Source organism: Sorex araneus, chromosome 1 (genome assembly GCF_027595985.1).
Source record: "Sorex araneus isolate mSorAra2 chromosome 1, mSorAra2.pri, whole genome shotgun sequence".
Taxonomy (NCBI): Eukaryota; Metazoa; Chordata; class Mammalia; order Eulipotyphla; family Soricidae; genus Sorex; species Sorex araneus.
The window spans coordinates 24,067,641-24,211,819 of NC_073302.1; the positions used below are offsets into that span (position 1 = coordinate 24,067,641).

Genomic DNA, 144,179 nt, shown 5'->3' on the forward strand with positions numbered 1-144,179 from the left:
GGAAGAATGCTGAAGCCTGCTGGCCACAGGACAGACACATTTTCTGAGCATTGCGTTTGCAATCACACCGACTTGCAGCAGGTCAGCCTCCCCGATGGACGTTTTGCACGCTTGGCTTTTTTCTCCCCCCCCCCCACCCTGTGCATCTCTAGGCTATGAGGATGCTGGTCCTACCTGGGCCCCGGCGGCTCAGAGGGGCTGGTTGGTTCTCAGACCCCCACGGCACCCTCGGCCCGCTGACACATGCGTTCCAGGATGCGGTGAATGCTGGCGAAGCTGGGCCGGTCGGAGGGCAGCCTGCTCCAGCACAGGCGCATGAGGTTGTAGAGCTCCAGGGGGCAGTTCTCGGGGCAGGCCAGGATGTTGCCGTCCCGCACGTAGAAGATGACCTCCTCGTGCGCCATCCCGTAGTAGGGCTGCAGCCCGTAGGAGAAGATCTCCCACAGGACCACCCCGTAGGCCCACACGTCCGACTCGGTGGTGTAGCGGTTGTAGAAAATGGACTCGGGGGGCATCCAGCGGATGGGGATCGCGTCGTTCTCGTTGGCTTTGTAGTAGTCGGCGGAGTAAATGTTCCTGGAGAGGCCAAAGTCAGCGATTTTCACCACCATGTTCTCCCCCACCAGGCAGTTCCTGGTGGCCAGGTCCCGGTGCACGAACTTGCGCTCCGACAGGTAAGCCATGCCCGCGGCCACCTGCCGGGCGATGCCCAGCTGCTCGGCGCAGGTCAGCGGCGGCGGCGCGGGGCTGGAGGGCTGCGGCGTGCCCGCCGACAGGTCGCTGTGGCTGAGGGTGCAGGCGCTCTGCTGGGGGTCCATGCTGCGCAGGAACTCGTTGAGGTCGCCGTAGGCCATGTATTCAAAGAGCAGGCACATGGGTTTCCCCACGGCGCACACGCCTGGGAGCAAACAGAACCACAGCCATGGTTAGGTGGGCTTGTTTCTTTTCTTTTCTTTTCTTTTTTTTAAATTTATTTTTATTTAATTGAATCACCATGAGATACACTTACAAAACTTTCATGTTTGAGTGTCGGTGGCACAATGATCGAATAAGCATCCCTCCACCAGTGCACATTCTACACTACCAATGTCCCCAGTATACTCTTCCCCCCCAGACACCTTTCCAGTCCTCCCCTTGCCTGTATGGCAGACAATTTTCCCTATTCTCTCTACTTTGGGGCATTATGGTTTGCAATATAGATACTGAGAGACTATCACGTTTAGTCCTTTATCTGCTTTCAGCACACATCTCCTATCCTGAAGGATTCCTCCAACCATCAGTGACTTAGTGATCCCTTCTCTATTTCAGCTGCCTTCTCCCCCAGCTCATGAGACAAGCTTCCAACTGTGGAGCAATATTCCTGGCCCTTGTGTCTACTGCCTTTTGGTGTCAGTCACATCTTATGGTATTTTATATTCCACAAATGAGTGCAGTCCTTCTATGTCTGTTGCTCTCTTTCTGACTCATTTCACTTAGCATGATACTCTTCATGACCATCCACTGATCAGCAAATTTTATAGCTTCATCTTTCTTAACAGTTGCATAGTATTCCATTCTGTATATGTACCAAATTTTCTCATTTTTTAGTATTGTTCAGTGACCTGGAGCCCCTGGAAGTAGTGCTCCCCAAATCCAAGAACCAGATTATCACATTTTTTTTCTGTCTCGGAAAGTTTCCTTGCAAGCATTTTAACCCTCAGGAAGGAGAGGTGGTACCTGGTTCTTGTTTAAGCCCCAGTTTTTCCTCCCTGTTTTTTGTTTGTTTGTTTTGGGGGCCACATTCGCTGGCTCTACTTCTGGCTGTGTGCTCAAGGATCACTCCTGCCATGGTTAGAGTAAAGGTTCTTGTTTAAATTCTGCACAGCTGAACTTGGTCCTATGCTAAATCCTTCTTAGCTGGGGAGTATATTTTCCTTTCCCTTCTACTTTCCAATAAACTTTTCAATGAAAAAGAAAAAACCCTGAAAATAAAAACCAGAAAATAACTGTCCCATGCGTACTCAATGAACATTTGGTGAATGGATTAAAAAATGGGTGTTTGCTTTGATTGTGCCCAGTATTTCTATTTCTCTAAAGAAGGAGGAAAAAAGCAGAAGAAGGAATAAAGGAATAAAGAAGAAGAAATAAGGAATTTGGAAAACAATGCAAGATGATAGGTGATTTACTCCGGATGTTGCAGGAAAACATTTCTAAATCTAGGATTACAATGTTTGTTCTAGAATAGGAAATGTCAGAGTCTGAAAGTTAGAGTGTCATGTGCCCTACCTGGATTCAATTCCTGGTACCATATAGGGCCCCCGGAGCATGGCCAGGTGTGAACCACAAACAAAAAAGCAAACGAACAAAAAGAAATGCTTTTGTTTGTTGGGAAGACATTTGCTATCTTAGGTCTTGGCATATGTAGGAAGCTGGATAGAGATAGCTTGGAATAGCAGGTCTGATGGGCATAATTTCACATCATCATACATCTGAGATGGATATATTTTTAGGCAAAATGTAGAAGTCTGTTCAAAAGGAACTAAAGAATGCAATTACCTTAACATTTTAGTTTGGGATATGAGATTATTTTATTTCCAAGGACATGAATAATCCATATATATGTACTAGAGAAAACATTAAAGAAATGGATACACATTTCTCTGAGAGATAAAACTAATTTTGATCATTTCATAAAATGTTCTATTCTAAAATATAGTAGATGGAAAGGAACAGAGACATCTCACTTATGATCAACTAAGTAGAAGAAAGAACTTAAGTGAAGAATAAAAATGGGCAAAAAAAAACTTGGGAAGGTCTTTTCTTTTTCAAAGCAATGCATTTCTTATAGCTGCATACCTAAGAGCTTCACAATATTAGGGTTATCAAATTCTGCCATCAGGGCTGCCTCCCTCTGAAAGTCAGCTTGCATGTCTGCAGAGGCTTCTTCTTTGAGCATTTTCACTGCCACCATAGTGAAAGGTTCATAGGGCAGCAAGCCTGGAGCCCTGAGAGAGAAATTTGTTTAGAAAGAAATCAAAGGGCAGGAACATTTTGTGTACTCCAAGGTTGCCTACCCGCATTCAAATAGAATCCACTCCCCTCGCCACTTCCATGCAGACTTTCACAGAGCCACAGAATACAAAAGATGCCAATAGTAGACCACACTTAAAACTCTTGACTCAAGGTAATAAAAACCACTAAGGTTATTGTCAACATAAATTATGTGAAAAAGCAATTGTTTAGAAATTACTAAGATTCAGGGACTGGAGCAATAGTAGTAAGGTGAGTAGGGCATTTGCCTCACATGCGACTGACCTAGGCTTGATCCTAAGCATCTCATATGGTGCCCTCAGCATCACAAAGACCGATTCCTGGGTGCAGGGCCAGGAATAATCCCTAAGCACCACTGGGTGTGTCCCCAACACCCACCCCCAAAATTAATTATTAAGATTTAAGAGTGCACAGATCCAATAGATTTCTTATTATAATTTTAAAGTACTTCTTAATTTCTGGCCAGAACTTAAGTTCATTGAGAGCAAGGAACATGTTTATTCATCTTTATATTCCCAGAGGCACTTTAAATGATGCCTTGCATATTGTTAACTCCCAGTAAGGATTTGTGTGAGACTTTCATTAATCATATTATCTCCATAGAAGGACCACTGTAAGTAGAGGGGACATTGTGTCCAACCCAAGCACACCAGGCTAAAGTGACAAGTTCACACTCTTGGACCCGACTATGTTGAACAGTGTTCATGAAAAAAAAAATACTATTTTATTTCTACTCACATAATGACACTAAATATCAAAGCCTTGCTCTACTACAAATTTTTTTCTTGAGCTCATTGTCATCTGATATTTAGATGTTATTTTCCCCTTTTCTGTTCTGTTATTCCATGAGCATTTATGTAACATCTACATATAGTAGGCTGTGAAGTCCTAAATGGACACAATGTAATTTCAAGTGTTCAATGTAAACTTCAAATGAATTTTTAAAAAGCATCAATGGGGCTGGAGTGATAGCACAGTGGGTAGGGTATTTGCCTTGCATGCGGCCGACCCAGGTTCGATTCCCAGCATCCCATATGGTCCCCTGAGCATGGCTAGGGGTAATTCCTGAGTGCAAAGCCAGGAGTGACTCCTGAGCATTGCTGGGTGTGACCCAAAAAGCAAAAAGAAAAGCATCAATAGAAAAGAGAAGAAAATTTTAAATTGATTGAAAACTATGCAAGAAATCATGATTTAAGATGTATGAAAAAGATACGTAACTTAAACAGTAATTAATTGTTTATAATCTGAACACTGCAAGTAGAACGATAAATATATTTAGAGTAGATTTAAATTACTTTTTACAAGCAAATAATATGTATTTTCTCTATACATACAATCCTATTTCCCAGCAAAGAGGGTTATTATCAATATTAAAAATAAAATACTAATACAAATAAGGCTCATGCTGTGGTGATTTAACTAATCTGATGGCAACTGTTATTCATACGTACACATAGCAAGAAAATGTTCTAGTGACGTTAGACACATTTCAATGGAGACATTTTTTCAGACAGGTCTTGTTACCTTGCTTGAAAGACTCGTCCAAATGCGCCCTCTCCAATGTCCCTCACATACTCAATGTTATTCCTCGGATACTCCAGGGTGATCAGTTTGGGATTCAGAAGGAGCGGCATCCTCTGGTACATGGGGTTGGGATGAAGTCTGTCTAGCAAGAGCTCAGAAGGAAGTGTAGTGAGGGTTACTGCTGCTGATTCTCTGCGGGTAACACAGGAAAGGCCAATGATGAGTTCAGACTCAGGGGAGCTTGTTGTATTTACAGATTCTAAAGAGTGACGGTGAGGGTGTTAATTAAGCATCTGAGCTGCGGACAGATTGGGTTTGATCCCTTGCACCTCATTTGGTCTCTTGAAGAGTATGAGGAGCAACCCCCCTATCCTCACACCCCAGCACAGATCTTTACCTGTTGCAGCTTAGTCCACTCCCCACATCTCCCCTTCCCCCTCACTCCCTGCCACCTCACGAAAAGAATTTAAAAAGAGACATAACAAGTAGGAAGAAACAATGCAAGTTACAATGACACAATGGCAGACAATTTCAATTTCAGAGCGAGGAATTATTCTGTTGAGTCTGGGGTCAAATGGCAGGTTTTCTTTGAAATTTTTGTTAATATTCAATCTAACAGTGGCAATAGCCCGAAGGGGGAGATGGGGAACATAAATAGCCATATTTGTCCAAATTTTTATTTAGATTATCTCTGTTGTCAGGGACTTACTCCTGGCTCTGTGCTCAGGGATCACTCCTGGCAGGGCTGTGCTCAGGGATCACTCCTGTTGGCAGAGAGTCTGTTGCCCGCACGCCTGGCTGTCTTCCCTGGGGCCCCTCGGAGGGGATGGGCTCCAACTTCCCTCCCCACCCTGAGCAGAGCTCCTGGCGGCCAAAGATCACCGGAACCTAGCTACAGCCATGCTCGAGACCCCTCTCCACACGTTCAGATGTGCCTCACGCATGAAGGTACTGGCAGAGGAACCCAGGTGTGTGTAATCCCATCAACTGCCAACATCCAGAAATTTAAAAGCAAGCTCCCAGAAGCTCAATATCTTGTTGCCTACTTCTCCCTCTGGGAGAAACTGGCAAGCTTCTGAGAGTTTCCTGCCCACATGGGATAGCCTTGCAAACTTCTCATGGTGTACTCATATGCTAAATCCAGTAACCAGCTGGATCCCATTCCCCTGACCCTGAAAGAGCCTCCAGTGCAACATCATTGGGAGGGCTGAGTCGAGATGGACTTCTAAGATCTCAGGGAAAGGATGAATGGAGAGGTTACTGAGCCTGCTCGAGAAATTGATGATTAGCGGAATTTCGTGATTGTGATCGTGATCTCTGTTGTGAAAAATTAACCTTAGGACAGGGGTTTGAGCAAGTCGGGGACTTGCCTTGCATGAGGCCAACCTGGTTTAATCCCTGGCACCCCATATGGTTCCCAGAGCCCTGCCAGGAGTAATCCCTGAGCACAGAGCCAGGAGTAAGTCCCTGAGAATTTATAGGTGTGACTCAAAAACAAACAGAAAGAATGAACTTAGAACAATTTATAAGTTTTACAAAAACTTGTTTGTAAATTGTTTCAAAAATTTTAAAAGGTTTCATAATGTTCTTTACAGACTTCACAATAATCTACTGTTCTCTTAATAAATAATGTTAGAGGTAGTTAATTTTATTTATTTGATTTGGGGCCATACTTGAAGATGCTCAGATTTTATTCCTGGCTCTGTGCTCAGGGATCTCGCCTGCCATTATTAAAGAGACCATCTACTGGGCCAGGGAATGGGCCAAGGTCAGCTGCATACAAGACAAAGTGCTTTAACGCTGATCTTATTTCTCCAGCCCCAAGGTACTTAATTTTAAAGCACAGTAGTGCACGTCATAAAGATATTGACAATATTATGCATAGTCTTCCTCCTTTTCCTAATTCTAATACTTAATTCCTAATTCTTAATCTTAATTAAAGATTAAGTTAGAATCTCACCTTTTCTTATTTTTCCATTGCTTTCGTCTTCGACAGCAATAAAGTGTAGTTATGGTCAGAAGCACAAATATTGCAAAGCTGGACATGATGGAGATGATTACAGTCATGGAGTATGCCGGTGAGACTGAAAAGGAGGAGGTGGAGGAAGAAGGCATATTTGGAATGTCCACTCCTGGCTTTGAGGATGTAATTGGTGGGAATGCTGCAAGTAAACAATAATGCTTTTCATTCATTCTTAAACTTTGAAGAGCCAATTTGTGTCACTTATACAATCAGTTAATTCTTAAGAATGTGTTTTGCCATGTTTCATATCTATAAATTCCAATTTTAAGAATTTAGTGAGGCTAGTTGAAATTAAATCTGGCTCCTAAAATCATAGTTTTAGAGATGGATTTCAGAGAAAAAAATATTTTTCTAGGACAAATGCAGGTCTTGGGATATTGTCCCTTATACTATATCATGCTGATTCTGATCTGACATACAACTGTTATGAAAACAATCATAGAAAATGTTAAATATAATTTTCACGGAATTATAATGGGGATCAGAATTTTTCAAAGCTAAGCTTGTCTACAAAATGATTGTTGATTTACAAATAGAGTTAAAGTAATGTAAAAAGTGCGAATGGAAAGATCAGGAGACACATGAGAAGTAATTCACCTGAAGATTGAATGCGAGTGAAATTCCTATTAAAATGATCAATGTACTATAAAAAAAGTAAAATCTGCTTATTGCTAGAATCTAAATGCTGCAATATATCATTTTGTTTGAACAGTGTAAACAGTGTACATTATATATTAAAATGACCTCTAATTTTATCTAATTTTTGTTAGATTGAATAAAGAAAAAACATGGATGCAGATTATTTTAATAATATAAGAATATTGTCATTCTTGTCAGCTAAGACTGAAATTTAATATATTAGCTAAGATGCATTTATTTGTTTGTTATTTGGGTCACTTGGCTGAACTTGGCTATACTCAGGCCTTACTCTTGGCTCTGTGCTCAAGAATCTCTCCTGACAGGTTCAGGGGACCGTATGGAGTGCTGGGGATTGAATCTGGGTAAGCCATGTTCAAGGCAAGTGCCTTACCCACTGTACTCTCTCTGGTTCCTAATATAGAATTTTTTCTTACCCCAGATTATTTCTAACATTTGTGGACAGACATATTCTTTTTTGTCAGATTACCAAGGTAAATGCATAAACTGTGCAGACTTATTGTTTGAGCACAATGTAATTAACAATGGATTAGATAAAATCCAATATGAAGTTAAAAATTGGAAAAACTCAATCAAGGAACAAAATATAGTCATAGGTACAGATTAGAAAATCGCTTCCGGATAATGTGTATGTGATTTGGCCAAAGCTGTGCTGAGTGATAAAGTCATAGCATTAGATAAGAAGAATAAAAGTGAGCGAACTAAAATTTAATTCAAGACTTTGAATAAGAAACAAACCTATAAGGAACAAAAAGTAGTAGTTAACAAAATAGTAGTCATTTACAAGCAGAAATTAAGTTAGAATACATATACCACAAGTGATAGGATTTTAAAAGGTTTTACAAATATAGAAAGTAATCAGTGAAAATTTAATTTTAGAAAGAAAAGGCACAAAGGTACAAAATTAGAAAAGATAAAAGATTTGTGACGATAGAGTCAAAGGTCAATAAAATGTAATATGTATACTTTTATAATTGCACTTTTTACAACTTACAGAAAAATGATATGAACATATTAAATACCCAACTTGATAATAGAAAAATCTGAATACTGCCATAACTGGGATATTTAAAAGTCATCACAGAATTATGAATATATCCCTTGGATCTTAGGAGAGAGAAAATTTCCACATAGTTCTAGTAAGAGAAAAAAATTCAAGTTAGTTAGAAAGTTATTTTAATACTAGTAACACATCCTGACAGTGTTAGCACAAAAGAAAAGTGCATACATAGACAATAAAACATAGATTTTAAAGATTTTAAACATTAGCAACTGACTTCAATATAGCAAGAGAATACAGATATAAGGAAATGTGTTAGAACATCACATCATCCAATCAACAGTAAGTTTTTACTGTGGTAGAGGCCTAAAAGCATTTGAAACAGTATAAGAACACAGAATATGAACATCTAGAACATCTAGATGGGCAGTGACTTAAAGCACATTTCCTCATTCCCCATCAAATGATTAACTAAATGATCAACTTATGAATGGTTATAAAGCTTATCTTCTTCCAAGAAAGAGTTTATAAAGAGTTCATAGAACTGCCTTTTTTTTTTTTTGACAACCATTTAGCTCCAGAAAATCCATTTTTGGAGCTAATTCATGTGGCTGTTCCTGAGCATACCTTAGTGCAGGAGATTACTCAGGGAACCTTTTGGCATTGTTGGTGCTTGGGGCTGCACAGCAATTTCCAGGGCTGTACCCCACTGTATTCACACTGTGCCCAGGGGAATGATAGGTCTCATTCCCCTGACCCTGAATGAGCCTCCAATCGTTGGGAAAGACGAGTAAGGAGAGGCTGCTGAAATCTCAGGGCTGAGTGTAATGGAGACATTACTAGTGCCCGCTCGAGTAAATCGACGAACAGCAGGATGACGGTGATACAGTGATACCCCACTTCACCCAGCTTAGCTCGAGGGATTGTGTGGTGCAGCAGATGGAACCAGAGTCAGCCACATGCAAGACAAGCGCTTTAACCCTTGTCATATCTCTCCCATTCTACTTACAAGTTTTTATAAATGTAAAAAGCAAATACATAGATGCATGTGTTTTGTGTGTATGTGTGTGTGTGGAATCTAGAAATAACTTCCACACAGTAAACCCTCACCTAAAGCTTAAACAGAAAAAAAAAATAAAGACCACAATTAAAACCACCAATTGGTGGTTTTGAAAATATAAAGTTAGCAATTAAAACTTCAGTGAAAGTAAACTATGGCTACTTCTATAGCAAAGAAATAAAAATTTTCTTTATCATTCTTTCAGTTTGGAAAAAATGACTTGATAATGTCCAAATTAAAGCATTTTTAGTTTCCCCTAACTGCCTCTGTTTGCTAACTCCAGAGAACTCAGTTGGTACCAGCAATTTTTGATCCCTTGATGATTTATTTAATTGTTGTCCTTTAACTTGGTAAATCAGACTTGCACTTGGCCAAGAGCAGAGGTGACTAGGAATACGTTACAGAAAATGAATCTGATTGGAGGCTTAGAACATTTAAATCAGAGAAAGTTAATATGTATTAAAACTAATTTCATTCTGAAGAGTTTTGTGTTCTGGGTGGTTAAAGCACCATCTGATTACGTTAGTGATGAGGCATCGCCTTTCAAGCAACCTTTTAGAACTCTTTCCTAGGGATGTTCAGATGACCCCCTTAAAAACATTCTATTTGACTCTGCAAATTTCATAGGGACATTGACTGTCTTAAAAAAACACCTATACTTGAAAGGAAGGGTCTGTTGTCACAAATGAAGGTCGTGAATCAAATCATTAGAGAAATAAGATTGTGATTCATCTAAAATTTTAGATGATGCCAAAATTGGGAGCATAAACTCAAATGGTGAGAGTTTCAGTTGTTTTATTTTTCAGCCATCTAGAGAATAAAAAGAATAATCATAATTTTTTTAGGAAGGAGATCTCCTTGTATCATTCCCTACATACAGTGTTCTTCATAGCCCAATTAAGAGCTATATATTGAGATCTCTACTGACTTCTACTCTTATTCTACCCTGTGTAAGAACAGTGAAAAGTCTTTTAGGTGATGTAAATTCTGTTCTGGACATCATGAAGTATAAGTGTAAATACGCATGCATAAATCCAATTACATACACATAAGGTTTCAAGGGCACAAACAAAATTACTTACTTGTTAGGTTTTCTTTTTTATAATCTGAGGGGGAAAGGATAAAAATTTGGTTTAAATGAGCATCCAGATATCTCATGGACTTGGGGTGAGAGAGTGCTAAGAAATGCAAGTTCCCTTTCAGCTTTTAAGACACAACTGAAAACATTCTTTGCATTCGAATGTGAAAGGATGGCATCTTTGAAATTAAACCAGCTGTTAGGGCTAATAATGTAGTTCTTTACACAAGAAGTTCACAAGAGCAGCATGCAGCGATTCAGCTTGGTTTTGTGAGGTCAGCATTTTCAAACATGTGGCTTGTTTTTTGCATGCTTAAAAATCTGCTACACTGGCTAAGGGGGACTTTTCTTACACGCCTTTGACAAAGCTTGATGTTTTTGTGAGCTATTTCACTGCACATTTCAGTAGATGTTAGAAGCTCTCTCACAAGATCTTTGGTAAAGTAATCAAGCAGTAGTTAGAAAGTCCTGCTAACTTTCTTTTAGAAAAAAATGAAGCAAGTCCTTATGCTAACCTGTGCAATGATTAGGATAGCATTAGGAGTCTATGATTAGGTACTGAAGGAAGGCAGAACTGAAAACAATTAGAAATGTCTAGAAATATTAGGAGATTTATGCTCACATTTTAATTTCTTAAAAACAGCAAGTTTCTCTTAACCTCGAGAGAACTCTATTACCTAAATAAGGCAGTCTGGTACAGGCCAGGGGTTCCCAGTGCATGCTGGGAAGCTTGTTGCATTCTGGCAGGGAGAGGGGATATATCCCGGATCTGTAGGGTCCTCGGTGGCTTTTATCTTCCATCGCCAGCCATTCTTTTGCACAGAAAAGCTCCTTGACTGCCAAGCAATATTCTCTAAAATGTTTCAGAGGAGAACAAAACTTGGTGAATTATAAGCATCTTAAAAACAAACTTGTGCCAGAGCCTATTTTTAAACTATTATTACAGAACATTTTTATTGTAAATAATGTAAGATTTTATGAAAGCTAACGTGTTATGCTGTGAGATGAAATATTGTGATGCTTAGATTTTAAAAACATGGTGCTGGGGCTGGAGGGATAATATAACACATAAGATATTAGCCTTGCACGTGGCAGACCCGAGTTTGATCCTGGCATTGCATATGGTTCCCAAGCATCACCAGGAGTAATTCCTGAGTGCAGAGCCAGGAGTAACCCCTGAGCGTGACCCCAAAACCAAAAATAAATAAAAATATAATATAAAAATAATTTTATTTTTTAAAAAATAAAAGAGCTTTTATTTTTTTAAATAAAAAAGAGCTTTCGAGTTCAAAAGGTTAGGAATCCCTAGTAAGTCTTTCAGTATCATTGTAATTAACTACAAGGTATAGAAACAAGCTACACAGAATAGTACATGGAATGCATTTTAATCCTACTTTTATTTCCTTTTGGGGTCACCCAGTGATGCACAGGGGTTACTCCTGGCTCTGCACTCAGGAATTACTCCTGGCGGTGTTCAGGGGACCATATGGGATGCTGGGAATCAAACCCGAGTGAGCCACGTGCAAGGCAAATACCCCACCCGCTGTGCTATCGCTCCAGCCCCTGGAATGCATTTTAAAATAATGATCTCAGGATTTCCTATTTATTGGCAAATAATGCTGAAAGACTTTAAAGGTCTTTGCTGTCTCTTTTTTGCTTTACTAATGATGTCTATTGTTTTGGGATGTTGTTTTATTATTTCATAAAAACAAAAACAAAACAGAGATGAGTGTGACTATAGCACTGTAGCACTGTCGTGTTCATCGATTTTGCTCGAGTGGACACCAGTACCATCTCCATTGTGATACTTGTTGTTACTGTTTTTGGAATATTGAATACACCACGGGTAGCTTGCCAGGTTCTGCTGTGTGGGCAGGATACTCTCAGAAGCTTGCTGGGCTCTCCGATAGACGGAGGAATTGAACCAGGTTGGCAGCATGCAAGGCAAACGCCCTACCTGCTGTGCTATCACTCCAGTCCAAATGTGACTATAACGCAAATAATAGGAGAGGTACAGGAATATTATACTTTCAATGACATTTTATAGAAACTCAGAGCCCTTGTGTTAGAGGGTGGCAGCAGTGATAGAATAGGAATGTCATCCAATTTTCAAAAGCTAGGTTTTTCCTTTACTATAGCATGTGACAGCATCCCTCTTTGAAAACTTCCTGTTTGCAGTCAGATGGAATTTCCCATTCTGTCTTTTTATCATCACTCTTACCTGCAAATGGGGATAGGAGTAGGCATTTCTTCCGGGTTGCAACCTTGGAAGATGTGATGACACAGCAAAGCCTCGGCAGCTGGCCGGCAAAATGGACTCACTGCTTTCAACTCGTTCCAGGCAGTGTGGACAAGTAATTCCTGGGCCTCCTCAGGTTCCCCATAGGAGTTGTTGTAGAAAACAAGAGCATCTTTTGCCAGGACGGCATTACACACCTCCCCTCTGTACTGGGCACAGTAGCCTTTATTATCTCTCTGTGGTTTGCTGAAAGAAGCAAGGAACAGATTTCTCAATCATAGGCTATTTCTTTACATTTAATCTCGTGTGTGGGGGGGTGGTGAGGGGAGGAGATGTGCAGACTGGGGTGTCAGTTTCTTATTTTTTAAATTTTATTGAATCACCGTGAGAGTTATAAGCTTTCAGTTTGGGTTACAATCACACAATGATCAAACACCCATCCCTCCACCGGTGCACATTCCCCACCACTAATATCCCTGGTAACCCCCTCTTTCCCACCCTCCCCCTGCCGCCATGGCAGACAACATTCCCCATACTCTCTCTCTACTTTTGGGCATTATGGCTTGCAACCCAGACAACTGAGAGGTCATCATGTTTGGTCCATTATCTACTTTCGGCATGCATCTCTCATCCTGACTGATTCCTCCATGGGGTGTCAGTTTCTATGTATGAATCCCAAAGACAGGAAATTGAACTTGAAAGCCTTCATGCAAACACTCATTTCCAACTGAAGTTAAATTACCGTCAGCTACTCAGGGCTGTTATGAGCATGCGGGCATGAGGGGGTGATCTTAGATGTGAAAAGCTTAAGAAACTGTTAAAATCTGAATGGCTCTGGGTAATTTTATTATTGACATTATAAATAGAATTTTTAGTAGTCTTATTCAAGCAACTTTATATGATTCTACTTTATATGATTCTAAGCAGACTTAGCAATTAAAAAATTTCTTTTAAAAAGTTCATCATTGGGCTGGAGTGATAGTCCAATGGGTAGAGCATTTGCCTTACAGGCGGCTGACCCACATTTAATCTCTGGCATCCCATATGGTACCCCAAGCACCTCCAGGAGTTAATTTCTGAGTGCAGAACCAGCATCTCTAGGTGTGACCCCAAAAGCAAATAAATAAATAAATAAATAAATAAATAAATAGTTCATCATGATGATTAACAAATTATTGATTTGTTAATTATTTAATTATTCATTAAACCCCCGAAAAAAGATTGTATCTTTACAAGCACAGTTTATATGTGCATTATGACAATGAAATAGCTGACTTTTTAGTACATGTTTATTTCTGTGGTATCTTCAACTCATATTCTCTTACACCTCGTCCTAGAATTTGATTGAAAAAGGAAACCAAATATGAAGAAAATCTAAGGTTGTAGGTCTTAAAGGAGCTAAGAGCTTTGTGAGCTTTGCTATTTCTCTCATCGCTGTCTGGGAGAGAGTAATCTGGTCATTCAGCATCCCATTATCATAATCTCTTGATGTGATTATTTATAGTGAACTCATTATTAGGTGGTAAAATATAGGAAAATGTAAATTGTAATATGCTAGAACAAAAATAATATGAAAAGCTTATCTTCTATATGTCTCAATATGTTCTCCTGCCTTCAATCAGATCTATCTAGTAATGACATGAAAGTCTTAATTGTCTGTTAAAATTTAACTTACCTTTAACTGATAATTTAAAGGAAAAATTAAAGAAACTGGAATTTGTAGAACATTTAGAAGCTTTTCCCATTTCATTTTGAACAAAAAGATATGTTAATTCAAAACTATGATTGGATAGTCTTTAAAGAAAATCTATGAATGTCATTTTGCCATTTCTGTCCAGGAGATCTATACTCCTTTGAATTCTTAATACTTGTTTCCAGGGTACGATATTTTAAAATTATGTTTTGTTCTACAGATTTCTTTCACAACAGTCATTTTTGGTTTGGTTTTTGAGCTACTCCTAGTAGTGCTCAGGGCTTAGTCCTAGCTCTGTGCTCAGTGATTGCTCCTATCTGGTCTCTGGGGATCATATCGGGTGACAGAGGTCAAACCTGGGTCATGTGGTGCGAGACATGTGTGCAAGACAATCACCCTCTCACTTTACTATCTCTCTGTCCCCTCAAACTAGTTTTTTACTTATGTGGCAATATAAATATTATGGCATTACTTGTCGTTCAATACAATTTGAATTGGGGATTTAAAGAAATTAATTTTAAAAATTTTAATGAAGTTCTTGAGTAAGAAAAAGCATAAGAAAACTACATTGAGGAAACCTGGTTTATGATGACACCAAGGATGGTTGAGAGAAGGAAGGATGCTTTAAGGAAGTAACAAACAGTAGTCAGAATTATCACAAACTGATTTACAGAGTGGGTTCCCATCGTAGTGCACTATCTTGGCCTAAAAATAGGAGAATGTGTAGAAACAGGTGGGACTCTTCATTCTAACTGAAAATAAAACCTGTATCTAAAAAAGTTAAGTATTTCCACAATGTTTCCGAGCTGAAAATTACTCAACAGTTTTTACTATCATGTGTTTAACAATTCTTTTCTTATTTTCCCTGTAGTATCTTGAAAATTAAGTCGTTCATGATTTTTATTTCAAGTAAACAAACATTAAACATTTTTTAAAAACAGCAGAAACTAAGAAAAAACTACTCTAAAGGAAAACGAATGAAAACAGCTTTAGAGCTAAGCATTTTTAACCATTTAATAATCTCTCTCTAGATTTTTGCTACTGCATTTAATAAAAGCTCCAGAAACATCTTTTGGACAACCTCAGCATTTCTTAATGGTAGTGAGTCTTTGTTCATTTTTTAAGCAACTACATAAGACAAAATCATAAGAGAAAAGAGGAATAGATTCAGGGATGGAGCGATAGTACAGTGGGTAGGGCGTTTGCCTTGCACATGGCCAACCTGGGTTTGATTTCCAGCTTCCCATATGGTCCCCTGAGCACTGCCAGGGGTAATTCCTGAGTGCAGAGCCAGGAGTGACCCCAGTGCATCACCAGGTGTGACCCAAAAAGAAAAAAAAAGAGGAATAGATTTGAGAATATTTGGGTTGTAATTTTGGTTTTACTTCCACCACTCTTTCTCCAGTGATGAGAGCCCTCCCCATCCACCCGGAATCGTATTTCTCTGTGTGCAGTCCTTGGCACTAAGATGGAGCAACACCAGAAGCAGCTGGTCCGGTTGCTCCTTTGAACAGTGGGGCAGGGGTCATGGGGATCTGTTCACAGGATGGTTACTTTGGAATGATCTGCCAGACTATCTCCAAAAATGCTAGCTAATGTAGCACACGGAGCCAGTCCCTCTCTTGCCTCCTGACTATTCAAACAAACCTGGCTGACCTCGCCCTCTATAAAGTTTTCTCTTTTTAGAAGCAACAATGGACATTTGATCCTGAGTCCTCCTTTGAACTTCTTTCATAAGGCAATTCTCCTTGGTCAAATAGAATATTCTCACTGCGGATTTTCTTTTATTTCTGTTTTAATATGTATGAATCCTATTCAAAGAATATTTTAGAATGTCATCTTGCCGTTTCTGTCCTGGAGATCTCTAGTCCTTTGAATTCATAGTACTTGTTTCCAGGATACATTCAGGTGATCAACTATGGATTTCTGGGGTGATGACAACCCCATTACCCTAATGGAAAATCAATAGTTTGTTAGGGCAATAATAGGCACCTAAGTCTCAACACATATTATCAGTAAATGAATGTATTAAAGCTACATGAACCTGAACGTAGGTTCATGTAGCTTTACAATATTGATAGTAAACTACATTTTCTTATGCAATTAATCATTTATTCCATGGAATTAAAATAAATAATCAGAGTTCCTGTTTGTGCTCAGCTGTGCTATCTGGATTAATGAAATAATTACAAATCTGAGTTCTTGGGTCTGATATCTGAGCTCTGATTAAGGTTTTGTAGTTATGAAGTCTGTGCAATTTTGCTATGTTAGGCTCAATATATAAAAATATAGAAATAGTAATGGTTCTGACTTTGTTGAAATAACTGAAATATTTGGGCTATCGAGATAGTACAGCGGGTAAAGCACTGGCCTTGCACGTGGCTGACACGGATTCGAGCCTTGTCATCCCATATGATCTCCAAGCACCGCCAAGTGTTCCCTGAGCGCAGAGCCAGGAATAATCCCTCAACATTGCTGGATTTGTCCCCCAAACCACACTAAGATAACTGAAATATTAATATGGGGGAAATGTGCCCTAGAATTATCTGCTATTCTCATTATTCTTATTTTTTATTCTCATTATTCTTATTAATAAGAATTTACTTATGAAATAAAAAGTTATCACACTTCATAATGGTTTTTGTGAAGGTCAGTGTTTTGTCAATAAAACATTTGAAATTTGGTGGGAAGTGTTAGACCCCATCAGGCTATACTTAGGGCTTACTTCTGACTTACCCTGGGATCACTCTCGATGGGGCTCAGGGGACCATATATGGGGATGGAGAAAGAACCTGGCTTGGCAATGTGCAATCAAGTGCTTTATCCTTTGAGTTATCTCTTCAGCTTTGAAACATTTGGATGTCTAAGTTGTGAAATATTATAAGGTTACTGTTATCTGCAGGTTAAAGGTGTGAGAGTCAGTATGATTCTGTTTTCAAGGCTCTGAGCTAGTAGTATCTGTCAGTCACCGAAACTCTCCAGTTCAAAAGAACTCTTAGTTTCTTTCTTTTACAATAAGAATACTGATATTATACATTTCACATTTATAGGCATGTTCTGGGAATGTTTATATTTTTATGAATTTTATTTATTTTTACAGGAGTAACATAGGTATACAAGAGTATAGATGTTTCTAGGTTTAAGGGGTAAAATGTTACCAAACAACCACCAAAGTTAAAATATGCTAAGGATAAATTTAAATAATGCTTTTAAAGCTCTTAGTACAGAGTTTGAAGCCTATTAGATATTCAGTGGGAATTACACAGTTTATACTTATAATCATCTTATAAGAGTATTAAAGGGTTATAATTTTTTAAAAGTTTATGAAATATGACAGTACTCAGGAACCAGAAGACAAAAGTAGCACATCAAATATAAGGCATTAATAGTATCTTACCTCCATTCTATGAACAGGAAGGGAATATTTCCCACAGGGAATCACATTAAGGGAAAAAAGAAACAAAAGTTAGTAAATTTCATCTACTAATTTGTCAGAGAAAATTTTGATAATATCTAATTATTGATTTCTGAAAAATTATCTGCTTCTGCTAGGAAATAAGATGCAGTGTTAGCAAGCACATTTGGAGACTAATCTTTTCAAGCTGAGTTTACCATGGGCATCATCAACTGAGAAAGTGTCATAGCTCTAAATTTCACTCCATTACCCTCCAAAGGATTTTGGATCATGAAAGGAAGATGTGGAGATTAAGCAGGAAAAGTCTAGAAGGGAGGCAAAGACCCAAGAGCTGTTCCTACACACTGGTCTCATGGCTGGATGACTTGTGCAGTCTCAAAGAATTCTCATTGAGATAGATCCCAGATTTAGTTTAATGCTCTGATTACCATCTGTCATCAACATGAAATTCTTAACATTAATTTTAACAAGACTCTGTACATATTATTTTTCACTAAGACTCACAAATTATGCCCACATTACTAAAAGCTCACGGCTTTAGAAGGATTTCACAGCTCTCCTGAGGTGAGCATGGGATTTTAGCTAATATCCCCAATCTGTTCTCTCCCCAAATGTGTGGTTCCTAAGAAGGTATATATAAGCAGCTTTTCTGAATGACTTTACTTTTTTAGGGAAATCTAAAAGTTCACACTTTTTTTTTACCAGCAAGTTGAGGTTTACTTCTTCCTGTTCCCTAGATCCCATTATGAAACTGAGAGCAAAGGTTTTGCTTTACCTAAGACCAATTTGCCTTATTGGAACTTTTCTGAATGTTGAGGTCCAATCCCTTTGAAAGGATTTATGTTCTTGCTATTCTTTTGGCATCTTAAAGGATTCTAAAATAAATTTCTCAAAGGAGTCAATCTTCTTGAAAAACTTTGTAAACTTAGAGTTCATTTTTCTAATTATCCCTTTTTATAGTAGCCGGGGTGGTAATGAAGAGTCCTGAGTTTGCAACTTTTTTTTTGTCTTTGTGGACTTTTATTTCAATGAACCTGAAGACGGCATTCAAAAATCAACCTGAACTTAACTCAGAACTGTGCAATTTTTCCATGGTGAAGGTAGACCTGATAGAGGCAAGAATAAGAAATTTCTATAGAGAAGCACTGTCACTGTAGCACTGCCATCCCATTGTTCATTGATTTGCTCTAGCAGGCACCAGTAAAGTCTCCATTATGAGACTTGTTGTTACAGTTTTTGGCATATTGAATAAACTACAGGTAGCTTGCCAGGCTCTGCCGTGTGGGCGGGATACTCTCGGTAGATTGCCGGACTCTCCTAGAGAGATGGAGGAATGAACCCAGGTCAGCTTCGTGCAAGGCAAATGCTCCCTACCGGCCTCAGTCTGGTCTATAAAGAAAGTAATATATAATTCTGAGGGGTAAAGATAGGTTCTAACAGCAACTGAAAACTAGGGGAACTCAAAGAGGACAAGGTTATGTATGCAAAATAACTCTTGATTTTAAGATATGACTGGAGTGATAGCACAGTGGGTAGGGGTTTGCCTTACACACAGCCGACCCGGGTTCGATTCTTCCATCCCTCTCGGAGAGCCCGGCAAGCTACCAAGAGCATCCAGCCCGCTCTGGAGAGCCTGGCAAGCTACCCGTGGCATATTCGATATGCCAAAAACAGTAACAACAAGTCTCACAGTGGAGATGTTACTGGTGCCCACTCGAGCAAATAGATGAACAATAGGACGACAGTGCTACAGTGCTTACTTTGTCTTAGATGGGGTTGGGCCAGTAGGGAAGGAAACCAAGAACTCTGGAATTATAAATAAATGCATTTAGCTCAAAACTAGATTTCTCTTAAATTCCTACAGTCATCAATATTTGTGGTATCTTTAAAATTATCTGAAAAAAAAATAAGTAAACTTTTGGCTCCCTTCTAAGACACACAGTTATTCTAATGTAAGAAAGCTGCCTGATTGTGAAGAGAATGCAGGCCTCCTGGGCCTAACCCATGAACAGATGTTAGCAATTTAGAGTGGCTACTGGCTGTTACTCATTTATTCTTTGTCCCTTTTATCGGAAACAAAAACAAAACATCTTTAACCAATTTGAAACCAGATAAAGCTACCTTGGAATGCAGGGGCTGGTGTCAGTTTGGTTGATGCAAACACTCTCCACTTTTCCTGCCTGAAGCACTGGATGCTCAATGGAGCCCCGTGCCCCAGCTATGTGGCCACGTCTCAGAATAGGGGAGAACACCAGGGGAACAGAAGACTGTAACTGTGATGCTAAGATCTGAGGGAGACCATGTGAAACATGGTAGTAACTTCCATCGTCTGCATTATAAAATATCATTGAAATTCAATTGTTTTCTATAATATTGTGAGATACCATGTCTTAACAAATATGGAAAATAAAATTTCGGTTCACTGGGAGAAAAGGAAACTCTAAGAGTAGCTAGCACATCAGGTTTCTCACCTACTGCCCATTTTTTGATTATGCTACATGTACTATTTTGATTTTTAAGTGTAGTGATCATATCACTTCTCACAAAAGAATTACCATTTCTTTTGTATGTGATGAAAACTCTGGAGTTTTTTTATTGGAAATTTTCAAGTACATATAATACAATATTATTAACTATAATCACCACTTTGCATTAGATTTCCAAAAATGCATTCATCTTATAACTTAAAAACTGTGCCCTTTTACCATCTTCCTCTGTCCTGTCCCTGTTTCTATGATTTTGGCATACAGAGTCCACACGTAAGTAATACCATAAGGTATTTATATTTGCCTGGTTTACCACATGTAATTGATAGAACATGGATTTTTCTTTATCTTGTCATGATGCCCTCAAGTTTCATCCATGTTTTCACAAATGGCAAAATTTCTTTTTTCATGGTTGAAAATATTCCCATTGCACATACGTGTGCCATGTATTTATCCATTCATCCATCAATATACAGAAGTTTTTTACTTATCTTTGTGCTGAGCAAAGAAGAAAGGTAAAAGGGCACAGTATCTTTGACATCATGTTTTTATTTCCTTTGGATATATATCAAAGAATGGAACCATATTTGGTTTTTTGAGGAATCATCATATTGGTTTATATAGTGGTCACAACAATGTCCATTCCCATCAATGTAAATTAATTTTCCTTTTCTCTATGTTTTCTCAAGTCCTTGTTAAGTCTTCTCTTTTGGAAGATTGTCACTTGTTCCTTATTCATTTGAATAAGTGTGAACTGGTATATTTGCATTAATGATGTCAAGCATCTTTTCATGACATACATACAAGCACATCTGCCATATGTATGTCTTCTCTGGAAAAATGTCTATTTGGTTTTAATTTTTAACTTAACATTTTTTCTATTGTACTGTTGTCTTCTTTGGAAAAATGTCTATTTGGTAATTCATTTTTAACTTAACATATTTTTCTATTTTTCTGTTGTACTGTATGACTTCTTTATATATTTTGAATACTGATCCACTTCATCATATACATACACATGTATGTTATTTTCAATATTTTCTCACATTTCCTTTTCAATACGTTGATAGTTTCCTTTACTGTGCAGAAGGGTTTTATTAGATATAGTCTTTATTAATTTTACTTTTGTTGCTTGTGCTTTTTGTTTCATTTGCAAAAAGATAATGACGGTTCGATGTCAAGAGCTATGTCTTCTATTTTAGTTTATATATTTAGATCTTAAACATTTGAGTTAATTTTTGTTTATTTTGCAAGATAATGATTTAATATCTTCTTGTGGTTACCCAGTTTTCTGAACACTAATTGTTGACAATATTCTTTCCCCCTGAGTATTCTTCTATCACCCCTGAGTATTCTTAAATGCCTTATCAAATATTAATAAGTTGATGGTTATTATAGACAAATATTAATGGTTCTTAATTGTCATTGTAGACAAAAATTGTTGATGGGCTCTTCATTCTGTTTTATTGGTTTCTGTGCCTGTTTTATTACTTAATATATATTTAACACTATGGATTATAATATGGCCTGAAATTGGAAACTATGCACTCTCCATTTTCATTTTCTGCCACATCCAGTGGTGCTCAGCACCTAATTCTGGCTCTACACTCAGAGATCACTCCAGACAGTGTTTGAGGGACCATATGGGGTGCAGAGATTAAACCCAGTTCAGTTACATCTGAGGTAAATATCCTACCTGATATACTATTGCTCCAGCCCTAAAATGTAATTTCTTTTTGTTGGTTTTGTATGCAAAATTTGTTATTAGCTTGGGCTGATTTTATATGTGCAGTATTTAGCATTATAATATCTAAGAACATAAACAATATACTTTTCAATTTCTATGCCTATATTTCTTTTTCTTACCTGTTCCCTTTCAGTATTAGGAAGTGATGGTAGTAAACATCCTGCCATGTTTCTGATATTAGTGGGAAAACTTCAGCCTTTCACCATTGGTTATGATGTAAATTGTAGTTTTGTTATAGATAGCCCATTTTTTGTGCTGTGGTGTGTAGTTCTATAGCCTATTTTCTGAGGATTTTTAGCCTTTTGGTTTTGTCAAATGCTTTTGTACAGACATTGAAATGAATTATTTTCATTCTATTAATAAGCTATGCTGTAGGATAACATTGGTTTGTCCTTTCCGCCTTGCCACAGAGAGCTTAGGTTTATTGGGTTACTCCCATCACAGTGCTTCCATTCCTCTGTGTTTATTTGTTATAACCTCTTTCTTTGTGCTCTGTTGACTTATAAATATTGCTTTCCTATTCTTAAGTCCTTTTCATAATTAATTCAGAGCAATGTCCCTTTTGTTTGGACATAGGAAGACAGTTAATACTATGCTTTTGTAACTTGGGAGTTAATTGACTCTGAATGATATTCACTTCAGGCGTCTGTTCTCTCAATGTAAGCCTCAGTTGCCCTTACTTCCTAGCACCCCAAAATCAGGGTCCCGATGAGGGAAGGGGTGGACCCAGGGCAAGCAGTGTGCTACCCTGGCATCGAAATGGGCCTGGCCTAAGTTCCATAATACTTAAATTTAAGTTAAGAGCATGGTCATGGACAAATTCTGTCATGATCCAAAAGGTAATAACTAGATTCGGACCCTGCTAGAGTTAGGAAAGATTAATCTGGCCTGAGCACTGTAATCTGAGTCTGTGGCAACGTGTCCCCAGGAGAGCCGCCCAACAAGCTCAATGTATCTCTTACCGTGTCCATACAAGATAACTAATATTAAGAAGCAGAATTAAGATGTTAATTAAGATGTTAATTAAATTATTGGACTAAGGAGAGGAGAAACACCCCTAGGAGGTATTTCCACCCTTGAGCTGATCAGAGAACAACAAGGGCTTTCATATGTTGATTTTGCTACCTGCAGTGGTGTGGAGGCTACCCCTGATGTGGGGAGTTGGAGAGAGACCAGGGCTGCAAGATGGAAAGATGGAACACAGGGAGACTAGCAAGGGGGAAAGAGGGAGAAAATGTAGGGGAAAAGTGCAGGAATAGGCACCTGGAAAGATGAGAGATGCGACTGCATATGGAGCATGGAGAGATACCAGGGAGAGATAGGAGGAGACGGGAATCAGGGGCAGTGTGAGACTAGAATGAGGGCCTTCGTGTGACTGGAAAGGCGTGTGGGGAGAATGGAATAAATGGCAACTGATCACCAACTAACCTGGCAGCCTCATTCCCTCCTTCTTTTGCCCATGACATGGGCTTCCCCGGGTGGGGCAGTGGCTCGAGTCCACCAAATGCAGGTAGTGAGAGGGAGAGTCACTGGACTCTCCCTCTAGCTGCCTGAAGATTACATAGTATGTCACATTAATTGATTGGCATTTGCTGGACCATCCTTTAATAGATTCACTAGGACTAAATCTCCTTTGGTTGTGGTATATGATTCTCTTTTTGTGGTTGTTTTTATTTTGTTTGGGGGACGACACCTAGCAATGCTCAGGAGTTACTCCTGGTTCTGCACTCAGGAATTACTCCTGGCTGTGTTAAGGGGGATCAAATGGGATGCTGGGGCTCAGTTCTGGGTCAACCTCATGCAGAGTCAACACTCTACCAGCTGCACTATCTCTCTAGACCCTGTCATGTATGATTCTCTTAAATGAGCTACCTAATTCAGCTGGCTAATATTTTGCTTAGATTTTCTGCATCTCAATTACATCTTGCAATTATCAGAGAAATTGGCCTTTAGTCTTAAAATGTGCTCATCTGGCTTTGGTAGCAGGGTAATGTTGACCTTGTCAAATTAGATTTGAAGTGTTTCCTTCTTTCCGTTTTTCAGAAGAGCTTGAGAAGTAAGGCATACATTCTGCTAATGTTTAATAGAATCGATCCTTGTTCTACTCTGCTGTCCTCTGGATCCGTACCAGTTATTAAGGAATCGTGAATTTTCTTGCAGGTCTCTGCCACAGGGCCAAGGGTTCTGGTGACAAAGGAAAGGCGTCTTGCCAAATACCTGGCATCCTGGTGAGCTTAAATTGCAACTTGAGTCTTTTAGGGTTGTGACTGGAAGGGAAATACAACTTTCCGGTTTATAGGGAAAAGTTCCAGAACTTTTTCTGATTGCTTTTGATGACTAACAGCAAATGCAAATGAGCTGAAAGAGTCATATCACATTTCTCAAACAATGCATAAAGATAGGAACTTACACATGGAAGAGTTTTGAGAAAATGGGGCATGAGTTTACTTTTTTGTTGCTGTGGCCCTTAAAACACTAGAAACATCATTAGATATAATCCTAAACACTGGACCAGATTTTTCCATTTCCAGTTTTCCTGCTGGGATGAGTAAATAAACAGATGGAGCAAAAGCTTCAAAGAGAAGCATGAGGAATGTGACAAGGGGGGCTGAGAAAGGATAGTGATTGCTCAAATGTGGAAAAGGGGGTTTTGGGATATTTTGAATAAGAAAGTATTGCCAGAATGACCATTGAAGGCATCATGTCTGAGTCAGATGAGGTGAATGTCTCAGAAGCCAAACAGAGAAAGGCTAAAATCAGGAATGGAAATAAAGGTACATACCCAGATTTTCAACTATATGGAGATGATAAGATCATGACAAATTGAAATAATTTTGAATCACTGTGACTCCAAGAATCCCGTTTTCACCAGAGTGTCCTAACTTCCCTTTAGAGATGTTCTAACATTGGTTCAGATATTCTAGTTGAGAATTGAGAGGTCATTTCTATTAATTATGGCCAATAAATCTTCATGAAATCTAGCAGGTTTAATTGAAAAACAAGAAAGAATGAAGAAGAGGCAGATGGCTCATGAAGTTCAGAGATCTTATTCCATTGTATTCATGAGATAATTTTATTAGATATGCTTGGGAAACTTTTAAAGAAAAGTAGGAAAGCTTCAAGATTTCTAATAAGTCAGTGAGCCTCAACAGGGAAAAAAAGATAAGTGATCAAAATGGTCCTACAGGGTTTTTGTTTGTTTTTGGTTTCTGTTTTATAATATCAGTACCCCTTCTAAGACTGTTGCTTCTTTGCTGCATCTAAGCTGCTACAGATTTCAAGCCATCTCTGAGGCTACATGCTGACTCATGCATTGTTCCCATGTTCTTCATGCTCTTCATGCAGATTCTATAGCAACTTTCTTTGGGATGCTTCTAATTAACCCCATCCTACCACTGCTATGTTTTCAACAGAATAAACTAAGATTAACCTACTTAATTAATTAGGTAGTCTTGATTAAGACTACTTCTCCATGCATCTTAGGACATTGCATTTCTTTGTACCTGTCACGTCTTTAAGTTCCTCATGCCATCAAAAGTTACCATTATTATATTATGGTTATAGTTGCCTCATTGGTGTATTCCATAGGTTAATAGAATTAGATTAGACTCTCATTTAATATAGAATAGGGATTAAGGACTAATATATATATATATATATGTACATATATATATAGAATGGTGGTAATCACACATTCTAGTTACTTCAGTTTTTTTAAATTATATCCATGTGAGAACTATACTTTTGTGGGCAGATAAACATAAATATTTTATTAGGTTTTCCTTTTAATTGGTCATAGTGCCACTGTCCTTCCACCCATCCCTGTACTTAAAATGTGGATAGCAGGAAAGCATAAGAATTAAAAACTCAGATACACATTTTATAAATTCCTTTCTATGTACCAAAATCCTACAAGAAAAAAATTATTGATAAACTCAGGAGGAAGTTAAAAGCAAAGGGACTTTTTCTTCTTTTCTGGTAGCCTTGACATAGAAAATTGTAGAGCAGCCTTTCCCTGACATGGACGACCACATTACAATAAAATGGTACCATGACATGGCTGAGTCACTGTCACTATCACTGCCATCCCGTTCCTCATCAATTTGCTCTAGCAGGCACCAGTAACGTCTCCATTGTGAGACTTGTTGTTACTGTTTTTGGCATATCGAATACGCCATGGGTAGCTTGCCAGGCTCTGCCATGTGGGAGGGATACTCTCAGTAGCTTGCCATGCTCTCTGAGAGGTGTGGAGGAATTGAATCCGGGTCAGCCGTGTGCAAGGGGAATGCCCTATCCACCGCACTATCAGCAGACATGGCTGAGTAGACATCTGAACTGACCTAGAGTTGTGAATGGCTCTTGAATTTTGTATAATTTGAAAATGATTCACAAATTTCTTTAAGCCCCAGGAGGAATAAAGAAGAAGCTGTTGGAAATCAATAAATACTTCTTAGTAGGCAGAGACAGTGACTTAACTCTAAGAGACTGGAGGTGGCTCTTAGAGGGGCTTGTAAAAGAAACTAGCTAAGATAAAGAAGTCTGCACTATTATAGAATTATTGCTGCTGCTGGTGGTGGTGGTTGGGGAGAGAAATGCAGCCAGGGACATCTATTGTGTCTTAACAAGACAAGAGATGAGATCACAATTTCAGCTTTACCAGAGACAGACCAGATGGAGACAGACAGACCTGCATTGTAATTATATCCTGAAACTTCTCATCTTATAATTTTGCCCCCCCCACCATCCTACAATCTTTTCTCAAAAATCAATTCCTTTCTCAAAAATCAACTCTTCTACTACTGTAGTCACATTCAAGCAATTTTAAATCTTATCACTTCTATCCTATTACATCCCATGAACCATTTACTTTCACATTACAGGAATTGCTGGTATTGTTCAGATCTTCATTGCTTTATAGACTTTTGAAATAACCTCCTGCCTGTTTTCCATGTCTCTTAACCTTTTGACATCCAACATCTATTCATTTGATAAATGATACATCTGACCTCTATATATCCTTTAGAGGATATATGAATCCTCTAAAACAGTTAAATGATTTTCCTTTTATTGAAAACTACTACCTATTCTGGGGTTCTCAATAACCAGATCACATTTCCAATTTTTCTTTCCTCTTTCCATTTTCAGTTACCACCATGTTCTAGCCTTACTTATATCCTTCTATTTTCTGAATGTACTTCAAACTTTTAATTTCATATTTATGTCTCCTGTTCAAAAGGTGCCTCTTTCCCAAGAATTCCCTTCAACTCTTCCTCTCTGTTTCGCCTGTTGTGCTTTATCTATGCTTTTGCATGAGGACACACCTTATGTCATGAAACAAGGCAGACATTTCATTGCTTATTATATCATTTATTAATTAATTTTTATCCTTTACCTAACACAATGCCTTATATACAGTGTATTTAATAAATCATGTAGGAGTACTCTATAAACAACAGAGGCTATATAGCTGGTAATAATTTTATTATTTCTTCTTAAATCAGTTTGTATTTACTTTTGGAATTCTTGCCATTCTCTAGCAGAAATTATTTTCCATTAGTGGAAATTCTAGAATAACTCATGTTTCAAGATACTATAAAGATATATTTGTGGAGAAGACACCAAGAAGAGATCCTTAGTTTTGGAATCTATTTTTTTTTTTCATTCATCACCATGTCTTAGAGAATCACCCTTGCTCAGGCCTCCCTCTGAATTTCTCTGTGGTTTCATTAATCTCCTATTAAAAATAACAAACTCTCCTAGAAAATTTCCTGTTGGGATATATCAAAGAAGTGTCCCCCAAAACAACAGGTTCTGGGGAACTAGCCATCAGCAGAGGTTCTACCACTGCATGTCCTTAAAAGTGAGGCCAAGCATGTCTCTGCTGACTGTTCGGCGATAGGCACACCATGAATATAACATGCTTGGCATTTCCTGAGACAGGGTTGATTTCCATCTCTAGGAATTCCACAAATGTTCTCAGAAGCTACTGGGACATTCACATCTTAAAAATAAACCTTTAACCTTTATAAATCAACACAGATATCCTAGAAATCCACGTGTCAGCTCTTTTCCTTGAGAATACCTTATATCCTGCAGTCACTTATATGAAACAGGAAAAAAGGACCACAAGGTGGATCACATATCTATAAATTAAAAATGCACTTAAGATTAATAAACAGCCATACAGAGATTGGCACAAACATGTTTTAAGCATCTGCCTATGTTTCCTTAGAGAGTTTTGAAAAGTTTTAACTCAAAAAAGAAAAGTGAGTGGAAGAATGAAAGAGGATGAGGAGAATAAATGAAAAAAAAGGAATGGAAAAGAGAAAATAAAGAAAGATAAAAGAAAGGAGGAAAGGAAAAAGAAAAGAAAAAGAGATAAAATGCTCTTGTGCATTTGGGTAGGCCTTGAGGATTGATTCATTTTTAGGCAACAAGTCAAACAAAATCAATACCTAGGTCAACCTCCAGATTGTACCCTTGGAGAAGGAATTAGCCTAAGGGACTTGAAATAAGATATCATCACCATTCCCAATGAAAGACATTATGACAATCAATGCAACTCTTTACTAGAGCAAAATAAACATCAAAATCCATCTTACCTGCTATGCTGATGGTGGCTGCTGCCTTTGCAGTAGTGAATTTTTCTCCATGCTTATTTGTAGCTATACATGTGTACAGTCCTGGCTTGGTGATAAAGAGCTGCAGTCTTGAGTCAATAACTCGGTCTTTTACGCTTTCTTGAATGGACCCAGAAGAAACCTAGTGGAGGAAAGGATCACAATATAGGATTAGGTCAAGTATTTTCTAATATGCTGCATCAGTAGACCTGAAAGGAAAAGAATTAGGATTATGGAGATGTGTTCTGTTATAGCTAGTATATCACAAAACTAGCCCTCCTCATGGGGCTGGAGAGACAGTATAGTGGGTAGGATGCTTACCTTGAATGTAGCCAGCCTACATTTGATCCCCATTATCAAATATGGTCCCCTGAGGACCACCAATAGTGATTCCTGAGCTAGAGCCAGGATTAAGTCCTGGACACAGCTGGGTGTAAAAAATAAATTAAAAACAACACCCCCCCTCAAAAAACAGCCCAAATGTTTCCTTCTCTATGTGTATGACTGCGCGATAGGGCTTTGTAGCTCTTACTTCAAGAATTTAGATAGAAGTTATAATGTTTTAGAAAAACAGAGACATGTAAGATTCTTAAAAATATGACCTTGACTAAGCCAGAGCTAGCCTACAAGAGACTGATATACCATAGTCCAATTTTTCCAACTACACTCTGTCGAAATGAGGCATACTATTTTGTCCAGTTATCTTATTTGTCTTTTTATTTTGTACATATCCTACGAGTTTCCATCCATAAGATAAAAACTGACTTTTGTGAGCATCTACTTCAACTGGAAAAATTTCCCAGATCAGATTAAATATTGTGGTATTTCCCCCTGATAAGCAGCTTATGAGAAATTGACAAGGTCAAGAGTAAAATATCTTGAAAAGGCATGTACTCAGATGGGGATTGAAATTGATTATATCATATTTATCTAGAAGTGCAAGTTGTTATGAATTTATGTGTTCAAGTTAGATCGGAAGAACTGCATAATTTGAAACACATTTTAGGCTCTCACTAGCAAGTCAGAGTGAGGAAAAAAAAAGGCTATAGATTTGCAGTCTCCATGCTTGGTCAACATACTTTATACTGCATGGATATTTTGCTTATAAATATAGTACCTTTCCAGTTTGCATAAGTGTATCTGTCAAGCAGTTGTCCTCCGTTCCAAAGTAGTTCCCTCCTTGAAGAAAGATTTCTACAGTCCTTGGAGAAAACTTAGAAATCAGTAATCCTACAAATGCTAATTGGACTCACACTATTTTCATGTTCACACCTAAGTTACTTTTAAACACCTCCTCAAGGTCACTGAAAACATTCTTGGTAGGAAAGAGAAGCAAACTTTAAACTGTATGATCACTCTTCTCTTGGACTTCATCCATGTGTTGAAATAGTTCATCCAAAAATCCAAGAAGTGAGGAGGCGCAATGCTTGATTCCATTGTGGCTCCTCAGTGCTTTTCCTTTTTGCTTCTGAAGGTTTTGCTTGATTCAATTTGTGACTCATGCACAGCAGGTCTTGTTAGTCATAGCTTGAATTTGTTTTTCTTTCTTCATGGATCATCCTCAACCAACAGTTTAGTATTTTGGATGATCTAAAATAAAACAACTCTTCGCCCTTCATTGTGATCTTTTTGCTTCTCAGATTTAAAATATTAAAGGGATTTCAGGATATTTCAGATTATTGCTATGACCTTTAACCACGGTGTCTATAGGCAAAATTGAATAATTGCTTGAGTTGATTATACCTGGTACTCTACCATATTTTCTTGGACAGGGGATATGCCTCATAGGTCAAAGCACAGACCTTGCATATGCAAGGTCCAGAGTTCAATACCTGGCACTCTTTGTCTTTTCTTTTGTACATATCCTACTAGTTTCCATCCATAAGCTGGAAACTTGCTCTTAAGTACTGGTAATAGCCCCCACGACCACAACAAAATGTTAATATGCCCAAGAGACACAGACAGACTAAACTGAGGACAAGCTACTCTCTGCTCTGTGGGCTATATTATTTTTGAGATAATGGCCTCAAAAAAGAAAGGTATAGACTTGCAGTTTTCAAATCGGCATTATAATTATTATCTAAGATACAGTGTATATCAAAGCTTTTGAAACTGGCAAAATAGTATAGACCTGTGTAATATGTTACTAGTACATAAAGAGTGTTTTCTTAAAAGACTTAGTCCCAATTGTGGATAATCTCTTAATTATAATTCCAATAAGATTTGACCTTAACACAGGGAAACTTCTTAGCATTATTCATGTGTATCATAGAAAAATAAATAATAGATTGAAATTGATCATATTGCTTTTTATCAATGTAGCAATAAATTTGACCTCTCTCAACATGGTTACTAAAAGATTCCACATAAAACTTGATATCACTGTCACTGTCATCCCGATTTGCTCGAGTGGGTACCAATAACATCTCCATTGTGAGACTTGTTATTACTGTTTTTGGCAAATTGAACCTACCATGGGTAGCTTGCCAGGCTATGCTGTGAGGGCAAGATACTCTCGGTAGTTTCCCGGGCTCTCTGAGAGGGGCAGAGGAATCCAACCTGGGTCAGTAGCGTGCAAGGCAAACGCCCTATTGGCTGCGCTATCGCTCCAGCCCAAAACTTGATATATGTTATTATTTTAGCTTCTCTATCTAGAAAGACAAGATAACTCTAAAGATTATATACTTCAAACCATAATTACTATCTCCTAAAGGTATGTATAAAACATAGCTAACTCTCCCTTTAAGAAACTATGACTTAGGTATTTGTTTTATGAAATTTTCCTTAAAATAATTCAACTAACACATTTTATAAACAACGTTTATTGGACAAAAAATTATGATTTTCTAAACTTTTAGTTGGAGGTCAAATTTGTGATAGAATTAGCATAACTTTATGCAAATTCAATCACACTAATATAAGAATATTCTATTTCAACTCTTTCTATGCAAAAGAAATGCTATTCACTCTGAAGTTTATCTAAGTTTATACATTCTCATAAACAAATGCAACAACCTTTTCATAAAAAAACAACCTTTCCATAAAAGAAAGCAAAATATTTCTTAATCACGTTGGTACTATTGCTTGTTGTTTTTCCATTCTTCAGCTCTGTTTAAGGCTTCAGTTCACTGTCATGCTCACAGGCAAGGAGAGAAGGAAAATACGCGTCTTTTCAGGGAATTGGTTGTATTTAGCAATAAATTTGTGAAGTTAGTCCACTAACTTGTCGTGAGTGAAAAGTCCGAGTTTGAACTGTTTCCATCTGTGCCAACTAGTTTCCAACTGCATTCATCTCCACTTTGTCCTCCCTCATGGAGATCAGAGCTGTGGTCTCCTCCCTCTTCTCCTCAATAGACTTTTCTGGTTTGCTACTTTTACAACATCTAAATGCCCGAAATTGCCTTCATTTCCTGTGATTTGCGTCAGCATGGGCAAAGTCATCTTGATTTGGACCTTGGCAATATTATCAAGAACAGAACTTGGCTGTAAGAGCGACACTGTCTCTGACCATAAGAACTGCATACCCACTTTTGTTTTCTCCTTGGAGGAAAATTACTGTTGCTTTGTTTCATTTCTGTTTTAAAATCTAAGGCAATGGATCTATTTGCCTTCTATTTTTTTTTGTTTTTGTTCCTTTATTCCTTTCTCTTTTTTTTTGAGAATCACAGCTTGAATAACCGAGTTAGGGTCTCAGTAGGCCTAAATTAACACAAACCATCTGATTTATTACTCTTGAACTGAACATACTTATGTACTTTCCAGTTCTAGCTCACACGAGCATTTTGAAAACACTGAATTCTTGAAGCATTTGTTTTTCCATTTTCTTCATTACTGTTTATACAGAGTAATAAAATTAGTGAAGTCATATCATCAAGCTCCAGTTTTCTTGGGACATATCTTTCCATTACCTTGAGAAGCTAAAAAAAAATTACATAGCTTCCACAAAATAGTCACTAAAGATGTTGCCAAGTAGGATTCAAATTTTAAATGACTCTTGAAATTTAGAGCTCAAGAATGGAGACTACAAGTTACTTTATTAGGACATAATAAAATTATAGAATTGTTGTTATCCTGATGTCCTGTAAGAGAGCATTTCCTTCAGCCTCTTGACAACTCTGTCATTATAGACTTGGAATCAGCTTCTGAAAGGTGAATGAACTACCCCCAACTCACGTCTGCTGATCAGGGGCATTTGCATCATAATTATCCTCACTTTCTACACAGTCTTATTCTATGAAGTACAATTTGACTTTAATCACAGCGGGTAGGGCGTTTGTCTTGCACGAGGCCAACCTGGGTTCTATTCCTCCGTCTCTCTCGGAGAGCCTGGCAAGCTACTGAGAGTGTCCCGCCTGCACAGCAGAGCCTGGAAAGCTACCTGTGGCATATTCCATATGCCAAAAACAGTAATAACAAGTCTCACAACGGAGACATTACTGGTGCCTGCTCTAGCAAATCCATGAACAGCGGGACAACAGTGCTACAGTGCAGTGCTACTATATTTTAAGAAGGTTAATGGTAGACAATTAGATAAGATCAAAAATTCTAATAAAAAATTATTAAAATTTTGGTTTTGCACAAATACAAAAAAAAAAAGCAAAACTTTTCTGTGGGACCCGGAGCAATTGGGGCATTTGCTTTGCATGTGGCTGACCCAGACTCTATCCCTATCATCCCGTAGGGTCCCTGGAGCACTGCCAGGAGTAATTCCTGAGTAAAAGTCAAAAGTAACTTTAGCATCACCAGGTGTGACCCCAAAAGAAAAAACATTATAAGACAAAATAATCTAGCAAGTTGCAAATGTTCTATGGCACTATTGCATTCAATGTCAGTAGTAAGGGGAATGGGAGATTTTAGGAGACTTTCTATATGCACATAGCAGCAGATAGGGGTATCTGTCTATAGAGTTTTGTGCAGATAAAACTTATGAGACTTTCTGTACAGTGTTCCTTTAGTGGACATTTATGGTAATAATTAGAGCTTGAGTAAAATTTATTAAACTAAGTAGACCCTCTTCTGTCCCATTACATAGAAATATGATATAGCATACAGATTAAAATTACTGTAGTTTTAAAGATAATTTTACACAAAAATCTAATAAAGAAGATGAGATGCAGTAATTAACAGTACAGTAGAGGAAATGTGCCTAAGTTTAAAAGAGATTTGCATCTGATCTCCAGTTCTGTATTTTTAATGTAAATGTGTCAACTAATTATGTAAGACTGACATAATATTGTTAACTAAATCTTACACTTAAACCTTATGAAAAATAAGAGCCCATTAAAAGTATAGACCAATTACATTTTAAAGTAAATGCAATAATCTTAAAAGTAAGTTGAAACACAAAAAGCGATACCTTCAAAAAAGAAACATGGTTCAGCATAAAGAGAAGACTTATCATTTAAAGTGAAAAACTTGGCCGGATGGATAGTACAACGGGGTGGGGTATTTGCCTTGCAACAGTCAAGCAAAGGTCAAGCTGTGGCAACCTATATGGTATCCCGAGCCTGCCAGGAGTGATCCTGAGCACAGAGCCAGGAGTAAATCTTGAGCATGCTAAATATGAGCCAAAAACCAAAAGAAAAAGAAGAAATAGGAAAAAGAAAAGGAAAAAAGCTACAGGACCAGGGATGTGACTCAGTGGTAAATTCATGCCTTGCATGCAGCATGCACAATCTTTGATCTTTGGTGCAAAGACTCTGCAAAATGGCGGTGCAATAGAGAACCAATGACTGAGACCAATGTAACTCTATAGCTCTATGGTCTATTCTTGAATTTCATCAACAATGGTCACATCCCCGGATGTGACCCCATACAGATGGTACTCACAGCAATTCCATTTTCAATCCAGGTGACGGTGGGGACAGGGATGCCTGTTGCTGTACAACGTAGCGTCACAAAGGAGCCAAAGGTGACATTGTGGGATTCAGGAGCTCGCAGGATTCTTGCAAAAACTGTTAGGAAAAGAGAAGTGGTAAATGACTCTTTCTATTGGACGGAAAGTAAAAAAGAAAGAAAGAAAAAAGAGAAAGAGAAAGAAAGAGAGAGAGAAAGAGAAGGAAGAGAAAAGGAAGGAAGGAAGAAAGGAAGGAAGGAAGGAAGGAGGAAGGAAGGAAGGAAGGAAGGAAGGAAGGAAGGAAGGAAGGAAGGAAGGAAGGAAGGAAGGAAGGAAGGAAGGAAGGAAGGAAGGAAGAAAGGAAGGAAGGGAGGGAGGGAAGAAAGGAGGGAGGGAGGGAAAGAGAAAAAAAGAGAAAAAAAGAAAGAAAGAAAGAAAGAAAGAAAGAAAGAAAGAAAGAAAGAAAGAAAGAAAGAAAGAAAGAAAGGAAGGAAGGAAGGAAGGAAGGAAGGAAGGAAAAGAAAGAAAGAAAGAAAGAAAGAAAGAAAGAAAGAAAGAAAGAAAGAAAGAAAGAAAGAAAGAAAGAAAGAAAGAAAGAAAGAAAGAAAGAAAGAAAGAAAGAAAGAAAAGGAAGAAAATTGAGTTATAGTCTCATATAAAACCTTTCAAATATTCCCTTTGTCTTAAGAACAACATCCTACACCATACCCTGACCTTGCATCCACTAAGCCTGTGACCTTCACCACTGCAGGAAATGCCAAGTTTGTTCTCGTCCATATGAGATGAGAGCTTGACTGTACCTAAAGCATCTATCCCTTAGTTCTTCAAACAGCAAGTTCAAGGTGTCTTCAAACTCTATTTAAATGGCTTTTTCTCAGAGTGGTCCTACTTAATCATCAAACTTTTATCACTTTCTTTATCTTTACAGATCTTACTTTCTGAAATTTTTTTTTTTGCTTACTGTCTGCTTTCCCCAGTAAACTATAAATTCTCGGCAAACCAAATATATGTCTGTAATGTCTAATACCAAGAATTGGGGACCCTATCCTGTTATTTGCACTTGACTCTCGAATTATGGAGACTGACTTGGTGGTAAGGGCAAAGAAGAGAGTGAGGGGCTGGAGTAATAGTACAGCAGGTAGGATGTTTGCCTTGCATATGGCCAACCTGGGTTAAACTCCCACCATCTCGTATGGTCCCTTGAGTAATTCCTGAGTGCAGAGTCAGGAGTAGCTCCTGCGCACCACCAGGTGTGGCCCAAAATCAAAACCATAAAGAGATAAAACAGAAGAAAAAGAGAATTTGAGATCCTAGCAAACAAGGTTCAAAGGTGAAATGGAAAATAATAAATTACAAATATGTTTGATGAAACTGAAGCAAGTGTTCGAGACTTGACACCTGCTGTCCCTATTGAAAATTCTACATTTCTCAAGTAGACAAGAGTTGCATCTGGGCACATCGTTGCACTCTGAAGATTCAGAGTGTACAACGTGGCCAATTATAATATCAGATAGAAAATTAAATCATCATCACCCTAGAATTCCATATCTTAAATTTATTTCATAATATACTGATTCATTCCTTATCAGAACCTTTTGGGGGTTGATTGGAGGGCAAAGGAATGTTCATAAAGAAGTAGCTTCATGAGTATGAGATTTTGCTGGCAAACTATTGGCTTTCTCCAAGGGGCCAAATGTACCTGTGGTTGACTATGGTTTCCATTAAATTTAGTTACTTTAAGAGAAAAAAAGCCAGAAATTTGAACTCTCTTGAGCAACCATAGTCTTGTCAAAAGCTAAACTTACCTCTTTTATCAAAATTGAAAGACAGTTTCTAACTAGTCTTATCCCTTGAAGGAAGTCTGAAAATGTCTTGTGTGTTTCCACTCAGATTTTTTTAAAATTACAATACAGTTGCCATTCTTAGTCTTGCTTATGATTCTTTATAGTACTTAGCATGATGTTATTATAATTATTTTTTAAAAGTCTTTCCTTCTGGAATATAAGTAGTTCAAAGGCAGAGTTTGCATGGTATATGGTAGAAACTTCACAAATATTTGTTCAGTGAATGAGTTTTCTCTGCTTGTTGAAATTAGAAAGAGACATATGCATGTTTTGTGTATCCCAGACTCTCTGAGTCACCATTTTTTTTAGTTACCCTGCAAATGAAGGTTTGGGTTAATTTACATAAATTATATTACCCAGGTCAGCTTTCTTCTTCCTATAATTTACAGTGAAAGAGAAAGAGTGGGAAGGGCTGGGGTGGGGGAGAGTAAATAAAACAGAAGTTATGTTAGTCCAGTTCTCAGATGAAGGAATAGAAAACATTATTTTTAATTCAGCCCATGAGCAATAAGTCATATATTTGTATACTTATAATTATTTGTTACTTCTTCCAAGCATGAAGGTAAAGAGATGAGGAAAGAAATTAAGACATGTTTAGCAAATGTTGAAAACAATAGAACCAGTTGTAATTTGAAAAATAACTCAGACTAATCTTTATGGATAATAACGTATCTGTAATCATAAGCTTACGCATAATTCAACACTAAATTCCATTTAGCAGTAGTCACAAATGGAAAATATGTTCTAGATCTAGAAAATGTATTCTATGTCATCAAATTTTCTTGTTGAATATACATTGAATATCCCTATTTTGCTTTTTATTTTTCATGAAAAAAATATAAAAATGTTTTTGTCATATAAACAACTAACTTGTTTAATGAGACACCAAACTACTTAGCAATTTGAAAAATATTTACAATTATTTTGATGTCAACTTTTAAAAAGGAAAGATGATCTAACTCTTTTTTCTGCATAAACTATTATCTGTAATCCTTCATTTGTTCTGGACTCTGTCCCCTTACTTTCATTTTTTTTTTTTTTTTGCTTTTTGGGTCACACCCGGCAATGCACAGGGGTCACTCCTGGCTCTACAGACTCAGGAATTACTCCTGGCTGTTCTGGGGGACCATATGGGATGCTGGAAATCGAACCCGGGTTGGCCACGTGCAAGGCAAACACCCTACCCGCTGTGCTATCGCTCCAGTCCCTCCTTACTTTCTTGTGGACAGGTAAGTTATTGTTCATCTGTAACACCGGAAATAGAAGTGATATATTTATCCCTGGTTTTCTGTCAGAGGACCTATTCATGAGTTTGGGGCTTTCATTTATTTGGAACATATTTGCAGTACTAACTGCAGATTGAGAACTTCATAAGTTCAACTGCAGATTGAGAACTTCATTAGGTTCAAGCAAGTAGTGATTCCAAAATCCTTAGTAACAACCATGTCACAACACCCCCACTCTTTTTCTTCCCTTCTGTTTGTCACAGCACTTTCAGATACATAGTCATCTTATTGTTTGGTATTTTAATGGGGGACCTAATTAGTAATAAAGAGATTTATTTCACATTATTGCACTGGTGATATAACAAAAAGTCCAGCGGGCAGGGAGTCCATATTGACCAAAATTAGTGAGCAGTTTGGCTTGAGATGAATTAGTTTTCTTTTCTTGGTAAGGAAACAGGACCAGAGGAACACGAGTCCCTTATAAATTCTCTCTCTGAGCAATTATGTCAATGCATACAATCAGCTCACATGGATTTTCCTTTCCTTTCCTTTCCTTTCCTTTCCTTTCCTTTCCTTTCCTTTCCTTTCCTTTCCTTTCCTTTCCTTTCCTTTCCTTTCCTTTCCTTTCCTTTCCTTTCCTTTCCTTTCCTTTCCTTTCCTTTTCTCTTTTTTATAATTTCCTACTTTCCCTTTCTTGAAGATTACTTCACTCAAACCAGCAATGACCAAAAGGAGTGAATTAAAAATAATTAATAAAAATTATTACTTAGAAGCAGGTGAAATGATTTATCTAAATTTAGTTATTGCCTCCTGATGTTTAGAAACAGAAGTCTCACATAAGTTATTCCAAATACTAAGATACAGAGATGCTGTTACAAATAACGCCAGCCTAAAGTTTTCTGCTAGAGACAAGCAGTGTTATATGAGAATGTATGGATTCTATCCAAAAATGTCAAAATGTTGCTAGAAACACACCATATTTCTTGTTAATGAGAATGGAATGTGCTCTGTTTGAGGGAAAACTGTCTTGGTCTAGTAGAATTTTTCCCAAATATATTTGATCTCTAGTCACTTTTTACTAGGCACATGCCTCTAAATAGATATTTCTGAGTGCAACTAAAATTAACCTAATTTTGGTGGATTTGGTGTGATTTAGTGCACTGGTATAATACTTCTTGTACTCATGAAGTAATAACAATTAAAAAAACTAAACTGGCACCTTGACATCTTTTGCCTCTTTAAATTTCTAAGCTCCCCCATTTTTTCATCCAAGTTTCTATTCAAATCTGCCCATGATTTATATTCTCCTGTTTATTTATGTAATTTTAGTTTGTTTGTATGTTTAGAGTTTGGGTACTATGTAAGGCTAAACTTTATCTGTTGACCCTATCTTAAAAGAAAATAGTCAATAAATATGTTATGTAACTGAACAATCGATGATTTATTAACACTTCTAAATGCCATGACAATATCCCCCATATATATTTTGTTACTCTTCCACAAAATAATGGCACTTTTCTGGTAAGATCAGTAAAGAAAAGCAATGAAGTGGAATCATACATAAATAAAGCCAAAAAAATACCTTTAGTATCTTGCTCAGGTTCACTCTCTTCTATTAATAGAAACAAGACAAACCAAATGAACAAACACAATAAACATACAAACAAAAACAAGCATCATAAAAAGGAAAATTTCAACCAGAAAGCATCAACAGTGCAAGATTAATTCTACTTTGTTTCTTATTTTAATAAGAAGCCAACAAACCCAAAAGTCAAGAGAAACATTTGACTTTTGCAAAGCAGATTATCCAATGACACAAGAAATGTAAATTTTTACTTTCAGTCAGGCAGCATTACATAGAAAATAAATCAGGGCATACAGCAGACCGTAGCTCATTCATGCATTTTTATCTTAATTTGACAATAACTCTTTCTTTAAAGACCACAGACTGCCTACTATCCCGATAAATTATGTCTGCCCTTGTAGCTTGCCTTAGGATGCCCTGCTGTGAAGTCAGTGATGTTGAATCTGGGATCTCAGCTATCATTTCTATGGCAATAGACTCCTGTTGTGGTAAACAGAGGATTAGGGGTTTTGTGTAGAACAGAGCCTACCACCAACAGAGAGTCCTTTGCATCAACATATTCAGTAAGCAGAAAGAAGCAAAGCGTTTTCCTCTTAGAAGCTGTCAGTGAAGCAGGCTACCAAGAAAAAAGGCAGAATATCTAAACTGGGTAGTTAATTAAGAATTTTTTCAAAAATTCTCGAAAAGACAGTGATCAGGTTAAGTATTCCAAAATGTCTAATATAACACACAGAGAGATTCTTCCCAGAGTTCCTTTTCTTTCTTGAAAGCTGGTTGGTTTGTGTCAGCTTAGCTTTTTTTTTTTTAATTGGTGATAAGCCAACTGCAATATTGGTTTATAGTATAAAATAGCAATGTTATTGTTTATGACTTTTAATGATGAGATTACATTTGCAAAGTTCATTCCAGCTTGTGGATATTTTCACATCCACTGTTCATGATCTTATTTAACCCTTATTTAACCCTTACTATCCCTGTGATTGGACAGAACTTGATGTTTTCAGCCCATTTTCCAGACAACGAGTCAGAGAATTAGATTTACATCAGGTGCAGAGACAGAAATGTTCAGGTCTTCTGTTCTAATCTAGTAATGCAGTGAGAGGTCCTCATTTTTAAAAGAAGGACCTGATTCTTTTAAATTCAAGTGAACTTATACTTTGTGATTCAGATTTTACTCTGAATTTTGCCTTCTAGAACTTATCAGTGGCACCATAGTCATTCTTGTTTGATTAATATCCAAGTCAAAGATGACTGAAAATGAATGCATTTAAATTGAAATTATTAAAAATGGAATTTGGGGGTTGTCTTTAGAACATACTTCTAAACAAAGAAAAAATCATGTTATATAACATTCCTAACAGTAAAGCATGAGTTATAATACAAGTTTGTCCCTATACAGTTACTATTCATCTAGATACTTGAGAATTTCAGGGATTCTCTGTAACACAAACCTCTACCCCAAGATAGAAATGACGTTCCACGGTTGGGTCAGATTAGATTTGGAAAAATTGTCTTTGAGACCCTTTGGGCTCTAACTAATATTTTGTTTCTTAGCACAGTTGTGCTTGTTAGAACTTGAAATACATATAAATGAGTGGCTGAGATCAGTATGGGGGTTTCTTGAAAATGTTATACATCTATAGCCTCCAAAAATACTCTACCTCCAAAATTTTGTTTCACTAAAACAGAAAGTTTCAGTTTTGAGACTCTTATTTTTTTTTCTGTTATACTTCTCAGTTTTAGGGCTCTGGAGCAAGTGTAGGTAAATTCTGTTTGTCCTTTCAATTTTACTCCAGGATTTTTTGTAAGATTGAATTTTAAAATGTGTTTCATGAATAATGCTGATTTTCCTTTGCTGTTCCTTACTTTATTGTGATTGTTACAATTACTTGTTTTGTTTTAGAATAGGAAGCAGTGCAATGCTCAAAAGATTACAACAATTTCTTCCACTGTAGATAAACTAATTCAGAAGATGAACAACTGTCTAAAATTGCTATTTTACTAAAAGGAGGTTTAGAAGTTCTGTCAGAAATTGCATTTTTACATAGGGTTGATGTGCTCATTATACAAATATATCAATACATGCTTATGTATTAATATACACACATATTTATACACATGCACACACAATTGTGGTTATGGTAAATTACAAAAGATTATGAAAATACCTGAAAGATTACTTAAATCTTGAGTACAGATATTCAGTGTATGAGATTTTTATTTCAAGTTCAAACTGTTGTTTTAGTTTCCTTGTTTCCTATAGAAATATACCACATATATACCCCTTAACTTCTGAACTTAGTGCTTTTAAGTATTTAACCTCATGGTCTTTATTTTCACTTAATTGCTAAAATCTCATATAGTGCTTTGTTGAAATGTATTTGTTTTATCTTCAAAATATGATTTGTAATCTTCTTGGGAGGTAATAAGGTGAAGTAAGTCACATTCTTTGTTGTGTTTTTCCCCTTGAAGTTCAGGTCAATCTCTTTTGAAAAAAGAAAATGCTTTAAAAGTAGTTGAATTAATATTGCATTTTTTCTCTTAACTTTCTTGGGATTGCTGAGTAGACTATAAGAATGAAGAATAGGAGACTCCTCTTCTTGGAATTCTAATTAGAATATTTGAGATATAATTAGTATCCAAGGTACATAGAATAGCTATCATTTTCTTTAATATCATTTTAATCATTTTCTTTAATTGAATTTGAAAGGAGCTCAGTACTATCATATCAAACAATCTAAAATCTGAAACCACTCTGAAATTCTGATTCATAAATGCTTATATATTTCAGGGGTACTGTGTGATCACATGAGAGCACTGATGTCACTGTAAGAAACCAGTACTCATTTTTATATACTCTCTTATTAAAATATGTCTACCCTTCAGGCCAGAAAGTTAGCACAGGGGTTAAAGTACTTGCCTTGCATTCAGCTCACCCCAATTCAATCCCTGAGCAGCAGGGCCCCGGAATACTGCTGGCTGTGACCCAAACCACTTTCCTCCCTCCCGCAAAAAAAGACCTGTCTTCCCAGTTTTGATCACTTATCTGTATGAATGAGTTGATTCTAAAAGATAAAATAGGTTTTTCTATTCAATTAACTTAATTTGTTCCCTGGAGAAGTATATTTCGGAGGAAATCTCCAGCTTCATGAGTAGAGGGAAAGAGAGTTTCCTGGTAGAAATGAGCAGGATACCTTTCATAAAATTATAAGGCTGTGGAGGCTGTATGGACAGAAAGCAACAAAATTATACAGAAAATATAACTGTGGCATTGCTTCCATTCTTTTTGTGTGTGTGTGATGAGGAGGAGAGCTAAGCTAAGAGAATAAAAGGGATTTTAGACTAAATTCTCAGTGAGGCTGAAAGTTGCTTGCCTTTTTAGGATAGCACTGGGACTTTCTCTTAATGGAATTATTATGAGAAAGAAAGAGAAAAAATAAAGCAAATAGAAGTTGGGGGGTAAAGTCAAATATCATCTTGCCAACTCTACCTTGGGCAAGTACAGGAGAAGTTTGATAGTAATCTAATACTGAAAACATGGAAGGAAGAAATTCAGATACATATGAAAGGACTTCTTTTATAAGGGCATTTCAGGAAACTTTCAGGTACTAATATCTCAATGATTAGGATCAAGTCAGCATAAGTAATAAATTATGGAGTTGTATATAGTGTAAAAATTCTGCCATGCACAGAATCTCACACGGCAGAGCCTGGCAAGTTATCCTTGGTGTATTCGATATGCCAAAAACAGTAACAATAATGGGCCTCATTCCCTTGACCCTGACCATGATAGGAAAGAATGAGACATTACTGGTGCCTGCTTGAGCAAATCGATGAGCAATGGGACAACAGTGATACAGTGATGTAGTATAAAGATGGCAGTTAAAGGTTAAGAGAAATTCTGGATCTAGGGTGCCTAATTAGAAATCTTGCTACAAAATTAATTTCTTATAAATTATTTATTTTTGTAAAGTAGAAAATCATTAAGCTGTGTACTCTGTGGATGTATGTTTTGTGTGTAAATAGTAGTTGAAAATCATGTTACTTAAAATACCTTTGGAGTTGATGACTTTTGTTTCTAGGTTGGTAAAAATATCACCTTTACAGAGCAATGCTACTGGCATCTCTCAGATAATAATAAATACATTAATTTTATTACCTATTCCATTGGGTTGAATTTTCATGTCAAGGTATGCTAAATAGAGTATGACTAAATAGAGTTCAAAAGTATATTTCCAGGACAAGTGCATACATAACAATAGTAAATAACATACAATTTTTTTAATCTCAAAAGACAAAACCATGTTAAAGATTAAGATAAGCAGTTCAGTACACATGACAGTGGATAGAAACACACAAGACAGAGAGGAGATGCTACTGTTACAATTTTTTTGAACAGGGGGAAGAGAATTAGGGTTTGGTTTCATGAAAATGAACCACCTGAGGTAGGGTGTGTTTGGAAGCTTACTACTTGAAACAAATGGCAGGAGATGAAACTTTCTTACTTGGAAAAGGGTATTAAGGAGGTAGTTATGTATATATTGTAGCCCGAATATATACTGTATTTTCTCCTATTTTGGTGACTTGAATTGAACAAGGGCCATAATTTCTATTTTCAAACTTCCTGTTTGTAATAAGGGAACTGAAATACCACCAAAAATCACTGGAAAGGAAAATATTATTTCAGAGAGTAAATAATAACATTTTCTTCAATATGTCATAATTTCAAAGCACAACAGGAAAATGAATGTTAAAAAAGAGTCAATATGGGGGCTGGAGAGATAGCACAGCGGGTAGGGCGTTTGCCTTGCACGCGGCCGACCCGGGTTCAAATCCCAGCATCCCACATGGTCCCCTGAGCACGGCCAGGGGTAATTCCTGAGTGCAGAGCCAGGAGTAACCCCTGTGCATCGTCAGGTGTGACCCAAAAAGCAAAAAAAAAAAAAAAAGAGAGTCAATAGCTTAGTGATCGAGAGATTACTCTGGGAGAAAATCAAGCAATGCAAAAAGAAATTTTAAGGTCCTCAAAAAATATCTGAGGGCCAGTTAGTTTATAAACCTATACAGTAATGGGTGCACATTAGAGGGAAAAGAAATCAACACTCATGATTTTAAAGTACGTTCCCAAATCCTCCCTTGGAAGAGTGGAGTCTAATTCCTCTCCTTGGTCAGGGACTGGATGTAGTGACTCACTTCTAGCAAATAGAATGTGCCAGAACAACTGTGTCAGCTTTCAAGTGTAGGTCATAAAAAGGCTTGCCCAGTCTTCATCCTTTGTTAAGTCATCCATTCTAGGGCAAGGAAGACACTGTGTTCTGAGGACACTCATGTATTCTGTGGAAAGATTCTATAGAGAGAAATGGATTCTTCTCATAAAACAGCATTAATTCATATTAACTTTTGAGTAAGCTAGATTTAAAAGAATTATTGCCTTAAGGAGACCAGAGAAGATGCTGGACATATTTAAACTTGGTTAGAATTTAGTATTGTACATATGTATAAAGTATAAAAGTAATCATTATGGAAATTTTATCAAACATTTAAAATTGAGAATATATTACATATTTACGTTTCAAAATCAATAGTGTTTTGAGGCTGGAATAAAATGGAGAATAAAACATATTATTAACCCATTATATGAAAATTATTTATGAAAGAAGCAGAGAAAAGAAACAGTTATAAACAGAACATATGATTATAGAAGTAAGTACAAAGGATAATAGAAATTAGTTGTCATAAAAATATAAAGATCTAAAAACCTACTGAAAACATAGACTTTAGAACTATATTATAAACAATCTAACTATATTCTCAGGAAATAGAATGGTTATGAAATAGCAGAGAGGCATAGGGAAAAAACTGAGACATGGAAAATACTGAACAAAAGAAGAATGTGGTAACAACATTAATATAAGATAAAACATAATTTATGGTAAAATACATTAATAGAAGTAAAGTGAACGTTACTCAAAGGTAAACACACAACCCATAAACAGACCACAATAATTAACATGTATAGACAACAATCTGATTTTAAAACATGTCAATCCTAAATTAATAAAATCAAGGACATAGTGCAAGAAAAGTCGCTGATAACATAATGCTTATTTTTTTTTCTAAACATAAATTTATTGAGAGTTTATTCTCATTGCTTACCAAGAATGGCTTATTGTGGAAGACAAAGTTAACTTTTAAGAGGTCACATTTTCTCCTTGTACATAACCAATGGAGGAAAATAATTGTTTCACTCTTGCTATGTCTAAATACAGTTTAAATATAAACTGTATTTAGACAGTTTTAAACAAATAAACTGTATTTAGACATCTAAATATATGTCTAAATACAGTTTCATTTTCTGGTACAGTATACATTTCTTGAAATAAAAAAGAAAATCAGAAATTTCATAAATTTACTACTTAAAAAGTAGTAAATGCTCCTCCATTTGAGTTATGTTTGCTCTAAATTAACTTTTTAAATTATAAGTTGTGATTTTTCCAATACATCACAAGAATTCAACTGTAAACAGCATTAACAATTAAGATGATGTGTGCCAATTTATAAGTGTGACATGTCTCTTAGGGCTGGAGTGATAGCACAACGGGTAAGGTGTTTGCCTTGCACGAGGCCGACCTGGGTTTGATTCCCAGCATCCCATACGGTCCCATGAGCACCGCCAGGGGTAATTCCTGAGTGCAGAGCCAGGAGTGACCCCTGTGCATTGCCGGGTGTGACCCAAAAAGCCAAAAAAAAATACAAGTGTGACATGTCTCTTAAGAAGCATATATGAAAATTATCACAATGATATAAACAGCCTTTGCTTTTTGCCCTTTAAAAACTATTCTATTTCCCGGGGCTGGAGTGATAATACAGTGGGTAGGGCATTTGCCTTGCATGCAGCCGACCCAGGTTCAATCCCTAGCATCCCATATGGTCCCCTGAGCACGGCCAGGGGTAATTCCTTAGTGCAGAGCCAGGAATAACCCCTATGCATCACCGGGTGTGTCTCAAAAAGCAAAAAAAAAAAAAAAAAAAAAAAACCAAAAACCAAAAAACTATTCTATTTCCTGGAGACTTTATTTTCTTAGTGCCATGTCATTCAACTGTCTATTATTTTCTTGAAGAAATTTCTAAGCATCTAAGAAATCATGATTCTAAGAAAACCATTATAGAATCATTTTCAAGAACATCCTCAGACACTGGGAAATAAAAATTGTATTGGAGTTAGAAAGAGAGTACAGTAGGTAAGGTGGTTACTCTGTATGGTGAACACAGGTTTTTTTCCCTAGCATGCCTTATGATACAGAGCCGGGAATGATCCTGGAGTGCAGAACTCGCAGTAAGCTCTGAGTACAGCCAGGTGTGGCCCCCCCAATCAAACAAACACAAAACAAACCAAAACAAAACCCTCAAGTTAATTGTATCAATAGAATAATTGCCTTACCCTCACTTATAACAAGCAAATAGCAAGCCAGTCAGGCAGACCTGGGTTTGAATCTTCACTCTACTTTGAATTTCAGTTTCTTTGAAACATAAAATGTAAATATCAATTCCTTTCTCATAAAATTTTTGAGAAAAAGAAATTAAATACTTGCCTACAAGCAAATAATATAAAACCACAGATATAGCTAGTTACTGGTGGTCTTTTAGGCTTTTTTCTTTGCACAGTTTTATCTTTTCTTCTTTTTTTTTCTGTATTTTTTGTTTGGGGGCTACACCCAGCAATGCTCAAGGGTCACTTCTGGCTCAGGAATTACTCCTGGCATCCTCATGTGGGACACCAGGGATCAAACCCAGATAGGCCACTTGCAAAGCAAATGTTCTATCCACCTCACTATTGCTCTGGCCCCTGTGCAGCTATTTCTATCTCCAAATATCTTCCTGGCTCATCAATGCTGCCTTTCCAACTTCAAAGAGAGGCTTTAAATTTTTATCTTCATTTTATTTTTTAATTTCAACCTCTCTTAGTTAACTGCATCCCAGATTGATCAGTTTGAATTTGTTCCCCCCGCCCCACACCACCACCAATGTGTTAAAATCATGCGTCCACTTAAAACCATTCCTCACTTTAGCTATCTGAGAAGAATCACTCTCATCAAAACATTTTTTTTTAATGTCCATCAACATTGGATTTTTGAATCTGGTTTTTCTAAATAGTCTACCTTGGTCTCATCCAGCACTTTATTTGAAAATGATTGAGCCCGCGATGCCCTGAGAAGATAAGAACTGCAAAGGGTCATTTCAATGGTCTTGTCTAGGAAAAAAAAAAAAAAAAGATTGGCTCCAGGGTGGCTGAACAGTAATCATATTAGGTCTCCACAGTACTTTGTTTCCAAACAGATTCCTCTCTGGTTTTCCAATCAGTAGACGAAAACCTGACAATAACAATTTAACCCAAAGTAAATACTGGTTTTTCTTTCCTGACTTGGTAGCTAAAGCAGGGAAACCTGATGCTGGGGTGCTGCCACTGTTTACATCTCCGTCCCCTTTGAAGCAGAGCGATGCCCGCAGAGGTTTATCCACTGTGGCGCCCTCTTGGAAGGAAGCAGAATGCAAACTCCTTTCTAAAACATACACAGCCCCTCCCACAGCCCTCTGAGCCTCTCTTCTCTGAGTCTTCAAGGGAGCTTTGCCTGTCCCTGTACCTAAAGTGGCTTGGATGGGGGACATGTCTGTGGTCGTTGAGATAGCAACATTCTCCTAGCTTGTAAACCCGGACGGTGAAGAGTGATCGTGAGCAAGAAGTGTTTACTGCGTACCTCAGGCAAGGGCAACCATGAAGTTCATTTGTTTTTAGTTCAATCCTAGATTTTAGAGAAAAACTGCTATTTTCCCTCCATAGGAACCACACCCCGTGGTGCTCAGGGGCTACTCCTGGCATGGTGCTTGGGGAAACATGTGGTGCCCAAAATTGAGCTGGGCCTTCCTCCAATCCTTTGAACTATCTCTCCACCCCATCACTGTTTTCATTCTTCTTCTTTTTATTTTTTGAATAGGAAAGAATTTCTTTTTGTGACAGGGAGATAGTACAAAAGCCCTGTAGCTTGCATATGCCGACCCAGTTTAATCTCCACCGTCGAATGATCTTGTGTGTAACACCCAGTCATGTATTGACCAGAAGTGGCCCAGATGTGCCAGATCTTGCTGGGCTCAAGCAGCACCTTAATCTTAAATGACAGCCTAACATCCTTATTGTCTAAAGTGGATTAAGTTGGATAAAGTTCTGTGGACTTTGAGATGAGACTTTTGGATGCCCAAAGAGGCCCAAAGACCTCCAAACTATAAAGGTGGGAATGGCCATTAAAAAAGTATGTCCAAGGAAGGATATCACAGAATATAATTTTAATGTTAATCTGTGAGTCAAATCATAACTCATTCTGGTTTTAAGAGCACTACTAGTATTTACTGCTCCAAACTGTATAGTCTGTTTTTCCTGATTATGAGTCAGTACTGGCCCCAACTTACATGATAAATACATTTCCCCTCCTCTTTGCTTTTTCTTGTCTCACTGTGATAGGAACTATTCCATGAGTTGCTATTCAATAGTGGAAGTTCTATTGGGCCTCATGCTCAGAGGTTACTCTTAGCTCTGTCATTGAGAATCACTCCTGGTGGTAGTCTGGAACCAAACCCAAGCCTTCTTCATGCAAAAGCATTGAGCTATCTCTTCAACCCTATGGGCTATCTTCATTAAGATATGTCTCTGACCCGATTACCATAAACTTTTGCCCCTTCAAATATATCGAACTTTAATTATTATGATTATTTGCTTATATGTCTTCTTCATTAATCTCAAAAAAATGGTCTAGAAGTGAACTATGTCTACCTCTGTATCCTTAAGAGTTAGCCATTCCATGGACTAGAATTACATTCAATAAATTTAAGGGCATGCCAATATTCTATGAACTGTGGCCAAGTCAGTTTTCTCCTTAACTTTAAAACTTCATCTACATTTAGGATATACGAAATAGAAATTCTTAAATCACTGTTTCTCAGAGTGGCTCATAGACTACCTAATAAGGTTTTTAGGGGAAGTTGTTAAAAAAAACTAAGAGAGATCTAGCAAATCCAGATCTCTGGAGAATATATCACGAGGCTCTATCTTTTCACAAGATCTGCGGATGCTTTTTATGTGCAGTGATGTTTAAGAGTTCCAATAATCTATGGGTTGGAAAGACAGTGTTGCAGTTAATAAAATGCTTGTCTTGAATGCAGCTGACCCTGGTTTTATCTCCTGAGGGTGACCAGACATAACTTTTGAACTTCGCTTGGGCATGGACCAAAATTCCCCTCTGCCCCTCAATCCACCACCCCCACCAAATGAGTTCTGTTAACTCATCAGATTAGTTTTCATCTCTTCCTATATAGATTTGAAGTAAATATGACCAATGCTATAACAATAGATTAAGCAAAACAACACCACATTAATATTGGTGAAAAGGAAACTTCTTAGTCAGTCTTGTTTTTACAGATACTATGGCTAAACTTCAAATTGGCTTCTGAGAAACATTCCAGATAGGAAAAATAGCAAGGTAAAAGAAAACAAATTATACAGTTCACACTAGAGAAAGGAAAAAATGAGTTTCTCAAGAAAGACCAATTTTTCTTTCAGGCGCTATAATTTTAAAGTAATTTCACACTTGAGGTTTGCTTTAGATCTGAGTGATGAAACAATCAATAAGTTCAATAATATTTTTGGCAAACCGCTTGTAATGAGTAACATATGATGTAAGCTCAGGATATGGTTCCAAGTTGCCAGAGCTTTCATATTATCATACTTTATTCTTTTTTGGTTGGACAGATTGAATCTAAATAAACTTTTTTCCGGTAAAAACTCATCTTCATAGAGTTCCTTAGATAAACCTCACAATGAGGCCAAACTAAATTTACAAGTACCAGTAATGCAGGTACAAAGCATTGCTGATTGGGTGTAGATTTATGTTCTTTGGAAACCACATGAGCAGTTGGTAATGTTGACATTCTATTTATGAAATTTGAGAAGCCTCGCCTGTAGTATTCTCTGGGTAGAAGTCATCCAGCTTTTTACCAATCCAAACAACTGAAAAATATCAGCCAAGAGCCAATATTTATCTAAGAGTCACCATGTAGACACTGGACATATGCTACCTTAGTCCATTTAAAGAGAGAGGGACAGAGTTAGAGGGACTGCACTCATTTGTGGAGTATATAATAACATCACATGAGGCTGACACCCAAGGACAGTAGATACAAGGGCCAGGAGGATTGCCCCATAGCTGGAAGCCTGCTTCATGAGCAGAGGGGAGAAGGCAGATGGAATAGAGAAGGGATCACTAAGAAAATGATGGCTGGAGGAATCAGTTGGGATGGGAGATGCATGCCGAAAGTAGATAATGGACCAAACATGATGACCTCTCAGTGTCTGTGTTGCAAGCCATAATACCCAAAAGTAGAGAGAGAGTATGGGGAATATTGTCTGTCATGGAGGCAGGGGGAGGGTGGGAAAGGAAGGGTGTACCCGGGATATTGGTGGTGGGGAATGTGCACTGGTGGAAGGATGGGTGTTTGATCATTGTGAGATTGTAACTCAAACATGAAAGCTTGTAACTATCTCACTGTGATTCAATAAAATTTTTAAAATTTTTAAAAAAGAACTCTGATAAGAGTCATAGTGTTCCCTTTAACAAAAAAAGGAAACAGACTTGCAAAAGCTAAGTAAGCTGTCTGCTTCTATCACTAGTATGTGGTAGGGTCAGGATTAATATTAGGTCTTTGTCTGATGCTGAATCATGGGAATGTTCCAGAGTACAGATCTACATATTGTAGAGAAAGGAGAACTATAAGAATGAGAAATGGAAGATGTTCTGACTTAGGAACCAAGATATCTAAATACCTTGTAAACTTCAGCAAAGTACTGATTTTTCTGGTCTCATTTCCTTCTCTGCAACATGAGGGGTTGAGTTATTTGACTTTTAAGGACCACTCCAGATTTAAAGCTTCTGATGGGATCTAAAGTCAACACTGTTTTTAATAAAAATTCAGTTTTTCCTATTGGATTTTTTTCCTTCTATCTGAAATATAAAGAACATAGAAGAATCATAATTGTTTTTTACTAGTGCTTAAATCCTAGTTTCTGTTGCTCAAAAGTTATGTTATTTGTGGAACTAACATTAATAATCCTTTTTTTAATTTTTATTTTGATTATTAAATTTTTTTTGCTTTTTTTTGTGGGTCACACCTGGCGATGCACAGGGGTTACTCCTGGCTCATGCACTCAGTAATTACTCCTGGTGGTGCTCAGGGGACCATATGGGATTCTGGGAGTTGACCCTGGTTCAGCCGTGTGCAAGGCAAATGCCCTACCCACTGTGCTATCGCTCCAGCTCCCCTAAACATTAATAATCTTTGAATAATGACTATGTGCCAAGTATTTTTGTGAAGAGCTATAAATATATCATTTTAATTTATCATTTCATAATGTACAAGATAAAATACTATTACCCTTATTTTAGAGGCAGGGAAATGAGGCAAAAAAAGAAACTAAGCAACTACCTTAAGTTCTACAATTTTTTTTTTTTTTTTTTTTTGCTTTTTGGGTCACACCCGGCGATGCACAGGGGTTACTCCTGGCTCTGCACTCAGGAGTTACCCCTGGCGGTGCTCAGGGGACCATATGGGATGCTGGGATTCGAACCCGGGTCGGCCGTGTGCAAGGCAAACGCCCTACCGGCTGTGCTATCGCTCCAGCCCCAAGTTCTACAATTTTTAAGTGAGCGAGCCAAGACTTGAACCAGGAAGTTTTTTCTAGTCTCTGAAGTCCTGGAAGTTTTTTCAGGAGTCTAGAGTCCTTGTTATTATTTGGTACATTAAATTCCCTCCAAAAATCATGGTATAATTATAATTCAGAAAACTGAAGATTCCAATTTAAATTTGAAAGTCATATATCTGATTCCTGAAGAAAATAACTAAATTTTAATATTATTTGCAATTTCCACAGAATTCTAACAATCCTTTTGCAGGATTCAAAATTGTTTCATTTTGAAATTAAGTCCAGTGAAGATGTGCCCATCTCTGGCTCACATCGTGTGGAAAATCATGAGATAACTGTTGAATGAATTAATGCATTCTAGACAAAGAAACATCTTTTTCATGGATGAATCTATGTTGAACTTGTGCCTCTCATTTTTATGCCTTAAGATGAAAGTGAAAACATTCCTTAGCTAGTATATGCATACTCATCTCATGATAATTTTTACTTCAAATAATATAATTCAACATTATAGTAATAATTCAATTATCTTAGAGAATTTCAGACCAATCTTTGAAGTACTTTATTCTTCAGATTTGCAACAAGAAAAACCTACCTATTGTTATATTTAGTGTTATCTCCTTAGTGAAATAATCATGTACTTTTTTCCTCTTAGAGAACTTTACTGACAGTTCTTCAACTAAAGGACCAGATTACCATTGTATTTTCTAAAGCACTACAGAAACTTGTAGATGAGAATGCAACATAATATCCCATGGAATTGAAAATCAGTGGGGTCAAAGTATTCTTTTAGAGCATGCATTATATTAATCATGCAATTTAAATTTTCCCTTGTTAGCCCCCAGGGCTAGGCTTTTCATTTATTTAAAAATACACATTGTATTCATGACAACAAATCAAACCTGTTAGTGGCATCAAACAAGTAGAATTGATGCCGGGAACAGGGACCACTGCAAATTTTATCAAAACTGCAATCACTGACAACACAGCACACATGGGGGGAGGAGGGTTTAAATACCTCTCTCTGTGACATTTGTCATATTAAGAGCTGCAGCATAAACAAAGGAAAAAGCAAATCAAATGTTGTGTAAACATTACATGATCACTTCCACTCCATCCTAGATGCAATAAGGAAATCTGATCACTAGTAAAGAAGGCAAGCAGATGTCAACATTTTACAAACGGTGTTGATTTCCCGTAGTTGATTCTATTGACAGTTGCCTCTGGGAACACCACAAATATGTGATGGAGTACACGTAAATTTTATCTTTGGGTTTGAAGTTGTTTTCTAACTATCTTAGACACAGCATATGTCTTCAAAAACTCATTACAAGCCTCCAAAGACCTGGGAAGTCCTAAGAGTGCACGGTGAGCCTTGCAAACATCAGGGAAATGGACTGACATTACTCAAGTGCCCTGACAAGTGATGAAGAATTATTTACTGAAGCCACGTAAATGTGTTAAATGCCTTTCCTTCTGTCCTCACTCTCCAAAAAATGTCCTCTCTGAAGTGGGGAGATAGGATTCGGCTTTTGAGGTCCTGTGGAAATGAAGTCATTTAAATATACTGGGGAAGCGTACAATAGACCTCTATATAAAAGCATTCTGTCCTTGTTCCTGTATTGCTTCCAGAGCCCTTGTATTAATGCCAAGGCATGTCTTCCACCTAGTGGTTACCTGCGCTTGTTTCTAGTTTGACTATTGCTCAATTTTCCCTTAAAGGCTTAAAACTCCAGATAACAAGATAATCATAGAGAATGTAATCAAAAGGGAGCCGATAAAGTATATTTGAATTTGAATCTCACGTAGTCTCCACTCAACCAGCTTCTGAACAAAATAGAGTTCATTTGAATGTGATATTTACAGACAGTAATACTCAGCTCCAAATAAATAATTTCATAATATATTTAAGTCAGGCAATATAAGGGGAACTTATGAGAACTGTGTAAGAAAATTAGATATTTTTACATTAAGTGGATCTTATCTAATGAACAAACATGATGACCTCTTAAGCTATTAAAACAAGAAGTACTGTCTATTAAGCATAAAGTTTAAGAGGAAAGATATCCCTCTGATCAAATAAGACCAGAATTTTATTCAGAGGTCATCAAAGTTTTCATGAAACATCTCTCCTCAAAATCATCAGCCCTACCCTCAAAGCATCACACTGTCCTAGAGCTCTGCCACTGGGTGTCTTCCTGGCTATTAGAGATGCCCAGGAGAAAAATGCTTCAGGAAAGACAGATAAGAGGAACAGCATGAGGGCTGGAGTGATAGCACAGTGGGTAGGGCATTCGCTTTGCATTTGGCTGAGCTGGGTTCAAATCCCAGCATCCCATATGGTTCCCCAAGCACCGCCAGGAGTGATTCCTGAGTGCATGAGCCAGGATTAATCCCTGTGCATGGCTGGGCGTGACCCAGAAACAAACAAACAAAAAAAAAGAGGAACAGCATGGGTCATTCTTTGGATATACACTATACCTAAAGTAGCACATGAAGCAGATTAAAGAATCATAAGACCACTTCCCTAAGATATATTTTCCTCTCTGTGACACTGAAAAGCCTGAATGTAATTTCTGATCTCAGCCTAACAAATGTAATATGCAGTAAATATAATTATTTGGGCAGAGCGAGGCTGAATGGAATCAAACTGCTAAAAGTGATGCTTCATCTATGGGTGAAGAATGTATATTTAATAATGATCTAAATTGGGAGGAGGAATATTTGAAATAGACTGGAAGGGAATCATTATTCATCAATTTATTATTTTTGTTTTATTATTGCATATTTATTCTAATATTTGGAGTCAGCAGAGGAAAGTTCAGGTGCATGAGCTACAAGCCAGGGGAAGACAAATTTCAACTTCAAAGATATTAAATGTAGAAGAAAGAAAACAAAAATTATCCAGTAATGATTATAAGAAACTGATGACTCTGAGATGCAGTCTACAGTTGGTAAAATATTTTTAAAAATAGACATCTAGGAATCTAAAAAGTAGGGTATGTAACTTTTCTGACCCTCATCACACCCTATCCTAAAAACCCACCGTTACAGAAGTAAATATCTGAGACAGAGATCAGCATTTCCAAAGGAAGAGCCTTCATGGTTGTGATTCACAACTCTTTTCTGCATTCCAGGTGTCTGTGAACTTTGAGAAGCTAGAGACTTCCTTGCCAATTGACATCAGTGCACCTATGTAGTTCTCACCTAGTAGTGCTTCACTTTCTATAGTTACTTACCTTTATTTTACTTTATGCATCAACGAAATCCTTGCAGGTGAAGAAAATGTTCATTGGGAAATCAGAACCAAACCACACTTTATAGCCTCTAAGTTACCATAGGATCCAAACTTCCAGATTTCTTCCAATAATTAAGAATTATGGGAGATGGAGTAATAGCACAGTGGGTAGGGTGCTTGCCTAGCACACTGAAAACCTGGGTTCGATTCCAAGCATCCCATATGGTCCCCTGAGCACTACCAGGAGTAATTTCTAAGTGCAGACCAGGAGTAACCCCTGAGCATTGCCAGATGTGACCCCAAAATGAACAAAACAAATAAAAGTAAGAAAGAATCAAATGGTAGAAAATTCATCAGCAGCTGGGTTGAGCTGGCTCTCTCACTTCTACAAGCCTCAGGTTTATTATTTTTATGGATTAAGTTCTTCCTTAAGAAAATAGCATGTTCCAACAGAGCAGAATGGAGCAAAGGAACTACAAAATAATATATCAAACTAGTGAACACTAGTTGATGTCATCATCAAAATAGGGTACTTGGAAGAAATATTTTTTTCCCAAAGCACAAATACATATATAATTTAATACTCCTAATTATAAAGGTCTTATTCTGAAAATTCAAGAAGTTTATAATTATATAAAGTACATGAGAAGTTACCTTCTATCCCATGTAACTCTATGTGCATAGATTATTACTATGAAGTTTGGTATATGTTATATTTTAATAAGTAATATTTAATATCACTGTATCACTGTATCACTGGCATCCCGTTGCTCACCGATTTGCTCGAGTGGGTACCAGTAACATCTCCATTGGAGACCTGTTACTGTTTTTTGGCATATCGAATACACCACGGGTAGCTTGCCAGGCTCTGCTGTGCAGGAGAGATACTCTTGGTAACTTGCCGGGCTCTCCGAGAGGGGCAGAGGAATCGAACCCGGGTCTGCTGCATGCAAGGCAAACACCCTACCCACTGTGCTATCGCTCTAGTCCAATATTTAATATAGTATTCTTTAATTTCATTTTTACTTATAAATACAGTAACATTAGTGCTGAGTTAATATCTCAAAAGAAATAAAAAGTACTGTACACATAATAAACACTGTATTAATGGGCCAGAGAAATTGCCTTGCATTTGGCCACCCCTAGTTTGATCCCTTACACCACATATGGTTCCCTGAACACTGCCAGGATTGAAGCCTGAGCAGAAAGTCAGAAATAAACCTTAAGCACCATCGGTTATGGTCTCAAAACCAAAAATTAAAAAATAACCTCATGGACAGACATAGAAGGACTGCACTCATTTGTGGAGTATACAATAACATCACATGAGGCTGACACCCAAGGACAGTAGATACAAGGGCCAGGAGGATTGCCCCATAGCTGGAAGATTGCTTCATGAGCAGAGGGGAGAAGGCAGATGGAATAGAGAAGGGATCACTAAGAAAATGATAGCCGGAGGAATCAGTCGGGATGGGAGATGCATGCCGAAAGTATATAATGGACCAAACGTGATGACCTTTTAGTGTCTGTGTTGCAAGCCATAATGCTCAAAAGTAGAGAGAGTATGAGGAATATTGTCTGCCATGGAGGCAGGGAGAGGGTGGGAAAGGGTGGGGGGTGTACCCGGGATATTGGTGGTGGGGAATGTGCACTGGTGGAGGGATGGGTGTTTGATCATTGTGTGATTGTAACCCAAACATGAAAGCTTGTAACTATCTCATGGTGATTCAATATAATATTTTTAAAAATTAAAAAATTTAAAAAAAGAAAGTTCCTATTTCTAAAAGTAAAAAAATAAAAATTAAAATAACTTCACTATGTAAATACCTTATAAATAAATTTTAAAATAAGAAAACAGCAAATAGAAAAACAGAAAATAGAAAACAGCAAATATAAAACAGTGTTATATCAGTGTATGTTAATATATCTGATTACAATAGCAAACTTGAGATGTAGGAAATGTTTTGTTTCTAGTTTAGAGATGAGGAAACTAAGATTCGGAGTCAACCAACAGACTTAAATCAGATACATGATCGATATTTTTAGACTTCTTTTTTTTTGGGGGGGAGGCACAACCAGCTGTGCTCAAAGTTTACTTCTGGCTCCGCATTCAGGAATCATTCTTGGTCGTGCTCAGAGGATATATGGGATGCCAAGGATGGAGCCCAGGTTGGCCGTGTGAAAGGTGTGAAAGGCGAGCATTCTCTCTGCTCTACTCTAGCTCTGGTTCGTCAATATTTCAAGATTGTCCTTGGTGTTTATAATGCTGTATAAGTGTGTGAAAAAATTAATTGAGCTTCTCTTTGCTTTCACACATCGGGATTTGGTATTCTTCTTCTTGACTTTTTATCTAAATTTTTCATCAATTTTGTCAAGTTCTCATTTATTATGCTGTTGAGTCCAGAATGCCATGATTTTTTAAAACAAATCTTTACTTATTCAGTTTTATATTTCCCATTTCTCTGCACTAAATTCTAAATTTTGTCAAGGTGACTTCATGCTTGACTTAGCAAAATTCTGTCAATCTGATGCTGTACTTGACTTCACTCTGTGTCTTTAGTATGCAATTTATACCATCTATGAATTCCTTTCTAATTATTGTATTTTCACTAGAAAAAAATACATTTATTTTCTTATCAGAACTTTTTCCTATTAATATATTTATCTTTCCTTTTGTTTCTTCTCTTGTAACCTTAAGTAAGCACGCTCACTTATAATTCGTACCATGCTATTTTATTAACTGAATTTCCTGGAGCTTTAATACCTTTGAAAATTGTGTCAGGTAACTCACTCAAGGCAGATTGTTTCCTATGAATGCTATCATTTTCATTGTGAATTCACCTCGGTGTTGCTTTATCTATTTAAAAAAATAAGACAATATAATCTGGGTAAGGCATTTTTTTTAGTTAAGTTTTAAAAAAATTTTTAGGCTACACCCAGCAATGCTCAGGGGTCAGTCCTAGCTCTGCACTCAGGAATCACTCCTGGTGATTTACACAGTAATCATATAGGGTGACAGGGATTGAATCAGGCCACCTGCATGCAAGACAAGTGCCCTACTCTGTATACTCTTTCTCTAATTCCGCTTTCATTTCTTTTTTAGTTGAATGTGGTTAAATTTTGGATCTAGAACTAATTTGTGTGTTAATTTTTCAGCTGGCAACTGTCCCCACAAAATGGCTTCAGCATCAATATCAAACACATAGAATAGAGTTCTGTGTATTAATTATTCATTCATAATGAAACTTGATTTTTTTCTCCCTCATACCTAGAATTGCGGTAGAGACAGAAACAACTCTGTTAATTATCAGTGCCAGTGAGTGAAATTTTTCTGACTCATCTTTTTACATTTATTTATTTATTTATTTTGCTTTTTGGGTCACACCCGGCAATGCACAGGGGTCACTCCTGGCTCTGCACTCAGGAATTACCCCTGGCAGTGCTCAGGGGACCATATGGGATGCTGGGAATTGAACCCGGCTGGGCCGAATGCAAGGCAAATACCCTACCCACTGTGTTATGGTTCCATCCCTGCATCTTTTTACTTTTATGTTTCTCTTCCATATACGAGGATTTAAATTTAAATGGCACTTCATGTGGAGAACAAAACCTTGTCTCCTCTCCCTTAAGGGGTATTAATACCAATCTTCTAGAATCTAGAGATAGGTAGTTCTTTAAGTTCCTCAGAATGATGCGAAACCAGCTCAAGAGTTCCCAGATGTGTCTTTTGTTTCCCCCAGTTTTAGGATATTTGCATTTTATTATTATGGTTATATAACCTATTCTAGTGTTTCTTGGTGTTTGTAGTAGGAAGATTTTCATTATCTCGTCTATCATATTACCGGGGCTATAAGTGTTTAACATTCACTTTGTGTGTTTGGTACATTAAGTTATCATGTTATCATGATAAGTTATCATTATCCATCATGTCTATTATATTCTTTTGGAACATTCTCAAATCCTTTGCCCTATTTTCCTTCCTGGCAAAATGCCAATGCTTGCTTCTTGGCCTTGGATTTAGCTCTTTCTGAATGTATACCTGTAGTACCAAGCAACTGGAAAGTTTCTGCAACTCTGAAATTAATGGCAGTATATATTCATGACCCCATTCGTTACTGAAACCTTAACATTGTCCAGGAACTCTGGATTCCCTTGTGAGTCACCTCTCCTGTTCCCCACAGCTATTTAAAAGTCTTTCCGCTCTCCTTTTCTCTCGGTCCAACTTTACAACGGTATTTTCAGATGATAACCTTATTGTTACCTCTTAGAGAAAATAGAGATCATCAGAATAGAGTGTTCTCGAATTCCAGCCACCATACTTTACTTATTTAAAATAGAAAACAACTCTTTCCTCCTTTCTTGCTATTACAAGAACTAGTTTCCTGATTCCTATCTAAGTACAGTGATCGTTTCATTCATCCTCAAAGCCTGTGCACTTTTGGAAGTAAGCATCAGTCTATTAATAAGTATTCCAGGACAACAGGTGTAAACCAGAACTACCCTGGACAACCTGGGACATTGTGGGTCCCCTCTGTAGAAAGATTTTCTCACCCTTTTCCCATGAATATGCCTCTTTACCTTCTGACCAGCGAAGTTCCCTTGGGTATTTGTCTCTTTCTGTTATGTTGACATTTTCCTTTTCTCGGGGGTTCTTCTTATTGGTATTTGAACATTTTGAAAACATTTTTTCTAGCATTTTAATTTTTAAAAGATAAAGCTTACAAGAACAATACCTGTATAGTATATGTGTTGTCAATTACTATAGACTTTTTTTTTACTTTCTCTCCTTGTCAATTTGTTGGAAATATGCTTACACTATCTTTATTCAGCTCCTCTTCCTTCATTTACAGAATTCTGACTTCTCTCATCTCTGTTTTGACACTGCTCTTAACAATATCATATATAATGATTTTGTTCTTTAGTAGAGCAGTGTTGAATATTATTGAATTTCTTGAACACATCTGTGTAGCCGCAAATTTATTATCCTCTCTGTTCTTCAGTTTTCTGAAGTAGCACAGTGAGAAGAACCTCCTCACAGACTATTAGTGAGGATTACATAAAATATTCCATTGCCAAGAATTTACCATTTTAAAATGTGAGCCATCCCACTTCTCATTCTTTTAGGAAGATGAGTTCATAGTTTCTATTAGTAATTTTGTATATTGCTATTTGAAGCTTTAAAGACAAGGAGGGATATAATATCTTTATGTTGCTATTCTAGAGATCCGGCAGCTGGAAGGTGGCAATCTACAAAGGAAGCTTTAGTTCTGTATTGAAGTGTTGCTTTTATGTTGTTATGACAAATAAGATTTAGTTAATGCATTATACAAATCCATGGCCTGGCATGCTTATCCTCAGCAGAAGCTTGCGATCTCTCTTTTTCTGGCATGCCCATTTGTGATGAGTTTGCCACATCAAACGGCACCATGGAGTTCTTTTTCTGATTTGCTCAAGTTAATTTGCAGTTACTTATACAATATGCAACAAATGTTCAGCTCCCAACTGCACATAACCCAATTTAATTTTTAGCCTTCCCCATTTCTACGTTAGCACACATTCACAGGCATTTTGGAGGTTTGTCTAGTTGTCTCTCTGTTTAGTTGGTCCTGCTTTTAAGTAGATCATGTCTACATTATCTCTTCTGGCAATACCTCAACTATTTCTTTAAGTAGTAGTGAACCTTATAGAGCTTCAAATTCCAAATTTGATTAACTTAAATTTTATTTTCTAATATAATAATGATGGTTGATGCCATTTATTAAATAGCTATTAGGCAGTGTTAAGGATGTGACACATTTTCACTATATTGATAGCTTTATGGAAACTTTAATAAAGCAGAAAGAGACATGATGTTAAAATAACCCTTTCACCTATTGTCAGAGTAATTTTAAATTATACTATGACTCTCAATATTAGCAAATTTAATAAAATTTCTAGCACTTATTAATATTAAAGCAATGAACATTAGCGTTTAAATGTTAGGTAGAATGAAGATAGCAGTCTTAGATATGATATAAACTTAAAAAGCAAGGTAAAGCAGACTATAATTGCCTTCCAATTATAATAATTTCCTCTAAACCAACGCTAAAGCAAATTATATAAATATGTATGTAAACATGGCCTAAATAATTGCTGTTGCATATTAAAATGCAGAGGGCTCACATTTGCAATTTTGAAGAGTAAAATCTTTATGATATTGTGTACAAATGGATAGTATTAAGGATTTGAGAGATAATAAAACAGGCAGGGCACTTGCCTTGCATGCAACCTAAACTTTGGTTTGATCCCTGGCACCACATATGGCCCTTAGGAGTGATCCATGAGAACTAGGGATAAGACCTGAGCCTCTCCAGGTGAGACCCCTAAACTAAAACCAAAGATAGCACTAATTCTGTACCACACCATTTATAGTTTAAGGACACTGAGCTAGGCAGAGATTCGACATATTTAAAGGCCTGATCTGTGTTTGTGTTTGTTTATTCTTTGCTGAATAATTCATATCAGCTTGTTGGCATACTGATTAACAGTATTAAAAAGACACTAAATTAATTATAGCAATTATGTTGCAAATGTATGTTTCTTTTCTTTACATCTGTCACTTAAGTTTCACAGCAACTTAACATTTTTTCCAGGAAGGGTTAATAGAAATGCTATAAGCAATTGATGTAGTGTCATAATAAAAGTGTTCTATCAATAAAAATATGAGAAATGAGAACATTAAAACTGTGAGAGGAAGGTCTAGCTAGCAAATTAAATAATCTGAAAGGAGCAATATTTATAACAAAAGGATAGAAAACTGTATAATTGAGAAGGAAGATACGTTTGAAAGGACAGATTTTGGTCTCACAGGTACAATCAAAGTAAACTAAGGAACTCATAATTCTTCCTACATGGAATTATAATTTTTTACAATATATAATAATCTAAAATTTCATCAATTACATGATAGAAAAGGGAATAAATAGATGGTTCTCAAAGTCAACATTTCTTTATAGTTTTCAAAGGGCAAGATACTCTGCTGAGTGCTATAAATACCTTACCTCATTGAGTACTCATAACAAATGTGTCTTAGATGAGGAAATCGAGAGCCCAAGAGTCTAATTTTATAGCTTGTAACAGGAAGAACTGGAAATAGTTTTGTAGTCGATTTACTCACCCAGCACAGGAGTCCTGATGTTTTTTATTGTTCAACAAAATTTGATATTAGGCTAAGAAGTATCCAATGGGGCTGGAGCAATAGCACAGCGAGTAGGGAGCTTGCTTTGTACACTGTCCAATCTGGGTTTGACCCTGGCACCCAAAATGATCCTTGAGCCCCACCACCCCCACCACATGTATGATCCCTGAGCTCAGATCCAGAAGTAAGCTCTGAGCACTGCCAGGTGTGGTCCCCAAAACCAAAACAAAAAGAAGAGTCCAACAAACTAATATGATGAGATACTAAGGTCTTCTGTATCTGGTTTCTTAGTGAAAGCTTTTTCTTTCCACAACTATTGGGTGAACTTGTTGATTTTAAATAAATATTTAAAAAGTGAAAATAATTTTGACAATGTAACAGAGAACTAAGACTGTCTTTGGTTATACATTTTGAGCTAGCGGGGTTTTTTTCCCATTATTTTGACAGGATATAATCTGAAAATGGTTTTCCCTTTGTTCATTTTTAGGAGGGAAAGTTAGGGCCACACCTGGTGGTGCAGTGACAGGAACTGAACAGTCAACTGCATGCAAGTAAGTGTTTTAACTCCTGTCCTAGGTCTCTGGCCTCTATTGTTGGTATTTGTAAGTCATGTGTTCATGAAGAAAAGAAAACAATGAATATTTTAAAATTTGAGAACAAAGGTGAATTATCCAAGTCAGACATCAATATAAATGGAGTGCCATTTTTTTCATATTACAATAAATTTAGTCTGTTATTATCCAACATACCAGTTATTCTGGTCAACCGATACGTAGCATTTATCCTAATATGGTAAAATTTTATTTCTCTGTTCAGAGACTTGATCTAATCAGTTGATGAAACTAGAGAATCTGTATCTATAATTTTATAACTTAAAATACAGCCTTCCCAGAGGATCTGGTAACATTTAATGCCCCTGAAAATATTGTAACAGAAAGATATGCAGCTCCTTACCCTCAACTTCCAGTTTGACCACTTTGGAATATGCTGTACCCAGGCTGTTTTTGGCCACACATCTGTAATGTCCCGCATCTTCCTTTTGCACATTATGAATCCTTAAACTCCCAGATTCAAGAACTGCAATTCGAGAATTTTCCTGCCAGGGATAGAAACATGACTTTTAAAGCATCATGGTTATATCAAGGACATATTTGCTCTACTTCACCAAGTCATTTTGATCACTGTTATTACCAAAAATAGCATTGTAATATTTATTTGGCATGTATTATGTATAACATACAATGCTAAATGAGTTAGTATATGATTACCTAAACAAATTTTTAAAAAGATCTCATAACATATAGTTTATTTTATTTTCTTTCATCACCGAAGATATAAAGTATTTCATTTCCTAAAATTTACATCGAAGCCTACATGACTAAGAGCATTGGTTTTATCTAACCACGTGTTGTGCACATCTTATGTAGTATCACATAAGATACTACATAAGATATACATTTCCAAGGGGAAATATATATCATTTGAAAAATTAGAAATTCCTACAAATAATATAAAATTTATCTTTAAAATTAAACTATACATTTATCACCTTATCTTTTTGGGTGGAGTCTTTAAAAGATACCTTGGTTTATTTAAAGATACTTTATTTTACTAAAATACTTTAATTTACTAAAATACTAAAATTTAAATACACTTTAAATTTTATTGAAGAACTATATAGTTTTATTGAAGAACTATATAGTTTTATAAATTATATAGACTTAAGGTGTGCAGCATTTATAATAAATCAGAGTATGTATACTCTACATTATGTTCTTCAAATAAAATTTTCATTTTTCATCCCATCTCTTCAACTAAGCACTGTTTTTTCTTAGAGTTGTTTTTGTTGTAGAAAATGCACCAATATTTATAACAAAAGGATTGTGTAAATTATAATAAAATTTTGATATTGTTTTATTACAAAAACCAAAATTTTTAATTGATAAAATTGATATATCAATTTTATACTTTATGTTAATACATTGTTTTTAAATATGTTGTATCCATGTGTTTTACAATCACTTACCCTGAGAGTGCTCTCCCCCTTAATCCAGGAAACTGAAGGTTTGGGATTGCCCATTGTTGTACATGGTAGAACTGCTTTTAATCCTTCTATTATTTTTACGTTTATGGGAGGACGAGTTATTTTAGGTTCTAAGAAAAATCAAAGTTCAAAATTAAAAAAAAATCTGACTTTATTAAACTTAGAACTTCTAAATTTCTATTTAATTCTAAATACCCAGTTTAAGAATAAATTTAGGCATAGGCTTAGTATGTTACAAAAGGTAGCAAGAACTTCCACAATTTTTTAGCAGCTATAAAGAAAATTATGTTTATCTCTTTTATTGATAGCTAAATTGAAAAACAAATTAATAAACTTAATAGGAATTCAAAATTATCATAACCTTTTAAAAAGAAATAGTCAATATAGTTATGATGTAATAATTCAATGTAATTTAGTTTATATGAATAGACATAAAACCATTTGAAAATAATTTTTAAATTTAAGTTCATCAAATAAATATAATTCTGATTGATGACCTACTTTTTCTTTAGTTTCCATCTTTATTACGTTTTATGGCTAAAATTAGGTATATTTTAATCCTATAGAAAGTAAATCAAGTAAGAGGCCAGAGAGATAGTACAGTGGGTTGGTTGCCAGTAGCCAACCTGTATTTGATTCCTAGTAACACACTGGTTCCCCCAACCCTGCCAAGAGTAATCTCTGAGCACAAATCCAGGAGTAACCCCTGCACACCACTGGGTATGGCCCGGACCCCTTCCCCCTCCAAAGAAGTTAGCAAGTGGACCAGATATTACTATATTAGCAATCAGAGAAATTTTAGGAAGCCATTTAGATGAATTCTACTCTATAAACTAGATGTACATAATTTACTGCTTTATAAAACACTGTTAAGCCAATTCTTTTAGAACAGATTACATGAGTTAGCATTTATTTTTCAATACTAAAATTGCAGAGAAGTCCCTGTATAGAAGAACAAAGGAGTTCAGGATTATTTTGCTATGTGATGCGTTGATAAAATAGTGAATATTGTATTTCCTTGGCAAGAATACAAAGATGCTAATGCTAAATGATATATATGCATCTATATTCATTGCAATGCTATTTACAATAACCTATATCATTTTGGCTTTCTGGCTTGGGCATATGGGCACTTACAATTCAAGTGCTTGATGACAGATAAAAGACTTGGATAAAAGAGTTGTACACACACACATGAAAACTACACACACACACACACACACACACACACACACGAAAACTACTCAGCCCTAAGAAAAGATGAAAGTTTGCCTTTTGCTACAACATAGATGGAACTAAGTTGGTCATGCTGAATCTTCTAAGAGGTTATGCTGAGTAAAATTAGAAGGAAAGAAACAAATGCTTGCTCTTCTAACTCTCACTGGTATAGAAAGATACAAAGCAAGGAAACAGTGTGCAGTGAAAATAGTTCCTAAGATTTTGATGACAAAACTGAGGTTAACAATCTAGGGGCAGGTCTAGATTGGGCAAAAAAAATTTAAGGACAGTAGGATAACATAGCCTCAGGTAGTTTAGGTTTATTGGGTTACTCCCGCTACAGTGCTCCCATTCCTCTTTGTTTATTTGTAACTTATTTCTTTGTGTTCTGTTGACTTGTAAATATTGTTTTTCTCTTCTCCTTGAGTCCTTTGCATAGTTTATTCAGAGCAATGTCCTTTTTGTATGGACACAGGAAGACTTAGCAAATGCTATGCTTTTGTAACCTGGGAGTCATTTGACTCTACATGATATTTTCCTCCTCGGCATCTGTTCTCTAGACCTAAACCTCAGCTGCCCTTACTTCCTAGCACCCTCAAAAGTAGGGTCCCTACGAGGGACAAGACGGAACCAGGGCAAGCAGTGAGTTGTGTGCTACCCTGGCATCGAGATGGGCCTGGCCAAAGTGCCTAATGCTTAACTCTAAGTTAAGAGCTTGATCGTGGACAAATGTTGTCATGATCCAAACAGTGATGACTAGATTTGGACCCTGCTAGGGTGAGGAATGATTAATCTGACCTGAGTGCTGTAGTTGAGTCTGGCAAGATGTTGCCAGGAGAGCTGCCTTGCAAGCATCAATGTATCTCTTGCTATGTCTATCCAAAAATAACTGGTATTAAGATGGTAATAAGTGTTTGGAAAGAGGAAAGGAGAAAAACACTTTAAGAGTCAGGAAGGGCTTTGGAATGCCTGGCCCTCAGGAAGGGCTTTCTTATGTTGATTTTGCTACCTGGCTGGGTGTAGCCTAGAGGGCAAGGTGGGAGAGACAATTAGGGAGAGATCCAGAGAAGAGGCTGCAGTAGATCCAGAGAGAGGCCGGAGCGGGGAGTGTGGGAGATGAGAAAGATGGAAGATTGAATAAACGGTAACTAATCAGCAACCAGCTTGGTCCTCGTTCTTCCCTTGCCGGTCCTTGGCCAACAGCCGTCCCGGCCCAGCCCATACACAGCGGTTCCAGAGCACCGAACGCGGGTGGTGAGACAGCCGCCCGGAGAGCCCGCGAGTGCGTGTGCCCTTCTGCGAGCCTTAGTTTTTTACAAAGGACTATTGGCGAAGGTTATTTGCTCTTTGGGGATGGGTGTGATATGATGGTTTACTGTACTCCTAAAGTATGTAAATGTTTAAACGTGTGCAAACTATATTTGAAAAAATTTTTTAAATGCATTCTATTTCTTAGGGATAACAGATCATTTAATGTGGAGACTGAAAAAGAATTAAGGGCTTGTGGAGTTACAATACTTGCCACTTGTAACTCTGCAATAACAACATAGCTAATAGTTTGATTTCATGGATGTTAAAATTCTTTGGGATAACAACAAAATTGGAGATAGAAGTAAAATGAATTTATAATCAAAGGTTTTAATAAATATATTGAAAGTGCCATATTTATTATGTGTATTAGATGACTCGGACTGGAGAGATAGCAAAGCAGATAGAGTGTTTGCCTTGCATGCAGCCAACCTGGGTTCTATTCCTCCATCCCTCTCAGAGAGCCTGGCAAGCTACTGAGAGTATCTCATCTGCATGGCAGAACCTGGCAAGCTATCGGTGGCGATTCAATATGCCAAACACAGTAACAAGAAATCTCACAATGGAGACGTTACTGGTGCCCGCTCAAGCAAATCGAACAACAACGGGACAACAGTGCTACAGTGCTATAGATGACTTAACCAATTGAGTCAGAGGAGCTAATAGTCAGATTGGCACAAGACCTCAAGAGAGGAAAGGTTTTGCACAGTAATACAAAGGCATTGGGCTTTAAAACAGCAAAGAGGAAAAGATTAGTCACAAGTGTTAATAGTGAAGTAGACTTAAACTGGGACAAAATAAGCATATCAATTAAAAAAAGTCTACTTAAGAAAAAAATCACTCAAGAAAATAAAATTTCAAGTAAGGCAAAAGGGTATATAGATGTCTGCAAGGAGATTAGAGAATAAGGAAAAAAGGCAGACACAAAGAAGTAAATGGGAGGGGCTGGAGCGATAGCACAGTTGGTAGGGCGTTTGCCTTGCACGTGGCAGACCCGGTTCCATCCCCAGCATCCCATATGATCCCAAGAGCACTGCTAGGAGGAATCCCTGTGCATCATCACTGGGTGTGACCCTAAAAGAAAAAAAAAAGTAATTGGTTATCCTAAAACTATTTTAAGGGGACTGGGTTAAAAAAAATTAGGGAAAGTTCCTTGTAAAAGATTCCACAGTGAAACAAATTTGAGCTGTGTCAGGCAAGAAAAATGAAGAGGATGAAGAACTAAGAAGCTTGACTGTAGGTGGTGAGCAGTGAGAATAAGGTGTGAAATTCACTGCATCAAGACCGAGTTTTGAACTTGAGCTTGTCTGGCTACTGACTCTCCTATTACGAGAGAAGTTCTGTTCACTGCCTGCTTTAACTTTGCATCGACTTTAAAATCAAGGGATGATCTTCCTTCCCACTCACTCATTTTCACTTGCAGAGCTCCACAACTCTCCGCAGCGCCTCCGACACCATTGTTCGCTATGCAGCAGTAAATGCCGTCATCGCTGTCTTCCACGCTTAGGATGGTGAGGAGCTGCCCATTCTCCCGAATGCTGTACCGGGTATCAAAGAGCCTGGGGGTCGCAGAGAAAAATGGTAGGTGAGGGCCTTATCTGGGATTTATAATTAAGTGCTCAAACATGACTTGTCAAATAAGGCAGTTAAAGGTAGGAGGAAACGCCGATGAGTTTTTAATAACATAACAAATAACTCGGTAACAACAAAAAAATGGGTTCTTAATTCTAATAATCAGAACTAATAATCATTCTTAATTTTTAAAAAAATCATGCTTAATTTTAATAATCAGACCATCATTGAGTCCCTCATAAATGGTTTCAAAATGTTTAATGGTAAGATCAAATGTAAAGTAGAGTTCAACAACAACAAAATACAAAAAACAAACCAGGGCTGGAGCAATAGCACAGCAGGTAGGGCGTTTGCCTTGCACACGGCCGACCCGGGTTCGATTCCCAGCATCCCATATGGTCCCCTGAGCACTGCCAGGGGTAATTCCTGAGTGCAGAGCCAGGAGTGACTCCTGTGCATTGCCAGGTGTGACCCAAAAAGAAAAAAAAAAAACAACCAAACCAATCAATAAATGGGGAAGAGATGAACAGAAACCTGCTTAAGGTAGACAAGAAGACTTACTGATGAGCAAAAGAGATATAAAAAAAATTCTCTACATCACTTATCAGATTGGAGCAATAGCACAGTGGGTAGGGCATTTGCCTTGCATGCAGCTGACCCGGATTTGATTCCTCTGTCCCTCTCAGAGAGCCTGGCATGCTACCAAGAGTATCCCGCTGGCATGGCTGAGCCTGACAAGCTACCCATGGAGTATTCTATATGCCAAAAATAGTAACAAGTGTCACAATGGAGACGTTATTGGTGCGTGCTTGAGCAAATCAATGAACAATGGTTCTACAGTGCAACAGTGCCACAATGTTATAGTGCTACATCACTTTTCATCATGAAATGCAAATCAAACCTACAGTGATACTAGCACATATCAAAAAGAACGAAAACCAGTGTGGTGTGTATGTGGGGAACAAAGGAAACTCATTCGCTATTGGTGGGAATGTCTACTAGTCCAACCTAGTTAGAAATGAATGTGCACACTTCTCAAAAACACTAGGAATTGAACTTCCAGATGATTCAGCAATTGCACTTCTTGGTATTTGCCCCAAGAGCCCAAAACTTCTGTTCACAAAAGATACCTGTACTCCTATGTTCATTGCAGCATTATTCACAAGAGCCCAGATCTGGAAACAACCCTAGATTCCAAGAACAGATGTATCACTGAATCACTGTCACTGTCATCCCATTGCTCATTGATTTGCTTGAGCGGGCACCAGTAACGTCTCCATTGTGAAACTTGTTGTTACTGTTTTTGGCATATCGAATACGCCATGGGTAGCTTGCCAGGCTCTGCCATGCAGGTGAGATACTCTCAGTAGCTTGCTGGGCTTTGCTGCGTAGGGACAGAGGAATCAAACCCAGGTCAGCTGCATCCAAGGCAAACACCCTACCTGCTGTGCTTGACTGGATTAAAAAAAAATATGGCAAGTATATACAATGGAACATTACTCGGCTATAAGGAAAATTAACATTTGCCGTTACGTGGATGGATCAGGAGGGTATCATGCTGAGTAAAGTTAGAAGGGAAGGAACAGATAGAATGATCTCTCTCCTATGCGGGTTATAAAGTACCATTGTAAGGGAGTAACAAATGCCCAAAGGCACCAGGAACTGAGAAGTGTGTTCAATAGAAAGTGTATCACAAAGGAGAGGGTGTGGAAGAGGGACTCTGGGACTATGGTGGAGGGTAGGGTACTAGAATACTTCCTGTTTGAAACCGAAGTAATAACAGTTCATGAACACGGTACCTAAAATCAAATTAAAACTTTTTAAACAATCGAATGTAAACTTTACTTTATCAAGGAAGGGGTATCACTACCACAATATGTGAGGCTTCTGCCCATAAATCTAAGTAAAAGCTAGATAATGAGTACATATACATAAATATGAGGTGCAGAAAGGGTTAAATATTTATAGAACTAATGAGCAATGAGATGTGTTTTATTGAAACACATTAAAACAATTTTTATTTAGTACTTAACAAATGCCAAGCACAGATAGAGTTCTGCAGGACAAAATAACTTCAAACTAAAAATGATTTAAAAAGAGACTGGAAAGATAGTACAAGGAGTGAGGCTGTTGCTTTGTATGCAGGCAACCCACGTTCTATCCCTGGAGCCCTGATATTCCGTTAAGGTCCCCTAAGCCCATCAGGGGTGATCCCTGAGCCATGAGTAAGTCCTAAGCACCACCTGGTGTGACCCCCAAACACAACAAGCAAACAAACAAAAGGATAGTTCTCTAGCTTTTTCCCATGCCAGAGAAGCCTGTATTCTTTCTTGAACACACATTCCTTTCTTTCTCTGCTCTCATGTCTACATAAATTTCATTCAGTAAAAACCCTTGTTTCACTAAAAAAAAAGTTTTATAGAGGATAAATGTTAAAATGTTAAAACATAAAATGTTAAAACATTTATGTTAAAATGTTTGTTGACGGGGCTGGAATGATAGCATGGAGGGTAGGGCGTTTGCCTTGCATGCGGCCGACCCAAGTTTGATTCCCAGCATCCCATATGGTCCCCTAAATACCACCAGGGGTAATTCCTGAGTGCAGAACCAGGAGTGACCCCTGTGCATCGTTGGGTGTGACCCAAAAAGCAAAGAAAAAAAAATGTTTGTTGAAAAGGGGATTAAAGCAAGAGAAGAAAGCCAAGAGGGAATAGTAACTTAAAAGTAGGTTTGATAACCAAACAAAAATTATTTTTCCTTTTTTGGGAGATGATGCATCCCAAACAGTGCTCAGGGAGCCTTGAGGCTACTCCTGGCAACTCTTGGCCAACCAGGTCAGACGCTTCAATGCTGGGGTCCTGGATTACAGAGATACTCAGGCTCTGCAGTACTACAGACCACCAGGCCAGCCCAGCAGAACTAGGAGACCATTAGTGCCACACATTGAGGTCCTCAAGGGACCATGTGGTGCAAGGCATGCACCTTGGTCCTATTACTGCCTCCCCAACCTTAAAGGAAAATTTGGGGGATCTTCCAAGTAGTACTTAGGAGACCTGGGAAGCCCTCCTGGAGATTCTCAGTAATTCAGGCTGACATTTCAATGTAGGGAACCCAAAGCTGTGTTGATACTCCAGCCCTGCACATCCTGGCAGTGCTCAGGAGTCTTTACTTGCTGCACTTGGTGATGCAGTGCTGGGATACAAAGCAAGTCTACTGCATGTGAATCATGCATTTTAACCCCTGTACTGTCTCTTTAATGTCTTTAAATGAAGATTTTTTTTTTTTACTTTTTGGGTCACATACCCAGCGATGCACAGGGGTTACTCGTGGCTCTGCACTCAGGAATTACTCCTTGCGGTGCTCAGGGGACCATATGGGATGCTGAGAATTGAACCTGGGTCGGCCGCGTGCAAGGCAAACACCCTACCCACTGTGCTATTGCTCCAGCCCCTAAATCAAGATTCTTTATGTAAAATTAATACACTAGACCAAAGTATCTTACACTCTGTGATATGAACCCAAATGGGGCCATGTTACTGAATATGATGGTTGTGAAAAAGTTAGCAACAGTAAAAAGGTTCTGAATGTACAATGACAAAAAACTAAGTTGACTTCATAAACCATACTCAACTGAGATTTTAACAAAATGTCAGTCACCTGATATTCAAAGATCAAGAACTTGCCTAGTTATGAAGCAACATAGCTTGAAAACCTGAATTTCTTAAATACTGAAATAAATTTTAGGTTAAATTAGGATAGAATTTCCAGTAATTTCTGGAATGGCCTTTAAACGTACTATAGCTCTTTCACTATATATGTGAAGTGAAGCGCTCAGCGTTGACAATTATAAAATCAAAATATCATTCATCTCTGAAAAATGTTGAAGATGCTTTCCATCCTACAGTATCAAGTATTTAGCCGATATTTATTTATGTAAAAATAAAGAAGCATATTCTTCTCAAAATGAAAATTTGCTTTTGGCTTTACTACATGGTAGCACTCTAGCACTGTCTTCCCATTGTTCACCGATTTGCTCAAGCGGGCACCAGTAACGTCTCCATTGTGAGACTTGTTACTGTTTTTGGCTTATCAAGTATGCCACAGGTAGCTTACTAGGCTGTGCCATGCAGGTGGGATATTCTCCGAGCTTGCCGGGCTCTCCGAGAGGGATGGAGGACTCGAACCCGGGTTGGCCATGTGCAAGGCAAACACCCTATCCACTGTGCTATCGCTCCAGTCCTTACTACATGGTAGGTAAAGTATATGTAATGTACTTTTTGTACTTAATGTAAAATGTAATAATTATTTTAAAATAAAATTTCTTTACAACTATAAGTAAATGCTTAATTTGTATATCTAATTCATGTACTTATATACCTGAGACCACAAGAACATTTCTTGGACAAAAAGGGGTCATGAGTAGGAAAAGTTTAAGCCGTGGCTTAGACAGAAAAGTGATCTCCAAAAGATTCATACTCTACTCTCTAGAAGTCGTAAGTGTGCTGCTACCTTACATGGCAAAAGAAATTTTTGCAAATGTCAATGATTTTAAATGGTTTCTCTTGTATTATCCTGATGGATATGATGCAATCATGAGTGTACTTAAATGATGGAAGAGGAAGCTGATGAGTCAGAGGAGACGTGGCAATGAGAGAGGAAGAAATGATGTGATGCAGAGCTTTGAAAATTGAGGCAGAGACCCAGAAACTCAGGCGGCCTCTAGAAGCTGGAGAAGGAAAGAAATATGATCCTCCTCTGAAGTCTCCAGGAAAAATTCAGTACAGCCAAGACCGCAAATCTCTCTTGATTTTTCATCAGAGAGATCAATTTCAGACTTCTGACCTTCATATAATATGTTTATATTGTTTCATGCCACTAAATATGTGTTAATTTGCTACAGTAGAAGTAGGAAATTCATACAATGTGAAAACAAAAAAATGGAAAGAAAGTGTTTCTTAATGTTTAATCTTAATTTATATACTAGTCCATGCGATTGACATAAGCACTGGTTACTTAATCAAGTCACATAAAATACTGAGAATGCTCAGTGTCGTGTCATTTTTTGTTTTGTTTGCTTTTTATGTTTCAGCTGTTTCAGCTGTCATGAAAAATGCTGATACTGGGCAATTCTACAGACATAATTATGGACCAAAAGTTCAGACAATTACATACAAAATTTTCAAGATTTTTAATTTGTTGGATAGTTATTCTGTAACAAGAAAAAACAGCTTTTATATTGTGAGGGATATTACCAAGTGTCTATTAGTTTAAAATAGACATTTTTTTACAACAGTTTTATATTCATAGTAAACAGAAATGATAGTTACAGTGTTCCATTAATGGACACCTCATATTTGGTTTCTCCTATAATAGACTAGTGTCGTGCATTTGTTATAATTAACAATTTATTATAATTAATACAATCATTGTTGGTACTTTATTAACTAGAGTCTCAGTTGATTGATGTTTTTCTTATTTTTTTTGTCTTTTTCTATTCTGTGATCTCTATCAGAGTATCACATTAGATATAATTGATATTTTCCCTGGTATTTTTTTGACTGTGACAACTTCTAAGACGTTTCTTTTTACTTTGAATGCTTTGAGGATTACTGGCTAAGTATTTTGCTGAATGCTCCTAACTTGGAATCTTTTTTGTATATTTATCATAATTAAATTAGTCTTCTGGATTAGAAGAGGATGAACATCATTATAAAATATCATTTTTTCATGTTATAATTAGGGTTAGAGTTTAGTAAAACTAAAAAAAATTGTAAAATTGTAAGTTTTGTTCAGCCAAGCTCGTGAACTTTGTCTTCGGTTACCAACTCTAGTTCCAATGTCAGCTATATTATCTGCCAGGAAACTAAGGTGCCATTGCTTACAAATTTTTTAGTTTTACTTTTATCAAATAGCAAACAATGAAAGAGCAGCATAATCTTTATATGCCAGGTGGAAATGATCTCTGTTTGCAAGTCTGACTTATTATAGAATCAATTAGGCTCTTCTGATTTTCTAAAGAAAACGTCATGGTTACCTAGAGGTCAGACTCAAACAACATCCTTCATATTTCTGGGATATTAAAAGTTTAGGTGATGAGTGGTCCTATAAATTCACCCACCAATATTCTGGAAAATGTGTCCCAAGACCTAACATAATTATTCTTAATCACTATGAAATTTCCTATTGGTCATACTCTAGGGTCCATGTCTGCTCCATGTCAATTCAATTAATCACTGTTTCACTTTGAAAAGTTCTTCAATCTCACTCAAGTCCAGATCTTACACTAATAAAATAAGAAAAAATTCATTTCACATATTCTCGCACTGCCAAAAGCTGTGGGTTCATTTATGTCAAAGATAAACTGTAGGATAATTATGGGCATTTTTTTAAATCAGATAAAGGCAGAATACTCACTTAATGAGAATTTTATTTCGAGTCCAGGAAATTTCAGGCTGGGGATAGGATTCCACTGCACACATAAAAGTAGCCACCTCTTCAACTAGAGCGTCCACTGTTTCAAGAGGAGTGGTGATGACAGGGGCTGGAAGGAGAGAGGATATCAGATGAGAACATGCTAGAGTGTTATTTACTAAACCCTCTGTATTCAGTCGGCAGCCCCCGCATACCTGAATGAGAATTATGTTTCCCCAAAGCAGAAATTTGCTGAAAGGAAGGAAATGTTTATGCAGATAATTTTGACTCTACTTTCAAATCAGAATTTGAGACTCAAGAGAAGGTTTTTAGGAAAGTAAAACTCATAATTTGCTATTTATAACTAGAAATAGATCTAGAGTTTATGTGGCCCAAAGTTACATAATGTAGGCATCTTTTTAAAACAGTATAAATATGAAGTTTTGTAAGCTTTCTAAATATGTCAACACTTAAAGGAAAGGGAGACTGGAAAGAGAAATATTAATAATAGTTGTCTAGAAACAATTGTTTTGAAACTTCACAATATAGCTTTTCTATGAACACATTGCATGAACCCACTGAGGGTTTTAGAAAAGGTTCCTGCAAATGAAACAAAATATTATGAAACAAGTCAAATTTCAAATTGGGCAAAGATGAGCTGGATAGATAGTATAAGGGTTAAAGTGCATATCTGTCAAGAAGCAAATCCTGGCTTAATACCCAGGCATCATCTGATCTTTTGAGCACTGCCAGGTGCAGCCTTGGTGGTCTCTAAGCACCACTGAGTGTGTGTGAGATGGGGAGAGTGTCAACGTAATACCCAGTGCTGTGGGGCCTCAGAAGCATCACATTCTTTGAGCCTCACATTTAACCACCTGCCTGGTTGGCCAAGAATCTCCCAGACGGGCTCCAACTCCACTAAACACCACTTGTATGACCCTCCACCCCAAATGAGAAAATATTTTGACAGATATATCTTCAGTGAAGGCATACAAGTTGCAAACAAAGATATTAAAAGATGCTCAATATCACTAGCTATTAAGATGAACAAAAGCTTCAATTAGATACTATTTAAAAATTCACAAATGGCTTTAATCAAAAAGGAATTACAAACACAAAATTGTGGCAAAGAGTATGGTAGTACCTCAAAAACTTAAGCAATTATCCAACGATTCAACAATTCTACTTCTAGATATATACCCCCAAAACATTCAAAGCAAGACTCAAATATTTGTACATATAGAAGCATTATTATTAATAGCAAAAAGTAAAAGCAAGCCATATTTGCCAACAGATTAATGAATAAACAAATTGTAGTATATCCAAATGATAGATGATTATTTGATAATAACAATAATGGAAGCATTGATATATGCTATGACATGGATGAACATTGAAAATATGAGTTCTGTGAGTAAAAGCATTTAGTCACAAAGAACAGTTTATTATGATTCCATTTATATGAGATTTTTAGATACTACATTAGTGATTGCTCAGAACTGGGAAAGAAGAAAGAGGGATTAAGTGCTGATGGGCTGAGAGGTACAGGAATTTGTTTAGGTATAATAAAATTCTTTTGAAATTGGTTATAATGATGGATGCACAGCTATGTGATTATATACCTTAAATGAATAAAATGCCAAGTATGGGATATGTCTCAACAAGCTGGGGTTGGGGAATTATGTGTATGTGTTTGACAAACTAGACAAGAAAAAGTTGTATTGTTCATTCTCTCTTCCTACCACCTATGAAATGACATTCCTCTGGATTAGATGTGGGTTAAGTACTATAATATGTTGGTTACAGAGTGCATCACTCTTTTTCAGTTCATAAACTCATGAATCCCCCCAAAACAAAAAGGTAGGGTCCTAACCACCTCAAAAGTTGGGTGGTATAGAAAGTGCCAGCATCTGTATTGAGGTGAGTATAGGCAGACAATTGCATCATCTGATTAAAATTAATTACCACCATCGTTGCTTTGTAATTATTGTTATATTTTTTTACTAGTTTCCATGAAGCAGGCACTGGATTTCTGAAAAGCAAAAGATATGTATAGTACATATCTGCTATATAAAGCATATTATAAATAAGGAAAGATATATGTGTATATATACATATAGTAAATAGTACTGCTAAAATGAACTGCAATGCCCACCATAATTATTGAGTCTTTTCTTTGCTTCAAAAATAACTGAGATTGGACAACAAATTTTGTGGTTAAGTTAAAGCATAAGGTCTATCGTAAAATCACCCCTTATGACCACTTGCACTGCAAGGACAGAGCGGCACCACCTTACAGGGCCCCAACACTGAAGCACTCAGGCTCACTGTGGGGCCAGGTTTTCCTAAAAATGATCCCCAGACATCCTGTCCCCAGTTCCCTAGCACCACTGTGAAGCTCCCCCTAGATAAATAAACTTTATACTTGAGTTTATTCTTATTCAATATACAGAGAGGTGAGATGGAATAAGCCTATTATTTTATTATTATTTGCAGCAAAGTGACACAAATTTTGTTGAGATCAATTTAGATCAAATAGATAATTGTTAAGCTAATTTGAAAAATGGGTATGCAGAATTACTTGAGGGGTTATTAAGAAGCTTATAAATACCTTTCCATAATTTTCAGTAGTATAACACTCACATGGAGTTTGAATCTGCTTTATTTTTTATTTTTTTGCTTTTTGAGTCACACCTGGCGATGCACAGGGGTTACTCCTGGCTCTGCACTCAGGAATTACCCCTGGCCATGCTCAGGGGACCATATGGGATGCTGGGATTTGAACCCGGGTCGGCCTAGTACAAGGCAAACGCCCTACCCGCTGTGCTATCTCTCCAGCCCTGAATCTGCTTTTTAAAAGTAATTTATATAAAATCAGGAACCTGATATGTCAAGTTCACTCATGTCATTGACATTTCACATAAGAATAAATGTATTATTAATAATAATTTCATTGGCAGATGAGGAATGGTAGCTAAAAATCATTCATTGTCTCCACCTCACAGCTGAAATTCAAGATTAAGGTTGATTTCAAGTTCCTATATTATAACCCTAGACTTCACCATGTCTCTAGTATTGTACTGATTATAAAAATATTAAGAATGGAGAAGTACATTTGAATGAATATTGATTTCTGTGAGCAGAACAGGACTTAAATGCCATTCGCCCGTATTCCAACATCACCCAAATAAATCCGCTTTTAAATTTTTACTGACATAATCACAGAGTTGTACTGAATGAGATTTGTTGATGCAGCAGACTGTCTCTTATTTACTTTTATCCAGCTTTCATCTCAGCCAGAGCCTGTTTAAACTAAGGCATTATTTCTTCTCAATACAAGAATCGCTTGAATAACAAACACATGAAAACGAACACAACCGTTTTCTGAACCCAACGAATAGCAAAACTTGAACAATAGCTGCTTGAAGTAGAGGACATGATATTACTCTAAATTTGTGTTTTATAAGCTCTAGCACATTGACAAACCAACACGTGGTTGAAATAGTTGCTGATGAACAAAGAAGTTAGGTGTACCAGCTCCTTTCTAATAGTAAAATCCGAGCTCAGACTCCGAATATATCCATGCTTCTTTAAAATCCTGAATATAATCTTGCCTTTGTTGTTGTTTTGTTTGTTTTATCTCCCAAGCAGTGCTCATGGGGGCCAGGGAACACTCTCAGCAAAACTCAGACATTGAGACTGAATGATTCCATCATTACCAGGGACCAAGGCTGCAATGCCGAAGGGGTCCTGTGTGGAGTAGTTTGTTCAGTATGAGAAAACATGCACGTTAGAGAAATTTTAAATCCTCAAAGAAAGAGGGTATTCAGTATTGCTTACCACTTGGCATATGTTAAGAATACCCATGTTTATTCTATTTGTGATGTAATATGATTTTAAAGTTTTATTTATTGGGGGGACTGGAGTGATAGCACAGTAGTAGGGCATTTGCCTTGCACACGGACGACCCGGGTTCGATTCCTTCGCCCCTCTTGGAGAGGCTGGCAAGCTACCAAGAGTATTTCGCCCGCACAGCAGAGCCTGGCAAGCTACTCGTGGCGTATTCGATATGCCAAAAACAGTAACAAGTCTCACAATGGAGACATTACTTGTGCCCGCTCGAGCAAATCTATGAGCAACGGGATGACAGTGACAGTGATTTATTGGGGCTTGGAGCGATAGCACAGTGGGTAAGGCATTTCTCTTGCATGCCACTGACCCGGGTTTGACTCCCAGCATCCCATATGGTCCCCTGAGCACTGCCAGGGGTAAAACCTGAGTGCAGAGCTAGGAGTGACCCCTGTGCATCGCCGGGTGTGACCCAAAAAACAATAAATAAATAAATAAATAAATAAATAAATAAATAAATAAAAGTTTTATTTTTATGCCCTTGTAACATGTAAATTTCATTGAGAAACACTTATTAATACTAAATCACTAATTCTTTACTAATGAACACACTTCTGGGCCTTGCGTCTAGAAATGGTACTGGGAACAGACATGCAGGAAATCTGGCTGTCTCTTACAATTTCTAAAGTCATCTCTTCTGAAGGCAATCCTTTGAGTTAAGACATGATTTCATGGGAACCATGTAAAATATTACTTTCATGTTACCCAGAAGTTTTGTTATCCCCATTGCTGATCATCCTTAGTGTAGTCTGTAGCATCCCACACTGAGAACTTCTTGAGCTTATGAGGAAATGAAGGCCCACAGCAACTATGTATTTGCCCTCAGACATACAGAAGGACATTGGAAAGTAGGAAAAAGAACTTGATGCTAACATTCTCTTCCAGGTCGTCAAAATCCTTGTTTCACTTTCTTCATTATTTAATAGAGACTTCATAGTACGTTGCCATATTATTTCAACTTTTTTTACTAAGATTCTAATGAGGCTAGAGGCCTTACTAGCTGTATCAAACCTGGATAGCACCAATCCTGAACTAGTTGAATTACCTGTCATTTCTCCTCAGTTTATATAGTATTGTTGGATAAAGAGAAACAACGACATAGGTCAGATCCACTGTAAATGTGCAGTCCCCAGCCCCATTGGATTCTGAGCATGTCCCCAGAATCTCTGTATTCTCTGATCCACTGCCTCTACCATCGTCTGTCTGGACCACTCTCCTCAGCTTCTCTATCATCCCTCATTTGTGCCTTCCCCAGTGATCTCAAGTCTTATTTTGTTGTGAAGTTGCCTCCTTTACTTGTAAAATTATGATAGAAATCCTGATGTTCCTGCTTTCTTCTCTATTCTTTAAGGTCAATGATATTTTGGGTCAAAATGTTCATATAGGGATATTAGAGATAGTATAGATGTTATGGTGCTTAATTTGCACACAGTCGACCCTAGTTTGATCCCCTGCACTGAGTATGGTCTCCTGAGCACTTCTGGAAATGATTTTTAGGCACAGAACTAGGATTAATCTCAGAGCACTGCCACGTGTGCTCCTCAAACAAACAAATAAAGTCAGTAATATTAAAAGCAACTGTTCTCTGAACACCGAGTTACTCTTTCAATGTACGTCCATATAAAACTTCCATCCAGGACTTGGTGCCCTGGATTTCATTGACAGCTGTGCCTGTTATGACTCAGTCATACGTCAAATCTGTGACTCTTATGCCTGAATATGTAGAAAAGAAATCTTAGAAAAGAAATGCGCCCTCTAGATATATGATGTATGTCTACTGATAAATCATTTAGACTCAAAATTACTTCTAATATGTTAGTAAATCTGAAAAGTGGGGTTTGGACAGGAGTTCTTTGTGCAGAAATTCATGATGCTTACTGGAAATCCATAAACTCTTAGAGAATTTATATCTCACCATATACTTAATACTCCCTAATAAAGTAATAAATATTATTGATGGTAAAGGTGAGTAGTCAATAAGACATTGGTTATTACTCTACATGATTTGCAAAACCTTTCTACATGTGGGTTATAATATTGAGTTCACCAAAGAAAGATGATTCTAGTTAAAATGATTCAGAAAGGGAGTGACTTTCCTCTTTGTATTTGAACACAAGGAATCATGATTATACTAAAACTAAAACCATAAACTATTAATTATATGAAATGGGTTGTTAATTTCATTGAGGAAATGGTATACTAACAAATAGAAGATGGAAACTCAAATCTCTCAGTTTATTTCTCAATATATTATACATTTTCCTTAATCCATAAAGGACTTAAAGATATACTGTCTAAATATTCATTTTTATGATTGCCCTCTGCCAATAGTAGAGAAAATAACTATAAAGTAGTGTAAAACATTTTTATTACTTTCCACAATATTAAAATAACATCATAACATTGCACTATTTGGATCACTATATTTAATGCCATTTAAACATTTAAAGACTGTGTTTTAATATTTATTTTCAGAACTGGTCCATGTTGCTTATAGATATTTATTACAATATTTTGCTCTAATGTTTTTGGGCTGATTCAATACGAATTAATATTTCACAAAAATACCAGGTAAAAGTAACATTTTAAATTTTGAATTGTAATTATACCAATCAGTAAATTGTAAATAGTTGGATTAATAATATGATGATTTTGTTTAAAACTTAAGTTTTTTTACTTTTGTTGCTTGCATGTAAACATTGAATCTTAACAGAGTGTGCTTTAGAATTAAAATGTAAGATCTGAAAATAATTTCTTTCTAAACTATGGATTAGGAGTTGTTTATACAAAGGGGTTGTTTTTCCTTTTGTGTACCATATTCAAAGTTGGACCATCAAAATCAATTGCCTTACTCCTAATTAGACTGAATTTCAATAAATGGTAAGCATTTATTCAACTCATTTTTATGTAACTTAATGATTTAGAATATTACAAATAAGACATAACTTTATTTATCATAATATTCATTTGCTGTATGACCGGACATCCGTTGTGTCACTAGGAAGTATTAAAATAATCGGAAGCCAAAGTCTTTCTGGCTATTATTAGCTGCTTGAAATGATCCAGAATTTCTTTTATCTGGAAATACCTCATACCTGCTAACCGGTAATTAAACATTTGAATAAATTTGAAGATAAAAGTTCTGCTTATGTAAGCTGGAAAAACAGGGCAAAGCACAACTTAAGACTATGAGATCAGATTACGAAGGAAACTGATTTTATTAACATATAAATGCTGCCTGTGGCTCCAGAAATTTTATTACACCACAAAACCTACACTATATTTCCTGTCTACATACAGATATTATCTACATAATATAAATGTGGTGAACTCTTTGATTAAAGTGCTGTACAGGGAGAATTTTCTGAGTGTCTTACAAAAACTTCTTTTAGTCTACTATGTTTAATTTGGGAACTCAAATTGATAGTATTCAAAGTTATTTCTCATATATTTTTAATTATTTCATTGAAGGCTCAGTCACTTGCAAATCACGTATTTTCCAGTCTTCCTGATTTGTAATACACTCGTCTCAGTTTCATAGTACACTGGCCAGGAACATATCACTGTGGTCATTCTTGCTACTACAACAGGTGTTTGTCAGTTTCTTAAGTTGCTTTCCTTTCCCCTGAGGTGGTGTTATTTCCGGTACATTCCAAAGGCTTTGGAAAAAAACTTTCATAATCTCTTGCCAAGTCAAACCATGTCTCTCTTCTAAAAGTTATTTAAAACTATTGTCTTCAGGTTTTGACTTACATAGGTTAATTGTGTGTATCTTTCTCTAATTGTGATGTTTTAGGAGCTAAAATCTCTAGCGTTTTGTAAAACTAAATCCAATCATGGAAATGATTTTTGCTCAGAAGCAAACCCTCTTATGCCTAAGAGCAGGGGTGATTTTATTCATTGTGAATCTGATGTGAAAAGGATTTTGTCATCCATTAAGACCACCCTGAAGTTTGACATCTACATAAACAAAACAGATCTTGATAACTTGCAGTCTACCTATTAATGTTTTCCTTAGAAGCCAGAACTCTGCACTTTCCTTCTGTCTAAACTTTTTATTGAAAAATTAATAGAAGTAGAAAGGAGACCATCAATCAATTCATTATATGTATAGCTTTTTTTCTCCCCTCCATACAATCAACCCCCTACTTTTCCAAGTAAAACGAGTCCGCTATACTACGAATTCACTGTGATCAAAGCATGTATGCAAGCAGACACACACACACACACACACACACACACACACACACACACCCGAGTGTGCATGCTCTTTCGAGCGCGCACACACGCACACACACTTTCATTTTCTTTATAACTATGAAGAGATAACAAGAAGACAAGATTGCTCAGACCAACCTTTTGGAAGTTTCTCAGTCCCGCTGAAGGCAACCAGAGTAAGAATATGTACCAGTGGAATGTTGACGAACTCTCTCATGATTAATCCAAGCTCAGGCAGGAGAAAGTTCTTTCTGGACAACGCAAGGAAAATTCCCACACCGTTTACATTTTAAAGCATAGTTTGTTACAAAAGGGTCGTCTGCTAATGACTGTTTGTGTCAGCAGCTCCGCAGGCTCTAAGTATAATCAGGAATTCTCAGACTTAACTGGAATGATGGACATGGCCAGCTGGTGGGTATGCACTTAGGCCAGTAATGCAAGTGGAGGACTGGAGGAACAAGGGAAAGAAAATCCCTTTAGAATCCCTTTTAAGACAGTGGCAGAAGGACAATACCAGATGCCTTTTCAACCATCACTGTATTCCTCTGGGTATAGATTCCCTGATCTAATGCAACTCACCACTTTCCTACATTCATACCAGAACCCTGAGTGTACCTAATCGTGACTCTTCCCTCTTGTTCACTCCACCCCTCATGTCTTACCCAGAGCCATTTTCTAGTGATTGTACTAACTCATTCACTGCCACTGTTATCCCGTTGCTCATCGATTTGCTTGAGCAGTACTAACTCATTATTCCTTGATTTCTTCCCCTTTAGAATCCTTTGATTCTAAATGATCATACGATCCTAACCCCTTTTTCAGACTCTCATCTCCTGTGGATAATGGTCCTTCATATGTTCTCTTCCTTTGTGTCTTTTCATCTTCAAATCTTATTTTTCAGGCAGGGCATCTTTCTTACCAGTCTTCTGTGTATGCCCCTATCTCCATCTTATGTTCAGAACTCTCTAATTTATTGTAGAAATCTTTGCTGGACTGGGTCTGTCTTGTTAACCGCATCATTTGCAATCTGTTCCTCTCTATTATTATATTGAAATGGTTCTCTGAATAGTTTCCTTGACTAGCTCCTATTGTTCCACCTTCTTGGAATGTTGTTCCTTCACTCAGTTAAAATCTACCCCAATTCTATTACCATTTCCTTCTGGGTGATATCCCAGACCTCAAATCCCCTATCTTTTAAATTTGCACTAGATGGAAGCCTCCTCTGGCTTTCATCACACAAGGGGCACTCAGCTCTATCATTACCTATTACTTTGTTCAAAATAATTTTTCTCCTTGGGGCTGGAGTGATAGATAGCACAGCGGGTAGGGTGTTTGTCTTGCATGCGACTGACCCGGGTTCAATTCCCAGCATCCCATATGGTTTCCTGAGCACTGCCAGGAGTAATTTCTGAGTGCATGAGCCAGGAGTAACCCCTGAGCATCGCCAGGTGTGACCCAAAAAGCAAAAAATAATAATAACTCATTTAAGAAAGAGACAGACATAGAAAGATTGCACTCATATGTGGAATATAATGTAACTGAGAAGTACAAGTTGGCAACGATGCAACTTCTGGCAGATATCTCTCTGGACTTAGTTACTAAAATACTAAATTACAGAAACCCAAAACTGAGAGGCCAATAAGTGTGGTCACTCGACCTCATACCTCTTCATCCTCAGCAATGGAAAACAAATTATCTAATGCTTCCTTTTCAGCAGGTCTGACTTTAGGGGAGAGACTCTCCAAACAATAATAGTGAGTTTTGTTGAAATAGTGTATGCAATCAAAGTGAAAGTAAAGTGAAATTTATTAGTTACACAGGTGGGGGGGCCTAGGGTGGGGGGGCTAGGGACGTGGGGGGGTTAGGGGTGTGAGGGGGTGGGGTGGAGCTATACTGGGATTCTTGGTGGTGGAATATGAGTACTGGTGAAGGGATGGGTATTCGAGCATTGTATAACTGAGATTTAAACCTGAAAACTTTGTAACTTTCCACATGGTGACTCAATAAAAAATTTAAAAAATAATAATAATAATAAAATAAAAATAATTTTTCTCCTTCGTTGCTGTTGGCTCTCTCATCTTGGGCTATATGAGTTTATTATAGGGAATAAGCTATTAAGTGCACTGTTAATCTTTACAAAAGATATCAGAAGTATAAATATTAATATAGATAGATTAAATGTATTTTATCTAGGTAACAAAACATTAAAATGTCTAAGTGATGATTCAGAAAAAAATTAATAGCATTAAAAACATACTAAGATGTTAAATAAAAATTAAGTAGGTAATTCTTTTAGAAAGGGCCGCAAAAGATGTGTTTTGTTTATTATCCTGAAATTCTACCAAATATCCTGAAGTTTTACCAAAACTATATAAATACTTTCCCATTGAGTCATAAATCCACCAAGAAATAAAAATAGTAGAGAAAATATTAGCAATTAAGTTAAAGTTAATGAGAACATGGCTAAATGGTAAAGTACTCATCAGAACTATAATTCTGAGACCTGAGTTAACATTGGAGAGGAAAAGTCACCCACCTTATATCAAAACTTTCAAAGAGCTCAGAAATTAGTAGCTATTAGGTGCCTCTAAGTGGGGTAAGGAAAAAACTAAAAATAGAAATTTTACTCTAAAGTATATACCATTCTACAAACCAGTTACCTCAATAGAAAATAAAAACAATTTTTAGCATATTTTTTAGGATGTCATATATGAACTAAAAGGCTGGAGCGATAGCACAGTGGTTGGGCGTTTGCCTTTCACGCGGCCGACCCGAGTTCGATTCCTCCACCCCTCTCGAAGAGCCGGGCAAGCTACCAAGAGTATCGAGTACCCAGAGTATATGAACTAAAAATAAAAGCAGGAGAAACTTAGAGGAAAACACATTAGCTCTTTTAGCTCTTTCTGTAGTTTCTTTAAAATATGCTTATTTTGTTTCTTAGTTTTCTTAACAATATGCTTATTTTGGGGGCTGGAGCAATAGCACAGCAGGTAGGGCGTTTGCCTTGCACGCCGGCAACCTGGGTTCGATTCCCAGCATCCCATAGGGTCGCCTGAGCACTGCCAGGGGTAATTCCTGAGTGCAGAGCCAGGCGTAACCCCTGCGCATAGCCAAGTGTGACCCAAAAAGCAAAAAACAATAACAAAAAAATGCTTATTTTATTTATTTATTTATTTATTTATTTATTTTTAGCTTTAGGCATTTTTTGTTGACTTCTACTATGGAAAATAAGAATTATCTTTTCTCATGATTCTCTCAGACCTTTGCATACACAAGCACACATCTTTCCCCCATCCCCAACATCCTAATAACAGCAATTTATTATCTCAGAGCATGTTTTGTCATCAAAAATAAAGGATTGGTGGGACTGGAGTGAAAGTATGGAGAGTAAAGTGATTATCTTACACACAGCCAACCTGGGTTCAATCCCTCGCACCTCATAGGCACCTGAGCCTGCCAGGAATGATCCTGAGCACAGATCCAGGAGTAATCTTGAGCATCACTGGGTGTTACCCCAAAGCGAAATAAATAAAAATAAAGGATTAGCAATCTCCATGTTTTGTAGAGGTAGATACAAAAAAAGTGAAGTATTTAAAAGTTATTCTCTTAAAAAGCAGGAAGCAAAGGAGAGATATGAGAGAACTGTTGTTTTTTTATATATATATTCACTTGGCTAAAACTTATTCTTCAAAATAGGTGGTTACATAATTTTTATATGTAAAGAGACCTTTCGAAACATTTTATTAAAGTGTACAGTACAAAAATAAATTTAAAGGACTGGAGCAATGGTATAGAGATTAAGGCACTTGTGTTGCACGTGACCAACCACAGTTTGATCCCCAGCACAGCAGATGGTCCCCTGAGCCCCCTGAGAAAGATGCCCTGAGCACCTCCAGGTGTGGCCCAAGCCCCTCCTATCCCCAAGATAAAATGAAAATACAGTTAATTATTTAAAAATTCTCAGGAACCAAGAATAATTCCAGGGCAGTAGAACCAATAAGATTCTTTAGGACATCTATTTTTGATTGTTAGACTTCGCAGGAGGGAAATAGATTGCACAAGTATCTTCCAGCACTCCTCTATATTCTGTCCAAATTCAGAATGGAGATTAAGTATCTTCTCACTTTCCACCACCTGCTCTTCCTAACTGTACAAGAATTGGATCCATTGAATCTTCTAGTAGGCAATGATCATAGGAAGTGCATGACAATCCAATGAGACCAATGTCTGTGCCACAGGGATGTGTGCAAGACAGTATTTCTCATGATTCTTCACCATAAAAGAAATCAGACACGTGGTTCCAAAACAAAATAAGAAACTGTAAACTAATATATGGTTAAAAGTTAATTATGTCCTTACCTAAGAAAACTGAGTATCCCTGAGGCCAGAGAGACAGTACAGTTGGTGAGATGCTTACCTTGCACATGGCTGATGTGGGTTTCATCCCCTACACCCCAAATGGTTCCCCAAGCCTGCCAGGAGTGATCGCTGAGTAGAGAGCCAGGAGTAAGCCCTGAGCACTGCTGACTGTGGCCCTAAACAAAGAAAAACCCTAGATTTCCTTCCCCAGGGAACCAATTATTACTCATTTTTCTTGGCTTTGTCATTTAACCTCCCAGACATAATTTGTTATGCGAGCATACATGTGAATAAATCAGTTAGTTTTACTTAAATGACCACATCACTGTCCAATTCACATTTCCTGTCCAGAAATCATTACAATTTTAAATTTGTTGGCTGTCCCCTCAGATCTCTTTATAGACATTTGCAGACACACACATCGGGAAGTTTATAACACTATTTGCAACCACACTTTCATGAGTCTTCTCTTTAAATTGTGTTGTTTCAGGTCCTTGAAGTAACAGAAACCATGATAGAATTATATAGCACGGAGATTTTCAGAAGACAGTCATGTGAACATTAAAGAGGGGGAGGGCAGAGAAGAAGGAATGAGCATTCAGCATACAAAATGGGTCTGACACTTGTGAAATAGAAAAATATATACACACATATTTAAATATATAAGTATGTATGTATCATGATATCATGACTGGGCAGGAGATACACTGCAGTATAGCTCCAAGGACGTTTCAGCTAGGCACACAGGGGGTGAGCAAAGATTTCCCTTAGAGGAGTCCTGCATAATTAGAAACGGTGGATGCCTCATCCATTCCACCATGCTCAGGGGTTGGCCCAGAGAGTTTAAGAATGACTTTGGTGTGAATAGAGGCAGATCTCAGTTGTCTACAGCTGTTGATTGTCAGTCAGTATATTATATTCCTTGCTGCAGAAGCTCCTAAGGTCAGACTTCATGGCTCCCCATGTCATCAACCATGTATATTACCCGTTCCTACTGGACAGCTCTTGGAGACTTTTCTGTGTTCATATACTCAATCACTACCTCATTGTTTCTCTTGGCTATATTGTCTCCTAATCAGGAGTGCATGATGATGGTACTGGCCGTCTTTGTAAGAGCATGCCCACATTCCTTCATTTGGATGGAAATTACTTTCAGTTGTCCTCTATTTGACACTGGTGGAGGAGAGATGAGGTAACTATACACTAAGACCATAAATGTCAACAACATTGTGAATATACTATCTTAACTAGAATAATTTTTATTGAAAAACAAAACACTCTATGCAAACTGTGCCACCAAGATGCTTCTTTTTGTACATATCCAAATGTTTCTGTCAGAGACTTGATGACAATTAGATGCGGTAATGAACGTTGGAAAATTTTAAGTTGTAATAGGTGTGGTCAAATTAATCTTACCCCATTCTCAATAGCAGTGTGTGATAAAATCTATTTCCCAATATACTCATTAATATTTATCTCTGAATTTTTGTATTTAAATATAATCAAATGGTATTTTCTGTTAGTTTACATTTCACTAGTATTGTTGGTTAAAATTTTCAATATAAATTTATTATTCATTTTTCTCTTGTGTAGCTTTCTTCCTTTGGTTCTTTAATTAAATTTTTTAATACCCTGTCTATATGTAATTTAAATCATCTGTCATAAATTTCTAATATACTTGTTAGGTTGAATTTCTCTCCAACCTAGTCTTATTTATTGGTTCAGAGATGGACTTCTGGTCACCCTGGTACTTTACTGGACCTGAAGGAAAACAATCTCTTCCTATTAGATCACCACCACCTCTGAGAAATAAGTGAGCTAGAGTTCACTGCTAGAGTTAAAAATGAACCAGACATTGGTGGAAAGAACACTGAGAGTGTGGTTTAGGCATGAACATTGCAACAGAATGTAAAGTTTTCAGCAGGAGACTGCCAATTAATTGTGCTCCTTCCTTGTAGTTGTTTCTGAGACAAAATGACCCTCCATTCTACAGTTCAAGCAAATACCCAGCCAATAGCAAGCTCTTTCACCCAGAATGGAGACTAACAGCTACTTGGCTTCTTTCTGGTTATGTAAAGATTTCATGGGGCTTATGTCTACCCTTTCTTTTAAACAAATGACTGAATCACTAAGTGAACTTGTGTTCCCACCTCCGTTATCTCAGAAATGACAGAGACTCCTGGAACAGAGTAACAAAACAGCATATTGTACCATCTTAGTCTCATCTTCAACAAGACTCTGGAATTCAGATGCACAGCAGCTGATTAAATCAGCCCCATTCCGACTCGGGTGAACACATCACTGAGTAAGCTCTGCTGCTCTGCTCCATGTTCTCATACATCTGTGAGATTTGGCAAAGAGCCCCTTTGAATTATCACAAGGGCAACGACCTTACACTGTTTCACTGAGCAACACACAGTGGGTCAGAAAGGTCACACAGATTGACTTTTCCAGAAAACTCTTCAGAAGTCAAAAAGATTTTCTGGAATTGCCTTTAAAAAAGTTGAAGGACATCTCCCATTAAATACTGAGATAGTGATTAAAAGTGTACAAATAGTGTGATAGCCTCTACTTATAAATATAAGGAGGGAATATTAAATAATTACAGAAATAGTTAAGTAAATTACATTCTGGAGAAATACATTATGTGGTGAAAATATGTGAAAAATAAACTTCACCTCAACTGAAGACTCAAGAAATGCTTCTTTGAGAAAGTGACGCTGAAACTTTGCCCTGAGGAATAAATAAAATTCTAGCAGACAAGGATAGTCTGGGAGTGGGTAGACAAAGGTGGAAATAGTAGCCCAGGACATGAAGGAATGTGACAATGGAAATTTTAAAAGGCCAATATATTTAGATTATGTAGAGGCAGGGTAAAAGTCATAGGGGTTGGAGTTGAAGAAATAGTACTGCAGGTAGGATGTTGCCTTGCACAGTACCAACCCAAGTTTGATCCCTGGCATCCCATATGGTCTCCTGAATGATCCCTGAGTTCAGACCCAGGAATAAGTTCTGGGCACCACGAGGTGTGACCCAAAAAACAAACAAACAAAAAAGCCAAGAAGTTATAGAGGTAGGTAAGAGAGGCCATTCAAAATCGTCTGTCTTGTAAAAACTTCATTCTAAGGGCTATGAAAAAGCCACAGGAATGTACATTGCAATGACAACTTATAAAACATAAATCATTAGAAGGAGGATGTCATAAAAGAGGAAGTGTCCTAAGATTAAATTATGAAACACTCCAATCTTAAACGGTAAATGATAATGAGTCAGAAAAATTAGTTTGGAAAGGAACAACTCGTGAAATAGAAAGAAAATTAAATAGAGTGTCATACAAATTAAAGAAAGAGAAAATATTTCCAGAAGGGCAGCATGCTTTCCAGAAATATGTTGAATGTTATCAAAAGGCCAAATAAAAAGGAACAAAAAGTAACATAGAAGTAAGTTATGGTTTTACACCACTGTTCCCTATGATGGAATCTGGGGAAGGAGATGAGAAACCAGAGTGGTGTATTTCACCACCTTCTACAGACAATCACAGTATTTACAATACTGAATTTTTGAAGGATTTTTTGCATAAGCTGTTATGCAAAATTACAATACTGAATTTTTGAAGGGTTTTTTTTTGTATAAGCTATTACTTTTTAATTTCATTTAATTTTAGTCACTGTGAGTTACAATATTGTTAATGTTAGGATTTCATGCATATTGTGTTTCAACCCCACATTCCATCAAAGTGTGCACTTCTCTCCACCATTGTCTCAGGGCCCCCTCATTTATTCTCTTACTATAGTTCTTCTGTCCCTTTCCTTTTGTCTATCTTCACTTGGCATCACACCTTTCAGCTCTATCCATATAGTGATTTCATCATTTCATCTTTTCTTACAGTCAAGTAGTATGCCATTGTTTACTTCTTTGAACTTCGCAGTTTGTTCAAAATATTATTAAATACAGCTGAAGAATTTTTAAAAATTAATTAAGAAAAAGAAACAGTGGGGTTGGAGTGAGAGTACAGCCAGCAGGGTATTTGCATTACACGAGGACAACCCTGGTTCAATCCCCAAATCATTGCCTGAAGTGATCCCTGAGCACAGGACCTTGAGTAAGCCCTGAGCACTGCTGGGTGTGAAAACCCTTCCCCCAAATAAAAGAAAATAAATAAGAATGAGGTCGAAAGACTGAAGATTCAAACAAGATGCACAAATGAAGATAAGAAACTGTGATTCTCTTAAAGTCTGTTGGAAGTAAGAGTTTAGTTGGATAGCAAGTTTAGTAGGATTGCAAGGGAAAGGTTGAATGGAGACAGAATTTATTCTTAATTTGTTTTTAAGGTGTGCTGCCAAGTACCCTGTATGGAGAATGAAGTTAAAAACACAGGATAGAAAAAGAAGAACCAGTTTAAAGTTTCAAGAAAGTTTGGAGTCCTTAGTCCTGAGATAGGCTATTGTAATAGAAAATGAGGTGAGTGAGTCCTCATCTGACAACTTTTCTACTATTTCTACAATGTAGAAGAGGAAGTAGAAGATTTAGAACCATTATTTTGAAGACTAAGAAAACACACTGTTGAAGTTATTTGCTATAAAATTGCACAGAACTCATATGCCCTGGTGCAGAATTTTCTCCTCAGTGCTTCTCAGTAACCCCAAATGTCAGATGTTGAATGGCGGAGTTTATTTTGAGGCCACAGGAGGAAAAATATTTGTTGGCAGTTTATTGGTCCAAGGAAGCAACATCCCAGAAGAGAAAATGTGATGAAATGTGAATATTCAAAGTACTTCTCTTGAGAACAGAAATTCAATTAACAGTTGATGAAACTAGAATGAGAAAGGAAGAATGGAAATAGAAGGAGCAAGGACAACAAAGGGAAGGATTAGGCTTTGGTGGTTAAGCCAGTTTTTACCATGCAAACCCAGGCTGGGGTCATCTTGCTAATGTGTAGTTAATCTTCTTTCTCAGAGCTGAGACCAGTCCCAGGGCCATAATGGTATTGTGTTATGAAGAAAATGATGTTGTAATAGAGTGCATAGAAAGGAAAGGATAGATTTGAAAAATATGGATAGGTGCATCAAAAGGATTTGTTCATAAAATCTAGATGAATATCAGATTCACAATTTCAAGTACTAAGTCAATAGAGAAAATGTAGTATTTCATTATATGCTACCAGGAATTATAAAAAAAAATGTTGTTTGGGGCTGGAGCAATAGCACAGCGGGTAGGGCGTTTGCCTTGCACGCGGCCGACCCGGGTTCGATTCCCAGCATCCCATATGGTCCCCTGAGCACCGCCAGGGGTGATTCCTGAGTGCAGAGCCAGGAGTAACCTCTGTGCATTGCCAGGTGTGACCCAAAAAGCAAAAAAAAAATGTTGTTTGCTAAAATGGTCATTTCATTCTACATATCTTGGTCTGATGTACAGGCCCCTGTAGAAGAGAAATGACCCACTCAAACAAATGGATATTTACCTGGGTGTGAGGAAACCACAAGAATTATTGAAGAAATTGTGACCTTCTAACAGTTGCTTCTTAGCATCTATAGTCCATGTGAGGGTAAAAAGGGCAAAAATCCAGCTACTTGAATCTAGAGGCAGAAATGACTATTGAGAAATAACTTTCTATGTACAACTAAGACCATTAGGGAAGGATTGTGCCAATTTATGAGGATGTCTTTGATTTTAGCATTGACCAAACTCAAAGGCAGAGAATCTATTCTAACCATTCCAGAAGGCAAGAGAGTCTGTTCATGGAGTTAATGGTAGTTTTAAGGCACAGAGCAGATAGCCATGGATCTATAGGATAAATGTAAGGACACTTCAACTAAATGCTTTAAGGTGTTCCAGTTTTTCCTTAAGCACAAATAAGACACCAGACAGGAGGAATGGGCCATGATTACATTGATTGTAGTGGTTACTTTTTGGATCACTTATTGGGCTTGTCATACCTTCACCATTTTCCTATTTACTCCACAGATTTATTTTACTGCTTCTCCATTATACACCCTTGCCTCTTATAATATATCTTTGATACTCCAAGGTTCTAGGAGCTTTTTTCAGACTATGGGTCTACTTCCTGGCTCTTCCTAACAATGAAACAAAAGTATTTTCTGAGATCTCTACCCTGTTGATAGTTTCACCAAATATAGCATTTCTTCCTGATTTATACAGCCCCCCCACTGAGAGCATCAAAACATGAGTCTGAAAATCTATGGAAAGTTCTAATATAGTTCAAAGATCCTTACATCTAGGGCTGGAGAGATAGTCCACTAGGTAGGGTGCTTGCTTTGCATACAGCTGACCCGGGTTAAATCCCTGGCCAAATGGTCCCCTGAGCACTGCCAGGTGTAATTACTAAGTGCAGAGCCAGGAATAACCTCTGAGCATTGCTGGGCATGGCCCCAAAATTAAAACCCTCAAACAAACAAACAAAAAAAACTCAAAGAAAGATTCTTAAATTCGGCTTAAATAGTACTGAGGAAAGAAATTCTCCCATCTTTCCTTAGGAGATGCTTATTTTATTTAGTTTTCTTCTAGAAAAACCTATGAATATACTTTTATTCTTGCAGGCTTTATCTACCTCAGGTCAATCTGCTGCACAGATTGTTCGGATATTTAATGCTGCTACCAGAGGGATATATTTATTTAAAAAAATATCCACCACACTGGTAGGTGGGGTATGATAGCACACATTTTTGAATGTTGATTAACTTAGGAGCAAAAAAGTTTATTAGAAGGTTTTCAGGTTATGGAAAGACAGTCAGATAGCAAGTAGTATACAAAGGAACAGCCTGGTCAGGGTGACACAGCTTTGCTTTTGGACACTGGGCATTGCCACTGGCACCACTATCATCAGATACTGGATACATGTGAGTCACCGCCATGACTACAACCTATTATTGGCACTATTGCCACCAAACACTTGATACCACCACCACTAGAGAGTGAATTCTTTTTTTTTTTTTGCTTGTTGGGTCACACCTGGCTCTGCACTCAGGAATTACTCCTGGTGGTGCTTGGGGGACCATTTGGGATGCTGGGAATCGAACCCAGGTTGGCTGTGTGTGAGGCAAATGCCCTACCCACTGTGCTATCACTCCAGTCCCTAGGGAGTAAATTTTAACCTCCTTTTTGCTCCTACATTTTCTGCATACCTCAACAATAAATGTATCTTTTCCAGACAAGAATATTAAAGTTATGAAAGATTAAGCAATATGTCCAACATCTTGTAAGTTACAAATGATGGAGGCAGAAATTTAATTCAGATCTGATTTCTGATTAGTAATTTTCCACCACACAATTTTATCTACATTTAATTGACATTCTATTACAGCAAGGTGTTTCTATGGACAACCAGGCTTAGAGGTAAAGTAGTCATGGTCAGTGGTGATTTTTTTTTCTTCTCTGGTGAATATATCTGAGAAACAAGGGACATAGCAAATAAGGTTACTCAGAGACACTGGAAATGGAATGGAGATAGAAAACACTATCTCAAGATCACACTGGGTGTGTCCATTGGTGGACAGGTTATTCAAGATTCTTTGAAAATTGGTGTAAACAGTCTTGGCAAGTATCCTGGCTTAGATGGTTACTAGATATGTAGGTTTATCTGCTGGGGAGATCAGTCAAAACTCTTGTGGAACACAGTCTTCTAAACATGGGAAAGTAAGTAAGTGCATGTTTTCTTCTCTGTGGGGCCAAAGTAACCTATCCAGTAAGCACTGCTTGGGTATTTCTGGGAGACCAGAAAATTCATACAGACAATTTCATCCAAGTCATTTTAACCATCTACTTTCTGGGTGTCTAGTGAAAGAAATCCCTCAGGACCTACCTCCATCAAACTTAACCTCACCCCCCACCAAAGTATTTCAGCTGTCTATGGAGGTGTGAGAGCTAATGACTTCCATGAAAGGATAGGAGATGACAGCATGAGGAACTTCTGACCCGGAATTCTAACATTCCACCACTGGAATAACGATCACTTATTGCTATTGTGACTCAGATGACTGTGAATGGGAGACTTGATAACTGGATTTAATCTATATAGCCTACTATCACAAATGGATTCTGAAGTTAGGAAGGTGTATGCATATCTATATCTTTCATATATCAGTCCTTAAAATGTTGAATAAGTATGCAGATAATGGAAAGGTTTGAGGGTTTTATTTCCCCTGAAAGAGGAAAAGTTTTCCCCTTCCCTTCCCTTCAAACTTCATTATTATAAAATTCTATGCTTATAGTCAGTTCTTAATCTCTAATATTTTTAACTATCATCTTTCTCAGAGTTACAGATCTAACACTAAAGGAAAGGTACTTGTAGCAGGTTTTTATTTATACTTCAGTTTCCTCAACCAGGACCTTAGTGTTGTTTGTGAAGGGAAAAAAAATAGCAAATCAATTTTAGTGACAGTTTGTCTCCTGAGAAATTGCAGTTTTAAGGTAAACCAAATAAAATTCTGATAGAATGTTTTTAATAAGAACAATTGACTTTAGAACGCAGATGCAAAAACTAAGGAAGCAAAAATAATCAGACAAAATTATTGGGAAAAAGTAAGAAGGACTAATTTGCCTATACAATATTGTATCACTCACTTGTCACCACTTGTCATCCCGTTGATCTTCAATTTGCATGAGCGGGCACCAGTAACATCTCCATTCGTCCCTGTCACGTGCTAGTGTAGCCCAATGGTATCAGCTCGCTCCAGAAACACGAAGAACATCAAATCGTTCATTCAGGGTTTTGACAAAGAAGTCTGACCATCTGTTGTAGGTGGGCGGCTACTCAGTCTTTTGATGTCCTATGGAATCCACTTGGTAACAGCTCTACTCTAGCAGTCATCTCTAAATTGCATTACATGTCCGGCCCATCTGATTTTTGATGCCGTGGCAAATGAGACAGCGTCCCTGATTCTTGATCTTCGACGGAGGTCAGAACTCCAGATTCCTTCTCTCACTTGAGTGAAATGTGATATTCCAAGCATAGCTCTTTCGATTTCTCTTTGGGATACTTAAATAGTGTTCTCATTCTGTTTTCGTAGGGCCCAGGTCTCTGAGGCATATGTTAGTGCAGGAAGAACAGTGGAGTCGATAAGATGTGCCCAGAGCCTGAGGTTCTTCATCCTCTTAACAACTTCTTTGATGCTCTTGAAGGCATTCCCCGTTGCTCTCTTCCTCCTATGCAGTTCTGGCATCAAGTCATTCCTCACGATGAGTTCTCGACCCAGGTACACATAGCTGCTGTATTCAGAGATGTTTGTTCCATGAGAGCAAATGGAACGTCAGGGACTAGTTCATTTTTCATGAACATTGTCTTGGTGAGATTCAGGGGCAGTCTGACCTTTCCACCCTCGTGGTCGAAGTCAGCCAGCATTTGTGCCACTTGGCTAATGTTTGGTGTTATTAGAATGATGTCATCAGCGAAGCAGAGGTGATATAGTTGCCGACCATCTATCTTCACTTCGTTCCAGCCCATTCCAGTCATCGCATGACATTCTCAAGGGTGGCACTGAAGAGTTTCGGTGAAATGGTATCACCCTGCCAAACCCCTCTCTTTACGTCAGTGATCACTTCCTTGTAGAACGGTGAGATCCTGCTGGTGAATCCGTAATACAGCTCGTGGAGGATCTTGATGTACTAAGTTTGAATGCCCTGTTTGGCTAGGGCTTCGATGACTGCTTCAGTCCCAACAGCATCAAAGGCCTTCTCTAAATTGATGAACATTAGACAGAGTCAACATCTTGAACTCTCTCGAAACTTCAATGAGCTTGGTCACTGTGTGGATATGGTCGATTGTGCTGAATCCTTTTCAGAACCCAGCTTGCTCGCATGGTTGTCCTTTGTCTAGTGTTCTGCCTATTCTATTCAGAATGACTCGAGTGAACAACTTGTAGACGACGGACAACAGGCAGGTTGGGTGATAGTTGCCGATGCCGTGGATGTCTCCCTTCTTGTACAAAAGAATGGTCCTGCTGGCTTTCCATGGGAACAGAACCTTGCATTCAGACATGTAGCGTATGAAGAGTTGAGCCAGTGTAATGATGAGTACTGGTGGCATATTCTTCAGGTGTTCGGGTCTGACTTTGTCTGGACCAGGTGCTGTATGTGTCTTTACCGACAAAATGGCTTGTCAGATTTCAGAAGGAAGGATGTTGGGAATGACATATCCATCCTGCAGAATTTGGTATGTGGTCAGGTGGATGTGGCTGTTAAAGAAATCCGAGTAGAAGTCGTGAATAATCCTCTCCATTGGCCTTCTGCAAGATGTGATAGATCCATCAGGATGTCGGAGGGCAGTCATCTTGGTCTTGTAATTGGTGAAAGACAGACGAGCATTGCAATTACTTTTCCCGGCTTCTGCCACATCAGCAACACTGCTGCTTTTCTCTCTTGGAGGTCTTCCTTTATTGCTTCTCTGCACAGCTTTTGAGCTCGGACGTTAGTTTGTGATTGCCTGAGTCTCATGCCAAACAATGTTGGTGAATGAGCTCAAGAGTTTTTGAAGACAGGCGTCTGTTTGTGGTTTTTACACTCTCTGCATTCCTCATGCAGTCATGGAGGTGATGAACCAGTCGATCATATTCCTCATCGATGTTGTCAACAATGGCATCTTCCCACATTGCCTCAATAGTGCCAAAGAGCTCCCAGTTGGTGGTCATTCTGGGAGTTCTCTTGTTAAACTTAAACTTTGCAGTCCTTTCTCCCCGATCTGTGAAGTAGAATTTTGCATGAAGGAGACAGTGGTACGATCCTGTTTGGAATTTTGGGACAACAGTGACATCGGTCAGGCAAAACTGTTGATTGAATATGATGTGGTCAATTTCATGTGGAACTGTGCACCAGGAGACTCCCATGTCCAACATTTAGATTTGGCCTTCTGGAACTGTGAGTTATCATGGATGGTCTTGGTCAACATGATGAACTCAGACAGTCTCTCACCCTGTTCATTCCATTCTAGGCCATGGGTCCCAATGTGGACTTCTTCGGGCGACCTTCTCGGTCCTATCTTGTCATTAAAATCACAGACAATGATCTTGTAGAAGGTGTGGTCTTCTTTATAGAACTTCTCCAGCTCCATGTAGAATTTCTCAATTTCTTCTTCATTGTAATTGGATGTTGGTGCATAGACAATACAATACAATCTTAATATACATTACTGTTAATATTATTGTAAATCTGTAACAATTTAAGTAATTTGGCACTAGACTATAAACAGAAGCTTCATAAATGACAATATTATGAATATTAATATTATTGTATTATTGTAAATCTGTAACAATTTAAGTAATTTGGCACTAGACTATAAACAGAAGCTGCATAAATGACAAGAACGTCATTTTAAATAGCTGTGAAAATATGCCATTAACAAAATATCTAAACATTTTAATATGAGTCATATATATATATATTCTGATTTTATCCAGTTGACATGGCTCTGAGTTGGCCTATAAAACATGATTTCCCATGTTAATGTTCCCATAAGGATTAGATACTGTGAGATGAGGAGCTAATTCTATGTTGCTAAATCTTTTCAATGTTTTCAATGTTTCAATGTTTGTTCCCCTCTCTGTGCCATTCCTACATGGAAATAGGATGTTATGGAGAGTTGCAGAAGAAATTTGGAGTCCCTGTAATAAGTAGAGCTGATAAACTCTAATTTCAAACTTTTTCTCCAAGGCTCATGATTGGGAGTCTAAATTTCTATCTATCAAAGAGCATCTGAATATAAATTAACTCTCTAACAATGCCAGAAGAATTGATCCTAAATTCCTATCAATCAATTTGTGATGTGATAGACTCATTATTTCTGCTGAAACCTGGACATTCCTTTATGTTTCATTTCAATGACAACACCTATCTACTCAGCTTCCTAAGTCATTCAACTAAATCTACCAAGCTCCTTTTCACTTAACCCTATATTAACCCAAGTCCTGCCAAGTATATACATTCTCAAGTCCTTTATGATTTGTCTCTTTCTCCCTGCCTTACTTTCAAAGCTCATTAATCTATTGCCTGTTTACTATAACAGCTTGCTAAAAGATCTTCCTGCCAATCATTTCTCCATACTCCTATTAGGATACTCCTCCTAGTATATAAACATGACCATATCATTCTCCTGCCCAGAATGTCTTACGGCTTCCTACTACTCCTTGGATAAAATCCATACTCTCTTGGCACAAGAATTCTCTATTCACGTTTTCTCCCTCTTCTCTTCTCTTCCCTTCCTCTCATTCTTTGTTTTGCAGCATATTTGTAAAGCCTTGAAACCTCCATGCTCTGACCTGTGTGTCTTTCAATGTGTTTTCCTTTCTGTTGGAATGTTACTCCTCTGTTTATTTTCAGTAACTGATGGATACCCCCTTGGTTCTTACTCCTTTGGAAGTCTCCATTGCTGTCTCAGGTCAGGTAGGACATTTACTCTGCTCTCTTCAGATGTCCTACTCTGTACACATTTCTCTTAACTCACCACATACTGTTATGGTAGGATTCTTACCTACTCACAAGTCTCATGACAAGAGTGCTACTGCTTTTTCAGTCTTTTACGTCTGTGACTCTTATTCCTTGCAGAGCACCTACTCTGTAATAGTTGATGCAGGTATTTCCAGTTTTCAGAAGTTTGCATTAGCCCATTTTGCTTTTTATGAAGAACTGCATTGGAACATGTTTTCTCTAACAAAAAGAAATCTTAAGATTTCTGCTTTGTGATCACTGTATCACTGTCATCCCATTGATCATTGATTTTCTCAAGCGGTGCCAGTAACATCTCCATTTGTCCTAGCCCTGCTTTGTGATAAAAGGCAAATAGCGAACAAGAACATAGAGTTTATGTTTGTTCTACAGTGGCTGGTGTTCAATATGAATAGTTGGCAGTATGTTCCTCCTTTCTTGGGAACTGGTTCATAGAGGCTGTTATAGATCAGGGAATCTCAAATTTTATGTTATTTGGTACATTTGATAGGTTATTTTTTATAAAGGTTCAGGTGGGACATTTACTCCGCTCTATTCAGGTGTCCAAGGATCCAAGTGCTAGATTCTTAAAGCCTATGCTTTTGTTAAGGAGGGGACATAATCTACATCAGCGTTTCTCAACCTTTTTCTGACCATGCCCATGTCTGGCCTAGTTCCTTTCCCATGCCCACCCCCCCATCCCAACAATTATTGCAATCTCATGTGGCTCTCCACTTATGCAGTTATCACCTGTGCCTCCTTGGAGTGCCAAGAGAAGTTCCTCCAAGAGAAGAACACTGATATGCCATTTACCAAGCTCAATAGAAAAAAATAGCAGGCAGGAATTCTGGACACAGTCTGCATACAGACAGTGATTGAATTTTACTTGATCTTTGCCCTTGTTGCTTAGGGACCTGGGGATGGTGGTAAGCAAACTTCATTCCTCGGTTGTATTCCTTGCAAATACAGCTAGCACTTGAATATCTTCTGTATCTGCATTCCTCTGCATCCCTCAACTGTAGAGCATCCTGAAATTATGGAGAGACATGGAGAAAACTGAAAACTATCATTTAATTCTCTTCTAGGATGAAAAATGCATCCCTGTTTCCCACTGCCTTTCTTTTGCCCCCTTCTTCATTATAACTGTACTCGTCCAGACTTCTGCCACATGTTCCTCAGAAATTACAAATATGTTTTTAGAGCACTGTGGAAAAGATATAAAAACACTGGACAAGATCACCTCCAAAGGAAACATCCTGTTCTGTGAGCTTTATTTCACAGTGTAGTCCCAAATATCAACACTGTTTATGTATCCTGACCATGGCTTAGAGACATACAATTTAATGCAGTTCAGCAGGTCATTGCTAGGCTCTATGCCAGGCGCTGGAATCCAAAAGAAACATCAACAACTGCTTCCACAAGGACATGTGGCAATGTAAGGAGAGAAGTTTTTGGCAAGGCTTGGAGCCCTACAGAAGGATCAGAGCAATCCTGGTCAAGCCTACTCTAGGAGTGGTAATATTGTAGAGAGCCTCTAGGATGGGCCCTCTGTGTGGAATCCCATTTCCTTGAGAGTGGTCTGAAAGAACCGACTCACTTCCAATGAATAGAGCAATGGAGTGGTGGCATGTCACTTCTGAGATTAGGTTGTGAAAATCCTGGTGCTTCCATCTCCAGTAGTAGAGGAATGGGACTGGATAGAAAGGAGGAAAAGAAGTGATGTTCATTTTTTTTATTTTTAAAAAAATTTGATTGACTCACTATGAGATACACAGTCGAAAAGTTGCTCATGATTGGGTTTTAGTCATACAATGTTCCAATACCCATCCATTCACCAGGGTACATTTCCTGCCACCAATGTCCCGAGTTTCCTTCCTGTCCCCCAGTCTGCCTCTATGGCAAACACTTTCTCTCTTGTCTCTCTCTTTCTCTTTCTCTCTCTTCTCTGTCTCTGTCTCTCTCCTCTCTCTCTGTCTCTGTCTCTCCCTGTCTCTCTGTCTCCCTCTCTGTCCTTTTGTCCTTTGACTCCTACCCTCTCTTTCCTTTTAGGCACTGTGTCTTCCAATACAGTTACTGAAACCTTATCATGTATATCGCTTTACCTCCTTTTAGCACTCAGTTCTTGTCAAGTGAACATTTGCAATTATCATTGTTATAGTGGTCCCTTTTCTGTCCTAACTGCACACTCCACCCACTTCACTGGAGGCAAGTTCCCAACTGTGGACCAGTCCCCTCCTTCGGCCCTCATTTCTACTGTCTTTGGGTATTATTCTCATACTATATATTTTTTTACAATCCACCAATGAGTGTGATCATTCTGTTTGTCCCTCTCCCTGACTCACTTCGCTCAGCATGATACGCTCCATGTCTCCCCATGTATAAACAAACTTCATGACTTCATTTTTTTATTAATGGCTATATAGTATTCCAGTGTGTAGATGTACCATCTATGCATCTATTCTCATGCACGTGGGTTGCTTTCAGATTCTGGCTATTGTAAACAGGGATGCAATGAGGAGAGCCAAGATGGCAGTGGTGTGGATACGGGTGCCGGGATGGGTGAAGGAGTGACAGCTCTTGAAACTCAACTGCTGTGTGCAGTGGCACAGAAACTCCCCATAATTTCATGAGAATGAATTGAATTGACAAAAACTGACTGAAGTGCCTTTAAGAAGGTACTTTGCAAGGCCATGCTGGTGCCTGAAACTGCAGTGGCACCCTAGGTTTCTGCCATGAGTGACTGACTTGGGTGGCTGAGCAGCTCCAGAAACTCACAGAAGAAAGTCAAGCACCCACTGTGGGCCCAGAAGCCACACCCACCAAGACTAAGAACCTGCCCTCCTCCCATGGCTCAGGTCGCTGACCCTGGGGCTGTTGTGGAATCCCAAACAGCCACCATGAGCATTGGGTTTGGGCAGCTGATTGGCTCAGGACGTCATGGACAACTGGGCGCCCACTCTGCGCTCAGAACAACATGGAGACTAAAACCCTCCACTGCTCCAGGGACCCAGGCACTGGTGGGTGGCCCCACTGCCATTTCTTCCCCAGCCCAGCCTACACTGCCTGCAGCATATTATGGAGGAAAACCTCCCTGAGCGCCAACCGTCTGGAGACTGAGAATGGGTGGGGGATGGCCCCCGGTTCAGGCTCTGCTGGACTGGTGACTGCAGTCAGCCCAGACTGCCCAGGCTGCAAATGGTAGCAGTTGTGTCTCTGGTCCTGGTCCCTGCCAGGACTGCTGCTTCTTGTCACCACACAGCACCTCCGGCAGGGCAACCTGGACCTGCGGGGTGAGTGCATCGGCAGCTTGATGGTGCCTTCAGTCTTCCTGGCACCCCAGATTCACTGCTGTGCCTCTGGCCAGACTCCAACAACTCAAGATCAAGTTTCCCAAAAAATTAATCCTCCAAATTTTAGGTGTGTGGGAGCCACACCTACAAACCACCTCCAGCTCAGCTCATTTATGGGCCTGGCTTCAGAGACCTAAATAAATTTCGGAAGAGATTGAAAGCCACAGTGAATCTCAGACCCCCTACAAGACTGAACAGAGGTAGATCAGAGGCAGGTGGGTAGGCTGGTGCTCACCCAAACAGAGTCCCTGGCAGTTGCTTGCTCCTACAATCCAAAATCGCCACCCTGCCCCCCACCAGACTCCACTGTCTCGGGATGGACCTCGCCGAGATATTAACCTGCTGAAAATTCAGGTATGCAGGTATCGTGTCTGAAATCTCCAGGCTTTCTTGGGGTTGGGATGAGCTACCTCCCCTCTGCCCCCACTTCCCTGTACCTCCAGAAGCCCCAGCAGTCACATCCACATCCCAAAGCCTCCACCGAATTAAACAAACAAAAAAGCTATTTCAGCTGTGACTTCTCGATACAAATACTGAACACCCTGAAAAAACACGATGACCTATTGCAAACCACAATACACAAAGACAGACACAAAGGAGGAAGAGAGAGAGAAAGAGAGAGACAGAGAGAGAGAGAGAGAGAGAGAGAGAGAGAGAGAGAGAGAGAGAGAGAGGAAAAGTGCCTGCCATAGAACTAGGCAGGGAGGGGGACAAAAGGGGAGATGGGAGGGAAACTGGGGACATTGATGGTGGGAAATGTATACTGGGTGGAGGGATGGGTGTTGGAACCTTGTATGACTGAAACCCAATCATAAATAGTTTTGTAATGGTCTATCTCATGGTGATTCCATTTTTTAAAAAATAGTGCTGCAATGAAATAGGAGTGTAGACGTTTTTCTGCATTGCACTTTCGGGTCTCTAGGGCATATCCGCAGGAGCAGTATTACTGGAAGCAATGGAAGGCATGGAAGTGTAATTCCTAGATTTTAAAGGAATGTCCATATTATTTTCCAAAAGAGTTGGGTCCGTTGATACTCCCACCAGCAGTGAATGAGAGTCCCTTTCTCCCGCATTCACACCATCACTGGTTGTTCTTGTTTGTTTGATGTGTCCCGGTGTTTGTGGCAAGAAATGATACTCATTGTTGTTTTGATTTACATCTCCCTAATAATCAGTGATGTATAGCATTATTTCATGTACTTTTTGGCCATTTTTATTTTTTCTTTGAGAAAATTTCTGTTCATCTATTCTCCCCTTTTTTTGTTGGGTTGGATATTCTTTCCTTGTTACGTTCTAACAATGCCTTGTATTTATTTTTAATATTAACCCTTCATCAGATGGGTATTGGGTAAATAATTTTCCCCAGTCTGTAGGCTATCTTTTTATCTGGTCATAGTTTTCTTTGAGGTGTAAAAGCTTCTGAGTTTAATGTAGTCTCATTTGTTTATCTTTGTCTCTACTTGCTTTGTGAGTGGTATTTTGTCCTTGAAGATGCCTTTAACTTCAATGTCATGGAGAGTTCTGACTATATTTTCCTTTATGTACCTTCTGGATTGAGGTCTGATGTCAAGGTCTTTAATCCGTGTTGACTTGACTTTTGTGCATGGCGTTAAAAAGAGGTCTGAGCTCTTCTTTTTTTGCATATAGCTGACCAGTTTTCCCAACACACTTATTGAAGAGGCTTTTCTGCTGAGCATCTATCACAGGATAGTCAAAACTATTTCATTGATCTGAGGGTCTGTCTTTTTTCCAATACCATATCATTTTAATTACTGCCATTTTGTAGATCAGTTTGAAGTTAGGGAAAATGATGCCTCCCATCCACTTTTCCCCAGAAATTGCTTTAACTATTGAGGGGGCAGAGAGGAGAGGTGTGTATTATTCCATATAAATTTCAGGGGTGTTTGATCTATTTCTTTGATAAATGACATGGGTACCCTTATAGAGAATGTATTGAATGATGTCAGGTTTTTAGTTGGGTGGAATCTCTGCTTGGACATGTAGTTTATTAAAGTAATTAAGACTGAATTGTGTGTGGGGGAGAGTGATTTATGAACAAATTGCTCTTAATAATGATTTCAGTTTGGGAATTATGCTTGAGATGTATAGTGACATTCAACTATGAAATAGAAATATCTAAGAAGCAGGTGGGATTTGGGTCTAGAACCCAGATAATAAATTTGGGTTCCAGCATAAATTTGACACTTTTCAACTTGTGGTGATGTTTTGTCATTACAAGACAAATACTTCATAGGTGAATATAGATGGAGAAAAAATGAAGGGTCAGGATTGAGTGTTTAGCAATATCAACTTTTAGAGACTCAATTGAGGAGTAAAAGCAAATTAATAAGAATACAGAAGAAGAGAGTAGGAAAGACTTTCCATAGAATTTTAAACACACCCCACATGGTTTTGTACACATCACTGATTATTTCTAATTATATTTTATATAAAAATACATAATTATTTGTGTAATCATTTATTCACATAAGTTGTTTCCAATTTCTAATGACTAAAGATACAATCTCACTATCTCACTTAGACTTTTATGTATTTTACTAATTATGGCATTCAGAGAGAGAAATGAAATTATTGACTCAGTACCATTGATTGAATACATTTTTATTCATTCAATTGATCTAAAATCTCATCTTTTTAGTATTCTAATCTTTAGAATAAAAAGTAGCAGGTAAGAAAATGCCAAGGACCAGAGAGATAGTACATTGGATAAGGTCTTTCCTTGTACCAGCTGACCTGGGTTTAATTTTCAGCATTGCATGTGGTCCTGAGCACTGCCAGGGGTGATCCCTGAACACAGATACAGAGTAAATCCTGAGCACTGCAAGGTGTGACTCAAACCCCATGTCCCCCCAAAGAAAGGCAGTATGAGTCACCTTGAATGACAACTAAGATAGCAACATAGAGCATGATGTTAGAATATATTCTGGAGCAAGTTTAGGATTAGAATATTGAGCTATGATTGATGACTTCTCACATGAACATACAAGTGAAAGGATAGTAAAGATGATACTTTATATTAATACACTATGTTCATTATGGCTATCTCTTCTTGACCTAGTATTTCTGCTTGACCTATTTTGGCTTTATGTTCCTAATAATATTGCTCCCAAATATATAAAGAAAGAATTGTCATAATTTTGAAAAATTGGCAACTCTATATCCATTTGGAAGATTTTAACTCCGCCTTTTAGAATTGTTTATTTGCAGCTTTTCTCTGGTTTTATTCAGGAATAACTGAAAAGCAAATTATAAGATATTTAACATGTACAACTAGGATAACTTAATATACATATATATATATATATATATGTGTGTGTGTTGTGCTTTGAAGGTGTTCCCCAAGTCAAGTTAATCACAATATCATGTAATTTCCTCTTTTTTTGAATGAAAAAGTATTGTGATTCAATGCACTTATTTAATCTGCAGACTATGCATGTGGACATGGGTTAAAATATTGCTTTACAAAACAAAAACAGTGGAGAATGAAATAATAAATAGTCAGAGATTACAAACATGAAGACAATTAAGTCTCAGAGATAACACAGCAGAAAGGTGTGACTTGGCTTTTATTATTGCAACTGCAATAATAAAAAAAGTTTTAAAAGGAGTAGGTTTCAATTTAAATGTATTTTATTTTCAAGTAAAAAGTCTTCATTTTGCATGAAAATTGACAATTTGAATAGCACTTACAGCTAATATTCAGAGGATACTCTTCACATGTAAATAGAATGAGAGGAAAATGTTTGCCCTTTTGTTGTTTCAGCAATATGTCAGATAATCCTGACATGTTATCATCATCGGTATTTTATCACCGAATATAGCATTGCAATAAAATTTAAAAAGTAGTTCTTAAAAAATCAGCTCATCACATAATAAAATTCCATCGTATCATTCTTTAGTTTAAGCCTAAAATGTCACATACCTTACCTGGTTTAATGCCTAGTTCATGTCAGATATTTAATAAACACATGAGGGATGAATAAACAGGAACCAAAACTCTTAACAACCATACTGGTTTTGCTTTATAATGTTAAAATATACTATTGCTAAATATAAATCTTTGCCTTGAAGAATTTATCAGTAACCATTTTAAACCAAAGCAAAACAAGCAGCTTTCAACTCTGTTGTTATTGTATAGTGTATATGCATTATGTTTCTTCCTTTCTAATTTTTCTATAATTTCCACCCTGACTATTATTGTTCATTGTTGTAAAAATGTCTTTTCCAAGAACTTGGAATGAGGATAACACACCTGTTCCTAGAGTTAAGCTCTGATACGAGCAATGGATCAGTACACAGTTATAAAACATTCATAAAAGAAGATCAAATGAGGGGCTAGAGTAATAGCACAGCGGGTAGGGCATTTGCCTTGCACAAGGCCGACCCGGGTTTGATTCCCAGCATCCCATATGGTCCCCTGAACATCGCCAGGGGTAATTCCTGAGTGCAGAGCCAGGAGTAACCTCTGTGCATCACCAGGTGTGACCCAAAAACAGCAAAAGAAAAAAAAAGATAAAATGGATTAGTCTGGAAGGGTTTGATATAATCTGTTTAATGTATTTGCATACTTAGTTAAAGAAATTTAAGTGTCTTGGAAGGAGCCATACCCAGTGGTGCTTAGGGATTACTCCTGGCATTGTGCTCAGGAGACACTCCCAGAGTGCTTAAGGGACTATATCGGTGTTAAGGAATGAACCAACCAGTTTGATTGTGTCTAAGACAAGTTCCTTTACCCCTTTACTATCTCTCTGCTCGAGATAATCACTGTCACTGTCATCCCGTTGCTCATCGATTTGTTCGAGCGGGCACCAGTAACGTCTCTCATTGAGAGACTTATTGTTACTGTTTTTGGCATATCTAATATGCACGGGTAGCTTGCCAGGCTCTGTCGCACGGGCTCGATACTCTCGGTAGCTTGCCGGGCTCTCTGAGAGGGGCGGAGGAATGGAACTTGGGTCGGCCGCATGAAAGGCAAAAGCCCAACCGCTGTGCTATCACTCCAGCCCAAGATAAAGAATTTCTTATTAAACAGATATTTATGCTAAATGACAAAAACAGTCCTTCATAGTTAACTGATACCCAATTGGCCTAGAATCACCAGGAAGGGCCCCTTCCCCCAAATACATCAGTTTCTTCTTATTCCCTTGTTCTTATTTGATAGTCATTAAATCTGTTATAATTTGACTACCTATGTAGTTTGCCAGTAAGAATGAAATGTATTGATTAGGCAGTAGTGTATTTTTGTGTTATTATATCAGTCCTTTCTCCTACTACCTTTACATCTATCTCCATTCTGTGTCTCTTTTTCTATCTGTTTATCAACCTCAGACCCTCAGTATTTTTTTTTTTCCAAAAAAGATCAAATCCTCAAGTGGATGACCTGGAATACACATTGAGTCCCAGATCCAACCCACCTTCCCTTTGACAATTCAGATTCCTGTATCTTCTCTCTCCTTGTGAAATGTTATTAAATATGCAGCACTTGAGTAAGTAAAAGAAACACATTAGGAAGGAAAATAGATGTAGTGAGTAAAAAAAATCTCTGATTATTCTAATTAATATTACAGAAATAAAAGTCCATTTGGGAAAGAGCCTGAGTGAAATCATATTTTGAATATTTAGGGGCTAAAACAGACACAGTTTTGTCTTAGCAGTCATGTGCTGAGTGAGTAATGCTGGTATTCTTTTACAAGATTGTTTTAGTATAAAACTGTAGTAAATTGTGCTAGTAAGTGTTTCCCCACTACAAGTATGGAAACGAGACTTACTCATAATATTTATTTCTTCTCTAGAGTGTCTCTGCAGACCTGAAACATCTGAACTAACAAAAGGCCTCCAACTTATAATATAACACAGCTGCTCAGAGGGTTGCGTGCATGCATATGTGTGCACACGATGGGAGGGGATTTTTTTGTATTTATTCATTTATGTGCCCTCTGGAGAAGGGGCAAGTTCAGTCCAACTGGAATTTAAAGTGTCTTTTACTGGGCATTTGTCAGATGTAAAGCATTGGTTCATGTCTAAAGTATCTTCCAGGCACTTTGCAGCTGAGAACCGTGACAGACAAGGCTGTATTGTTTAGGAACAGTGACGCTAATAGGTCAGGCTTTCACAGTGAACAATCTGTGTTTCTACCAATGTGGAATAATGCATTTATTACGAAGACATAGAAATCACAGAGAAGCACTTTATCAAGAGATGTCTTTATAGTTATTTACTATTACTAATTATTTGCCTTCTGGAAATTGCACTCTAATAGTTGCACTCTGCTTTTAACAGAACATAAACAAAAATAGTTATCAATTCAATAACCCAGCTCTTTATTTGTTGCATCTGGCCTCCCAAATAGGTTGAATAAAGTGTCCGCTCTTAGATGTTACCCACTTAGAGGCAATCTAGGAATTCTTATGAAATGTGGAGAACTGTTTTCCTTGTCTTTTCTTTCATAGCTTCCTGATTGTGATTCTGGGACTCCGGTGATGAGAGAATGTCTATAAGGGAACTCACAGTTGGCTAGAGATGGCTGGAAACATCAACATTATGATAGAGTATAGTGAAGTGTTGAAGAGGCATGTTTACGTCACTCTTGGGAAACAGGCACTGGTGGTGGTCAGGTATGGTGAGAACAGACTGAACCACTCCCCAGAGAACATTTGAATTGAGCAGCTGTTAACTAAGTAGATGTGAGTGCTAGGAGAAAAAGGATCTCATTGGCAATACAGAAGATGTGTGGCTATGAGAGAAATCTTCTTGCCTATTCCATTTTGTCTCATATCTTTCTGTGAATGCTAAGCAAAACTCAAGGAGCAAGAATCCACAAAAGATATGCGATAAAATAGAGAACAAATACAGTGCACGGTGCTGTCTGTGGAAAGCTGAGTGAGTACTAGACTAAAGACAGTAACATTTGCCTTCCAGTAACACCGTAGCACTGTCGTCCCGTTGTTCATCGATTTGCTAGAGTAGGCACCAATAACGTCTCCATTGTGAGACTTATTGCTACTGTTTTTGGCATATTGAATGCACCACAGGTATCTTGCCAGGCTCTGCCATGCGAGTGGACACTCTCGGTCGCTTGCCGGGCTCTCCGAGAGGGACAGAGGACTCGAACCCGGGTCAGCTGCATGCAAGGCAAATGCCCTATCCGCTGGGCTATTGCTCCAGTCCTTGCCTCCCAGTAATTAGTGAAATCCACTGAGAAATGAAGAAACAATGGCGTTCATACAGAAATAAGAAGAGGACACTGTCACAAACCTAAAAACTGTGTTAACACAGTGTATATGGAAGCTGCTTAAGAAAGCTAATCAGCCGGCAGGGGAGATGGTGCAAGCAATAGAGCACATTTCCTGCAAGTGCTTGCTCCCAAGTTTTATTCCCAGCACGGTGTGGGCCCATGAGCACCTACCCAGGTATAGCCAAGGTGGCCCAAAGTGCCACAGGGCCAGAAAGTTATTCTTATTATAAGATATTAAAGAACATTTCTCAGAAATTGGAATCATTGGTCTTAGAAATGGCATCTTTCAAAAAATTAAGAAATTCTGAATGTCAGAAACACGTGTTTGTTCTTATGGTGTAGACTAGAACTTGAGGAGGAAAGGGCAATTAGGCCAGAAGCAAAACTTCTTCCCGGAAGCCTTTTGCCAGCTGTTGCCTCCAAACCTTGGTGTATCATGTGTGTGGAAATACTATTACGTATCTTTTTGTTGCTCACACCTAGACTCTCTCCCTCCCACTCTTTTTATTCCTACTTTTTTTTAATTTTTAAAAATCTCATTGAAGAGCCATGAATTATAAAGTTACTGATAATTGAGTTTTAGGCATACAAGAATTTGACACCAATCCCGTTAGTCCTGTCAACTTCCCTCCATCAGTGTTCCCAGGTTCCCTCCCCTCCCCTCCCTCTCTCCACCACCACCAGCCAACTTGATAGGCACCTTACAAAGTCCCAGTGGCTGCCACTTAGAGTTCATGTTTTCAGTTCTGTTGAATCTGTGTTTGGGATATATGGCTATATCCCTCACTCATATTGCTGATATAAATGAAGTCCTGATGCCTGTTAACCCATTGCTTCTCATTCCACCCCCACATACCCGATTTCTTTCCTTCTGTTGTCTTCTCTCCAAACACTAGGGTCAAGGATGATCTAAGCATCGCCCTCTTACTGCAATACATTTCTTCAACCAATATTCTATATTCCACAGATAAGTGAGGTCATCCTGTGTTTGTCTTTCTTCTCCTGGCTTACTTCACTCACCATGGTATATTCCAGTTCTAACCATGTTGCAGTGAACTGCATGATTTCATTGTTCCTTGCAGCTGCATAGTATTACATTGTGTACATATGCTACATCTTCATAATCCATTCTTCTGTCATTGGACACCATATCTTTGCGATTGTACTGAGTGCAGCAATGAATAATGGTATGCAGATGTCATTTTGAGAGAATATTTTGTGTATTTTCCCCTCCCATTCGTTGCTGTCTTGCTAAGGTGTTCAGGAAGGCAGTGCGTTGTATTAAAGCCCAAGGTTTCAGATTTTTACTGCTCGACTCCGAATCCCAAAAGCCCATAACCAGAATCAGCCAATCAGATGCTCTGACCTGATTTTGACTCTTGTGGGAATTGGTATAAGCCAAGGCACCCAGAATTCATTCATCATCATGTCAGAAGCACAGGTACTAAGAGCTTTTCCTGCCTAATGTTCCTTGTTTTTCACCCATTTTTCAACTTTGATTCTCCAGATTTATTACTTTTATAAATTTTTTAATCTTTTAGTTACTCTTCAGCCTAAATTAGGCAGAGCTTGTATTAATTGGTGACAAGTAATACAATAGAATAGGAAACATTTCTTTGAAAATCTGTCTGCTAAAGAGGTATATTTTCATGGATATGAAAGTTTGAAAATGTATTATTATAACCTCCAAAGGGTCAGGGTTGATTTCATTCCTTAGGTTATATCTTACTGTTTGGTTCTCAGTTACCCTGGTTAATAACAATGAGTTAGTCATTGTTCATGACATTCCTGCTACCATAAATAGGTCTTCCATGCTACAATTGTTCTCCCAGCATAGTCCTTATTGAGAGAACTATCTCCTGTATTCTTAGTTGATGCATTATTTCTATTACCTGATTAAAATCCAAGTTCTAACAGTTTTTATCACCATGACTTATATTCTTGGTCCTGTATAAACTTCACAACTCAATCAAGTTTTAAATGTTGCCTAATTGAATGGAACAAGAAGTTCAAATTCATTTTTTTTAACGTGGGCCAATTTTATCTCTCACAAATTGGGTGTCATAAAAGCTTTAGAAAGACATTCTCATAGCTCAAAGAGAACACATCCCTGATTTATGATTTCTTTATAGCACTTAACATTTTACTTGGACTTAGAGATAACTCAAGAGACATCAATCAAGCAAGCTGTTTTCAAATCTTTCTTCTCAGCTGTTCCTGGTGCCAGATTGTCTAACAAATAGAGGCATAAACAGATGTAGTTTGTGACTGGTGGGAACCATTCTCGGTCATGCAACAGGCCAGCTGGTAAAGAATCTGCAACACAGTTCATGACCTAACTCATAGGTTTCCTTCTCCTTACACACACACAGTGTTTAAAATGTCATACTTAGAAAAATAGCAAGAGTTTATTGCGAGAATTTATTTCAACAGTTGCCACAAAAGTGACATTTGAAAAATGCTATTTTAACATAATTATGGCATGTGAAGTTCAATTTTTCCTTATTGAAAAGATTATGGCACTATGGTGGAAATTGAAAAAATAAAACTTTGGCAAAATAGGGAGTATAATTGACAGCTCAGAAATATGGCTTATGCTAAATAAATATGACTTTTCCACTTGTTTTCTAACACATGATAAATATCACCACCCAGAAATTGCAGTTTCAAACATAAGGACAGTGGTGTAAGGTCTTGGGAACTATGGTGGTGGTAAAGGTACAGTAACTGTGTACATCACAAACATAAAAGTTGAGTCAGAGAGATAGCACAGGAAGGTATATCTCCATCATCATATATGGATATGGTCACCTGAACATTGTCAGGGGTGACCCCTGAGCACAGCATCAGGATTAGTCCCTGAGCACTGAGAGATGTGAACCAAATCCCCCTCCCCCCAAAAAAACTAAATACAAAACTAAATATTTAATTTTTGAAGAAGAAACTGAATCCGGTCACCCTGGTCTTCATTCACTGTTCACTTTGGCAGTCTGCTTCTTATTTGGGGGTGGAGGGTGGGAAAGAACCATAAGCTTATAATGTAGAGGTAAACCCTTCTGTATCTGATCTGGTACACTGAGGTGTGATTCTTGGATCTCAAGAATGTCAGGTGGTTGTTAGGTGAGACAGTACACAATGGAGGAAGCTTTGGAAATCTGAAATACTGTGGTCGCAGGCATGCTGTAAGAACTGTAAATACTGCCATTCATCCCAATACTTACCTATCATTGGTCAACTGGGAAGAACTTGAGACAGAGGATGATGCTGTCTTTAATCTCACCCATAAGGTGCTTCTGATCGCCACAGGTGTGCTGCAGCTACTGCTAATCACTGGCTATTGCCACCAGTACCCAGTCTTCTCTGGGGACTGGGAGGACAGTTTCATTATTTGAGGCTCAAATTTGGCATTATTGAAATTCTCTGGCTATCCTCAAATCTCAGCCTCATGGTCAGCATCCAAACTCCCATTCAGGTGTCCTGTTCTTTGACAATAATGCCCTGGCCCCACTGGGGTGGCTTGCAGGTTTTTGACCCTTCCCTGATCCTAGAGGGCCCAGATCCTGATGGTTGTCATCAGCTAAGACAGAAAAACAGAAATTTGGCATGTGATAAAGTTATTGGAATCTTCTAAATAAAAATTAAAGCCAAGTGCCCAACAAAATATGAATGGATAAATACTAATATATGTAGGGTTTTATATGTATGCATAAAGGAAAAATAAAAACTATAATATCATATCCTTATGTGCAGAGAAAGTTTTTGACAATATAAACACCACCCATTGTTGATAAAAGCTCTCAGTTAAATGGGGATTGAAATAATTTTCCATAAAACAGTTAAAACCATTTACCACAAGCCCATAGCAAATGTTGTACTCAATGGTGAAAAACTGAAAGCCTTCCCTCTGAGATCAGGCAGAAGACAAGATTGCCCACTCTCATCACTACTGTTTAATATAGTGTTGGAAGACCTTGCCATAGCAATTAAACAAGAAAGATTATTAAGGGTATCCAGCTTGGAAAAGAAAATCCAAACTCTTACTATATGCAAATGACATAATATTATACTGAGATCATCCTAAGTTCTCCACAAAAAAAGAGATACTAGAAACAGTAGACTTGTACAGTAAAGTGTCAGGCTAAAGAATCAATAAGCAGAAATTACTCGGCTGCTTCTCCCAGAAGGGAGCATAAAATGAGGCCCCCACAGCCATGCTACTGGACTCTGTGCCAGGCTGTTTTCACTCGGGCACACCCCAGAGGGGGTTGGGTGAGAGCCCTCCCCATCCCAAGGGACCCAGCTTTAGCAGCTGACCTCCACAACCCAACTGCTGCCATGCTCCAGGCTGCTCCCCACTCACTTGGCCCGAGCCTCACATATGAGTGAACATATTCCTTGACCACGCAGCCACTTTTGTGGCTGCGCAGTTCATCATAAAACATTCCCTACCCATTTTCCATAATTGCCACACCATATTTGATGGGGTTCAGACAGTAGGCAACAAATCATCAAGGGAAATATATATGCATATATACATATTTTCAGATATATATATACCAAAGCTCACATAACCCAAACTTTAACAACATGTTAGTGATATCTTATAGAATGTCTTAATGGCTCCTGCCAAAATAGAACAATCTTCACACTATTTCCTATATGAATACCTTTTTTGTAAGCATGTTCAGCAGCTCTTCATAACATCATCATCATTATCATCATCATCCTGTTTATTGTTGATTTTCTTGAGCGGTCTGATTAACGTCTCCATTCGTCCTAGCCCTGAGATTTTAGAATTCTCTCTCTACTCGTCCTTCCCAACGGTGCTGCACTGGAGACTCTTTCAGCATCAGTGGAATGAGACCCATCATTATTACTGGTTTTGGCATATGAAAATGCCACAGGGAGTTTGCCGGGCTCTCCCATGCAGGCAGGAAACTCTCAGTAGCTTGCCAGTTTCTCCAAGAGGGAGTACTAGGCTATAAGATGTTGCTTCTGGGAGCTTGATTTTATAGTATCTGGATGTTGACCTTTGATGGGATTACACGGGGAGCAGTTTCTGGGTGTGACCGCCTAGCTACTGAAAAATGGGGAATCTGGGCAGAAGAGGCCCAGTCCTGATCCAAGCAGACTTGGAGATCTCAGCCCCGGGTCCCACACACCTGGGTTCCTCTGCTGGTTCCTTCATGGGTGAGGCTCATCCGAATGTGTGGAGAGGGGCCTTCAGCATGGCTGTGATTGGGTCCAGAGGTCTTCGGCTGCGGGAGTTCTGCCTGGGGCAGGGAGGGAAACTCAACCCACCCCCTCCGAGGGGCCCCGGTGAAGACAGCCAGGCGCGGGGGCAAGAGACTCTGCCATAACAGACTCTCCATAACAGACAATACAAAATATATTCTTTCGGTTGTGTTTTGGGACAGAGATTGGGGTTTGGGATGGAAACATCCCGAATTTGGTCCTGAGTAGGTGTAGTGGTGGTGGGATTGGTGTTTGAATATTAAATGTGATCATATATTGTGAACTAACTTATAAAATAAAATTTTTTTAAAAAAAAGAATTGATATGCAGAAATCCATGGCTTTTCTATATGCAAATAATGAAATAAAAGAGAGAGAAATTAGAAAATAAACAGTACTGTTCACAGTTGTGTTTCAGAAAAAGCAACTATCTGGGAATTGGTTTGACTAAAGAGGTGAAAAATTTGTGCAAAGAAAACTATAATATATTGCAATTTTTTTGGGGGGGTTGGCTTTTTGGGTCACACCCACTATGCTTGGGGGTTACTCCTGGCTCTGCACTCAGGAGTTACTCCTCATAGTGCTCTCAGGACCATATGAGATGCCAAGAACCAGATCTGGGTCGCCACATGCAAGGCAAGCATCCTATCCATTGTACTATTACCCTGGTGCTGATTCTGAACTGTTATGTGCATGAAACCCTACTATTAACAGTTTGCAAAACACACACAATGCCTAAAATAAATTTTTTAATAAATTAATTTTGCTGTTTCAAATTAGTGGATTGTAGGAGAATTTTACTCACTGAGAAGTATGAACTCACATATACACATACATACTTACACTAGCAAAGTCATAAATGTACACACATATAGGGATGAACTACTACTAACTCTAGCCCTAGCCCTAACTTGCTTGGGTCCAGTTGATATGTAGATGCATGACAAAAATCACAAGTGTTAGGACTAGAAAGATTAGAGTAGTAGACGGTTATGTGTAGTGAGGATGTAATATAGTCTATTAGGATGATGTATTGAAATAACATATAAATCCTTTTCTTCTTTACCAGGTACATTTATTCCAGGGGTTATGCCTCAGTTTGAATTTCTGTAGATAATAAAAGACCTAGATGGAATAAATTATTACATCACTTGCCTTTGAAACTGGAAAATTACATTTTCTAGGGATGTCTGCTATTATTGACACACTGAGACTGACACTCTTATACACAGATGGTAACTAAATAAATTAATTAAAAATATTTGTCAAGCGCTTCATAAAGGCGTTTCATTTTTTCCATGTTTGGGACTCTATCCAATGTTAACATATAAAAAACATTTATTCTCTGTTATATATAATAGCTCAAAAGAGAAGTAATCCAAAGTAGAATTATTAATATAATCTAATAATCTAAAATAATTTAGATTTAGATTATTTAAATAATCTAATAAATTAATTATTTAAATTATCAAAAGGTCATTAAATGGAAATATTTTAAAAGATTGTCTATAGAATATAATGTTGGGCATATGTATTTAAACTAAGGTTTTTAGAAATCAAACTATTAGGTATTTTCATTATCAAAATTTTTCAAAATTAAACATAAAATGAGTTTGTAAAATATGATTGTAGCAGGAGGAAATCCATTAAAATCTTAAAAAATACTTTTTTTTAAAAAATACTTTTTTTTCTTTTTTTTCTCTTTTTCTCTTTTTAAATTTTTTTTATTTTACTTTTTTTTATTAAATTACCATGTGGAAAGTTACAGTTTCCAGGCTTATCTCAGTTATACAATGCTCGAATACCCGTCCCTTCACCAGTGCCCATATTCCACCACCAAAACCCCCAGTATACTTCCCACCTCCCCGCCCCCACCCCCACTTGCATAGCTGATAAATTTCACTTCATTTTCTCTTTACCTTGATTACATTTCATATTTCAACACAATATTCACTATTGTTGTTGGAGTTTCCCCTCAAAAAAAAAATAGCCCTGCTGACAAAGAAGCATTTGATAGTTTTCCATTGCTGAGAATGAAGAGATATGAAGTCACGTGGCCGCAATTGTGACCGCGCGGTTTAGGATTTCTGCATTTTAATACTTTAGTAGTTAAGTCCAGTGAGATTTATGTTAGAAATTGCATCATTTCCCTTCCTGGGGCAGCATGGGGCTCTGGCTTAGTTCACAGTCTAGAGACATTGGTGGAAGCAGTTGCTGGTACCCAAAGTAGTCTAGCTGTCCTCTGGATCATGGTCATCAGCAGCACAGTGGCCGCACAAGTAAATATGTGGCCACTCGGGTCGCATCTTGGCAGAGCACGCACCACTATCACCCTGGCCCGAGACAAAAAAATACTTTTCATAAAATTAATAAAAATAATTTTTATACTATTTTCACTCCTCACCTCATTCAATATGATTTGATATTACTTTTAAAAATATCCATATTCATGCATAATCTTACAAATAAACTTTTATATTTAATTTCAGATACATGTCCAATTTTCTAGCAATGTTTACATTCTTTATTAATTTTTTATTTGTTTGTTTTGGGGGTATCACAACCCATGATGCCCAGGGCTTACTCTAGGCTTTGTATTTAGGGATCACTTCCGGCAGGGCTTAGGGTCAGAGGATCAACCCCAGGTTGACCACATGGAAGGCAAGTCCATAACCTCTGTACTGTCACTCCAGCCCTATGTTGACATTTTTTAAATAACTGAAACCTTTTTCACATGTTAAGTTCATGTGTGTCTTAACATGAATATTAATCATTTTTCTATAGAGCAAATTTTTCTTCTTTCAAGAGGGGCACATGGTAGTAATGATTTCTGAGGATCAGTGTAACCAGAGTGTCTATCTACTCAAGGACAATATATTGAGCGTAGATTTAGCTTTATTGCTCTCTGACATTCAATATTACATGTAAATGTGTGTCAAATCTAATTTTTGTGCCACAGTCACTTGTTTTGTTTTATTGTGTTCTGTTTCCTCTTTAAAAAACTGTATTGTCATTAAAATATGATGATCTTTGGGGCCACTTCACACTAATTTACCTTTAAGATTCAACTTGTTTCAATTTGGAGACTAGTGTTTTCTGAACCATAGGAAGTTTCATGGTCAGTCTTAGAGGCTGTACCAAGACTATCAAGCATCTACTTTCCCTAAGATCACACAAACCTCCAGAGGATGTACCGATTTAGGGCTTTGACCCCATAGGTGAAATTTTAGATAGCAAACAAACTCAATAATCATCCACAAAAAGCTACAATGTGTAATTCAAAAGTAATTCCTTCAAGATCCAGCATTAGCCATGGCAGCCTTCCCAGCCTTGTTTGATATTTTGCAGTATTTTTGTTTTTTGTTTGTTTTATGGAAAAACTCAGATTCTGGATAACTGGATCTAAGCTGAAATAAGCATGGCATTTCAGGTGTGAGCTCTGGCCATGCAAACCAACCAATTTTTGGTTTTAGCGAATTCACTTTTATGAACTGCCAAGAGGGTAACCTTGCCTTTGCCTTCTCAAGACTGCATCCCTTCTGTAGAAGAAAATATCACGTCTGTCTTGAAGTCATACTTCCAATGCAAGGAAGTGGGAACTATACCTCAAAAAGTAAGCCAAAATTCTACGCTTTTTTTTTTTTTGCTTTTTGGGTCACACCTGGAGGTGCACAGGGGTTACTCCTGGTTTTGCACTCAGGAATTACTCCTGGCGGTGCTTAGGGGACCATATGGGATGCTGGGAATCGAACCCGGATCAGCTGCATACAAGGCAAATGCCCTACCCACTGTGTTATCACTCCAGCCCGTACCAAAATTCTACTTTAAGCTTCATTTCTCATAGGGCAAAGGTCTTTTCCAGAATCTCTCACTGAAAGACCCCAAGGGTAGTTGTGTGGCTCCCACTTGAATTCACTAGGTAGTCTTTTTGACTTTTATCTGTAATCATCTTTCTCCTTGCAATATTTTCTTCACTGCGTGTTAGTGTGTGTGTGTATGTATGTGTAGGGGTGTTTTTCCACACCTTAGTTATAAGAGCTACTCATCACTGTCATACTTCTACTACTTTCTTATTACTTTCTATAATAATGGCTCCAGCCCCACCAAAGCACTGTTCCTCAAGATTCCCTGTGTTGCCAGAACAATCCCTGAGCTTACCTAAGTGCTGCAATAGGACACTGCAGTTCTGTGGGACATCCCAGTTCACAACACCAAGTGTCACTCACCATCATCTTACAGTTTGAAGAAACATCAGCACTTTCTGTTTGCATTTATGGGCATCTTTCAGGCATAACTGTGAAAATAAAACCTCAAATAATTTTGAATCCTGGCTAACCAACGCTGCCTGTTTCCTTGTTTATAAAAGGCTGTAACAGTTATAGTAGCAACAATAACACTTACCTTGCTTGGATGCCTTAAGAGTGAAATATTCTACTTACAGATTTTGAATTTTTCCTGAAAGCCCTGTCATTAATTAAGTGGTCGTTATGTAACAAGAAACTCATCAAGTCAGAAATTTGAACCAAATTATTTCCATATAGTATTTAATGTATATAAATCAAAGGAAAAAGGGAGAGTGTAAATGAGTACATTCTTTCTTGGGACCAATTTTAAAGATTGTTTAAATTAGATTTATTCAACAGAAGTTCTACCTCTAGAAATTTATTCTATGGAGGCAGTTTAGCATGTGATCCCATGACTAAAGAGTTGTGACCCAGGATGTCCATTGTAGTGTTATTTATAAGAATAAAAAATTGGAAATAATCTAAATTTCACATTAACCTAGGTTGTTGAGAAAGATGAGATGGGAATTGGCTTATAAACATTTTTCATTTTACAAACTAGCTGTCAGTCCTTGTAGGTTAGATTAATTTTCTATTCAACAGAATTATAAAGCAAGGCTATAACACTAAAATACTCATAGTGATTTTATCTGAAACTGTGGATGATTTTGTATATGCATTCTGTCTGCTTAACTTTATTTTTCACTAATCTATAAAACTCACGTGTAATAAAAACCAGTGACTGCTAGTAATTTCCGTAAGTCATGTTTCCAATTGCAATGCATCTAGGAATTGGTTCTTCAGGTTAGTGGTGCCATCTGCTGATTGTCATGAGAGCATTCCTACAAAATGTTTGAAATGTTTGAAATTTAGGGAAGCAAATGATTATAAAAATTAAACCAATAATTTCTTCTTTATAAAAGAAAAATGTATAAAAATACTTTGGGATTTTTAAATTAATTCCTATGTATTTTGCCATTTAAACATTCTAAAATCTGAACATGAACCCAACTATCATTTAATCCTATCTTTTTACATAATGGTCTTAGCATCTTCAAGTTAGAGTCATCCCTTCTCAAATGTCTTCCTAGCCCTCAGATGATGGAATATAGCCCTGGTAGCCTCCAAGAACCAGCTTGGGGTTTCTATAAGAAAATTTTTTTAAAAAACACCAAAATACCAGTGAGATATCTCTCATACTCCTGACAGCAATGTTCATTAAATATTTGATGGAAGTGCCAGACAGATAGTACAGTAGTTGGGATTCTTGTCTTATAGACCTGTTTGATCCTCAGCACCATATGGTCCCCTAAGCATCACTGGATGCAGCCCTGGAAGATCCCAAGCATCACCAAGATGGTCTGAGTAATCTTGGTACTGCAGCATCTGAGCAGCAATGCATCCAAGGGTTCTTGAGCCATTAACCTGATTTCCTGAGAATAACTGGGAGAGGCTCTGGGCCTCCTGAGCACTGCTTAGGAGATTCCACACACCCCCAAAAAAACACTGCATAGAAAAGAGGAAAGCCCTGGCTTGGACATGAGGTTGATCTGAAAATCACATCTAGAGAGGAAAATCACCCGAAATGTAAAACTAGTAAAAAATAGTACTGACCTCATGGAATGGACACAAAGATACCTGGGCAATTCCTATAGACCACTGGGAAGGAGTCAAGTAGGGGAGTGGGTAGTAAAGATTAAAAAGATTTTTACAAAAGGCCTTTCTTGGAAAATTCACAGCAAATCAGAAAAAGAAGCAAGAGAGGGGAATTTAAGATTCTAGAAGAGAAATAAATATAACAGAGAATACACAATCATTCTCCCACCCCCTACAGGAAAACAAAGGCCATCTGAAAGAATTATAGTTTGTTGTACTGAGAGAAAGCTCTTTTGAATTACGAATCTCATAAACTACCCCAAGCAGAGATACAAACAGTCTTTGTTTGCATGAATTATTATCAAAAGAAAACAGAAATGAAAATCAAAACAGTTTATCTGGTGAACTTTTCTCCAAACAGAGCAAAAACAAAGCCAAAAGAAACTGTAGCACAATGTTCCAACTGAATTAAACATTCCCAAACAGGCATATGGGAATTTTATTAAAGCACCGTGCATCCAAAATTAAAGAGTTGAGAAAAAAATGTAATAACAGGAAGAGATAAAGTAGGATTTTATTAAATTTCTACAAGTGGAGTGAGAGAAGCATATTAAAAATAACAACAATAAAGGCACTTGCTTTGCCTATGGCTACTTTTGAAATGATCCTGGTTTAATCCCTGATTGCATATGGTACCCTGAGAACTGCCAGGGGTCACTCCTGAACACAGAATCAAAAGTAGCTCCTGAGCACTGCCAAGTGTGCCCCCCAAATAATAAATAAGCAAAGGCTAAATTATGGGGAACCCAAGGAAGATAAAATATTAGTGAAAAAATAATAAAGTATGATTAAATAATAAATAATAAAATAATAAAGTATAGGAAAACAATCAAGAAAATTTAAAAAATAAACAGTGGACCAGAACAAATATTTTAAATTATAACCTAAATAAACTTTCTACAAATAAGAAAGACATTTTTACAAGTTGAAAACACCCAGCAATTGCTTGGGAAAACTGACCCACAGCTTGTTGTGGCATATCCTTGCAAAACTATTAGATCTATATTATAATGAAAAAGAATTCTCAAGGTACCAGGTTTAAACATAATATCAATAAGCAATGAGGACATTATAATTAGAGTACCATTTATATTCTGTATTCTGTATTTTATATACATTCTCTGTATTTTTATATACATTCTGCATTTATATTCTGTAGTAACATTTATTTGCCAAAACCAGTAACAATGATGGGCCTCATCCCCCTGACCCTGAAAGAGTCTCCAATGCGGCACCGTTGGGAAGGACGAGTAAAGAGAGGCTTCTAAAATCTCAGGTCTAGGACGAATGGAGACGTTACTGAGACTGCTCGAGAAAATTGAGAATCAACAGGAGGATGATGATGATGATGATGCTGCTGAGTACCATTTATGTTTTATTCATTTATTACATGTGCTGCAATTTATTGCACTTCACAGAGTGTGTTTTTCACTAATTGAAGGTTTATGTCAGCTCTACATGGAACTAGTGTTAAGATACCATTTTCTTTTTTTTAACTTTTCTTTTTCACTTTTTGGGAGCAGGGTGGTTTGGGCCACTCCATTGTTCAGTGGCTTCTTCTGGCTCTGAACTCAGGAATTACTTATAGTGATGCTCAGGAGATCATATGGGATACTGGGGATCAAGCCCATGTCAGCTGCATGCAATAAAGTGTCCTATTCACTGTGCTCTTGCTCCAGCCTCGGGACAATACTTTCATATATTTCTAATATTTCTAAAATTTATGTGGAAATGTAAATCAATGTCAAATCAATAAAAATTTAATTTAAGGGTCTGGATCGATAGCACAATGGGTAGGGCGTTTGCCTTGCACACAGCTGACCCGGGTTGTTCGATTCCCAGCATCTCCTATGGTCCCCCAAGCACTGCCAGGAGTAATTCCTGAGTGCAGAGCCAGGAGTAATCCCTGAGCATCACCGGGTGTGACCCAAAAAGAAAAAAAAATTAATTTAAACAGAGGTGGATAACAAGTCATAAAAAATGCCGTATGTTATAATTTTCCAACAACTGACTACACCCTCATCTTTCTCTCTGTCCTCAAGTTACACTATTCCCAGCAACTCAATAATGTTGAAATACTAGGTTCATTAATTATCCTGCAATGACCTCTAAGTCTTTAAGTGAAAGGAGGAATCATACTTCTCTCACTTTTCATCAAAAAGCTAGAAACTATTAAGTTGAGTGAGAAAAGCATGTCAAATGCTGAAAGAGGTCAAAAGTTAGGCCTATTGTACCCTTAGCCAAGTGATGAACTCAAAGAAAAAGTTATTGAAGAAAATTAAAAGTACTGCTTTGGTGTACACATGAATGATAAGGAAATGCCAGATTGCTAGTAATGAAACAAGTTTCAGTGATATTCATAGAAGTTTTAAACCCGCCATAAAATTCCCTTAAGCCAAGACCTAATCCAGAGCAAGACTTTAACTCTGATTCTCTGAAATCTAAGAGAGAGGTGAAGACTAATGAAGAAAACTCTGAAATTAGCAGAGGGAGGTTCATGGGGGGAAAATCTGTCTCTAGAATCTCAAGTATAAAATAAGTCAGCAGGTGCTAACAGACGATGCTGCAACAAGTTTTCTAGAAGATCTAGCTAAATCCTGATGTGAGTAGTTACACTAAATGACAGGTTTGCAATGTATTTTTCAAATTTCTAATTATATTATACACACTTAATAGACTACAGTAGAGTGTAAACATAATTTCCTCATGCACCAGGAAACAAAACAAAATCCATGGTTCACTGTTTCAGTGCTAAGGAACTAAACCAGTACCCCTTTGACACCTGAGGAAAGCAAGGGAGGATAAACATGACAGGCTTTTTTAGCCAGCTCAAGAAAAGGATTTAGAGAACAACAATTTGATAAATCTGAGTTATCCTTTCAGTATCAATGCTTTGGATGTGCAAAATATTTGAACATTCTGTGTTTACTATCTTTCTTGAAGCACTCTCTAGAGAAAGAGCTTCTACCAAGACATGACTGGAGAAAATATATACAATTGTAGAAGTAAGCAAGAGAGATGATAAGTAAGGTATACTCCTGCATTACATAGACCAGTGTTTTTCAACCTTTTTATGACCCCCCCTTCCAACCTTGTTTCTTTTCTTTCCTGTGGACCCCTGTCCTATGAGACTCATGCTATGATCCTTTCCTTACCTTGGGAAATCCTGGCTACCCACAGGAGAGGCCATATTACCCTTCCGTTGAAAATCAGGGATGTAAACTACTATGCTATAGACTGCTTGCTATGCTATATTATGGATTATATGTCTTTGAAAGATATAAGCAACGGAACTGAAATATGGGAGAATAAAGAGCCAAGTTTAACAAAAGAGAATAATTTTCTTAACAGGGATTACTGAGCTAATGAAGACCAGGAAAAAACAAACAGAATATTAAGAAAAAGGTCAAATACAGAATCAAAAGCTATAAGGCATAAAGCATTGTCACTGGAACTTCCTAAATACGAAAAAAATATTTAAAAGAGAATAGAAGGCAATAATAGAGAATTTCGAAATATGACTTTATTACCGAAGCTCTGGCTGGGGTAGCATAGAAACCAAACTGTTCTCAGGAATTAAGATGATCTCAGAAAGCCAACAAAGAGAAAATTGTGTTACTCATAGGGTTCCAGACTACTTCCATGGAAACATACGAAGTTCTTTGGAGGGTCAGATGCCCCAGAATACTTTGGGAAACTCAATCAGAGAAGAATTTACCCCAAACACCCGTGTTACAGAGCCTGAAGGTGGGAGTGTGGATGGCTCTTGGGCTCTGCTCTGAGGGCCAGTGTGAGCAAAAACTGCAATTCCTTAGGACAAGGTTGAGGCAAAGCAAATTAAAGGATCTTGTTGGATTATCCTTATTCTCCACATGCATATATACAAACAACTTACAAAGTTCATTGGCACTACATCTAATTTACAAATAATATAATTTTGTTGTAACTGTTTGGAAGAGTTAGGGTGAAGGTAGGAAGAAAATTTCTTTAGTAACATGCAACTTACTGGTCTGGTCTTCCTAATAATTTTCAAGATTCTTGTCTTCCTAATAATTTTTAAGATTTGGCTTTTTACTTGTGAGTTGGACTGAGTCCTGAATATTTGCAATATCTGATTCTGGCTTTTCAAAGTAATACATCAGATTTTTCAGTTGTATTTATAACAAACGGAGACTGCCCTATTTTTCTTTCTGAAACTACACAACCTAGGAATGAAGAAATGAATAAAACTTAGAGATAGTACCAAATTAACTGTGCATAGATATTCCTCATTAATGAGTGCTTTTTCCTGGTTATCTGGTTATGTCAAAAACATTGCATCCAGGGGCTGAAGCAATAGCACAGAGGGTAAGGCCTCTTACCCTTGCGTGCGGCTGACCCGGGTTTGATTCTCAGCATCCCGTATGGTTCCCTGAGCACTGCCAGGGGTAATTCCTGAGTGCAGAACCAGGAGTAACCCCTGTGCATCGCCGGGTATGACCCAAAAAGAAAAAAATAATATTGCACCCAAGGGGAGCCTGTCATTTGAAGGTATCTACAAATCTCTTCCCCTGGTTCCAATCTCCAGCCTTCCAACTAAATTTCAGTTGCTTCCATCTCTAACCTCTTTTTCTTTAATCTGTGTAGAAATAAGTGGGTCTTATTATATATATGCTAGAGACTTAGCTTTTCAGTCATGTCTCAAGGACTTAGAAATTGTATAATTTTTTTTTCTTTTTTGCATCACACCCAGTGATGCACAGGGGTTACTCCTGGCTGTACACTCAGGAATTACTCCTGGCGGTGCTCAGGGGACCATATGGGATGCTGGAAATCAAACCAGGGTCGGCCAAGCCCATGGCAAATGCCCTACCCGCTGTGCTATTGCTCCAGCCCCAGAAATTATATAATTTTAATTATTTGCACTGTAGCACTGTAGCACTGTCTTCTCATTGTTAATCAATTTGCTTGAGCGGGCACCAGTAACGTCTCTATTGTGAGACTTCTTGTTACTGTTTTTGGCATATCGAATATGCCAATGGTAGCTTGCTAGGCTCTGCCCTGCGGGCAGGATACTCTTGGTAGCTTGCCGGGGGCTCTCCAAGAGGGACAAAGGAATAGAACCCTGGTCGGCCGCGTTGGGTGATTGTATTATTGGGATAATTGTCCTCAGAACTGACAGATGATCAAATTGAACAAATTAAATTCTGAATTGGAACTTCTTGAGATATTGGGACAGAGGAGGGAAGGCAGGCAGGAAGGCAGGAAGGCAGGCAGGAAGGCAGGAAGGAAGGCAGGAAGGAAGGAAGGAAGGAAGGAAGGAAGGAAGGAAGGAAGGAAGGAAGGAAGGAAGGAAGGAAGGAAGGAAGGAAGGAAGGAAGGAAGGAAGGAAGCTCTTCAGATGATGAAAATGATAGAAATAATTACACTACCATCAAATTGTAAGGAATTATAAAGTCCTTCTAGAATTAAAAGGGTCTTCCATAAGGAGTGAAAGTTTAAGAAATCATATAGAAAACAATTAAATTGAGACTATTAACTAAAACGACAAGACAAATCTGTGACACAGATCTAAAGTATATCATAATCAGGGTCAAAATGTCCCCTTCCCTGGGAAACAAAAGGTTTCTTCCTACTCCTACTCCAACAGCCAACTGAATTTAGGATATAACTCTCATAAGACCAAGCAATGAAAGAATATAGTTCTGGTGTTCACTAGATTGCAGAACTCATATTTACTGGTGATACTTACTGCTAAGTCAATATCTTGTATAGCGTTCGCCTTTCACACGGTCCACCCAACTTCGATTCCTCCGCCCCTCTCAGAGAGCCCCGCAAGCTACAGAGAGTATGGCGCCCACGTGGCAGAGCCTGGCAAGCTACCCGTGTGTATTGGATATACCAAAAACAGTAACAGTAAGTCTCTCAATGAGAGATGTTACTGGTGCCCGCTCGAACAAATTGATGAGCAACAGGATGACAGTGACAGTGACAGTGATAAATTCAGTGTGCTAGGCAGCTCATCCAGTATATAATTTATGAGAACATTTTTGCTTAGTTTTTGCCTAGTAACACACCCTCAGCTTCTTTGTGTACTAACAAGCTACCAAATATATTTCTGACAAAATTAATATGATTATTGCCCCAATTATCACTACCATTTCTTAGTAGTTCTAAATACACAAATGAAACCCAATTTAACCATGATGGAAAGATATATAAATGCATTTGTTTTTTGATGTAGCACCTCCACAAAAAATACCAGGCTCAAACATTCATACACCTGCTAAAATAAGAATCTGGAAATGGAAGACTTGATTTATTTTTTTGAAATCTTTCAGAATTCATATTCTAAGACACCAGAGGGCAGCAAAGACAGGATTTTAAAATCACATCGTTTAATACAGATGTACTTACTCAATACAGAGTAAGAGCTTACTATGTGTAATGCATTTACCTTTTGTTATAACAAAGTCCTATGTAATTTTTTCCATTAATCATAATTTCCATTTTCCATTATTTTCCAATAATATGTGAAACAATATTTTAAATTTTATTTTAACCCCTAATGTATCTAGTTTGAATTGAAATCTACATATTTTTGTGTACTCCAAATTGAGAAGCCATACAATTATAGCATTTCAAAGCTAGTAAAATACTTAATGAATATGTCTATTGATTACTCTCTCATGAATAATGCCATTATCAGTTTTTTGGTTTTTTAATCTGTATAAAAATGTATACTGGTTTTCCTTCTGATTTAATAATTGCTAAAGTTTAGGAACACATGGAATACCATAAAACATGAAAACAAATTTTAACCGTATTTCTTTTATTTGCATCTTTGTGAAATTCCTCCTTGTCAAATTTCCATAGATAAATTTATTTATTTTGCACAGCTGATCTTAGAATCTATAGATTTAACTTAACTTATACTATTACATGATACTATGATATTCATGTCCCATATCAATAAACATTTTCAAAGATACAAATGAAATAAAATGACTTAAAAGAAAAATGATACCTTTAAAAGTTATATTACAGTATAACATAAAGAATAAACCAAACTACCAATGCAAACACATTGTCTACCAAGAGCACATTTATTCTCTAAATCAGGTCCATTTTATTTCCTATTCCGCTTTCATAAAAGGGAAAAGAAGACAAATGTTCAAGTTGATTTTGAAGTTTACTTCTATTTTGAGCCATTGTGTTACTACATTAAAGCTAGAATAAGCCACTTAATCACTGATATCAGAACAAAACATTTCAATGATAAATTAGATTCAAAACATGAGCAGGCAAGAGAGAATGCACTTAGGTATGTGTATTTACTATCAACTATATCATTGTGTAGTCAAGTAATGAGACTAAAGATAATTTCCCTTACCTTAGGCACAAAAAGATTAGCTCACCAAAATGAAGTGTGAAGAAAGCCGGGTTCATTGCCCACTTAGTCATTCAGCAAATTATCAGAAACATGTGTCAGGCACAGTTCGTATGAGATGTCTCAGGCAACTAAGTCAGACCCTGTCTTTCAGGTGTATGTTGTCTAGTTGAAGAAGCAAGATTAGTCACCTCTTCCCACCCTGACGAGGTCCCGAATTGATGCCTATGAACAGCTCCTGGCTCCTGAACGGACATGATCCCAGCAGCACTCAAACCAATCTCGGAACCCAGCGGCTTTTGGCAGAAATGCATCTGGACTGAGTATTAAACTACGGCACTGTGCCACCCTGGGGTGGGGAAAGATGTTTGTCCCTTCTGGCTTTTCTCCCCAGTGGCACAGTGGCAGTCACCTTTTCAGAGCCTATTGGACAGTCAGGTATGAGACTACCGTGACGTGACACTCGGGGTCTCACAAGATGGGGGGGGTGTGGAACCAGCCCCTCTCCCACAAATGGCTCCTGGCTCCTGAATGGTCATGGCCCCAGAGGAACACAAAGCAATCTCAGAACCTGGAGGCTTTTGACAGAAATCCCTGCAGACTTATTCCTAAAATATCAGAAATCCAAAATTGCTCTTCATAATCAGCAATAGAAAACAAATATCTAATAATGCCTTTTCAGCAGGTCTGATTGTTGGAGGAAATTCCAAATAATAATGATGGGTCTGTTGTGGAAATATTGAATGTGATCAAAGTGGAGAGAGAGTAAAGTGGAAATCATCTGCCACATAGGTAGGGGAGGGTGGGATGGGGGTATACTAGGGTTTTTGGTGGTGGGAAATGTGTACTGGTGAAGGGATGGGTGTTTGATCATTGTATGACCAAGACTTAAACTGGAAAGCTTTGTAACACTGTTCTCATGGTGATTCAAAAAATTTAAAAAAAAAAAAAAACAAAAAAGATTTTCTCCCACGGAAAAAAAATAAAGAAGCAAGATTAGTCAGAGTCAGTAACTTGCTGCTGAGTACTACCAGGTGGAAAGCACAAATGTTAAGAGGTTCACAAGAAATCTGACCAGATTTCATTCCTCAGAAAGGATTTCACAGAGAAGCTGTTTAAATCAGAGATTAAAAGGTAAGAAAGAATCAGCAAGAAGAGGAGGAAAAACATTTGGGCAGTGGAAGCAGCATTTAGTAGCCTGACTTCTATCATGGATGCTTCATGATTCAGAGTTGGGAGTTGTGTGGAATAGGAAGGCCAGAGAAGGAAGTATGGGGAGATCATTAAGGTGTCTGTGAATCCCATTGAGAACTCTGAGATTTATCATCCAATATGTTCACTGTCTGTCACTGTTATCCCATTGCTCATTGATTTGCTTGAGCGGACACCAGTAATGTCTCCACTGTGAGACTTGTTATCGTTTTTGGCATATCGAACATGCCACGGGTAACTTGCCAGGATCTGCCGTGCAGGCAAGATACTCTCAGTAGCTTGCCGGGTTCTCCGAGAGGGATAGAGGAACCGAGTCTGGGTTGTCCGCGTGCAAGGCATCCAATATGTTAAATTTACAAAAATAATTCTGCCTGGTATGCGGAGAATGCATTAGTATAGAATATAGGAGGGAGTCAAGTTTCATCTGAGATGAAGGATGAGTTATATTTTAAAAGTATTAAATAAATGAATTTTTACAAAAACACAATATATACATAGAAGTGTTTAATATATATTGGATCATGGATGGAAGGATAATTATTACTTAAAAATATTTTAATACCAATAATTGGACTTCTCTGAGGGCATCATTGACCTTTTATTATTTCTTCCAGTACAATTTCAGTTTCCCAATACTATTCATTCTTATTCTAAGCCAATACCAATGACTTGTGCACATTGAAAGAGTAAGACACTTAAAATCCCCCATTTACTATAAAAAAAGTGAAAATCCTGGTTTTTCATTGACGTGCTTACTTCAGTTAGGTTTCTTACAAACCTACATTGTTAGGTTTCTTCTACTGCTATTACTGAATCAGTCTATCAACATTCATTGGAGAATTTATTTTGCTAATCAAGGTATTTGCTGGAATATTTATACACAAAACAGATGACAATGGAATATGTCATATTTTTGTAATTTAGATTACAAAAGGAGATTGATACACATTAGAAGAACAAACTGTGATATAGCATATAAAATATTGTTTCCTCAGGCATAATATTGTCATTGGGTCAAAGGGAAAATCAGAAGGGAAATGTTTGATTGTAAGAAAACATTCATGCGGCTTTGTGTTTTTTGAGTAATTTGCTGTTAAGAAACAAGCTAGGGGCAATGGAAATTCTTTTTCTAATTTATTGTCTTTAAGAAACATCCATGGTGGTATTTCAAAACTGCAGAGTCTGGAAATATAATTTTTAAGCATGCCAAAGTATTAAAGGAGCAGATGGTGCTAAAGGATTTTTTTTAATGTGAAAGAAAATCTTATCAAAACAAAAGATTCTAAGTCAAATTTAATCTTGGCTATTGGAGCTATTAATGTTTATTTTGATTATTTCGTGTCTCTGATGTTCACTTGGAACTGCTTAAATACAGACCTTTATATTTTTTATTTTGAATTGCAAGTTACATTAGAAAATAGGAAAGCAGATTTATTTGTTTTGTTTGTTTGTTTTTGTGCCACACTTGGCAGTGCTCAGGGCTTACTCCTGGCTCTGCAATCAGGGGTCACTACTGGCAGGCTCGGTGGAACCATACTGGGATATAGGGGTTTACCGCATGCAAGGCAAATGCCCTACATGTTGTACTATCGCTCAGACCCAGAAAAACTAATTTAATAAACAGTGTTCTCTTTAGTAATTTTTAAGGTTAAAAATCACTGTATCACTGTCACTGTCATCCTGTTGCTCATCGATTTGCTCGAGCGGGCACCAGTATCATCTCTATTGTGAGACTTGTTATTACTGTATTTGGCATATCGAATATGCTACGAGTAGATTGTCAGGCTCTGTCATTCAGGCGAGACACTCTCGGTAGCTTGCCGGGCTCTCCCAGAGGGACAGAGGAATTGATCCTGGACTGGCTGTGTGCAAGGCAAACACCCTACCCACTGTGCTATCACTCCAGCCGAAGATTAAAAATAGCTTTCACATATAATTAGCAAAGCCACATGATATCTTTAAGATTCAAATGGTTTGGGTAAAGTATTGGTGTTGTCTAAGTCAAAAATTTCAAAAGTGATGGAGTATTTTGCATTTTATAGTTAAATCCATTCAAATATCATCTATTATTTTGCTCATACAAAAATATTTTTAAGAGTTCTTTAAATAATCACTTATTTAAAGTAAATAAAGTAAGTAAACTTCTATTTCTATAAACGAATGTTACTTTTTCCAGGTCACACAATAAAGGAGATGATTAAGAAGTGAAAAAAAAAATACCGCATGAATTAATGAATGCATGTGATTCTGAACTTTACATGGGTCAGTGAAAGCAAGTGATTCTTCTGGGCCAAGGAAAAACGTCAGAAGTTAATTCTTTATGGGGTAGAGGTGAGAGAGATATGGATAGGACAGGAGCTTTAAAAAAATCTTTAGGATGTAAGATCAGATTGCACATATTGAATTTAAAATGTCTGTGAAAAACTGAGTGGTTGACCCAGGTTGTAAATGATTTTAAAGTTTGAGAGTATGGAAATGGAAGTTGCATGTTCCACCAGTCTCCTTGCTGACAGCCCCTCCGAGTAATGATAGCTTACTGGTTCCTTTGGTCTGGTCCAAAAGCTGCTGCTGTCCTCAGCTCAGCAGGTAGGGTGGCTAAGAGGAGGCGGGGCTCGCATTCCAAGCCAGCCCACCTCTAGACATTCCTTGCAAGTGTACGTGCACGTTAAGTCACTGCCTTCCTGTTTTCTGAACCCCCTGCCTCTCACCACCATTATGGTGTCACTTTCCAACAAGCTGATTCTAGCCTGGCTGGACCTGAAGGAAAAGAGAGTCATCATGAGAGTGGACTTCAATGTTCCCTCTCAAGAACAAGGTCAACAAACAACCAGAGAATCAAGGCAGCCATGCCAAGCATCAAATTCTGCCTGGACAAAAATTTGGGTTGGCCTGATGATGTCCGCATGTTGCATGGAGCTGAAGAACTCAGATCTCTACTGGGCAAGGATATTTTGTTTTTGAGAGACTGTGTTGGCCCAGAAGTGGAGGAAGCTTGTGCTGACCCTGCTGCTGGACCTTGTCATCCTGTTAGAGAACCTCTGCTTCCATGTGGAGGAAGAGGGGAAAAGAAAAGATGCTTCTAGGAACAAGATTAAAGCCAAGCCAGTCAAAGCAGAACCTTCCGAGAGTCACTTTCCAAGTGAGGGCATGTCTGTCAATGATGCTTTTTGGCACTGCTCGCTGAGCCCACAGCTCCATGCTGGGACGCATCTGCCACAGAAGGCTGGAGGTTTTCTGATGGAGAAGATGCTGAGCTACTTTGCCAAGGCCCTGGAGAGCCCGGAGAAACACCTCCTGGCTATCTTGGGCAGAGCAAGTTGCAGGAAAGATCCAGTTCATCAATAATATGCAGAGCAAAGTCACCGAGATGATTATTGGTGATGGAATGTCCAATAGCTTGTACCTTCCTTGAGGTGTTGAACAACATGGAGATTGGTGCTTCTCTGTTTGATGAAGAGGGAGCCAAGGTTGTCGAAGACCTGATGTTCAACGCTGAGAAGAATGATGTAAAGATTACCTTGCCTGTTGACTTTGTCATTGCTGAAAATGCCAAGACTGGCCAAGCTGTTGTGGCCTCTGGTCTACCTGCTAACTGGAGGGTCTTGGACTGTGGTGGTTCTGAGAGCAGTAAGAAGTATGCTGAGGCTGTCTCTCGGGTGAAGCAGATCATCTGGAATGGACCTGTGGGAGTATTTGAGTGGGAAGCTTTTCCCAAGGAACCAAAGTCCTCTTGGATAAGAGGGTGAAAGCTACTTCCAGAGGCTGCATCACCATCATAGGTGGTAGAGACATTGCCACTTGCTGTGCCAAATGGAAATCAGAGGATAAAGTCAGCCACATGAGCACTGGGGATGGAGCCAGTTTAGAGCTCCTGGAAGGTAAAGTCCTTCCAAAAGTGGATGCTCTCAGCAATGTTTAGTGTTTTCTTAAGCACAACCCCTAAGACAAACTTAGTGTTTTCTTCATTTCCATTTGGAAGTAGCTAAAATCTTCCTACATCAAGATTCAGTTAGCAGCCAACAGATGAAGCATCAGGAACCCTTAAGCAGTTGTACAGTATCTCAGTTTATCCTTTTACTGCACCCTGGGTTTGCCTAAATTCTGCAAGATCCTATTTGAATTTCTTAGCGACTAAACCATTGTGCATTTTAGAGTTTGTGTATTTATATTTTGCCTGTTTTTCTTTTTAAATGAGTGGTTAACTTACTTCTTTTTTGGAAGTAGTTTATCCTAATTATCTTTTTCAGTGTTTCACTCGTCACCCCGCAGGGAAACAAGATGAAATTCCAGCTATCGGGAGGGGGCATGAAATTGGTGACCTCTATAAATAATAAAAGTACCCGTTTGAAACTGGGGAGAAAAAATTAAGACTATGAAGAAAGGTCTGGGCTAGAAATAAAGATTTGCATAACATGAATATTTAAGAGAAGTTAGGGCCCACCCAAGGGGGAATGTGTAGAGCATGAGATGTGAAACCAAAATTAGTGATATATGCAGAGAAAATTTTTAAATGGCTGGAAGAGAAAATAGAAACAAGACTAAAGTGGTCACTCTGTGGGCAGTTCCCATTCATATTGATATTTAAAAAACATTTAGAAAATTTTACAAAAACTCTGTTCTTCACAACACCCTAAATGATAATTTCCTTGTAAATTTTGTGTTAATCTGAAACTATGATGGGCAGGAAGAAAACAAGGTAGATAGGTATAGAACATAAAACTATGTTCAGTTTATAATACAAGAGGCAGATTCTTGGAGGAAGCAAATGGTGATTTAGAAACCAAATGGCGATGTTGGAAGTATTCCAGGGGTATGGCAATTCTGGTCAGAATGGTGGGTGGGAGAGCTACAGTCATCTCTGGCTAGCAGTTTCAAGTTTATCCAGTATGGCCAGAGTTCCCATTACAATACCGATGAAAGCCAGAGAATAATGACAATTCAAAACAACAAAGAGTGAAAATTAATACTAACAAACTCTTGCTAAATCTGGAAGAAATTTTCAGAAATGATTGGGCCAATGGATTTCTTTTAAAAAAGATTTGTGTCCTGCACATTCTTCACTTCATGAAATATGGCTGTTCCTGCCACAGAATAGTCTGAAACTATCAGGAGTTACTCAAGTCTCAACTTCTTTGTTAGAACAACCTATTTTTTGGATTTGTTTGGGTTAAATTGACTAATGCAGAGTAATTTCTATCAGAATGCTTGGTTAATAGCAGTTCTTAAATAGATCCTTCCCAAATTGGAGGCAAAAAACTTTGATTAAAAAGCTTGATTAAAAACAGAAAATAATGAGTACACAAAATAACAAACATTGATAATGAATGTTGACAGACTATTAAGAAAATCTGGAAGGAATTTTTATTAATCATTAATCTGAATGAAACTTCGTTTATAAAACATTTTGTTTTTTCTCATTCTTTATCTTGTGAAACAAAGCTATTTATCATCATCGTCATGCTATGTAATTTATTACATGCTAAGTACTGTGTGAAGTCTATAACCCATCAAGGTTCTAGGGATCCTCATCCATCATTGGTTGTAGGGACATCTGGAAACTGTAGAAAACATCCACAAAATTCTGAATTTTTCTGGATAGGAATCCACAGCTTTCGTTAGCTTTGCAACACATTTTGTACTTTCACACACAAAATAAACTGTGACTAATAGAACCTTTTCACTTTACTACAGAGATCCAGATAGAATGTCACCCTACAATGCCATGTTTGTTTGCATTGTTCACCCATAGATTCCATTCTTTTAAACACAAATTCTTAAGACAATGGGAACAATCTGAATTTGAAAGAAAACAACCATTTGTATAACTGTTTTGATTTTTTCCCAAATCTGATCTCTTATTCCCTATTTTGAAGATAATTTTGAAATTCTTTGACATTAAGATGTTTCTCATTTTTGCCTTTTCCATTCTTTTAAACACAAACTCTCAAGATAATGAGAGCAATCTGAATTTGAAAGAAAACAACCATTTGTATAACCGTTTTGATTTTTCCCCAAATCGGATCTCTTATTACCTGTTTTGAAGATAATTTTGAAATTCTTTGACATTGAGATGTTTCTCAATTTTGCCTTTTCCATATATCATTTCCTTTGAAATCTAAAATTCTAAATCCAATTTTCAGCTATCATACTATAATGCTATTTTATTTATTTGCATATTATTTTAGAATTTGGAAATTTCACATCAGGTGTTTCCAAAAGTTCAGGAGTTCCTAACATTAAAGTCATTACTTTAAAATGTGGACTGGAATGATAGCATAGCTGGTAGGGCCTTTGTCTTGCACGCAGCTGACCCGGGTTCGATTCCTCCATTCCTCTTGGAGAGCCCAGCAAGCTGCCAAGAGTATCTCGCCCACACGGCAGAGCCTGGCAAGCTATCCATGGCATATTCAATATGCCAAAAACGGTAACAACAAGTCTCACAATGGAGACATTACTGGTGCCCACTCAAGCAAATCGATGAACAACGGGTCAACAGTGTGACAGTGCAACTTAAAAATGTTTTAGAATTTGCTCTTCAAGCCTGTCTTCTCCCTTAAACGCATATCTCACTTGTCTCTCTCCTTGTTTTTGCTTACCATTTCACACTGTGGAGAAACCTGTGTTCTGTCTTGAACACGTATTTCATTCCTTTCTCTCTTCTCACATTTTTCTAAGTAAGTTTCATTAAAGACTGTTTAGTTTCACCAATAAAATAAAATGAAATATATGAGAAACAATCCAACTTTTAAAATAGGCAGAAGATGTAAATAGGCACTTCTCCAAAAACATCATGACCAACATAATATGAAAAGATGTTCCTCGCCACTGATTATTAGGGAAATGCATGTTAAAACCACTATGAGATACCACCTCACATCTGTGTTAATGGTGTACATCAAAAGGAATATAATATGTAAACTATACTTTTGCTGTTTTGGTTTAGTTAAGTTGAACTTATAACCTAACCTGCACTGAGAAATGTATTATCTTGTAGTTTTTAATAACCACATGACATCTTGGTAACACAGACCACCCTTCTTACTATAAACACCTTGAATTTCTGTAACCTCCTCACCCTATTCTGCCTGATGTTGTAGCCTCTATGTGATAGCCTTGTAACCTCCCGTTTCCTAACACCTGATAGAAAAGAATGAATCAGAGGGCCAGAGTGATAGTCTAGCAGGTAGAGCATTTCCCTGTACACGACTGACCCAAGTTTCATCCTCAGCATCCCATATGTTCCCCAGAGCAACGCCAGGAGTAATTCATGAGTGCAGAGCTAGGAATAAACTCTGAGCATTGTCGGGTGTGACCCCCCCCCAAAAAAAATGAATGAATCAGAATGATCAGTTAGCATGCATGCCCTATAAAAATGGTTTGCCAAGTCCCTGAGTTTTGCCTAAGGTTTCAGGTGTTCTGCCTAATCTATACCCATCAGTGTGACCAACTGACTGATGTCAAATAAAACCTTATTCTCCCATCATAAGATTTTGTCTCAGTGTGCTTGGTTAAGTTAACTCTGCTATAATAGGAATGACTGCATGTGTAGTAAAAGAACCCTTTCACACTCTTGGTGGGAATGAAAGTTAAATTTCCAATACTTTGGAAAATGGGATAGAACTTCCTCAAGAAGCTAAAATGAAATGAGTCACCATATGATCTAGCTATTTCATTTCTGGGTATCTATCCAACAAATACTAAAGCATAACCACACAAATGTTTATTGCGGTATTATTTACAATAGCAAATATATGGAAGCAACCAAAGTGACTGTAGATCAATGACTAAAGAAAAGGTAGTGCAATTATACAATTGCATATTATTCAACTTAAAAAATATCAAGCACCTTCTGCTTGTTCCTCCATCATTCCAGATGAGACCTACCTCCTTCTAATATCACTGGGCCAATTTCAGAATGGGAGACAGAAATTCTCCCTACCAGGTGGGAGAGAAAAAAGCTTCCATTTCTAACCTACACCATATAAAGGGGTCATACCACAGTCCCTGAAGCACGCATCCACATAAGTGGCCTCACGACATAACTACTCAACAAATTACTTACTGCTCATAGTTATTCTTCCTATTGTTCTATCAAGATGGCTAGAGATGACAGAGAGTAATCTCCACATTAGTTTGGTCCTGCCCAACACCAGTTCAGGACACTGAGGCAAGCACAGCAGCAACCACTGGTGTTGGGAGTCAGTTTGTTACTCAGGGTCACCATCTTGTACCCCAGTCAGGATTATCTCCACCTGCTATTGGAAAAGAAGGGGGAAGGCTGCTCTGCTATACTACAGAGACACGCCTTTCTTCACCTCTCCACAACTCACCATAAGCATGCAAAGACATCCTAACTATAGTCACCTAGCCACACAAAACCACACACGAAACAACTCCAATCTGAAAATGGTAGTTTTCACAATGGGAAAGGAACGCAAAATCCCACCACGCTTGTTGATTGAAGATGGTAGCATGGAAGACTTGGCCAGTAATAACAAGCTAGCTAAAATCTCTGATAAGGAACTTAGAGAGGAATTGTTGAGGATGTTTAAGGAGCTCAAAGAAACAACAGAACAGACTGATAATTAAACACAAGAGGACATTAGACCAGAGATGAGGAAACTACAAACAGAAATGACAGATTTGAAAAACTTGATAGGTGAAATTAAAAAAAAAATTCACTGGAAGGCCTCAGCAGTCAAGTAACAGCTGCTGAGGACAGAATCAGTAAGCTCCAAAATGAAGTGTAGAAAACCTCCAGACAACAACAGAAGATGGGGGAAAAAAAGGCCTCACAATAACTAACATCTGAAAAGAGAATGTTGGGATGAATTCAAGAGGAACTACTTAAGAATCATTGGGATCCCAGAGGCCACGAAATAACCCTATGAAGAAGCAACAGTCAAAGACTTCATTACTGTGAAGTTCCCAGGATGAAAGAGAACACAAACCCGGATCCAGGAAGCCTGCAGAGTACCAGGTAAAAGAAATCCAAATAAAAATACTATAAGATACATCCTAATCAGAATGACAAAAACCACAGATAGAGATAGAATACTAAAAGCAGCAAGATCAAAGAGGGAAATTACATAAAAAGGAACAACCTTAAGATGTACTGCAGATTTATCAAATGAAATCCTCCAGGCCTGATGACAGTGGTTGGATATACTGGAAAAACTCAATGAAATTAATGGCTCACCAAGAATATTTTACCCAGCTATAATTAAAAGGAAAATACCTGTTTGTATCATGGGTAGAACATAGAGAGATAATAATGTGAATAAGGCGATGTCAGGCAGTACTTTCTAGCCATTGAAAGAAGGGGGTAATGCATGAGTGAAGTCAGACAAAACCCAGGTAAAGCGGAACTCTGTGACCTTGGACTCTGGGCTCAACCGGACTGGGAGCAGAGATCCTCTGCCCACTTCCCTCCAGTCTCCAAGTGACCCAAGGGTCACAGCCATAAACCTCCTCCTGCCAGTGCCGGGTAATCTTGTCTTTAGCCACCATCCAGATCATATGGCTTTTCTCCTGGAAGGGAGCAACATGATGCCCACCATACCATGTCTGGACTCTGTGCCAGGTTGTTTCACTTGGGGCATCCCAGAGTGGGGTGGGTGAGAGCCCTCCCCACCCCAGGAGACCCAGCCCCAGCAGCCAAAAACCTCAAAGCTGCTCCCCACACGCTCAGGCCAAACCTCACATACGAGTGAATATATTCCTGGACTGCGTGGCCGCAAATGCGGCTGTGCGACACATTAGAAGACACTGCCTACCCATTCTCTGTAAGTACCACACCACATTTGATGGGGTTCAAGTAGTAGGCAACAAATCATAGAGGGAAAAAATATATGCATATATATACATTTTCAGATATATACAAAAGCTTACATTTACTTGATCTTTAAAACATGTTAGTGATATCCTAAGGAATGGCTAAATGGCCCCTGCCAAAATAGAACAACTGTCACACTTTTGAATTGTTTCCTCTCTGTATGCTTTTTTGTAGCATTTTCAGCAGTTTTTTTTATAAAAGACAATACAAAATATATTATTTCGGTTGTGCTTTGGGACAGGAATTGGTGCCTGGGATGGAAACATCTCAAATTTGCTGGTGGGAAGGTGTAATGGTGGTGGGATTGGTGTTTGAATATTAAATGTAATCAAATATTGTGAACTACCTTATAAAATTTTAAAAATTCAAAAAAAATGAAAGAAGAGAGTAGGAGTTCTATTTTTTTAGAGAAACATATGCCAGATACTTGTTTATAAAAAAAAATAAGACGGGCCTCAGTTCAAAGTGGTGAAGTGGAAAGAGTGGAAAGGGGTGTTGTCAGAATTCAGATGTTTCTAAAAGGTGATGATTGTGTTAATAACAAACAAATAGTCAACATACAACTAAGAAGTTTAGCTCAAGGAACACCATAAAGATTATGTTCTCCTCATTTTCAGCAACTGGGAAGGACTTGGATGGAAGTCAGAATTTCCAGGAAGTGTGGGAGAGAAATGAAGCCCAGCTCTAGTGGTTTGAAGAAATCCATATTCAATATGGGGGTTGTTCTTGGGAGGTTCAAGCATTATAATTTTTTGGCTAAACTAGTGAATTTCCTGTACACTTCATTGCTTTTGTATTCTCTCAAAATAATCCCAAGAACACACCAGTATCAAGATACTAGCTAAATTTTGGAGAGAGTATATATTTGTCTCCTATAAGAAGCATACATTTAGAAATATCAATCCAAAATAATTAGCAATTATTTTGGAGGTGAGAGCTATGCTTTTGTTATATGTATTTTCCATGTTACAAATGCACACAAACTGGTTGGAAAACTGGCAAAAGAAGATGAATCTTATATGTAAGTATATAAACCAGAATCTACAGACTTAAACTATATTAAACACATTGAATTTTTCTTTTAAGTAAGAAGGAAGAATAAGATCTTTTAAATAATAAAAATCAGAAGTGTCCATTTATCGTTCTAAACTTGACACATTTATTTGTGCAAGGAACATAGTTCCTCTGAGTACTTCATTGATCCTTTTAAGCAGGAAATGTATAAAGCTCATGAGACTGTCCACATACTACTGAAAAATACTTGATATGGGGGTGTAATTGTCCAATACCCATGGGAGGAGAATGCTATGATCTGACTATGACCACACAACAGAACGGTTTGGCAGAACAGTAAAATTCCGAGTCAGAAAGAAAAACCACAGAAGTCAGAGGGGACACAAAAGCACAAATTGGAATGCATCTTAAATACAACTGGCATGGTGCTGAATAAAGAAAGACCCTTGATTGAGTGTTTGACTAAACAGAGAGCCATCCTCTTATGCACCAAACAAATTGCACAAATTGCTACTGAGTTTTGGAAGAGACCAGTGGAGATATGGACTCATTTGGGGAGACTAATTAGATACTCATTGAAATGTTTCTGTAGAATCCTGAACTGTCTAATTCTCTCTCAATAAAATTTATGTGGGATATAAAGAGATAAAATTATGGTTCACAGAAAGTGTTTCAACCAAAAAATTAGTGGTCAAGATTTGGGACTCAGCTTTGATGGTAGCTGGAGCTGGAATTACTGGAATTCATCTTGAAGCTAGAAAAACAACATGAGAAAAGGTAATGTTCTGAAGAAAATGAGAGAGTCTTGGGATAAGTGCTATCCTTAGTCATAAAACTTGGGGGTATTACTTTATAGTTCTCAAGGAATTGGTCTATCTCATTCACTTCATTAAATTTATCTGATCAAGTTTGTTGTTTTTTTTTATTATCCTTGTAATGTTGGTGGGATTTGTAGTGATATCTTCCTTTTCAGTCCTGTCATGAGTGATTTTTATCTCTTTCCCCCCATAATGTGACTTACTATTATTTTAATCATTAGATAATACTTTGGTTTAGTAGCTTTTCACCATTTTCTATTTTCCCAAATCATGTATTTCTATTTATTGGGTAGTACTGTTCCCTTCCGACTCTTACCTTTGGAAGAGTCTGGCAAGCTCCCTGTGGTGTATTCGATATGCCAAATACAGTAACAATTACAGTCTCATTCCCCTGACCCTGAGAAAAGCCTTGAATCATTGGGAAAGATGAGTAAGGAAAGGCTGCTAAAACCTCAGGGCTGGGATGAATGGAGATGTTACTGGCTGCTGCTCCAGTAAATTGATGAACAATGGAATGACAGTCATACAATGATAGTGATTGTTCCCTTTATAGTGTATACATTATTTTCTTCTTTCTACTTATTTTGAGTTTAATTTGACGCTCACAAATTTCTTAGTATGAGAGCTAGAATCAATTTAATACCACTTTTTAAATTAAAAATAAATTATCTCTCTTTTTGGTGCTGGGAAATACCTAGGACCTCATTCATGTAAATCATGTACTCTACTTCTGAACTATACCCCTAGCCCACCTTTTTTCTCTTTTAAAACAAGCATTTCATGTTTTACATTTAACTCTTAACTATTCTTTTAGTTGTGTTTCATATATTGTGCTATATATGTAATATTACATTTGTTAGTGTTACACATATAAATGTTACACACATGTTGTATTCTCATTTTTATTCACTTAAAATATTTTCTAGATTTACCATGATAATTTTTCTTTGGCACATAGGTTATCTACTTTCCAAATGTTTTTGGTTTTGTCAAATATATTTTTGTTATTTACTTATATTACACATGTATTCATATTATAATTTCAATATAATCGCATTATAGATAGCATGTATTTTGCATGATTTAAACATTCATAAATTTGTTAAGGTTTATTGTATGGCTAAGGATATGATCTATCTTGGTTAATGGTCTATGAAGACTTGAAGAAATGTATATATTTTCATTCTTATATGATGTGTTCAATATATGGCAATTAATGCTTTTTAATTTTTAAATGTCCTCTGTCAACTTCTGTTGATTATTGACAATAGATATCTGCAACTACTTTTGTTGATTTACATATTTCTTCTTTTTTATTTGCTTTATGTAGTTTGATACCTGTTGTTAGAAACATACACATTTAGATTGTTATTCTTTTTAAAAATCACTCTATCATGATTAGTATCCTTTAATATCCCTCTTTTATCTCTAACTGAATTCCTAGTTCTGTGCTTCTCACTGGTATTAATGTAGCCACTGTAGTGTTATTTTAATTGTTGTTTTTATATAATTTCCCTCTTACTTTAATCTATCTACATATTTATACTTAAAGTTGTTTTCTTATAGCCAACATATATTTACTATTTTTTTTTCTTTTTGGATCACACCCGGAGATGCACAGCGGTAACTCCTGGCTCTGCACTCAGGAATTACCCCTGGTGGTGCTCAGGGTACCATATGGGATGCTGGGAATCGAACCCGGGTCGGCCTCATGCAAGGCAAACGCCCTACCCGCTGTGCTATATGGCCCCAAGCCAACATATATTTAGTAGTCTTTTGGAAAATCTAACTCAACACTGTTTGATTTTAAATACACTTTTATTATATGTTCATTCTATCTTATAAATGAATACTAACTGGAAAGGTAACAAGAGAGAGGGACCCTAGATGTTTAAACTAGAATCTATGGATATCAGTTATATAAACTGCCTTGAATTCTTTCTTCAATTAGAAGGAAGATCTCTATCAGATATGTTACATTGTTTTAACCTTGCCACAATTATTTGGACAAGGAATTAAGGTCTTCTGAGTATTTCATTGGTCTTATACAGCAGGAAAATAAAGCTCTTGAGGAGTCTTACAACAATATGGGTTTCTTACAATAACTTTATAATATAATGTAAATCTATCTGTGTGCTCATATTGAACAGCCATATCACTTACTGTTAAAATGTTTGCATTTGATAGTTGCTAGTACATAAAAAAATACTTAAAGGGAGGAAACTAGACTATCTTATTTACCTTGCCCTTTATCCAGTTATTTAAATTTCTTTTATTTCTGGAGTACCTTTTTTTCTCCGATATCTTTTGCCATCTTTTAGGAACTTTTCCACTTCCTTTAGAGTAGATATTCTAGTTACTAATTCTGGTTATCCATCAGTTGACTTTCTTTCTTGGGGGAGGCGAGGTCGGGGAGAGAAATAGCTGGAAGGGTAGAGGAAGGTGTCGTCATTACTGAA

At 37.7% G+C, this 144,179-nt stretch overlaps 1 protein-coding gene and 1 pseudogene across 5 annotated transcripts; one reads left to right on the forward strand and one right to left on the reverse strand.

Annotated features, from left to right (window-relative positions):
* Nucleotides 1-209: 209 nt before the first annotated feature.
* Nucleotides 210-83,120, reverse strand: MUSK (muscle associated receptor tyrosine kinase). Of its 5 annotated transcripts, none has more exons than XM_004600295.2 (15): nt 83,042-83,120; nt 74,780-74,906; nt 68,201-68,352; nt 64,250-64,377; nt 63,178-63,319; nt 34,402-34,526; nt 28,555-28,714; nt 17,702-17,708; nt 12,594-12,857; nt 11,050-11,225; nt 10,377-10,400; nt 6,515-6,716; nt 4,555-4,746; nt 2,836-2,984; nt 210-898 (listed from the first exon to the last, which is right to left on the reverse strand). In XM_004600295.2, exons 1-15 carry the CDS (start codon nt 83,118-83,120, stop codon nt 210-212), a joined length of 2,616 nt encoding a protein of 871 aa, XP_004600352.1. The 5 variants fall into 5 exon arrangements, with proteins under 5 accessions (XP_004600352.1, XP_004600351.1, XP_004600353.1 ...); XM_004600294.2 differs by lacking the exon at nt 10,377-10,400 and adding an exon at nt 39,061-39,090; XM_004600296.2 differs by lacking the exon at nt 10,377-10,400.
* A 49,648-nt stretch (nt 83,121-132,768) lies between these two features.
* LOC101539637 (phosphoglycerate kinase 1-like) lies at nt 132,769-133,972 on the forward strand (annotated as a pseudogene).
* Nucleotides 133,973-144,179: the final 10,207 nt, after the last annotated feature.

Bases quoted from the DNA above. Each gene is read 5' to 3' on its own strand.
- MUSK (XM_004600294.2), bottom strand. From the start codon at position 83,120: ATGAGAGAGTTCGTCAACATTCCACTGGTACATATTCTTACTCTGGTT. The intron at 39,091-63,177 runs GTAAGGAGCTGC...TTCTATTAATAG, and splicing joins GGTCAAACTGGAAGTTGAGG to AAGAGAGTGAACCTGAGCAA. The intron at 11,226-12,593 runs GTAAGAGTGATG...GAAACATTTTAG, and splicing joins ACTCCTATCCCCATTTGCAG to AGAATATTGCTTGGCAGTCA.